This window comes from Mytilus californianus, unplaced genomic scaffold (genome assembly GCF_021869535.1).
Source record: "Mytilus californianus isolate M0D057914Y unplaced genomic scaffold, xbMytCali1.0.p SCAF_3, whole genome shotgun sequence".
NCBI classification, from domain to species: domain Eukaryota; kingdom Metazoa; phylum Mollusca; class Bivalvia; order Mytilida; family Mytilidae; genus Mytilus; species Mytilus californianus.
The window spans coordinates 40,185,083-40,329,261 of NW_026262679.1; the positions used below are offsets into that span (position 1 = coordinate 40,185,083).

Consider the following 144,179-nt stretch of genomic DNA (forward strand, 5'->3'; position numbering starts at 1 on the left):
AGAAAATATATGCTATCACTTAATGAAGTTGACAGAGCATCATTGTAAATATAAGCAAATGCATGCCATCAGTCACTGAAACTGACCAGGCAACATTGTAAATGTAAAAAAAACCTTATGCTATCATTCACTGAAGCTGCTCGATAAGCATTGTAAATGTAACCAAAATGCATGGTATCGTTCACTGTAGCTGACCGGTCACCATTGTAAATGATAGCAAAAGTATGATATCACTCACTTTAGCTGACTGGTCACCATTGTAAATATATAAAAAAAGGTATCACTCACTGTAGCTGACCGGTCACCATTATAAATGTAAACAAATGTATGCTTTCACTAACTGAAGCTGACCGATCATCATTGTAATTGTGTTCAAACGTATGCTATCACTCACTTTAGCTGACTAGTCACCATTGTAAATATAAGAAAATATATGCTATCACTCACTGTAGCTGGCCGGTCACCATTTTAAATGTCACCACGAAAATTGATTCTTGAATAACCTCCATCATGTATGCTAGGGGTCAAAGGTTTTGGAAGGTCAATTCATGAAAAATAACAAATATGAAAACCGAAAAGGGCCAAAACGGAACAGCACAATCTCGTATGAAGATATTTTTGCCTAACGGAGTTATAATCTTTGACCAAGTATAATTGTATGACATGATTATAAACAGAATATGAACTATCGAATTGTATCATTTAAATCATGTCGATGATATCGTCAGTAAATGACAACCAAATAGCAGCGGCTCCGATCTAGACTGGCAGTGGTGGTAATGTTGACGTAGCGGCAACCGATCAGTGTTTATGACACTTTCCAAACTAGCGGCGTATTTTCTGGTGCCTAAAAAAGGTTGTGTCGTAAATACCGTAAATCGCTACGGTCATGCTTTTATTTAACAATATTATTTCGAAATGAATTTTATGTAATTTCGACACTGAGGGATAATGAGACACTGTAACAACTGAGGCGCAATTATACATTGACCTAAACAAGGAATTTTTTCAGTTAACGAAGCTCTATTTTGGGAATTTGTTTGTACCTTTATATAATATATGTGTTCTGGTGTGCATAGTCCTACAAGAAGAATGTTGCATAAGGTCACACAGTTGAACGATTAAAATCCTTGGCGAGCCATGGCTTGTGCTGTTCTACGCACTGTATATAATTCATTATGTATTGTTATTTAGCTATTTAAGATAAAACTTATTAGATTAGATTTGATTTGAGCCTATAACTCTCTAGTCAATTCGTCGCAGTTATAATTCTTCAATGGATTACTGCTGTTCTTACAAATCTCTGTCGTCGTTTTTTGCCCTTGCAGTAGACCTAAGCGGACCCAGATATTTCTATAAGATGGGTCAAAAATGGCTCTACAATCTGTCTATAACTGTATCTTGGCATTGATTCTCTGACTGTTAATGACGTCTTTACTAAATCCATTGGATGTTGGATGTGTACTGATTGATATTAGCTAATGGCAACAAATAAATTCAAAGCACTGTAAGCGCTGTAGGCAGTTAACCAAAAACCAAGGCAAACGTAATATGAAAACTGAGGCAGTGTTGCTTCAATTTTTTTTTTTAAATTTGAAAGAACAAACATTAAACATTTGTATATTGTACATTTATGTTTATCTAATGAATTGATTATTAAGGCAAATTAATTAATATTTCATCAAGGTTTTCAAAAGCAACGCATAATGCCATATATATTAATGTAAATGACCCCCATCTTCACCCCAAGCTAGTCCATGATGTCACTCCATACCAAGTTTGGAATAAAATGACAGGTGATTATAAAACAGTTGGTCAAACATTCTTGGGCTTTACACTGCATGAAAAATTTATATGTTTTCTTTAAAATGAGCCATAAATGAAAATTATTATAGGCCCAGAAATAATTCAAAAAATAATTAGTGTAAATTCAATTAACCTAGACTCATTTTTTGCATCAATAAAATTTTATAATAAACAAGAAATAATTGTAACAGGATGCCGTCTCCCAAACAAAGCTCCCATAATTCGTCATTCCACTGGTCGCCTGACATTTGGCAAAGTCCAGTACATATTGGTTTGGTCTAGTAAAGTGATATGCATATGTGACGCCTAGGGGATTGACCCTGTATGTCAGTCAAATCTTTTTGAAATGACGAACAGGAATAAAAATGGTTTAGGGGTGGGGATCTCGACCATTTCCAAGTTCTCAAACAGTAGGTGGTGAGGTGACCCCAGGGACTCCCCGTATATTTCATTTGATTTGTTATATTGTCCCATACATGAATATATGTGGTTTAGGGGTGGGGATCTCAACCGTTTACAAGTTATCAAACAGGAGGGGTGGGGAGACCCCAGGGACTCCCCCTATATTTCATTTGATTTGTTTTATTGTCCCATACATGAATACATATGGGTTAGGGGTGGGGATCTCAACCACTTCCAAGTTCTCAAACAGGAGGATGTGGGGTGACCCCAGGGACTCCCCATATATTTCATTTGATTTGTTAAATTGTCCCATACATGAATATATATGGTTTAGGGGTGGGGATCTCGACCGTTTACAAGTTCTCAAACAAAAGGGATGGGGTGAGCCCAGGGACTCCCCCTATATTTCATTTGATTTATTTAATTGTCCCATACATGAATACATATGATTAAGGGGTGGGGATCTCGACCATTTCCAAGTTCTCAAACAGTAGGGGGTGGGGTGACCCCAGGGACTCCCCATATATTTCATTTGATTTGTTAAATTGTCCTATACATGAATAGATATGGTTTAGGGGTGGGGATCTCTACCGTTTACAAGTTCTCAAACAGGAGGGGTGGGGTGACCCCAAGGACTCCCCCTATATTTCATTTGATTTGTTTTATTGTCCCATACATGAATATATATGGTTTAGGGATGGGGATCTCGACCATTTACAAGTTCTCCAACAGGAGGGGTGGGGTGACCCCAGGGACTCCCCCTATATTTCATTTGATTTGTTTTATTGTCCCATACATAAATATAGATGATGTAGGGGTGGGGGTCTCGACCATTTCCAAGTTCTCAAACAGGAGGGGTGGGGTGACCCCAGGGACTCCCCATATATTTCATTTGATTTGTTATATTGTCCCATACATGAATATATATGGTTTAGGGGTGGGGATCTCGACCGTTTACAAGTTCTCAAACAGAAGGGGGTGGGTGACACCGGGTACTCCCCCAAATTATTTTCATTTGATTTGTTTTATTGTCCCATACAAGTATATATATGGTTTAGGGGTGTGGATTGCGACCGTTTACAAGATAAAAGCACATTTTTTTTCAAATTGAAGGGGTTGGGATGACCCCCAGGGACTCACCTTATACTTAATTTGATTTGTTTTATTGTCCTTTTCTGCGCATTTTGCCATTTTGGAAATATAAACGACTTGTAATTACAGATTTTCGGCGATGCAATATTTCATACAATTGTTCTTTGACATCTTAGCCAAAAGCACAGGGGATAATAAACTACGCACGGATTTCTATTGAGCACTATTTCCTATGTGCAACTTCAAATATTATGGGTCGTTCGACGATCATTTAAGGTTATTCTGGTTATATTTTTTTGTATTCCAGAATTAAAAGTATGAAAAAAATGTCCAACTAGTTATAAATAACATATCAGCCTGCTAGATAATAACAATGGTCACTTTTTTCAGCATTCGTTGTGAAGAACACAAATCTAGGGTGCTAGCATAAGACAGCTTAACTGCCTAAAAATCATGCATCTTAAGACTAAAAAATCAATAAATACTAATAAATTATTCCTTCCTATATAACTGCCATGGTCAAATATACTCAGTAATATAAAGTATGCCTAAATATCAATTAGATTATACCAAACCGACAGGAGGCCATTAGTTTTCTTGTTCGTGTTGAGTTTAGTAAACAAACAAAAAGAGAGAAAGGTTACAACATTTGAAATCCATACCTGAAAAGTTCAAAGTCTATAATACAAAAAAAAAATATGCGGAAAAAAACTCTGTTCTTATCCTAAAAATATCGGGACATAACAACCGACCTCCATACTTTCAAGTTCTTTGTTAACTCTCTTAGTTACTTTAAAATCATAATAGTGTCTTTTCCTGCTATACGAATTTTGTTTCAATTTTTAGGATGACAAGCAAAGAAAGACAATTAGCTTTCTGCTTTATGAATTACATCGGCCGAACAGGTTGCTGTTGAACATACGTACATTACCCACTTAAACAATTCTTGATTTTGTCACCTAAATCGCTTAATGAAGAGTTACTTTCCGTAGTTCTCGACTCACCAGTTTTCCCACTTTCAAAATCATGAGAAGCTGGATGAATACGACAATATGTATACTAAACGGATATAGTAAACAAATTCGGTTTTGTGTAGCAATATTGTGGATTACTGGTTAAATATAATTGTTCTTCGTAGAATATTATATTGTACGAGTGAGCTTGTAAGTGCAATACATATTCTACGAGAGATTAGCTTTTTTCAAATAACAAAAAGACACAGATTATACCGTTGATTGTGATGAATATCCACAAGATTCTATCGATGATTATGATGAATATCCACAATATGAAATATTTTATTTTCTTAATTTAGAATGCGAGGCTTGAGGAGGTCGCGAATGGTTTAAGTCGTGAATCTATTTCTCTGGTGCGCCGAGTATAATATTTCGAATAGATTTGTAGGGAAATCACATTCGACAAACTTATTGTCGTTTAGGTTATAAAAAAAAGACAACTGGTAAGAACCGTTTTTAATGCACAACGAATTAAAGAATTAAAGAATTACTGTTGCCGTCCCCTTTTAAAGCGATATTCCAAATTATTACAAGTGTGTAAATTTTTACTAAGGTGTAATTTGGAGTATTATACTAGCTGTCAGTATAAAAGTCCCTGGGTGTGAAAATACAAAACGTTATTACAAATGTATAAAATGTGAGAATGAGTTTTAGAATCAACGCTCGGAGGTAAAGAATCAAATTGTCATATTAGAAAACGAATTCGGTGACTCCTTGTATAGTAATCTCAGAACTTAGACACTAACATGTGAACAGATACATATATTTTGTTTTCAATATTCCGTATTGCAGTTCATCATGACTGTTATAGCCGGATGCAAAACTTCATAAAAACCGAGATAACTCCCATTTACGTACCTATTCGCATGGGGCAGGGCCTCTCAAGAAGTAAGAATTATTCATTAACATCACTTTCTGTTATATAGATGATGTCTTGTCCTTAAATATTTCAAACTTTGGGACTTCGTTGTTCGCATCTATCACGCTACACTTGAAATAAAAGATTATACATATACATAACACCCAAAAATCGTCATTAAAAAAAACTTGACAAGTACATCCGAATGCGACTTATCACCACATCTTTACTCATCAACAAGACAGGTGCCACCACTGGGACAAAAACTGCTTATTCCTCGGGAGTACATTAGTTCAGCGCTAGTTCTTGTTTGTTGTTTTTTTTTTTCTCTTCTGATATGTCTGCGTTGTTTATTGTTATCGTTATGATTTGTCTTGAAACACTGTTATAGCATATCAATTTACCTTATGACACTTGCAATATGTATTGTCATACATTTGTACAAATAAACTCTACCTCATCACGCAAATCGAATTTTCACATTCGGTCGTGTGTTAGGATTATGTGATTAACATGAACTGATAGTTTATAATTTTGTCATTTCTAGGGTATTTAGGGATAAACAATAAAATTGTATCAATCTGTTGATTTTTTATACTCATATTCAGGTTTTATATATATCGTTGGATTTTATAAACACGAGTAACACTACGGGAGTCACAAGTAGAGAAGGTCATTTTACACTTTCGATGCGCATGTGTTGATGGCCGGGTTTTTGTTGATCTATCATTAGTATTTAGTGTAGTGTTTTAGTTATTGACTATTTGTTTTCTCGTTTTTTTGTATGCAAACGGTTTTTGTTTGTCCTTCTTCAAAAAAGCGTCCAAAGTGCTTTTCTGGGCTTACCTTCATCAGGAGCGCTCAAAGCCGAATATTTGTAAGCCAAGGATGTATAAGATTACAATCGAAACAGTTGAAGAGCTATATTACGAAAATGGGCCTAAAAAATAGTCAAATCTGTCTAAGGTCAGCTTTGCCTGAGGGAGTTGAACCCTTTGTTTCTTTATGATTTCTAAATTTATAACTACAACATGTAGACAATTTTAGAAATGTTTTTCGTAAATATAAATCAACATGCAGACATCTTATACGTTCAGGTATTTCACATCCAATATTTTATGGTAATATTCTTTACAAAGCACAAAAATGTCGGCATTCAACTCAAAAGCTAACCAAACCTTTAAACAGACTTATTCGAAAGGGATATAGTTACGATACTGTTGTCAGGTCATTAAGAATTGCATATTTTGGTATTAATATTGATTCACTCATACCTGGTCTTTGCATCGGAAATAAACACATTTATTCTAAAACCAGTTGTTGGCATGATACGGGTTATGTTCTTCTCATATATTTTATGATACTAAACCCCTAACGGCAGGGATTGTACCTGATTTTCATATGATGAAGACATAATCTTTCAATCATTTTAATTGAGGTTTGGAGCTGGCATGTCAGTAACTGCTAGTAGTCCTTTGTTAATTTATGTATCATTGTCATTTTGCTTAGTTTCTTTTGTTACCTATTCTGACATAGGACTCTGACTTCTTTTGAACTGAGTTTTACTGTGCGTATTGCTATGTGTTTCTTTATTCTACATTGGCTAGAGGTATAGGGGGAGGGTTGAGATCTCACAAAACATGTTTAGCCCCGCCGCATTTTTGCGCCTGTCCCAAGCCAGGAGCCTCTGGCCTTTGTTAGTCTTGTATGCTTTTTTTTAATTTTAGTTCCTTTATATGTTTTGGAGTTTAGTGTGACAGGCATTTTCACTGAACCAGTACACAATTTTATTTAGGGTCAGCTGAGGACCACCTCCGGGTGCGGGATTTTCTCGCTGCGTTGAAGACCCATTGGTGGCCTTCGACTGTTATCTGCTCTTTAGTCGGGTTGTTGTCTCTTTGACATATTCCCCATTTCCATTCTCAATTTTATTGTTATACATCATGTCATGATATGACTTTGATTGCTCTCTTTCTCCTTTGTACCTTCTTCCTCTTTTTGATTGTGTCCGTATTTAGATAGCTTAAAAGAAGAATTACGAAAACCATAAGCAGAATGTAGCTGCTTATCGCACAATCTAATCATAACTATTCGAATATTAATGATTTGTTCTAACTTGATTTTTAAGGGCCGAAACTACACGAATGACTAAGTGAGGAAAAGATGAAAATTGACAGATAATCATTTACTATCGGCTATATCTATACAAATAAGGAACGAAAACAAAAAAGTAAAATTTTCGACCCTAAAATATTTTCTTAACTTTTTTTACTGTAAGTTGGAAGCGTCCTAACTCTTTAGCCTGAGATCGTTTAAAAAACCCGAACAGTATGATTATTACGTTTCCTTCGGTGATGTCCAAGCCCTTGTCCTTTTATGTATCGAGTCTGTTCGCTCCATTAACACCCAATTTTATGGTATATGGAGAATTGTCTCATAAGATATTTTTCTAATCCAAAGTCCTTTTTAAATATTCCATAAAATTGTCCCCGAGATGAATTTGCTGTATCGCCAAACCAAAGGGTAATAAACTGATCACCCAATTAATTTGAACTAGTGAAGGTGAGCTCCAGCAAAATAGATCCTTAAAATAATCGTGTACGAAAAGCGTATTACAATGGGGAACCTTGTCAAAATGAACAAACAGAAATGTTATTTATATATCAAGACAAATTTAGATTTTCATCTGCTTCCTGTGGAACCATACACATGGGCTCGATTACCGGGTATTCATATGTTTAATTTAGGGATGTCAACGAGAACTAGAGTACTCGAGTATTGCTCGGTAGTACCGAGTATCGATTATCAAAATGATACTCGACTAATCGGTTTCCTGTTAGAATGTTGTTGCTTTCTTGAGTTTAAACAAAAAATATTTTTTATTGAGAGCACCTCCCGGGAAATTAAATATTATTCAAAATCAATAAAAATCAAAATAGGATTCGAATGTTTGCGTTTAACTCCAATAAACAGAGGTATATGTAGGATATATGAACAAGAGTATCACGTTGTTCCAGGGATAACACTTAAGCTTTTAACTCATCTTAGTTACTCGCGCACCTCTGTACCGTCAGAGCATATATTTTCATCAGCAGGACTGTTAGTTACCTAACAAATTTGAGATATTGTTGACAAGATAATATTTTTAAATAAGAACAAATCCGTTGCACCTTGTATTGACCCTCATAAAATGATTAATGGCATCAGAAAGTTCTAATCATCACCCCTTTGTTGATCATTAAAGGTGTTTTTTTACGGTTCCCTAATACTGTTGTTTGAGTAATAATTTTTCTATAGATATTTTAAAATTAATAACTTAATTAGATTATAACCAGTTTACATAATTAGTACATGTAGTAAATGAGCTATTAATTATTGTATACAAAATCTTAGACTATTATCTAGTCCTAGGTACAAATGTAATACTGTTGAGGGTTTTACGATCATAAGACAACGACCTACAATACATAAATTGAGTATAATTTTGTGTTTCAATTTTGAAAATATTTTACCCAGCGAGTACTCGAGTATCGCTCGGTAAATCCAACGAGTAATCGATTAGTAAATCTTCACCGAGTTGACATCCCTAGTCTAATTAATGTTTTATCGTCGTCTTTTGGCCTCGGGGTGTTTGTTTTTCTTCGACATATTGATTTTGATTGTTGCGTGTTATCATCTTCCCCTTGTTTGGTATTTTAAAAGACTACCTGTCATTTGCTGTCAATTTTAAGATTTTAATGTCGTTATCAATAAATATTTTATTGTTTACGAGTAATATGCAATTTACTATCATTGTCATGAACTCAAAATACGGCAAATAGTAAAAAAGAAATTGATTAAACATATTTATATCCGCTAACCGAGACAACCTCAACAAAAAGCTATGAATACAAATACGCATATTCTTAGAATTGACGGTCATCCTTTAAAAGTTACGGTCATCCTTTATAAATTACGGTCATCCTTTACAAATTACGGTCATCTTTTTACCAATCACGGTCATCCTTGTTATATGTTACGGTCATCTTGAAAATGTTTTAATGATGATTTACGGTCATCTTAGCGATTTTTTCAAATCAAATTTCCTGTTTCATACACATTTCTCGGTAGTAATTTGTGATTTCTTTGTGAATCTTTTATAAATTTACATCATACCAATGTATGCTTTGTCATGAAAGAAAACAATATAGAAACACTTTAACAGACAATACAGATATTGAACTAATTTTTCATCCGCCATCTTGGGATGACCGTGAATCCAATTACGGTCATCAGCTTTACCCCAGTGGAAATTAAGGACATCAAACTTACGTATTCCAATCGAGATGGGGCGTTGGTAAAATATACATAGACCAGAGAGAATCTGTACTATATGTCATGAATTGATATGTGTCAATGATGTTCAAACTAGCATTGACTCAGATTGTAAAGTTTTGATATATGGAGATGATACTGCAATTTGATTTTCCAATGTAGACCCTTGGGCCATCTCGCATAAATCATACAGAATGATGGAGTCATGCCATGCAGTGGCGTAGCATGCCATCTGTTATTACTGAGGCAGGGGGTCTGGGGGCGGAGGCCCCCTTTAAGCTGTAGAGGTTTTGAAATTTGAACAAGAAGATTCTATTAAAAAATAGCAGTTGTTTTATTTTACTTCATCATAATAATGTTAATAAGCCTTACACTAAGTTATACTACAGATGTTTTAGATGATTACTGGTACCTACATCATTTTGAATGTTCAGATGAATACAAAAATGTTCTCAAAAACATTTACCACTTTTTTCAAATTGAATCCTTTCAGTGAACTTCCCCGCAGATTTTAAATTCTTTACGAATAAAAGGAGATGGGTATGGGGTATATTTTAATGACACAGCAAGTCAACAATACAGCTGTGATCCACCAAGAAACCATGTCAGCTGACTTACAGAATCAAACAAATTCCGGATCTCAGCTAGCGCTTTACAAGTAGACACAACAAGAAGATTCAAAACTTTCACTCTGCAATGCTGATAATATGCTCTTGGTTGGCTTTTCTGTATGCGGGTTTTAGTACCAGAAACATTACCAGACATCACGCTAGCACCATTTCTTGATTAACTAGGAAATAAAGACATGCTACATTTAAAGTGCACCACGGCACTTTTATTGGTTGTGTTTTGTCCTGATATTTCTTGGAAGGTCTTCAGATTCATTTTGAAAGGGACAACCGGTGACGTACTAACGGAAACATTTACGTTTTTTTGAAGTCTTCATAATAAATAAAAACAGTATTTGATTGAAATTTTTATATAGAAACTGACATATGTATGAACTAACAGACATATATTCTATTCATATCGCTGGATTTAATGACTCCTTTAGTTATTTAAAATTCCCTGCTAGTGAAAAACTATAAATTTAAAAAAGTGAGAATAAAACAATACACAAGTTATTTTCAATGCATGTCAATGATTGATATTGGTATATTTTATTTTAATTGGTATCAAAGTCAATGAAGCTCTGTGTATACTAATTGAAGTACTACACGTAGGGGGAAACGTCAACACACAGCGATATTTCAATTCTAAACGTAATCGGTTATATATGAGGGTTTGAATGGAGGTCTTCAAATATTTATGTTTTAATTCTTTTTGTCCATAATTTGATTTTCCTTTCTTTTATCTTTAGCACCATTTATAATCTCTGTTCTGTTAAGTTTAGATTAATTTCAGGGCATTTTTCTGTATTTTGCAAACCTCACCAGACCCTCATAAAACAGAAATAATTCTCACACAAAATTAATAATTTATCTGAATGTTCAAGTGATTCGATCGGGGAAGGCTCGTGAGTTGGATCATCATCTATTCTACTGATTTTGATTGGGGTAGCATTATATAAATTTGATCGATTTCTTTGACTCCGACATTTTATGATTAGTGAAAACTACCGCAAAGGGATCGGGATTTCCAATCAGAGGAGGGAAATGTTTCCATAAGTCTTGAACTCGCAAAGGGTATGAATCAATAACGGCAACAAGACAATACAATCGGTATGTTAGCGTTTAGTAGCGGGTCAGCTGCATTTTGTGAAAATTGTTTAAAAGATTATAAAGAAAAGTTTTTTATTATTTATTTTTTTTTTGGTTGCCTCAACGTAAGCTACGCCAATGCCATGAGTGGTTAACTGACAATAAATTGTCCCTACATTTGGGAAAGATGGACAGTTTAATTTTTGGTCCTGGTCGAAAACTTCCTGCTCTAATATCGGGTGATTTTGCTATCTCCTTTAATATTGAAACCAAAAATTTTGTAAAATATTTGGGAATAATAATTGATCAGTTTCTGACTGGTGATTTTATTGTAAATTTTGTAGCGAAAAGGGTCAATCAAAGGCTTAAGTTTTTATACAGAAACAAAGAGTGTCTAAATTTTCAATCTAGGAAAACATTGTGCTCTTCTCTGATTCAATGTCATTTTGATTATGCCTGTGCATGCTGGTATGAAGGTATATCAAAACAAATGAAGAATAAACTTCAAGTGACACAAAATAAGATTGTGAGATTTATTCTGCAATTACATACTAGAAAAAGTGTGACATATATGAAATTTGAGAAATTGTTTTTTTTTTAAATATTAGTAATAGAGTCAAACAACTGAAACTCAATCATGTTATCAACATTTTTCACAATATATGCCCAAATTACTTGCATACTAATTTTGTTAGAAATGAAACAAGAATTTTTATGTATCAGGGATTAAAAGGTGTGAATCTACTACTTTTTTTTATAATGGAATAAAAGATTGGAACTCGCTACCAGAAATAGTTAAAAGCTGCTCAAAGAAATATTATTTTAAAGTACAAGTATAACATATTTGATGGATAAATTTGAATTCATCTTGAACAGTGAAATTGTTTTTTTTATTAATTTTATTTATTTTACTGAGGCTTTGAGCCTTTATCTACATAATTTTACATGATTTTTGTTTTTTATATGTGTCAACCTTGGTGTGAACTGGTGGTGACTAGTCTCTTCTTAAAAGGACCCCACCCGGACATAAGTTTCATTAACTTTTGCGTGTCATCATAAGTTATTAGGCTGCAGTGAAAATCTAGTCTATTTAATTTAATTATTAAAATCTAGTCAAATATCAAAATAACATGACAATTTCCATAATTTTATTTTTATCAAATTATAATTTTTAGTGCTTATACTTGTAAATCTTTTAGTGTCTATAACTGTGATATTCTATTCATGTCTAGTGCTATATCTGTATGTCATTTTAATTTCTTGTGTCTGTCAAATTCATGCCTTTCAAGTTAATAGAATGGTCTTGAATATATAGTTATATATTAATAGTGTTCATTTTGTGTAAAACACCCTAAGGAAACCGGTTTACGTTTTAAGAATATAACTTTATTTTAAAAAAAACTGGTTATCTGTATTATATAACAATACCCTAGCTAAAACCAGAGACATGTATACACATGTGTATATATGTCTCTGCTAAAACACGATTAAAAAATACTTTAAAAGGGGCGCAAACGGACCCGGTTGCGAATCGTGTAGGGTGCGAACTTGAAAAGGGGCGATTGGAACAGGATTCGTCTTTTATAGTACTGTCCATTTGCTTTGGTGTGGAATATTTGATATTCCAGGGGATGATAAAACCTCGTAGATAACATTTCATAAACTGAGCGTAGTCCCTGTGATATTGTCTGGAAAAAATAACCTTTTTTTTTTATATATTTGTTCTGTTCTGTTCTGTTCTGTTCTGGTATATTCCTCCGTTTTATCGGAGCACTCCACTTATCGAATGAGTATTAAAATTTTAAATACTTAACCGAAAAAGCGGATATTTTTATAATTATTTGTATGACTCCTTTGTTGAGCCCCACACTTTGTAAACAGTAGTTCCGAGTATCGATAACTTCCGTTTCGCAGAATTTCTCTAGGGTTATCTTATTATCTATTACAGAAAATGGCCTGTGAAGGAAATTTGCGAGTTGACAATCAAGAAACAATTGAATGTCTGCAAAGAGAAGCTGAATCTCTGAAAAAGAAATTAGAGGACGAAAAAGCAAAGCTTAGCGATGTCTTAAGTATGTAAAAACTGGGTTTACAAATAAGTTGAAACTAAATAATTCACACGACTTCCTCATTCAATAATATTTCTGTCATAATCTTTCAGCTACAGTACAAGTGCCTGCTTCTGTACTTGTCAAGGTCTAGTTACTGTTACCTTGTTTTAAATACAATAACGTAAGCGTTGCTTAAGGTCAAGCTTCACAGTAAATGGGCTATTCACAGATTTTGGTAATATTTTGCATGCGACTTTGGCTCTTTGAACCATAGACATATAATGCCATTGTAAAAGTACTGACCCCTCATCAAATCAGATGATATTCGCTTGATTTTTATCACCCATTTACTTGGCATGTCACCCTTGGTGTTAATATTTATTATTTTTTTGATGGAGGGGGGGTGTTCTCTTTAAAATTTGCGAACTGTTCTATTTTTTTGTTGTTATTATTGTGTCCAGGTGATTGTTGCACCAACATAAGATAAACGCCAGTTCCGGGATACGGTAGTTAGTTGAATCTGTAATGTGATTTCCATCACCACATGACCAAAATGTAGGCATCATCACTTCCAACACATGTGAACGGGTGAAAAAGTTTGATCTTATACTGCACAAATTATTTGGGAAATTAAAATCTAATAAGTTGGTCACCCTCCCTTCAATCTTACTGGAATTAAGATTACGTACTTACGGAACATAAATTATTTCTAGACTACCATTGCAGAATAATGATTCTTAAAGTGCTTGAAACTTGAATAGAGTAGGGATACAGGTGCGCCTTCTATCTGGTAAATGATGTCATAAAGGCGTGCGAAATTGACAATTTTTTCTGATGAAAGACATGATTCCAGAAAGAGCCTATAGTCTCTGGTTATATTTTTTAATTTCAACGAACAATTGTTACATTGCCTTCTTTGTCTGTTATGAAAGAAATGAAATTTATGTGAGAAGAAATTGATAATGTAAAATTAGGTTAATTTTTTCATTTAATGCTCAATGAATGTATGTACATGTAGCTTTGTCTATTAGGAAGAAGTGTTCTTGTTCATATAAATGCAGGGATAAACTTTTCTGTTCAGATTGACACCATTTACAAGTGAAGAAATTTAATCGTGATCTGTGTCATTATAAAGAATAAAAATCTGAATAAAATTTTCAATTGTCAGTACTACATGTTTATCATGTAGCAGCATATACACACTTTATTACCGGCTATCAATGCAGCAAATACAACAAAAGCCATGTCACTGATTGCCTTAAAAAACAATCGTTTTTGCTTTACTGCACAGCAGATGTTTGTTCACGGTTCTGATTTGCCCGGATTGCAGTACAATGGAAGTTGCAATCATGTACAGAAGATTTTGATCTGTGTAATCTATTGCATCTGCAAAACAGATAGCTGGTAATAGGATGTGATATAAATGTAGATAAACATGATAAATGTTGGATTGACATTTAAAATATTTCATTTTAATTTACAAATGCACATTTATAACCAAGGCATTTGATAATGTAAAATTCTATTGTTGAAGGGTTGCCGCCATTAATTGGAATTTGATGGTCGCAAATATCCATTTTACTGGTTCCCCTTTGCATTGGCAGTTAAAATTGCATTTACGACCGTCAAATCTCCAATTGATGGCAGTGATTCTTCAATTACAGTACTGATATTCCTTAAGTGGTATACAGTGTTCAACTTTTGAATTTACTGGCCCTAAAATTGTGTTGGGCTTTCTGATCTGTCATTTACTGTGTATAATGACATGAATATTTTCATTAAAGTGGGAGCAGCAACAGATAAAATACCAAAGATAGACAACTTTACCATGAAAATGAGGAAAATGTTAAAAGGTCATCATGGAAAAGTTTTATGTATGGACTGGTCAAGAGACAAAAGACACATTGTTAGCTCATCTCAGGTATGTAGTAATACTGGTCAAAGATAACAACATTGTAAGCTCATCTCAGATAAGTACAAAATGTAGTAATATTGGTCGTAAGAGTAACCTCTTATTGCTAGCTCATTTCAAAAAATGAAAACAACACTTTATAAATTTAATGGGTCCAAAGTACTAAGTACTTATCTTGGTCATAAGAGTAGCAACTCATTGCTAGCTTATCTCAAGTATGTAATTATATTGGTCATAAGAGTAGCAACTAGTTGCTAGCTCATTTCAAGTTTATATTTCTATTGGTCATAAGAGTAGCAACTCTGACATTGCTAGCTCATTTCAGGTAACTAGTAATATTGGTCATCTCATCTCAGGTATGTAGCCATATTGGACAAAAGACACACTGTTTGCTCACTTTAGTCAGTTTTAACTTCAGTATAGGAGGGTAGGAATGCCCTTTACCGTCAGGTGTCAAACGGTCATTTTCGGCTTCCATTAGCATCAAATTGGTTAAAATTTTACTGTGATTCGTCAAAATATCCTTATCGTGATTTGTCAGAGGTCTCAAATAATTGTTGTAACTGTCATTTTTGGAATAAATTTAGCATGATTTGACAAAATCAGCCGGTTTTTTTTATAGGACGGCAAAAATTTTTTGCGGTCGTATATTGGTATGCCGTTGGCGTCGTCATCGTCCAAAGACACATTGGTTTTCGCACTATAACTTTAGTTTAAGTGAATGGATCTCTATGAAATTTTACCATAAGGTTAAATACCACAAAAGGAAGGTTGGGATTGATTTTGGGGGTTATGGTACCAACAGTTAAGGAATTAGGGGCCAAAAATAAGCATTTTCTAGTTTCCAGACAATAACTTGTGGAACGGTGTATGGATCTCTCTGAAATTATACCACAAGTTTCCATACCAAAAAGGGATGGTTAGGATTTGCTTTGGGGGTTATGGCTCAAACTGTTTAGAATTAGGGGCAAAAAAGAGGGAAAAAACAAGGTTGTCCTGGTTAATGGACAAATACTTTAGTACAAAACATAATTTAAAGCAGTGTAAGGGAGATAAATCAAATACATCATTTGAATTACCTCCCTTACACTGCTTTTAAATTATGTTTAAAGTAATGGTTAATGAACAATTAAGACAATTTAAAACAGTGTAAGGGAGGTAATCCAAATACAACATTTTGATTACTTCCCTTACACTGATTTTAAATAATGTTTAAAGAAATGCATATTTATAAAGGAAGACCAGTAAAAATATCTGCAAATGTTGGTTTTTTTTTTTTTACAAAAAAATCCATATGATAGATATGACACCATATTTTAAATTCTATTATAAAATAAATTAAGTTAGCACTATGGTAAATTTAAATGGGTAATTATGGTTGCAAATTCCATTGGAAATTTGAATTGAGATTATGACCATATCTTGAGGGAAAGATTTTTTTGGGGGAAAAGGGGGGGGGGGGGGTAAAAAGAAATTGTGGGGGGTCAAATTTTTCTCATTTCAGATATCAGAAATTAAAAAGAATTATTCTTCAAATATTATTTTTTTTTCAAATTTCAAATATTGAAAAATTTCAAGAAGTAATCGTTAATTGCACAGTATGGCGCATTAGATTTGTAAAATCTTTGACCACATTTATTTATTTGTTATGCCGAATCTGACTGTGTATTTAGATTTTTATTTTTGGGTCCAGTTTTCAAATTGGTCTACATTAAGGTCCAAAGGGTCCAAAATTAAACTTAGTTTGATTTTAACAAAAATTGAATATATGGGGTTCTTTGATATGCTGAATCTAAACATGTATTTAGATTTTTGATTTTGGGCCCAGTTTTCAAGTTGGTCCAAATTGGGGTCCAAAATTAAACTTTGTTTGATTTCAACAAAAATTGAATATATATATGGGTTTTTTTGATATGTTGAATCTAACCATGTATTTAGATTTTTTATTTGTGGGCCCCGCTATCAAATTGGTTCATATTGAGGTCAAAAGGGTCCAAAATTAAACTTTGTTTGATTTCATCAAAAATTGAATTATTGGAGTTCTTTGATATGCCAAATCTAACAGTGTATATAGATTTTTAATTTGGGTTCCCGTTTTTTAAATTGGTCTACATTAAGGTCCAAAGGGTCCAAAATTAAACTTAGTTTGATTTTAACAAAAATTGAATTCTTGGGGTTCTTTGATATGCTGAATCTAAACATGTGTTTAGATTTTTGATTATGGGCTCAGTTTTCAAGTTGGTCCAAGTTGGGGTCCAAAATTAAACTTTGTTTGATTTCAACAAAAATTGAATATATGGGGTTCTTTGATATGCTGAATCTTACCATGTATTTTGATTTTTGGGCCCCGTTATCAAATTGGTCCACATTGAGGTCAAAAGGGTCTAAAATTAAACTTTGTTTGATTTCATCAAAAATTGAATTCTTTGGATTCTTTGATATGCTGAATCTAACCATGTATTTAGATTTTGGATATTGGACCATAATAGGTAAATTTAAAAATGTTAAGTTCTTAGACCACATTCATTCTGTGTCAGAAACCTATGCTGTGTCAAATATTTAATCACAATCCAAATTCAGAGCTGTATCAAGCTTGAATGTTGAGTCCATACTTACCCCAACTGTTCAGGGTTCGACCTCTGTGGTCGTATCAAGCTGCGCCCAGAGGAGCATTTTATTATTGTCTAAAAGGAAGTGTACATTTTATCGTCATGCACCAAATATTACTGTTAACGTCATTTGTAAAGAATTTTTACCGTTATTCGTCATGAAGGTACCCGCATTACAACCCTCGTATAGCAGATTTAAAACAACCAGATATATATCAATGAATACATTCAATGTATGTTCTAATTAGTAATACACAAGTTCAGGATACATGATTTTAACATTAAGAAATTTTAAGAAGTAAACATGTGAATCTTTTTTCTTTTTAAGAAGTTATGTACATATACAACTGTAAGTCATGTATACCTTTTGAAACATTGTCTAATTTAGTACTCTGTTCTAATGACAATAGAATCCTCTGTTTTAAACAGGAAATATTTTTAGTGTTTCATTGTATTTTATTGGTGATATTTGATTGCTAGTGAACATATCAGTTACTCTGGATTCATTATTATTTGTTTAATACTAATTTTTGTGGATAGAGGTGAACTACATGTTTAAATGTACAAAGAATTTCAAATTTTGTATGTGCTTGTAGGCAGACATTAGCAATACCATAAAATCAAATATCTGTGTAAATTCAAGTATTCCTTAATCCAAGCAAATTGGCACCAACAAAATAAATGAATCCACAGTAATGTTAGTCTTTTGAATCTGAAAGTACTTCTAGTATTATTGTAGAATAAATCACAAACAATATTTAAAATTAGAAACATCATTTTCAAATATCAAATTATCTCAAATAAAAATTATTTTATTGATATTTATATCATTACAGGATGGGAAGATGCTGGTGTGGGATGCATTTACAACTAATAAGGTAAATACAGTGTACAGTTATTAAAGAAATGGTAGTTTAAATAAACCGGTATTGTCACTAAGCTAAAGAGTAGTAGTAGTGATTATCTATGGGTTAAGTCCTACATATAAATAAACTGGTATTGTCACTAAGCTAAAGAGTAGTGGTAGTGATTGTCTATGGGTTAGGTCCTGTATAAATAAACCGGTATTGTCACTAAGCTAAAGAGTAGTGGTAGTGATTATCTATGGGTTAGGTCCTGTATAAATAAACCGGTATTGTCACTAAGCTAAAGAGTAGTGGTAGTGATTGTCTATGGGTTAAGTCCTGTATAAATAAACCGGTATTGTCACTAAGCTAAAGAGTAGTGGTAGTGATTGTCTATGGGTTAGGTCCTGTATAAATAAACCAGTATTGTCACTAAGCTAAAGAGTAGTGGTAGTGATTATCTATGGGTTAAGTCCTGTATAAATAAACCAGTATTGTCACTAAGCTAAAGAGTAGTGGTAGTGATTGTCTATGGGTTAGGTCCTGTATAAATAAACCAGTATTGTCACTAAGCTAAAGAGTAGTGGTAGTGATTATCTATGGGTTAAGTCCTGTATAAATAAACCAGTATTGTCACTAAGCTAAAGAGTAGTGGTAGTGATTATCTATGGGTTAAGTCCTGTATAAATAAACCAGTATTGTCACTAAGCTAAAGAGTAGTGGTAGTGATTATCTATGGGTTAAGTCCTGTATAAATAAACAGGTATTGTCACTAAGCTAAAGAGTAGTGGTAGTGATTATCTATGGGTTAAGTCCTGTATAAATAAACCGGTATTGTCACTAAGCTAAAGAGTAGTGGTAGTGATTATCTATGGGTTAAGTCCTGTATAAATAAACCAGTATTGTCACTAAGCTAAAGAGTAGTGGTAGTGATTATCTATGGGTTAAGTCCTGTATAAATAAACCAGTATTGTCACTAAGCTAAAGAGTAGTGGTAGTGATTATCTATGGGTTAAGTCCTGTATAAATAAGGGGAAAAAAGGAGATGTATTCTTGACAATAAGTTAAGTGCCAATCTGCCTAAGAATCAGGCAGTGGTGAAAACATGACAAACAAAAACCCACCCAAGTTGACATTAATTTATGTTTAAAATGTATAGTGGTGCATGAAAATAAGATTCGTTTCCTTTTCCTGTTCTGGTAATTCAAGATATAATTTGGTTGAAATGCACTAAAATTAAAAAATTAAGGGGAGCTAACTCCAAAATTTGCTATCATTCTAACCAAAAGTTATCTAGAGATTTCACGAATTAGCAGACAAGTAGAAACAAAAGACTTATCATTTCTAACTCAGGATGTTGATAACTTCAAAATAGGATGGTTAGGTCGGTGGGTTTTTTCGGCCATGTTTTGAAATTCTTCTTAATTGCCTGATTCTTACAAAGACTGGCACTTTAAAATATCTACAAGTCTATCACCATTCAGAACATTTGAATCAGTTGTTATATTCATAACATGATATGATTATCCTTATCATTTGTCAATTACATTTTGTTGATGTTCATATGAGCATTAATTATTGTTTCAGTTGTTCCGTTATGTAAAAAACAAACACATAAATATGGTAATAAAATGTTGATAGTCACTCTGAAATCAAATAGAAAGGGATCAGATTGCTGCTGCATAAATAATCATAGCCCCCTACCCCCCACCCCACTCACAGAGAAGATGTTATACTGTAATACTCTTGTCTGTTTGTCGGTCCATTTATCCCTCCGTAACTTTAATAACTGTAACCTATTATTATTCAGCTTCTGTAGTAAGGAATGATTTTATATTTGGTTTGGAACTTTGGTATGTTGATTATGTTGAGTTGTATTGTGTAAGTGATTTTCAGATCTTCTTGGCAGTCACTTCCAGTTTGGAGACACTTTTGAAAGTTATAATTTTTACTACATCCTCTGAGCATGGAAATTTTTGTCAATGTCTAAAAACAAGTGGGGCCTCTGGGGTATACTTTAAAATTGAAAACATTTTTTTTCTTATCCTGAGGAATATGAATGTAAGGGTAACACATGTGTATGGATAAAATTGGATATCATGATGTGATATACATTGTAATGCAAAAAACAATATCCCACTCAAAATTTGAAACTTTTTTAGGAGAATTTGAACAATACAATCTTTGTTGAACCTATTCCATGTGATTATTATGATCTGTTACACCGTGGCGTATGTTCTTATATACAATTTATTGTGTTCGTTTTAGGAACATGCAGTTACCATGCCAACAACATGGGTAATGGCATGTTCATATGGACCTACTGGTGAAGTTGTAGCATGTGGGTAAGTATGAATATGTTTCATTAAAAATGATTACAATTGAAAGTCAAAAAAAGGGAGAGGGTTTATACATGAAAAAAAAAGAGAGAGCCCTGGGTTTTACCAATTTTTTCTTTTTTATACAACCACTCATAAAGGCTTACATCCATCTGTCCGATGATCTGTCCGTCCCAAAAACTTCAGTTGTATTTTTCTCAGTAACTACTATCAGAGCTTCCTTAAATTAGATATCAAGCTTCATGTTAACATGGTATACTGTGTGATGCATTTTCAGATTAATTGCTCATCCATTTCCTGTTTACTGTATGCTTATATATTGGTTTGCAGAATGGCCATGTATGAAATTTTGGTAGTATTTTTCTCAGGAACTCCCTAAGAAATTAGCGCTTCCTGAAATTTAGTATCAAGATTCATGTGAGCATGCTTTACTGTGTGATACATTTTCACATTCACTACTCATCAACTTCCTGTTTACTCAATATTTATATATTCTTACAAGAAATGGCCATGCATACAATTTTGATCGCATTATCCTAAGGAACTACAGATCAAGACTTTCTGAAATTTGTAAACAACCTTCATGTGAGCATGCTCTTTGTTGTGATGTATATTTACATCCATCCCTCATCAACACCTGTTTACCAAATACCGAAAGCCGGGGTATCATTAGTGAACAAAATGTTCACATTGTAGCTTTTGGTTTTTTTTCCTTTTTATTAATTTTAAAGATATTTTATTAAGGAGATGCCCACGATATTTCTCGTATTACATGGCATGTGCTTTATTCAGACAATTGTTAAAAAGTAAAACAAAATGTAGTTAATTTTGAAATGGTTTGGCATATGTACAAACTTGAAATTTATTCTATATTATTTATGAAATGATGCTCCAATTAATGTTCCCACCAGTTCAAGTGCCAGTTGTAAATATAGATGTTCGTTACTTAGGATCACATTGGAAAATTATACATGTAGTGACAAAACAAAAACAGTCAGTGTTAATTTTGTTGTTATAACTGTTTCAGAGGGTTAGACAATAAATGTACTATTTATCCTCTGTCAATGGATGAAGATCCTTTAACAAAGAAGAGAGCTGTTGCCACACATACCAGTTACCTATCCTGCTGTACATTTACAAGTTCAGATAAACAGGTAGATAGCACACAAAAAAGTTACCATTATAAGACTTGGTCCAAGAAAAACAAATTCTAGTTACAAACCTTAAAATGGGTTGGTCAGATTTTTATTGCAATTGTTTTAAATTTTGTATTTGAACAGAATCATAGTAATTTCTGGTATTGGTACAGTATAAGTAAATCATTTTGAAGTCATTCTTTCTGAATGTATTTCAAGATAATAAGATTTTTCATCCTGTAAATTTCTGGTAAGAACAATACAAGGAAATAGGTCCAGAAACAATGATTTCAATTGAGTTTGGGTCAAATAGCAATAGATGAAAAAGTATCCTGTTTTGAAAGATTGAAAGCAGGATGCTATTCCTTCTATTTTTACAATCAGTAATATGAAAATGTTATTCTAACAAAAAAAAAGGTCAAACACATCTAAACATAGGGATGCCTTAAAACAGAAAAAAAGTTTGTATTAGCTTGGAATCAGAAATTTTTTTGAGAGTGTTGTTCTGTTTAAATTTGACAATAATGCTATAACAGAAATGTTTTTCACTGATGAAAAACAAATATTTTTATAAAAACTAACCAATGTAATTGGACTTTTGATGTATTCATTTTATAATCGGTAATGAATGATTAAAGCAGAGGTATCCGATCTACTTTATATGTTTACAGTTTCATTCATAGATATTCTAAAAGTAACTTGACTAGTCTGTAGAAATTGATAAATTTCAAAGTACTATGAGTTTTTGCCATTGTCCTTTAATGTAAAAATAAGGAGATGAGGTATTGTTGATAAAGAGACAACTATCCATCATGGAAAAAAACAGGATGTAAAGAACTGATAACTTATCTGAAATATACAGAATTAATACAAACCAAATGATGACCCTATTTCAGATATTGACAGGAAGTGGTGACAGTACATGTGCATTGTGGGATGTAGAAAGTGGTCAGCTGATTCAAAGTTTCCATGGTCACGCAGGAGATGTTATGAGTATTGATCTGTCACCTTCTGAAACTGGAAATTTGTTTGTTTCTGGGGTAAACATTGTTTTGAAAGAATCCCGAATTAATTCTAGAAATTCAGTTCATAAAAAATGAAGAGACAATGTCAATAAAAAATTATACATCCTTTGTAGACAAGTGGGGATGTATACTGTATGAATAAATGGAGATGTGGGGTATACATCAATGAGACAGCAATCTAACAACAAAAATAACCAAAAGACATCTAGAGGGCAAAATACAAAATACATGTACAGGCATCATAAATAGATAGGTGTCTACACAATATGTCATTCTCTTAAGTCTTCCAGATTCATAAAAGCTGTGGTATACTGTTGGTCGGCCATCCTTCTTTCTGACTGTCCACACTTCATTTAAAAGCTAGTGAATGCATAAATAAAATTTCATGAAACGTGTATGGAATATTTCAAGCGATTGAAGAAAGCTCACGTTTGAGTTTGAAAACTTTTGTTTGTTCACGATCAGCATTTGTATTAAAATAAATTTTTCTAATATTGCACACTAACTCCAGTATGCTTGGATCTATTTGCTCAAAATTTTTATTGATTTTGGGATAGGCAATTAACTATTCAATTTTGATAATTTTCTGGTTTTGTTGTTCCAGAGTAATGGGACTTAAAACATCAGATTGAAGTCAATTTTGTCCGTGTCTCATACTAGCTGGACCTTGTTTGGATCAATTTACTGGTGTTAAAGATACATATTGTGTAATTTTAAAGTGTAAGATAATAACTACATATCCAAAGAATGTTATTTCAGTGTGATAAAATTATAGGTGAAATACTCAAGTTTTAGTATTTCAGTGTGATAAAATTATAGGTGAAATACTCAAGTTTTAGTATATGTAATGGGGCATTGTTTGAACATAAAGCATTTAGTACAAATCACACAGCACAGCTCTACGGTTGTTTAACTAGATTTTTGTGGAAGATAAGAAAGGTTGTTACCAGAAGTTTATTCGCAAGTTCAACTTATCTCTTATTTTCATGGAATTATTCTTTTTTATTTCCTTGGAAAACTTTTTGTTTTATTACATGCAAATTATAGTTTATGTAAGATATAATATGATTTTATGATTTTAACTGTATTGATTTATCTATAGGGTTGTGATAAGGTTGCTATGGTTTGGGATATGAGGACTGGTGATTGTGTACAAGTATTTGAAGGTCACCAGTCAGACATCAACAGTGTGAGGTTTTATCCCAGTGGTGATGCTTTTGCGACAGGATCTGATGACAGTACTGTAAGTAAAATACCTTGTCCTTTTGTCCATCCATTCATTAAAATAAAAAATTTCATCACAATTTTCACAAAGTCAAACAAATGACTTCATATTTTGTAAGCAGCTTGACAGTTATGAGTTGTAAAGTATGAACACTTTTCGGGTCTGTCAGATATCAAATTTTTGTTTGCCAATACTTGGAGAATTTCTCAATATGTTGAATGAACTCAAAAAATGTTTTCACACATTTCTCCAATACTACTGAACAGAATGACTTCATACTTGATCAGCAGATCAACAGTGTTGAGTTGTAATGTGTTCAGGCTTTTCAGATATGTCAGACACCAACTTCATGTTTTCCTGATATCCTAAATATAAATGATGGTTATTCATTTAAGCATGACAATATATGCATTCTGGTTGTGTCCTACCGACTTGTGTTGAAAGACCTTTTCATAGATAGACCATGTCAGTCCACAAAATATTAAGTTTCATGTGCAGGGACAGTTTTCAGTAAAACAATTTGAGGTATAGTTTACCCTTAAAATAATTTTAGACAGAAATAGAACTGGTGTTGAAGTTAGTTTATCTAGTAACTGCTATCGTGAAGAAATTTTTCATTTATATGTAAGCCAATAATTTCTTACTTATATTAGAGTATTATTTATCAGTCTGTGAGTGGACTCAGAAATTTATCATCATAAGGAAAGCTTGATGTTATTTGTTTTTGCTTTAATTTATATTTCACTGTTGTTTATTTGAAGTTCTGAGAAGAATACTGGTACAGATAATTCTTTTACTCACATCAGAGCACTTCTGTTGTTACTTTGTTAACTTTTTACATTTCAGTGTCGGTTATTTGATCTTCGAGCAGATAGAGAAGTTAACTGTTACCAGAAAGAAAGCTTAATATTTGGTTGTAACTCAGTAGATTTTTCTGTTAGTGGTAAGTCATTTGGAAATATTGTTTTGTGATAACAGACTCTAAGAAGTATGTAGAGTAACAATAAAATCCACCCACCTTCTTTTCATATATCTGTCTATGAAAGAAAAAAAATATTAATAATTTGTCTTATGTCCAGAACTTTATTTGCATGTTTTCATTTACATCTTTCTGCATTTTGTTCAGAAATCAATTTTTTTCTTGTTTTAATTCTTTCTCAGCTGATCAGACAAAGGGCTATTTAGATCTATACCTATGATATGGACACTTTTGTATAATTGTCTAAACTGTGTATAAACATAATGAAATGTGGAATGATTTCCAATGACCCAATTATCCATGAGAGACCACAGGACATAGATGTAAGCAACCATAGGTCACTAAATGACAAAATATAAAGCCAACAACCTGACTTATATGAAAAACAAATATGATATACAGCAGCCAAAGTCAAACACTGACTCATTGGCTCTCATTTTGGGACAGGCACTTAATAAATGTGTAAGGGTTTAATTCGTATGTGAGCATTCAACCCTCCCTTACCAACCTGTGACAGTGGGGTATATGTTTACAACACTTTAATTCAGATCTTATTCCAGGGACTGAGCTTCGCCAATGTCACAAATTGCGATTTATTATTTCATCTGGCGACAAAATACGGCTACTGGCTATATTTCTTGCGCCAACATTTTTCCATGTCAAATTTTCATTTCTTGACTGTAACGGTAATATTAACAATCGTCATTTAAAATGGAAAAGTAAAAAACTGGTGACAAAATATAGCAGCTGGCGATTTATCTGGCTCCAACTTTTTTGGAGCCAGAGCAGCTCCTGTATTCACCTTCATACATATTAATAGAGTATAATAAGGTTTCAATCAGTGATAAACGATTAAATTCAAAAGTCATGCTAGTAGGAGTAAAATGTTTCAACAAAACTTCAAACGATAAAGACAGAATAAAAGAAAAATATGACTTCAGTATAATCTCAGTATTGACAAGAAGTAACACCCTAGATATAGCCAAGTGTATCAATATTTACAGTTACTAAGGAATGAATGTAATTGTACAAGAGCTAGTAATACATATCTGAGATTATATCACCATTTGTAGACTTTTTATGCCCCCATCTTAGTGGAGGGGGCATTATATAAACAACACATGGCTGAGAGGGTGATAAACCAGAGCAGATTGTTAACCCGAGAAAATATTGTCAACTGAGGCGAAGCCGAGGTTGACAATGTTCTTTCAAGGGGCACAGTCTGCTCTATCACTCCCTCAGCTATGTGCTATTTAATTTATCATACTGAATGTTCTATCTTTATTGTCTTTTACTGTTAAATTTTAAATTGAAAGTACTTTACTATGACTTCACCTTCATAACAACATTACAGTTATTAGAAAAATAACAGAAATGAAGCAAAATACTAGTATGTTTTTTATTTTGATTGTATATGAAAAAGTTCTGAGGCCAAAACGTAGAACTTTAGCATTGTCTTTAATTTATTGATGTAAATTCAATTCATTGTCCTTCAGATTATCGATTTTTGATTGGTCTGCACGAGAGGGTGACATTCAAATAATTGTCTCCTGCTGAGCCATGGGATAGAGTAAATTATCTTCCTCATATTAGCCAATCAAATTCTTGCATTTTAACGTGAAGTATAATAATAAGTTTTACCCTTGTCCGTCTGTAGGTCTGTATGTCTGTATGTCCCAAAATTGGTTTCTGTTCTCAAACTTTAGTTTGCCTCAACCATATGTTATAGAACTTATACACAATGCTTATTACCACAAAACACAGATCAAATTTGAATTTGGGTGGCATTACTTTTACCTATATAGAGTTATGCTCCTTTACAAATTGCTGATTTTTTCATTTCCATTCTGTAACTTAAGTTTGCCTCTACCAAATATTATGAATCTTATACACAATGCTTATCACCACAAAACACAGATCAAGTTTGAATTTTGGTGTCATCAATTTTACCGTTTTAGAGTTATGCCCCTTTACAAATGGAAAAATTGCTGAATTTTTTCGTTTCTGTTCTCTAACTTAAGTTTGTCTCAACCAAATGTAATTATGAAACTCATACACAAAGTGTCACTTTTAGCGTTCTAGAGTTATGTCTCTTTATTGTCGAGCCTTCGACTTTAGTCGAAAAAGCGAGACATAGTGATCCTACATTCCGTCAGCGGCGGCCGCGGCGGCGTCCACAAATATTCACTCTGTGGTTAAAGTTTTTGAAATTTTAATTACTTTCTTAAACTATCCTGGATTTCTATCAAACTTGGACAGAAGCTTGTTTATGATCATAAGATAGTATCCAGAAGTAAATTTTGTAAAAAAAAAAAATTCTGTTTTTCCGTATTTTACTTGTAAATGGACTTAGTTTTTCTGCCGGGAAACATTACATTCACTCTGTGGTTAAAGTTTTTAAAATTTTAATAACTTTCTTAAACTATCCTGGATTTGTACCAAACTTGGACAGAAGCTTGTTTATGATCATAAGATAGTATCCAGAAGTAAATTTGTTAAAAAAAAAATCATTTTTTCCGTATTTTGCTTATAAATGGACTTAGTTTTTCTGCCAGGAAACAATACATTCACTCTGTGGTTAAAGTTTTTAAAATTTTAATAACTTTCTTAAACTGTCCTGGATTTGTACCAAACTTGGACAGAAGCTTGTTTATGATCAAAAGCTAGTATCTAGAAGGAAATTTTGTTAAAATTTTGTACCTGTTTATCCATATTTTACTTTTTAATGGACTTAAGTTTTTCTTCCAGTTAACATTAAATACAGTCTGCAGTTAAAGTTTTTAAAACATTTACTAGATTCATAAAATGTCCTGGATTTATACCAAACTTTGACAGAAGCTTCTTACAATCAAAAGATAGTATCTAAAGGAATATTTTTATTGATTTTTTTCCTCATTTTTGTTGAGCCTGCGATTAACAGCAAAAGATGGCGAGACACTGGGTTCCGCGGAACCCTTACGAATTTTAACGGTATATGCAAAGGGGGGCATCTCCCATGGGCACATTCCACATTTATTGATATAGTGATTTACTATTCATTCTTCCAGTTGTCTGTTCAATCAATTCTATAGAGGCTTCTCTTCATTTATCTGCATACCTGTTGAAACTGATAGCTGAAATAAGTTTAAGCTCATTAAGCCCTTTTGTTGGATGGAAAATTATTTTGTGTTATTCGTGATTTTTTTTAATTATTTTTAGGTCGTCTTTTGTTTGGAGGTTACAATGACTACACAGTAAATATATGGGATGTCTTAAAAGGAAACAGGGTGTCAATTTTATATGCACATGAAAACAGAGTAAGCTGTCTGGGTGTGTCTCCAGATGGCACTGCTCTCTGCACAGGAAGTTGGGACTATACTCTAAAGGTACAAATATATATAGATATATCTTTTAAAAAATGTCATACTCTTCAATGTAATGCTGTCAAGAAAATTTCTTTAGGCTAAATGATTGTTTAAGAAATACACAGAATTCATTGTTTATATTTATACCAGCAAAAAGATGAAAAAGAGTAGACATCAGGAAATGACTGTCACTGGCCCCAGATTTCAAAATGTCTGGATAACCACGTCAAAATGAGTGTATTAAAGGAAGGAAAAGGAAATCTAAAACCACATAAAAACCTGTGTTATTTGTTTCCTTTTGCACAGTTCATAAGTTTTCATTGGAATATCTAACAGCAAAACAGGGGTTTACAGTATGTTTTTAGAAGGGGAGAATGTACTGTAAATTCAGAAATTATTGCCATTTTTGGAGAATAAACACACATGTGAGATTAACTATTGTGATTTTAGGAAAATCCATATTAAGATATATGTATCAAATATCAGAATACCAGTTCTTATTATTGCGATACTCAACCAGTCGCATTATTCGCATTAATAAAAACCTTGCAATAATTTCTGAATTTACAGTATTTAGTCTACCATACAACTGTATTTAGACCACACGACAGAGACCAACCAAACTTTCACCGACTCTGTCAAAGAAAAGGTTGCGAACTCAATATTAGTTTTTTAAGGCATAAACTTCTTGGATCGTTAATGTTGTTTAGAGCTTGTTACATATATCTAATTAGCAACTTACAGAATTCACATCAGAGACTAAAAAAACTTTCACAGATTGCTACAGGAAGAGAAGTTGTTTAACTTATGTGTTATAAGTTTTTATCTAATAGATTTTTTGGATTTTTCATAGGAAAACAGAGATATCAGTGCAGTTAATAGATTTCATAAAACTTGATTCAAAATCTTCATTACACAACATCATAATTTATCATTCAATGGAATATTTGTAAAATGTATTATAGTTTTTATCAAATTCTTCATTACAGATATGGGCCTAGACCATCCATGATAACCACCAGATGTTCAAGATCTCATCTTCAAACAAGGAATCTCTGAAGACAAGACCAAGACTATAATTTAGTTCTTTTTGAAAGTATAAATCCAATATGAACACATTTTTTTTTCTTTTCTGTCTCTTAGTACACTAATCTTTTCTGTCTCTTGAACATTAAATTGTCTTTTAGTTTTATATCATGAATTATGCATGTAACAGTTGATGCAACAATAAGAGTACTGTAAATTCAGAAATTATTGTGTGCATTTATTATTGCAACTTTTTAAGAATAGACAAAAATTTGAGATTTCAGAAAAATCTGCATATAGATACATGTATCAGATATTAGAAAGCGAGTTTGTATTTTGTGATATTCACCCAGTTGCATTATTCGCATAAATAAAAAAAATTGCAAAAATTCTGAATTTGCAGTATGAGTTAACTATGACCTATAATCTTTCACATTTTCTATCAATATTACATTACACCATCATCATATTTTTATCAACAGTCAAGCAGTTTTTTATTGTTCATTTAATATATGTATGCATATTTTATGTAGATGCTGTACATGCACACTTTACCTCAGACTAAGTTTATTGGGCTATTAGATACCCTTCAGTGTCTGAATGTGGATTATCCATGTGCATCGTTATTACAAAAATTTGATGTAATGTCTTATCAAGGAATGTTGCTGATGTCAGGCATTCAGATAAATCAGTGTCAGGAATTTTAGAAGAGAGTCTGGATGGGGTATACAGAATACAGTTATGGCCAAAAATATAAAGGAGAGAAAAGAGAAAAATGGTAAAAAAAATTATTGGGTGCTAATATTTTAGGAATAGGATAAAATGAACAAACAAAAAATAGATAATTATGATAAAAAAAAATAATGAATACCCCTACCAGACCCTTTTACAATTAACTTTAAATTTAAAATTAGTTTTATCTGATATTAAAATGAAATGCTAATTAGATCGAATCTAACTGAAAAGATTGTAAAATACAAGTAGTAGTGAAGTTTGATTGATATATTTTGTATCTGGTACTCTGATGATATGTTGATGATTATTGACTGTTAGACTCATTGCTTTCTCTCTGAGATTTTAGATCTGAATTGTCTGCTTGTTGAGAAATTAGATTTCCAAAATGTCAATTGGTGTTTTGTCATGCAATTTTTTATGAGATCCTATGATTAAAGTTAAAACATAACTCATTAGATTTAAAGAATATGAGGAAAATAAAATAGAAGGTATTATTACAAAAAATGTGTAATTTCATTCAACAATAAATACATATATTTTTTCAATTGAATGCTCAACTTTTAAATAAGTGAATATCTTTATAGTAAGACTTGAAAAAAGAAGAAAAAAATCTGTTTTTATTTCACATGAACTGAAAACCAGTTGAAATAGGACAGACTGGACATTTTGCTATCCAAGTTTCTGTGAAAAAGTATGTCTTAGATTGTCTGGTGCACAAACATAAGCAAAAAATACCAACAACTTAAAAGTTGCTAAAAGAACTAAAAAAGGATGGAATTTAAAAAAAAAAAATATTTGACAACCTAATTGAAGCTATTAAACAAGGTTTGGTCCAGAAATGTACTTTAGACAGACATTATACAATAAATTACCATTGAATAGGAAAAGATGGTAATTGAGATTTTTATCCACATATTTATTATGTATTGATAACTAACACTTTACTACGCTGAATTACAGTTTGAAGCATATATTTCAGCCAGCATCAATCTTATAATGCTGAATTAGTTAAATGTGTTAGTTGTTTCATTGTTATCCATGTTTGTTTGTTTTTTATCTGAATTCCTTTATTTATATTTTAGATATATATTTATATATGTGTTTTTTACTATATATTTTATGTTTCTGCTGACAGTAAAGAGACTTAAAACATGACAATAATTCTGTAAAAACAACATTATCAATTAAGGTTAAAGTTAAAAAAAATTGTTGGTATTTGACAACTTGTAGATTAGCTGAAGTATTATATAAACATGTTCAATATAGCTCAAATTTGAAATAAATATATTTTCATCTGAAAGTTTTCAAGAATCTTCTTCATTTCTGCTTTATAAATTTACCACTGTTTTCACATATTTGCCATTCAAACAAAAAATCCAGTTTTTATTTAAATATTAAAAGTAAGCTGAAAATTTCTCATATTCTCATAATGGCATGATTAGGAAAAGAATATTATATTTGATAGAACTAAGAATGTTAAAAATTTATTCCATATATGGGAAAACAAAAATCATTACATTACCATAGTATCAATTGAAGTACTTGTTTTTTGGCTTTATAGATGGTAACAAAAGAACATATAATTATACATCCATGAAATGGAACCTTCCATTTAAACCACTAAAATTGTACAGATGATGGTTATTAAACTTAATGAATCCACAAAAACATGAAAGTACTCAAAAACCAAAGAGATGGGATTAAGGATGTAGTTGGGTCAGGTTTATGATTTTTTGTCAGATGTTCAGACTCCTTGGCTTTTTCCCTATGATACAGGGTAAAATATTTTGCCCCATATCACCCATTTTTCTTTTCATAGAAGACCTTAATTACTCCTTAATAGGTTGTGACCAAAATTTAAGCAGATTCTATGATGATGGGAGTTTTTAACGACCTTTATTCTAGATTTTTTTTCTTATGATTTGAGACCCAAATAATGCCAATACTAAATATAAGATAAAAGTCAGAGTCAGCCTTTTCCAGCCATTTTTAAAAAATCAAATATCTCAAAAAGCAGTTCCATAACCTATCAATATTTTTAGCTTATTTTGTTCCTTAACTAGTGCTCTTCTGACTTATAGTAACAATTTTAAATTCAAGTTTTTTTTTTTATTTCACCTAACTACATCCTTAAGGTGTTGAGTGTTTAGGGAAGGGGTTAGCACCTGCCCCTTTATATATCTCAGTCACCAGAGAAGTTATACGTTATAGAGTTTTGTTCCCTTTTGAAATTCTGTGACCTACCAATGAAAATAGTGATTTTTGCCTTATTAACAAGCTTGTTCTGTCCTATTTTAATAAATCTTATTTAACCTGTGTAATACCATTTGCAATATATAATTACCAAAATTGTGTGCTCTTTTTTTATACTGATCATTAGTGGCTCAGAAACACATTGAAATCACTGATATTTTTAATTGTTAACAAATCTGTTAAAAAAAAGTAAGACAGGAAAAATCCTGAAAGTGCTTTTACATGTATCTATTACAATTTAAAGGGGTGTCTATGTATTTAATATGTTTAAATGGAACACCTTTTAACTAATTCAGATGCAAATGGTTAAATACAAATTTATATTAATTATATTGTTAAATAGTTGCAAACCAATAATAAGTTCAAAGTTCAACAATGGTACAAAGAAACCATATGTTAGTTACATTTATAATTAATAATATCAGTTAATGACAAATGAAATGAATGCACAGTATTGTTAATGAGTATATAAAGTATTTGTTTATGTATGTTATAGATATTTTTAACTACATGTATTTGTATAGAGTCAGTACCAACTGATGCAATATTTTGTTATTTTATTTCTAGTCGATGTTGTCTGTTATAAAGATAATCCTTTTTTTATTATAAGATATACAATAAATAAATAGATATGTATTGTGTTTGAAATTCAGTCCAAAAACCAAATATCATACACATGAAATTAAAACTAACTCCATTATACAATTACAATAAAATATGATTTATTTGATATATTTGTATCAGAATTGAGACAATTACAGGGCATGACCAATCAGTCTTTTAATGATAACATCCTGTGGATTCATATATTTTTGTGGATTAAGGAAAAGTTGTATTTTTGTAGATAACTATTTGATTTAGTGGTTTAACAAAAGTCTGTTTAAGCCTACAGAAGATGTGTGTTTCATTGAACATATATTTTCGTGGTTCACCTGTACCCTCGAAATTCACGAAATTTGGTATCCTATAATTAATACTGAATCCACAGTAAATGAAGTACTCATAATCATGTGGATTCTAAAATCATTGGTTGTGGCTGTTTGAAGCATCACTCCTTCTGAAATCATTGGTTGTGGCTGTTTGAAGCATCACTCCTTCTAAAATCATTGGTTGTGACTGTTTGAAGCATCACTCCTTCTGAAATCATTAGTTGTGGCTGTTTGAAGCATCACTCCTTCTGAAATCATTGGTTGTGGCTGTTTGAAGCATCACTCCTTCTGAAATCATTGGTTGTGACTGTTTGAAGCATCACTCCTTCTGAAATCATTGGTTGTGGCTGTTTGAAGCATCACTCCTTCTGAAATCATTGGTTGTGGCTGTTTGAAGCATCACTCCTTCTGAAATCATTGGTTGTGGCTGTTTGAAGCATCACTCCTTCTGAAATCATTGGTTGTGACTGTTTGAAGCATCACTCCTTCTGAAATCATTAGTTGTGGCTGTTTGAAGCATCACTCCTTCTGAAATCATTGGTTGTGGCTGTTTGAAGCATCACTCCTTCTGAAATCATTGGTTGTGACTGTTTGAAGCATCACTCCTTCTGAAATCATTGGTTGTGGCTGTTTGAAGCATCACTCCTTCTGAAATCATTGGTTGTGGCTGTTTGAAGCATCACTCCTTCTGAAATCATTGGTTGTGGCTGTTTGAAGCATCACTCCTTCTGAAATCATTGGTTGTGGCTGTTTGAAGCATCACTCCTTCTGAAATCATTGGTTGTGACTGTTTGAAGCATCACTCCTTCTGAAATCATTGGTTGTGGCTGTTTGAAGCATCACTCCTTCTGAAATCATTGGTTGTGGCTGTTTGAAGCATCACTCCTTCTGAAATCATTGGTTGTGACTGTTTGAAGCATCACTCCTTCTGAAATCATTGGTTGTGGCTTTTTGAAGCATCACTCCTTCTGAAATCATTGGTTGTGACTGTTTGAAGCATCACTCCTTTTGAAATCATTGGTTGTGGCTGTTTGAAGCATCACTCCTTCTGAAATCATTGGTTGTGACTGTTTGAAGCATCACTCCTTCTGAAATCATTGGTAGTGGCTGTTTGCAGCATCACTCCTTCATTACCTTTCCCCAGTCTGTGCTAAAGGTTAGAGACTCACTTAGAGTTTGCAAAAAAAATGTAGCATGCATAATTTTCTAACAAGATAGATCACCCTCAAGGCTGTTCTAACTTCTGATATCACATGGACAATGTAATTAAACCTATATGGTACAATGTACTACAAAACCAGTTTCAAAATAATCAGTAACTGATTATTTTGGTTATCCCCTTTCAGATTACATCCAATGCCTATCCCCATTTAATATGTATAGCATTTAGTTCTTATCAACAGAACCACTGAAAGAAACTGAAAATAAATAAGAATATTTATTGAATGTACACTTTCAGAATTTTGGCTTTTAATTAGCAATGTAAAAGGTTTTTGAGGAACACTCCATCACCAAGTGTTAAACTAAAATGATCAGACTTTTTATTTAATGTGGATATTTTAAAATTATCTACAGTATATTCAAATCATAAGACATCAGAGAAGTTTGAAAATTTATAATTAACAATATTCAAATCCCTAGCCTTTAAAACTCACCGGAACATGTGAGCTATTGCCATCACTTGGCATCTGTTGTTGTCTGTGAACACTTTAAAAAAAATCTCTGAAACCACTGCACAGATTTGAATCAAACTATGTGTGAATGTTCTTTTGGGTATCCGGTTTATAATCATAGTTGATTGTAGTATTTAACGAAGATCTTAACACCAAATAAACCAAACAGACGCTCTGGTATCCATAGGGCTGCATGATATGATTTTGAAAGAGGACCATCCAAAGATTGATTGATTGTTAGTGTTTTTTATGCCTTTTTCAGCACACTTAGCTATGTATCATGGCGGCCAGCTTTGATTGTTAGAGGAAGCTGGAGTACCCAGAGAGAACCTTTGGCATCCACCCAGAGACATGATTTCACGGAATTTTAATTATAGATGAGAAACTGTTTAAAAAAGAGAACAAAATGTGAACAGTTTATTGAGGGACTCCTATAAAAAACTCTTTCTGAGTATGCATGAAATATTTGTCACTGGGCATTAAGCAATCAACAATCATCCTATTGAAAGCAATAGCTCATATTTGCCTAAAAAAACAAAGGACCTAAACATGGGACTATAATAGATGACAGCAGTAGGGCCTTTCACCTTTTTACTGATATATTTGTAGGTCTATCACACTCAATTCATACCTCAAGTCAATGACAGGTACTCTGTCTTGATAGTCCTGCGAAGCGTGAGCTATTGACAGCAATACTATATATATATGTATATGCTCGGAAACGGGCCCTCTAATTGGATTCTATAAATATTCTTATTCTTCTTATTGAAGTATTCATCATTGAGGACTTTCAACAGCAGTCAAGATGAGGAACATCAATAATATGTAGTTACTTTTATATACTGGTTGCAATCTTATTTACATATATTCATCAGATGGTATCTTGTGATATCAATAATCAAGGAGGAGTTTTCACTGAAGAAAGTTTTGATTACTGATCCATAATTAAAAATTAAAAATTAAAATTAAGATTGAAATGATCCTCGTCTCATGGGTTTTTGTGCTATTAAGAATGCATTGTGACGTCACAATTTCCATTCAACATATGATCTGACCATAAAATTAAAATTAAAATCAAAATGCTACTATATATTTATCACAGTAAGTCAGCAGTCTCAATGGTGTATAGAAAACAAAAGCTCAACTAGAAATAAAACGAAGGATTTAAAGAAATTTTAAAGAGCCCCTCAAAGTAAAGCAGACAAAATTATTTTTTCCCATTTCCCATATTGGGCCTCACTTTTACTACCGGATTCTATTAGCCTGTCCGCTCTTTACTTTTTTCTCGGAATTAGTCTGTGTCTTATTAGTGTTTAAAACTACAGAAAATCGTGGGTAAGGAAGAAAATTTGTTTTTACATTGAACAACAAAATTGATTGTTTGTTTTTTGAGTGCAGCATGGAAAATACTTTCATAGAACTTGGCCTTAACGAATGGCTGTATACTCAGTGTAAAGCTATGGGGCTTTCCAAGCCGACTCCAATTCAGATAAACTGTGTCCCGCCAATTCTCGAAGGTAATGTAGAAATATATGGTATTTTCACGACACGTGTTTCTGAAATTTTGTTTTTTCAGAGAACAAAACTTTCAAAAGTTATCAAATTGTTTAAATGTTACCTTGGATTTGCTAGAGGGAGAATTAATATCCGAAGAAAAGACTAATCTTGCACATACATGTAGATAAGTCACTATCTATTTTGCGTATTGAACCTATATTGTACCTGTAAGATCGTTGTGGGACTCGTTACGGAAGGATCCTATTCTTTTTAGTCCACCTAATTTTGGTACACTTTCAAAACTGATACAAACATCAATCCTGCATGGTTTGGTGCAATATTTCACACAATTAAAAAAGTTGTAGAAAAACTATTTGTGTCCTCATCAATTACTTATCTGATACATTACTGACTCCCAATGACGGTCTATACTAATTTTAAAAGCTTCCACAGTTTTTGAAGAAATCTAGTCCAAATAATTATGACGTCTTGTAAAGGTATTTTTAATTTGCTGTTACATCTTCATATGCTGTCACAAGGTTAAAGCCATTTTTTTGGCTGGACTTTGAGAGCAAATTTTGTTCAATGTTCAGACCCAATTTTCCAGAAATTTTCAATGACAGCCAGAAAAAGAATCATGTGCAAAACAGTGTAGACGAGACCATTGATTGGCGCGCTAAAATATCCCATTGACTGGGTCAGATTAGGTGAACGTTCGTCTGTAACGCCCACAACTCACCACGTATTTATTATAAACATTTAAACTGTGGGGTTGCCAAAGGGTCTCAGTATATATACGAACTACAGTGCACAGTATATTATATACATATTTTATTTGCGATCATAAAATGTACGAAGTTGTCCATTACTATGTAAATTGGGTCGATTAAAAAAAAAGCTGAATATGTTTCTGTTGCCAAGGGTTTTTCACAAGCTTAGTAGTTAGCAGAAAAGTTCACCAAACTATACATTTTACCTATTCAAAAATGTAAATGCAAATTTCACAAGGCTTGATCCAAATAGCCTTTTTACTGTCTAATAACTTGCAAGTACGAAAAAGACAGGAAAGAAGTATATTTTGTCTATATGTTTTGTGTTTGCACACTTTTTAAAGTTGATCATGCATTCGTTCTAAAATAAAATTTTGACCAGATAAAAGTTTAAAGATGACATAATTGGACAACCGCAATTGTAATAAATCGCTTTGACGTCCGAAAAAAGATATTTAATAATCAACACATCCATTTTAACATTTAAAGCCAGTTAAATCCTTTTTTGTTGAAAGAACGTGCGATATCATAAAAATTGATTATCAAAACATAACAAAAACACAAGTAAAGAACGTTTAAGTATTCAATATAAATCAAAACACAAAGGTTAATCCTGATTAGTTTTTCGAATTATTTTATTTAGGCACTGAGACCCTTTGACAACCCCACAGTTTAAATGTCTATAATAAATACGTCGTGAGTTGTGGGCGTTACAGACAAACATTCACCTAATCTGGCCCAGTCAATGGGATATTTTAGCGCGCCAATCAATGGTCTCGTCTACACTGTTTTGCACATGATTCTATTATATTTACATTTATCATGTTTATCATGTTTATAGAAATTTTTTTTTACACTGGCTTCTTGATGGACTGAATTTTCAGCTCAATCTCCCATTACTTCTTCACATTTTTCTGGAAAAAACAGCATTATCGTCGGCCTTTGATTATACATACCGTCTCTTCCAAATATTCATTTCTAGATGTCTGTACACAGGGGCTCGTATCATAGATGTTTTTGGGGTGGAAATATATGCCAGTCGACTGGTATGCGTTCTAGCTACATTGTGTACGCTATAAACACAATGTAGAATGTATACCAGTCGACTGGCATATATTTCCGCTTTAAACACAATGTAGGATGCATACCAGTCGACTGGCATATATTTCCGCCCCAAAAACATCTATGATACAAGCCCCTGTGGTCTGGTACGGTATTTCCTCTGCAACGGAACTCCAGTTTTGATCTTTTTAGAAAACTTTTGTTTTAAATGTTGGTTACACTATACATGAAACTTTGATGAAAGACCTTTTGTACTTTTAAAATACATGTACTATGGATTTTATAAATGACCTCTTGATAGGAACTGATGACCAAGTCAGAAAGTGTTACTTATGTAAGTTTTGTCTAAAGGTGCAAAGAAACAGAAAACATATTACTAATAAACTATTTTATACTTTTTCTGTTTTGCTTAGGCACTTGGGTACAGGATTTGGATTATCCATCGGAATGGTAGTTGCAAAAAAAAGGTTAAAAGTCTATGTTCACTCATTTTGTTTAAAAATATAGATATGCATGATATAAGACACTTGATCTTCCTCATACATATATCTGAAAAAAAATAATTTATCATATTTTTTGTGTATAGATTGAAAGCATGGTTAGTCTAGCCAAGGAATCCATAATGTATTAATGACATGTTTACCTAATACAATATTTATAATGCAGGTAGAGACTGTATAGGATGTGCCAAGACAGGAAGTGGAAAAACTGCAGCATTTGCATTACCAATCTTACAGAAACTGTCTGAGGATCCTTATGGAATATTTGCTTTGGTATTAACACCAACTAGGTATATAATTTTAATATTTTCTAGTATTGATAATTGTACAAATTGTTAGATTATAATTTAACACTGAAGATTATTTTATCAATTAGATTGCCTTTTCCAAAATTGCCATATTAGGAACAAGACCTGAGGCCAACATATACAGATATGAATAAATTCTGAGAGAAAAAAGAAATTGTAATGGGCAATTTGTTATGAACATCTTCACAAATAATTTTTTTCTTTCTATTCCTTCTTAAAAAAGTGTGTAACGAATATTTAACATTAAATTTGTATATTCCAGAGAGTTGGCCTTCCAGATAGCAGAACAGTTCAATGTATTAGGAAAACCAATAGGTGTTAGAGTCAGTGTTATAACTGGAGGATTAGGTATAACACTAATTTAGACTTCATTATATATTCTACTGCATTCAAAGTTTTATTTGTTGTTTACAAATCTTTGTTGATTTCATTTTCAATCAAAACCCCAAATTTTAATGGCCAAACAAAGAATTCTATTTATCCTATTAAGAATATTTATTTTGATTGCCTATGTGCAGTATTTCAGAATAGTTTTCGTTTGATACAGGCATCTACGTATACCATAACATACCACATGATTCCTCTGATATCATAAAGCAAATACAAGAATAACATTATGACTTCAATATTCCTGGTATCTATTCTAGAAACTTTTCAATTTAAAATAGTATTACAGAAATTGATGAGTTGGATACATTATTGCTATTAATATGGTTCCGAAACCTTAATTTTACTTTTTGCTGCTTTTATATATCTTTGCTTTAAAGACTTATTGATAATCAATTTCTACAAATGCGGTTTTTAAAAGTTTTTTAAAAAATAAACCAATTTTGTCTTTAATTTCAGATATGATGAAGCAAGGAATAGATTTATCAGTAAAACCACACATTGTTATATCAACACCAGGCAGACTGGCAGATCATTTACAAAGCTGTGATACATTTAGTTTAAAGAAGATTAAATTTCTGGTAAATAATTCCATAATATGTTTCATGTACCAAACCATCTTGCAACTATCATTTAGTATGCCAGAGGTATTGATAAAATTTAGTTAAGAAAATATTGAAACTTTACCATATATAGTGCATGATGATGCAAAAGCACATTAGATTGAGATGACACATACAGATTCTTGGCACTACTATGAGGGTGTGGATGCAGGTTTACAGAATAGAAAATAATGGGCAAAATTTATAAAGAATAGAGAAAAATGAACCTAAAAAAATTAAGAATAGAGAATAATGAGGTGCTAAAATATAAAGAATAGAGAATAATGGGCAAAAAGTATAAAGAATAGAGAAAAATTCCCTAAAAAATTAAAGAATACAGAAATGAAGGACCCCACATCTAGACGCTCTACTATTCATAAATAATAGAACAGGAAACAAATAAATGGTTCAACACTAAAATGTACACAAAATTCATCTGGTAATTTATAAATTTAATAAAATCTATTCCTGTGTTTCTTAATTTACAGGTAATGTGAGGTATAGATAGCTAGACCTCCAGACATTCCAATAACAACATATTCCAGCTTTTCCAGTAGAGTGTATGATAGATAAAATTTATATGATAAAAACGTTATTATTGTTTTATAAAGGTATTAGATGAAGCAGACAGATTGATAGAAGATGATTTTGGTGAACAGCTAGAGGTAATATTTGAAGTTTTACCAAAGAGGAGACAAACATTACTTTTTAGTGCTACAATGACAAAGAACTTAGAAGACATGCAAGATTTAGCCATGACAAAACCTTTCTTCTGGCAACAAATATCACAGTAAGTAACACTAGAGAATTGATATATATGTTTTAGTAATGGCAAATCCCATATTAATAAGAAACACATGTATTATAGGCTTTAGACAGATTTTTTTGTATTCTTTTAATGCTATGCACATGTAAATTTAAATCTGAACAAATAAGATTATATATTTTTTGGCATTATTTGCAAAGTATTGATACAAATCTTAAATATAGAGAAATACATCCCTTTTTCAACTAAATGGTTTCTTTTTGGTAAATGAAAATATGGTGGATTCACTTTATTAAAGAATTATTTATAAGTTCCCACATTATTTTCAGAGAATCGACTGTCGAAGAGTTGGAGCAGTATTATATCCTGATGCCTGCAGATGTGAAGGATGCCTATTTGGTTCATACCCTGGACAAATATCTAGAGAAAAACAAGAAAAGTTCTGTTATTATATTCACCAATACTTGCAAGTAAGAAAAACAGAGAAAAACAAGAAAAGTTCAGTTATTATATTCACCAATACACATATACATGCAAGTAATCAATACAAACATATGAGCTTTTTGATCCCACTCACAAGGGTGAGGGCCATTATTCATTTACACACATACAGACTCTTAAGTTATATTGAGGTTTTATAATCAAACCACTACTATATTCTAAGGAAAAATTTGGGGAACAGGAGTCACTCTTACAGGCATTGATAGACATCAATTAGACAACTGTGAATTTTTATTCATTGGTACATGGATACAAATTTTCATAGTTTTCAATGTCAAAACCATAACTTCAAATGTTCAATTAAAAATAACCACATGATCTTATGTTAAAAGGTGTCATGAACTTTTGTTGGTAGTTGAGTATTCGTTTATATTATAACTCAAGTTTGTGTTTATGGTACTTCCAAAGACATGTATGAGTTTTTAATTGATATCATGCCAACTTTGGTAATACATTTACCAAGTTTTATACTGTAATTTATATTCAGAAACATTTCATATTGAAGACTCACTTTATTAATTTGTTTAGTGATAAACTATTTCACCATTACACCAAAGCCAACCTGGTACAATGTTTAATATATATAGATTCTTACATTGATACCAGTGGATTATCGGATTTATCCAATCGAGATAGTTAAACTGTCAATTTTAAAGTCCGAGCCTTGGCGAGGACTTTAAAATTTATAATTTAACTATCGAGATTGGATAAATCCGATAATCCACGAGTAATTATGTAAGAATCTGTTTCTCTAATGATTTAAAAATAAATTTTCCTTTTCAGCTAAACTAAAATCCCCTTCGAGTGCCTTCCACTTTCTATAAAGTTGTCAGTTTCATTAACACCTGTTAGCATATTTTGATGCATCCAGTGAGCTGAGAAAGGTTATGACCCTTAAACTCATCCAATCATCTTCTGAGATCACTGGCAACCACACGTTGATTAAATTTTTTTATACAATGGGTTCGGAAAGGGATAAATTTCCATAAAATTAGAGAAATATATATATATAATTGTGCATTGAATCATTTATCAGTATTTTTTGATCAATCCAACAAAAATAAATGAATCCACAGATGTTTGAACAATATTTGCTGAATGTCTTACAATTCATACATAGAGATACAGTTAACAAATGGTTAACCTGAATCTTTGCTATTTAGGGTCAGTTCAGAGATGTTACAGTGTTTCAGTTCTATTTTCTTATATTTTGCTATTTATCATCTATACTACTAAAGGAAGAGACCGATTTCATTGAGCCGCAACTCCTCTGAAACCATACAAAGTCGGAAATATTTGTGATATGACGTATAAATGTAGTGTTTTGTACTTCCTAAATTTATCTTTGAAACAATCTTATTTCCACAGAAAACGCTAATTTTTGAGAAAATATCCAAATTCGGAGACTTCTCAATCCGTGTCTTATATGCATTCGTGCATGCTCAGTTGACATACTGCCCGTGAAATACGGATTTTACGTAGCTCATATGGTTATTGAGTTAAAAGGGTAAAAACTACTGAAAATCACACTTTGCCACACTTTTCTTAGGGTATTTAATATTTTTATTTTCCAACCGAGATGAATGGGGTCTTTTGCATTATGTTCCTCATTTTCATCTCTTTAAAGAAATAGAATTAAATGCATTAACCGTGTCCAAATCCTTACTGTGTCCACACACTTTGTTTCAACACTTGCCCAATTGTACCGCTTTTTTGCGGGCATCTTCTAGTAATCCGAATCATTAAAGTCATCACGGCTTGATTCACAAATTGTAAGAAATATTATTGTTTTTAAGACAGTGCCTCATTGACACAGTGTTTAGTGCCTTCCATTTTTACTATCATTCAAATGTATATTCTGTTGGTTAAAAAGAGCTACCAAGATCCATAAAAAAAAAGTTTCACAGTATATCTTAGTAAGATTGGTCTGTGACAAAAATAATTTTAAATTGCATTTTTAGATCTAAAGAATAAGCATAATTTCTTTGTTCATAAACCAAAGAAAATAAAATCACATTATTGATTGAATATTCATAGTTTAAGATTTTATATAACAATCATAAGGTAAAGATGTACATTTAAGAAAATATCACACATAAACTTTTAGATTCTGAATAACAAGTTGCCTAGTTATACTTGACAATTTACATGGTTTTTTTTTTGTCAGAAATTTTTTTTTAAACAATTTTGATTGCTTTCAGATACACACAGATTCTTGGGATTATATTATCAGAACTTGGAATGCAGTGTGTGGTGTTACACTCCATGATCAGACAAAAGGAAAGATTAGCCTCTCTTGCTAAGTTTAAATCAAGTCAAGTCAGCATATTGATTGCTACTGATGTAGCCAGTAGGTATGTGACATAAATTTTGATTAAGAAAGCCATGGTAGAGTTTATTTGAAAATGTGGGCACTCATCTTACAACTGACAAACAGAACAAAGAACTTCAGTAAAGTAGATTTCTCTCTTTAAAGATACATTGGATCTTCTAGCAAAAAGGAAACAATTTGAAATTGCTTTTTATAAGCCCGTTTACAGGACGTATTATAGTATACTGTTGACCGTCTGTCCGTCCGTCCGTCGTCAACATGTCGGACATTAATTCAAAAACACTTTAACCAATATGCATGAAACTATATATCTATTGACGTGAGCTCCCTTTCGTTTTTTATAAATTACGGATTTACCATTTCCGAGTTTTGGGTTTTATTCATTAAAAAAAGGGGGGGATTTTCCAGTTTTCGGACAATAACTCAAAAACAATTTCACCAATTTGCATGAAACTTTTGTGAATTGTTTATTACTATCGACATGAGCTCCCTTTTGATTTTTATAAATTTTAGACCATACGTTTCTGATTTATGGGGTTTTATTCATTACAAAAAGGGGGATTTTCCAGTTTTCGGACAATAACTCAAAAATGCTGAATAAGAAACTTTGGTAAATTGTTTATATCTATTTTTGTAAGCTCCCTTTTGATTTTTATAAATTTTCCAATTTAGGTTTCCGAGTTATAAGATTTTATTTGTTTATAGTCTGACAACAGATTTACTAAGCATTGCGCAACAGCACAGTGTATTGCACAACAGGAAGAAATCTTGAATTGAATATAAATTCAATTCATATAACCGATTTCAAGTTCTTTGACTACATTTATTCAGAAACCTATAATATGTCAAATATTTAATTACAATCCAAATTCAGACCTGTATCAAGCTTGAATATTGTGTCCATTTTTACCCCAACTGTTCAGGGTTGGACCTCTGCAGGCGTATCCAGCTGCGCTCAGCGAAGCAGTTTATTCATCTTAGATAATAATTAAAAATCAAATAAGATTTGAAATGATTTTATCCATTAGAACGCATTAGTATCTGTTTCATTATTACTGATTTTCCCCAAAATATAAATAATATTTTGAAGCTCTGCTAAACTGTATATTTTGATAAGATATTTACCATCTGTTCTGTTATTATAGATATGACAAGTGATTTTTTTTTGTGGTAAAATCAGCAGAAAAAGGGTGAAGAAAATTTAAAACTCCCTAAAGAGAAAAAACTGAATATTATGTTGAGAAATTGTTACTCTCTAAAATTGAAAGAAGTTGTGTTTGGAATTACATGTATCATTTTTCCTGTTAAACATTAAAAACACTTAATTTTAGAGGATTGGATATTCCAACCGTAGATTTGATTATTAACCATAATGTACCAAACAGACCTAAGGACTATGTACATAGAGTTGGACGTACTGCTAGAGCAGGTAAGAGCAAAAATACTACATTGATACATAAACTGTGTATCATGTTTAGAAACTTTTTACTTTCTTTTACTGTAGAATAAGTTGATTTTGTAAGGGTGAAATTTCATTGTTTTCTTTGTGAATTTCAATGATATTTGATGGTTAGTTAGCATGAATTGGATGAAACTTCCATTCTTGCCTGTATGGTATATTACAAAAAGGTTTGGTCAAATGTATGGTGTTATTTGTAGTTTCCTTTGATAACTTGAAACTGTTCAACCAATCCTTTTAGATAGAAGTTGAGGTCAAGTTTGATTGTGATAATTTATGATTATTGATTGCTTTAACACTGTCACTAATAAATGGAAGGGAAATTAGGTTTGCTGTCATTGAATGAAGAGGTAGTTCATGATGGGGCTATGTCACTTTCAAGATTTCTTCTCCCTTGCAATAAAAAGCAGATGTCTCCAAGCTTTAATATTCATTGACCATATGCACAAAAACATTTTCTTCTTTTCTGAAACATGGTTGGAATAGTATTGGAAGATTCTTTATATAAATTTCATATTTATTCTGATATGATGGAAAAGGTAACTGATAATGACTGATTTGTAATCAAATTCTTTGAAACAACAAGGTCAAAAGTTTTGAAAGACAGGCGAGACATTTCAGCGTGTGCACTTATGTGGTTTAATTTATTAATTTTCATATGAAAACTTTATTAAATTTTATATCCTTACAAAGATTTAATAGAATATAAATGTTTTACAGGACGATGTGGTAAATCCATTACCCTGGTAACACAATTTGATGTGAAATTGGTACATTCGATAGAAGCTTTTGTCAGTAAGTCATTTCACTATTGATCACTCAGTTATTGTTTTACTCTTGTGGTGTTGATAAGAACAAAACAAATTAAAGAAAACTTCAAAACCATAAGTTGCAGTGGCAAAAGAAAAACAAGAGAAAAAACAGTAGCAAACAACCGAGAGAAAAAACAAGGCTACAGCAAACAGCTGAAAGAAAAAAAAAGCAAAAAAAGAAGAAAGAAAATAAAAGACAGCAGCAATCAACTAAAAAAACCAGTCGCAAATAATTGAAGATAGAGTAAACTAGTTTTTTAAAATGATATTTCAATGACAGATACTGTTCATTTTTGAGGATAACAAATATTCCTAATGCTAAAAACCTTTGTCTATTACAACCTTAGTGTTTAGTTGTGTAGAATAGACTTTGCTGCTATCCTGGAAAGAAAATTTCAAATTTTATTCTTAGAAAAGAAGATGGAAGAATGGCCTATAGAAGAAAAAGAAGTCATGAAAATATTGGTTGAAGTAGCAACATCTAAAAGAGAGGCTCAGATTGTAAAATATCATAAATTGGTGTATATGTATTAAATAATTTACTTAGGTGGTTGATGAATAAAGAATCCTTGTGAAGTTGTAGGGACCATGGGGAGAACCTACCTTAGATACCAAGCCTTTAGAATAATGCCATGCATCATAAAGCAAAACAAACCAAAAACTGACTGTTTAACAAACTTTGTTTTTCGATATTTATCTATTCTATTTATCAATCTAAACTCACTTTTCATTATTTCTCTCACCCAGAGCGACACACATTGTGATGTCAAAATTTAATGTACCTAGCTTTTTACTTCAGTTCTTAATTTCTGTATGTAAATTGTCCTGATGGCACCTGCCTGGTAGACAAAACATGTGAACCAAGTTTAATAAAATTGCAGACTCTTTGAAGTGTTGTTGTCATATATAGGTATTCTTGTTATTTGTATTTGCAGTACTGAATCTTTGCTGTACATTATCAGTTTTATTTTCTTTTTTATTGCAGAGGTTAGATGAGCGAGATTTTGGTGAACAGAAAGAAATAAATAAGAGGAAAAGAATGATAATGGAAGGAAAGGTATGTCATAATAATTATTCAAATTTCACACGAGAAGCTATTTTCAATATTGCATAACTTTTACCTCGACAATAGTACAGAAAAAAACACTATACAATAGCGCATGTGGAAAACCATATACAAAACATTTAAACAAACACCTAGTCACCTAGTGTGGTGATGTTCTCAGACATATACAGATAAGTTTTGTTTGGCACACACTTCTTTTTCACTTCTTTTTCTTTTGTCATCCCACATTTTGTTTTTTTATTTAAAAAATAATCAAACAAGAAAAATCTCCAAATTTTTTGAGAAATAGATATAGCAATACTTTTTATACGACCGCAAAAATTAAAAAAATTTTGGTGGTATATTGGTATCACCTTGTCGTCAGCGTCGTCCGAAGACAGATGGTTTCGGGATAATAACTTTAGTATAAGAAAATAGAAATCAATAAAATTTTAACACAAGGTTTATAACCACTAAAAGAAGGTTGGGATTGATTTTGGGGGTTATGGTCCCAACTGTTTAGGAATTAGGGGCCAAAAAAAGGGGCCCAAATAAGCATTTTTGTAGTTTCCAGACAATAACTTGTGTTATAGTGTATGAATCTCTCTGAAATTATACCACAAACTTCCATACAACAAAGGGATGGTTAGGATTGACTTTGGGGGGTTATGGCACAAACCATTTAGTAATTAGGGGCAAAAAAAGGGGAAAAACAAGGGTTTTTCTGGTTAAAGGACAATTGAGACAATTTAAAAGCAGTGTAAGGGAGGTAATCCAATTCAAATTAAAGAACACTGTTTGATTACCTCCCTTACACTGCTTGTAAATTATGTATTAAGAAATTATGATTTTCTTGAGGTGATTAGCTGTCAATTTATTTTTAGCAGTTACTATTAATTAATATTAATTTTAGCCATGACTATGTATGTCATTTTGTATTTTAAAACTTTTATGATGTATTTAAATGGGTAATTTTGGTTGCAAACTGCATTAGAAATTTGAATTGAGATACTGACCATATTGTGATGGAAAGAATTTTTGTGGGGAATAAGGGAAAGGGGGGAGGTGAAAAAAAATTGGAGGGGGGGACAATTTTTCTCATTTCAGATTTCAGAAATTAAAAGAAAATTTCTTTAAATATTTTTTTTTTTGGGGGGGGGGGGGGGGGGGGGGGGGGTAATATTCAACAGCATAGTGTATTGCACAAAAGCAAAAAACCGGGGTAAAATAAAAAAATTTTGGTAGGTGGGGGGGGGGGGGGTCAATTCGCAACAGTGCACAAAAGCAATAAATTGAATATAAATTCAAATCATATAACCAATTTGAAGTTCTTTGACTACAGTTATTCTGTGTCAGAAACCTATTATGTGTCAAAAATTTAGTTACAATCCAAATTCAGACCTGTATAAAGCGTGAATATTGTGTCCATTTTGGCCCAACTTTTCAGGGTTGGACATCTGCGGTCGTATCCAGCTGCACTCAGCGAAGCAATTTATTAATCTTTGCGATGAAAGATAACCTGTTACAGATATTCCCGAAGTACCCAACATTTCATACCCTTATTTACTACTGTAAATAGTTGACAGATTATTGAAGGAATAATACTCTTGAGACTCTTTAGTTTCCCATCACATATCTCTTTAATGTGAGAAGAGGTTAATTTCAATTTCTCTAATTTTCATGCTTTTTTCACATTTTTTGATCGGTGTGAGAAAAATATTTTTCATCTTTAGAGAAAACTTTGTTCTCAGCAAAGGATTGGTCAAAATTCAATTATGTCGTCAAATTTCTTGGTTTCTTTTGAATTTCATATTGTGATGTCATGAAAAAAGGCGGCCATGTCTGATGACGTCGCATATGTAGAACACAACTTTCTGCAAATCTTTGAAAAGGAAGGATAAAATTTGTTTAGATATCATCTAAAAATCATTAGAGAAACAGATTCCACCACCATAACTTGTGTATTACAATATTTCTTCACTCTCAACAGTTAAATTCGAATTATTTAAAAAGCTCAGCAAGCCTCGCACTTTAAATATTAAATTCTTATGGCCTTGAGTGGAGAAATATATACACTTGATGCAATGGTGGAATCTATATACCTCTTAACAGTTAAAGTAGAATTTGGCTTATTAACTTTTAATTGAAAATTTATTGATTGTCCTAATGGCAGGACTAGATTTTGTGTGGAGTCATATGATAAGTAAGTTTGAGTTTAAAAAATTTATCAGAATTTATGATTTGGAAATCGATTTAACTCTTTTCCTACTACTGACTGATATATTCACAGTTTTTAACATTCTTCTGTTCGCAGTGTCTGATAAATTCGCTTGCATAGTCAAGTGTGTATTTGCATTGACTGATATATCAACTGCAGACAAACACATGTCCAGAATCAGTATTTTTATATCAGAAAAAAGAAAACTTTTTAAATATTTAACCTGAAGTGTATTTAAAGTGCAAGCTTTAAAAAAAAATATCAAGGAGTTAAAAATTTGCCAAAAAATTGAAAACATGAAGGAAACATTTTTACATGTATATCTTAAAAAGTTTTTTACACAATAAACAATAGTATAAAACAATTATAAATTCAAATAATTTTATAGGATCCAGAAAAAGAAGAACAAAAGAAACAGAAATTTATAAAAGAGAAAACAAAGGAAAGAAAGAAAAACAGAGACTTGAAGAAAAAAGAGAAAGTTTGAAATTTTAATCTTACAGTTACAAGCATTCTGTGATATTGATGTTGACCTGTTAAAAGGTTAAAGGAAGTAAAGCTAAAAACTATTGAATCGGTAAAAGATCTTATGTTATATACTGATACTGACAGTGTCACATAGTTATACATCATTGACCAAGAAGCTGAATTTTCCTTTAATAAATTCAGTAAAGAATTTGTCATAAGTTAATCTAGTCAGCAAAATATTCATCAATTTAAGAAATGGTCAATCACTACATTTATTTGGATATGCAAGTACATGAAATTGTATTCTATATGTAAAATTATATAGATAATGTGTTTTCTTGTCTTTTGCTTATCTTGTCTGAAGAGCTGGTGTAAGGGACTGATAGTTTAATGGTCCTCAACAAGATACACAGTCAATGACTACTACCATCATGATATGGGTAATTTTGAACCATACTAGATCTAAATCATTCATAGGATATCTTGTATATGTAATAGTCAGACATTTGTTAAAAAATAAATTTTTACTAAATAAGTTATAGTTTTGTTATTTGTATCTGATCTGTAGAGTAAAGTCTGGCATTACTGGCATTCAGATCAAGTCAAAGTCAAACATAGATCTTATGTGTGAAACATACTTTTGGAGCCACTGAATATCAAATATGAAAATCTGGCTTGAGAAATTATTTATTGATTTGTAACAGATACTGTAAAATTTTCTTTGATGCAATTTTCTTTGTTTGAGAAAGTCATTATCTAGTTGTATTTATTTTGTGGTTGCAGACTTGCTCCTAAAATAAATCTATGGAAAACATGCATTTTGTTAAGTTCTAAATGTCGGGGAAAAATGCATTGATAAGCAACAATTAGTGTTTTTTTCACTTGATATTTTATACTTTCACAGCCATTTTTAATGTCATGCAGAACTTAATTCTTTTCAATTAAGTCAGCTGTATTACATAGTTCTGATTCAATAATGTTCAATTTAAGTACTATAAGACACTACACTAGACCAAACTGAGAAAATGCCATAAAATCTGCTCTTTTCTTTTCTTGTATTTCTTTTTCCTATAAAGAAAACAGGAAAGCAAATTATTGGTGTAAAATATGTTATCGTTTTTCACTTTGAATAGTAATACATTTCATTTTGAGAAATAATCTAAAAAATGCAGTTTTGTAAAACTAAGGTACATTGTATTTAACAAAGGTACAAGTTCTTAATTAAGTTAATTATAATTGAGATATCTGTTTGTGCTCTTTAGCACTGTCATTACTCATTATGGAAAGAATGAAAATATCAAATCACTGCCTGAATATCTGCAGCAAAATAAATCACATAACCGGCATTTAAATATGCAACATCTTCACCATAAATAACTAATAGGTCAAATTTTATGAAGACTCCATTTATGCAGTGTTTTTCACTTTTGATAAAAGATACATGCATTATCATATCTGTTGTGTAATACATTTAACAATAATTTTTTAGCTAAATTTGCTGTTTGGCTATTAAAATCTCTAATTGGAAAAAATATTATTTAACCTTACCAAGTCTTTAAATATTTCATCCAGAAAATCAAGAATTCTTTGACACTTCTTTTGTTTTGCTACATCCTTGAAATATTTTGGACTGTGATCACATTCTAACATTGCACAGAGTTGGTCATTAGGGTTACATTTATCATACTGTAAAATGGTTAAATTTTAAAGAGTAAAAGTCAATATCCTGTATCTATTTCACAAGCACAGGGATTTTCAAAAAGTCTTCTTTTTTTTCATTTGCTGTATTCCAGTCTCATATAAACTTTCCTTTGACAAAATAATGTAATTGTTTTTTATCAAGGATAGATTTGTACATTGTTAGCATTCATTTTGTGATAAAGAGCTAAAGATGAATTGTTTTCAATATTTTAACATTTCAAAACATGATAATCAATATTAATTACCATAAGTGTGTATCACATTTCAGATTTTCAGTTATGATATAATAATGATTTAGGAAAAATATTCAGTTTTACATACCTGTTTGAAAACATTGGTATTCATTCCTTCTTGTATAAGGAATATAGCTATCTCTTCTTGGTTATGTTCCAGGCAATTGAACAAGAAAATGTTAAATCTAGATAAATAATCTGTGTCTTTTGATTGGCTCTTCAAGCCACCAACAAGGGAAGTAACTTCATCTAGTTTTCCATTCTGAAGAATGTATAGATTAGATTTTATCAACTTTGATGTTTATGAATGTGTTGTGCCATTTATTACAGGCATTGTTTATATCAAAACAAGACGTTATAGTTTTTTTTTTTTCATGTTTCCTGTAACACAGAATTAATATCATCAAACCCCAAACTGACAGCAGCAACTTTTACAAAACAGTACTGTTGTTTTTAAGTATTTAAGGAACATGATTTTACTGAAATATGTAAATTTTTTATTTAGAAATTATTTTGACTTTCGGATTGAAAAATTAATACCTTTATTGCTGTAGAAAGACTTTCTTCAAAATTTGTTTGTGCTACATAGACATCCATTGCATAGTTTTTTACTTCTTTCTGTCGCATGTAGAAAGATCTTTGTCCACAGGTACTACACTTATAATCGAGAGGGGTTCTACCAAGCTATCAAAGGAAAAATACATGTTAGCATAAAACATATAAGTGGTATACACTACATTTCTAATTGTATTGTATGGACAAATGTTTGAAAAATGCATTGGAAAGGTTGTTGAAGAGAAAATTGTTTTATATATAAATGTATATGAAAATGGTTTAATTAAAATAAAATGTACCAGTATTTATCAGTATTATTTCTTTTTATACTCTGCTTGAAAAGGGTTTTACAGAAAATGCTTAATCAATAAATAGAATAAATCAGAATACTATTTGTATTTTGTGTGTTTTATAGAAAATCTCCGTATACTATGAAACCAACAATACAGATGATTAAAAGGAGATTTGCGGTATATGTCAATGAGACAGAAACACAACAAGAAAAAGACACTTCAAGATCAAAATACAGTCTTCAACAAAAAAGGTGTTTATGCAATATGTCAAGCTATAAACTGTCCAGAGTCTATAACAGTTGTAACTGAATTAAACTGAACAGAAACTACCAACGATCATCAACACCAAATTCTCTAAATAACAAAAAAACAATAAGATAAGGCATAAGACTACAACTGGAAAGGTTCCTAACATAACACAGGTAGGGGACAGGTACATGAAGATGTGGGGGGGTTAAATTAGTTTTTTGAGATTTAAACATGGTTACCTAGTACATGTTTTAGTGTCGATGGGTTCTTGTCTCATTAAAGTATACTCCACATATATATCTTTCATTTGTTTTCATAAAACTTCTCTTTATGAAATGGTTTGGGTTTTTTTCCAGAACATTTGTGTTTTTGGAACAAACCAATACAATCTGCATCTGTATTACTTTTTCAGTACAAATATGATTGGTATTTAGTGTCACATGTAAAGGTGAAAAATTATAGTCTGAATATATCTGTGTTAAATTAAAAATAATTCATTTGATTTATCTTTTAGAGTATTAAATGGTATTATTGTACTTCCTACATACATTAAGGGTGACAATTTTTTTAAAATTCACATGCATACAAAAAATGTACAAAAACTTACCACATCCTTTATAGTTGTATCAGCACCTTTCTGTAACATGTACTCTGTTAATTCATCCCCTTCTAACAATACTTGTGCATAATGGAATGGTGTTCTACCAAGCTGTAAACAATCACAAATAATAACTAGTAGAATTGACAATTTTTAATTTTAGAAAAAAAAATTGAATGCATAAATCAAATTTCAAATTTCTGGCTTTATTATTGTAAGTAAGAAAGCTCATCTTGTTAAACCTTTAATGAGGCAAACATTGTTTCATGCAAAATGGATTTGAGTTTGCAATAGACCTTATCTCTTTTTGGGAATCTGCAACACTTGACCTTAGTATTTGCAACACTTGAACTATTGACATCATACAACAATCATTTTCCTTTGTGGCATCAGACATTTCTATTGTGAGGTCACAATTTTACGGAAAACTTTGTGATGTCCGATAATGATGGACAAATAGAGATAAGGTGTATACAGACGGAAAATGAAAATGGAATTAAATATTATTATACTTTTTCTATAATAAATAATAGTATACTTATTCTATGATAAATAATATTAAACTTACATTATCTTTCTTGTTGAGTAAAGTTGTATAATTGTCAATGAAACATTTAATGAATTCCCTCCTTTTATAGACTACAGCTATGTGGCAAACATTCCTTCCACAAATGTCAACTGCTGATGAGTACTTCTTGCCTAGTAATGGCCGTAGTTCTGCTAATCTCCCTTTGTGTGCTATTCTAAACATTTTCTCTACATGCTCCTGAAATATGCCATAGGATATACATCTTCTTAAAGTAATAGTTTTCCTTTATATTATCGCTTTGTTAGTATTTTTTTTCTTTATGTATTATGCTAAATAAAGGTATTTTAATTCAATCATCTCTCAAATTTTGCTGTAGAAATATTTAATCAATTCATCAAACTAAAGTGAAACTTGAAATTTTCTTTATCTGTCAATACATTTTCATGAATATGTTCCTTTTAAAAGTTAGCATTTATTCACTATTATGTTTTTGGCAAGGAACAAGCAGTTTAAAACAGATATCTCCATCCATACCTTTGATTTTTCTACTTTAGTCAGTATTTCTACAAGATATTGAGATCCAGTTGTCTTTGCCAAACTTAGTACTCCCAATTCTTCCTTTTCATCAATAACATCCACAAGATGGTCATACCCCTGTAGGATCAGAGCTTCTACTCCTTGGATATTACTGTCCTTCACCATATCAACAACATATTGATCAATTATTTTTACATATTTACTTCCTTTTTTGTTCAAAGAAAGAGCAAAGTCTCTGGCAGTCTGTCCATATTTGTCTCTTGCTCCGATATTAATTCCTCTTTTTAACAAAAATTCAACAAGATGACTAGAAGATCTGTGTTTAATTGCTTCATACAATAATGTCTGTCCATCATAGTTTTTAGCAGAAAGATCAGATTTTTGTAAGGTTCTATATATTATTTCATCGCTGGGTTTCTGTTCACCACACACTAACTGAATAGCAAAGTATGTATTTATAGATAATAAGATCTTAAAAATAGTTTTAGTGGTTCATATAATTGTCTGTTCAAAAAGTATACTGATAATATCTAAGTCATCTCTCATTATTTGCCTTTCTAGAAATCTTTCTATGTGGCTTTTGCTCATTATCATATGGTGGCCACTGATATGGATTGCCGTTTGTATATTGGTGTCTGTTACAGTGTTATACAAATATACCCAATATATCTGATACTCTAGAATATGAAAATTAATATGTTCTATATGTTTTTTGTTTATTTTTAAATGCTTGAATCAAGCAAAAATATTGTTAAAATCTACTGATGTACCTGGTATTTAAAGAATGCAACAATGACATTTAAATATGATAAAGATTTACTTTTGGTCTCAAGGATATCTGATGAAGCTTATTCAAGATCCATATGTACAAAGAAATCAATTCCATGGTTTTTTCAATACCTGTTTTTCAGCTAGCCAATCTGGCTCTTTGTCATCAATCCAAATTGTAGATGGGACAGAATTCTGAATTTTAAGGCATGTAATCAAACCATGAGAGATTTGTAAATGACTTTCAGAAAGTATCAAACACCATTTTAATAATCTATCACAAACTTTTCACAAGTAAAAAAAAAAGTTTTGAAGTGATGCCAATTTATTCAATTTTAGTTGAATATACTTGCATATAATTCCTATGTGAATTAAAGTTAATAAAATATTACTCTTTTTGATTTGAAGTAAAAAGTAAGATATCATTTTCAAACAGTTGATTAGAAATTATTGTAATAATTTCATCATTATCTTATGCTAGTGGAAGTTCATTGAATAAATTCAGCGTAAGTTGATTTCCCACACTTTATTCAAATATGTACAAATAGAGAGAATTCCTTCTCAGTTATCCAAAATTAAACATATGTAAAGAAATTATTAAATGGAATAATGTACATGTATGATCATGCTCCTTTTTGTGATCAAGTCAGATTGACTAGGCTTACAGCATTGACACTGCTTTGATTTCATTTTTCAAGCTGTACAAAAGACTGAATCATTTTTAATATTTACTTGGAAGAATAATGGTTTGACTTGTTCCTTGGATGGATCAGTAGAATATAACAATGCAGAATCAACACCAAACTCTAATAATAGTTCTGTCATGTCTACTCTGTTCATTCTCCATATATAGAACAACAATGGCACTGGAACCTCCAGAGAATCTGGGCTTCTTTGGTAACTCCAATCACACACATTTAAGTTTATAGTCTTCATTATGATTGGATTATTTTCTGCAATAAAATAGACTGTTCCAATAGATTTGAAAAGTGCAGAGGTAACTAAATTATCGGGTGGCTTATTATTCAGTGTTTTTTCCATGAAGTTTAACCTTTTGGCATAACATCCATTTCTTTTCTAATGACTTTTAAAAGTATTTTGCTAGTGTTTTGATTTAAACTATCACAAAAGTCAATAATTTAGGAATGTTGCAAAGCAAGATATAGTTGTTACTTTTCTGATAATGTCATCAACTGTCATTCTTAATCAACGACATTTTTCTCCCGATTAGGTCCTCTCCAGAAAAGTATTTGTGATAGATCATTGATATTTGCCATACATTTCCATCAACATCGCAGTATCTCAGTTGCAAGCAGTATATTTGACCATATTGCCTACATTGATTTTAACTTTTGAACAGTTTTCAAATGTCAGGTTTTCTGATTAGGTGGGTTTTTTAAAAAGGATATAGGAATGGCTATCAACATATGTCATACTGTTAAAGGAGTATCCCGGCATTTCAGTTTCAATAAGAGTGTAAGGCAGATGCTGTATATTAGACCCATTCGGTCTGTAACCATTCAATGTCTTTTTTTTAAATAGATTTTTGAACTCCTTATTGTTTTCTGGTTAAATGGGGATGCAAGGAAAATGCTATGCAAATAAATCTCTGAAATATGGATTGCTATTGTATTTGCATCTGAATATTTCATTTCCAAGATGGTTGAAGTAATTACATTATTCACTGTTAAATTTCTAGTCATGTGAGATGTTTAAGAAGTATGTTTGTATTTATTTTAATTACGCTCTGATCATATGCATGTCTTAATTTGGTAAACCCCCGCATTGTTGTTTTATTATTTTTATTTTGCTGCAACAGGCAAGACAAAAATTACCTATTCGTTTGTTCCAGCTTGACAATATTTGTGTTTTTCCCGACAGTGCTGCTAGAGCAAACTCTATAGTGTTCTCGTACTTCTCTATTAGATAGACGAGATCAATGTCTTTAGCCCTCTGCCTTAGTCTAGTTTTCACGCTATAATCTTTTCCATGTTTCACAATGTTTACTCTGCACCAATACTTCAGCAAGTTTTTCACCAAGGTTCTATCAGGATTATCTTCTAATGTTGCTCTGTATAGGCCTGAAATTAACCAAAACGTCTAAATGTTACACAAAAATTATCAAAGCTTCCTTGTTGAGATTTTCGGTGTATTTGTACTATGTCAGGAATATGCCAGTTGTATTCCATCTGTTTGATGTGTTTGAGCTTTTGATTTTGCCATTTGATGAAGGACTTTCCGTTTTGAACTTTCCTTGGAGTTCGGTATTTTTTTTATTTTACTTTTTGTACAGAAGCTTCTGAGATAATCTGAAAAAAGTAAAACATTTTTTTAATTCTTAGTAAATATTAAAAATTTAATGGTACATTATGTTTATTGCAATTTAACTGGCATGATCAAAAGTATGGAATAAAACAAGACAGATCAAGTTAAAATAAGACTTGCTGGTGAGCAAATCTATGGAACAGGAACATAATTTAATCATGCTTTTTCACCTACTTCAGATAGATAGAGTTTAAAAACTAACAATTGCAATAAACACATGAACACCTGACCTGGTTTAAATTTATTCCACCAGTGTAACGTCTCTTGCCATCCTTCTGGTTGTTCTATACGTAAGATATCTTCTGGTGTTCTGTCACGATTATCAAGCACCATCATGTCGGCACCACATCTGCAATAAAAACAGTTATGGTGCAATATTGTTGACCTGTTACCAAGAGAGGTTACAGTTACACTTTTGTTGTTACGTCGTTGCGTCTTTTATTTTAGGACGTTCAGATCAATTTCCACATTTAAAGACAAAAACCCAAATGATAAAAAGTTATTTTTTCCATTTATTCAACATTTTTACTTTAATTATTGAACAAGATCGTGTCATTATTGACTGATCTTACCGTTGCTGATATTAGAGTTGCAAGATTGATTGGTGTTTGCTTTATGTCAAGTGGCAAATAGTTCATGCAAATTCAGTACGAAAAAGTGTAGGAAGTTATGATGTCATTATCAATCAATTAAGTACCTGCTCTGAGCTAACTTTCAGTAGCTGTGTAGTATAATAAAAGGATAACAAGAATTATACTTAAAATACTGCACAGCAGGAGCGAGTCCAGGTGAGGGCGTAATGGGCGTACGCCCCCTTTTCAGAAAAAAACAAAAAAACTATCGTAATCTGCTAATATTGTATTGAATATCGCCCGAAAAATTCAGGCAAGAGATGAGAATCTGGAAGTCGTTTTGGGAAAACCAAACGGACAAACCAGAGTCAATTACATCAACCTTAACTTTTGTAAGGGCATGCTCGACTTTATTTCCAATCATCATGAAAGTTCTCTTCTTACTTGCTTTGACGAGCGTCACGTCAAGCTCCACCGAAAGAGCTAACTCATCACTTAAGTTGATCAAGAATGATTTGAGAAGCACCCTGGAGGAGGATCGTCTAAATGCTCTGCTTCTTCTTTATGTTCACAGAGACATTAAACTAAATTATGATAAAATAATTGACGATTACGCCATGAGAAATCCGCGTAAAATGGTTCTAATGAATCCACTCTAGTCTAACCATTCATTGAAAATGAGAGTCCGTCAGTATTTCTGTGTTCATTTTAGGTTTTGCGTTAAGATACATTTATACAAGTAACATGTATATTTGGTATAGCATTTTTACTTCCCATCTGGATAGCCTTTGGTAGTATCATATTGTTTCAATATCCATTAGTGAGTAACTAAGTGACATTGACCTACATTTTGCCATGAAGTTCAAGCACCATATTTATTTATGTACCATATACCACCTATCGGAACTAGACAGTGACATGATTGCTTTAATTTAGTACTGTAGTACAATGACGTCATTTTTTCCTATATTAATAATCCACATTAAAGCCTACAATATTTAGAACGAAAGAACTTTATACTTCAGTGTTTGTTTGTCTTGTATCATGTGTGTCGTTCAGCGAAACCAGAACTTAATCTAAAATAGAGACGGCGCGCATAAAGCTGAGTCCACAAACGTAACGTCTTCAAATTACTTGAATATTACTTCAATCATTTACGACGTCGGCATTTTCCCCTAGAAAACAAACGCGTAACAAAAACACTGGACACTTAATTTATCACATAGCTTTAAACGTAAAATTTCAGCTTATTTCTTTTTTTTTAAACAACAAAGTGCAGCATATGAACATTCTGGAAATATAAATAAATATATGCTAAGAGCAGTGTAATGGAAATAATAAGCGACTATGTCGTGGACCTTATTCAGAAAATAGCGTTAAAACGTCATTTCTTTAAATTGTAACATAATAGCTGGACATTAAAACAATTCAGGTGTTCAGCCTGGACTATCGAATCATTCATATTTTGCAGATTTTTTTATACCTCTTGTTATGCACATTTGGATCATCAAGGTATTTTGAAATAAAAAAATAGCAATAAAATATTTTTTCTTACCGATTCTTCCATTTTCGAATATTCCTTCCAAATTACTACTTCTTACACATAACGAACTACATTTCAAACTCATCCACCATGGCCGTTTTTTAATTTTTTTTCGGTGAATTTCGTATGACGTCATAGTCCGAATCCGAAAAAATCTATTATACGAAAATGCGGGAAAATATGTTGAATTTGTATAAATTTTAGGTCAAAAACTCTATTTTATGCTTATTTAATGTTACAAGTTTCACATATTCTTGCCGTTTTCTCTATGTTCGTTTCATACTTTATAGATTTAATTCTGATAACCTTATCAGTAATGTGGATTTTAATGGCTAGCATTCATCATTTTTTCATAAAAAAAACTTCCTATTCAAAAGATATTTTAAACACGGTTGTATAAAACTACTTTTAAAAGCGCCTGTTACAGTTGCCTCCAACTTTGTGCACGCCGTCAGAGAGATATTTATCAGTCTGGCTACTTCATAAATTGATGCTAAATTGTTGAAATCCAAGAGCTTCTGAGCTTCCCCATTGACCCTCTACCAGGGCAACCGTAATTACGCCTCGAGTTCATAAAATCCTGGCCTAGGACTATTGAAATTTTAAGTAACGCCTTATACTCTAGAATTTGGAATTTCTCGTTATTGGTCTATTGCTTTTCAAAATCCATCCAATCATTTTAATATACAATAGACAATTAATGTAGAGAATTCGGCATAAAAAATGTCAAACCCTGGCACTTTAACTATAAAATATACATGCTCCAAGTCAGGAACGATACATTAGTGCATTTCACAATTATTTTATGTTTTTTAGCAAAAAAAAGGTCCAAAATTTTTTTTACACCCCTCTTTCAAATATCCTATAAACACCCCTGCACAGTGCAACAAATCCCGCTAACCACTTACGCCCGACTACGCCCGCCAAAAAAACAGACGTACAAACAAAAACAAACAACGAACAACACATGTCCAGATAGCCTGACTTCGTAAAGGCTTAACATAGGCTAGCGTACACAAACCTCCCGTCTATCTAGGTCATATGTGGTCAAAGTAAAAGACATAAGTAAAAACCTGCACGGTCCGGCTACCAACATATTTAACCACTATCTTGTATAAGGAAATAAATGCCAAATGTTCCCGGGCCTACACGAAACCAGCCAGGTAGCAACGGATGTTGGTTGTATATTGCCGCCAAAGAAAACAATATCAGAAACATCACTTCTAGCAGATTTCAAGTCGGTAGTATTTGAGAGAGGTCAGAAAGCTTTTAAAAAAAGAAACTAGATTTTTTTATTCTTTGATACCGATTATTTTGTGGTGTTTACTTAAGCTGTGTTTATAGATGTTATTTAGTTAAAATTATGGTAAGTCTATGTTCTAAATCGCCCGATGATTAACCAGAAAAATGACTAAATTGAACAGATACCATCAACCAACACTAAATTAACTGAAGGACAAAAACACAAAGAAATGACTAAAACAACCATAGCTGAAGTCACTGGTGTTGTCAGGTTCATGAAAGTAACGGCTCCTTGTATTTTTTATTCCTTATGACGTTAACATTTTGTATTTTTCGTCGTTTTTAGATTATGATTTTGATCGCCCCTACGCATTTTTGTCGAGCCTGCGACTTTTGTCGCAAAAGCGAGACATAGCAATCCTACATTCCGTTGGCGTCGTCGGCGGCGTCCACAAATATTCACTCTGTGGTTAAAGTTTTTCAAATTTTAATAAAATTGAACTTTCTTAAACTATCCTGTATTTCAACCAAACTTGGACAGAAGCTTGTTTATGATCATAAGTTAGTATCCAGAAGACAATTTTGTAAAAAATAAAATCCTGTTTATCCATATTTTACTCATATATGGACTTAGTTTTTCTGCCAGTTAACATAACATTCAATCTGTGGTCAAAGTTTTTCAAATTTTAATAACTTTCTTAAACTGTCCTAGATTTGTACCAAACTTGGACAGAAGCTTGTTTATAATCATAAGATAGTATCCAGAAGAAACTTTTGTAACAAAAAATCCTGTTTATCCATATTTTACTCATATATGGACTTAGTTTTTCTGCCAGTTAACATAACATTCACTCTGTGGTTAAAGTTTGTCAAATTTTAATAACTTTCTTAAACTATCCTGGATTTGTACCATACTGGGACAGAAGCTTGTTTGTGATCATAGGATAGTATTCAGAAGTAAATTTTGTTAAAAAAATCCTGTTTATCCGTATTTTACTTATAAATGGACTTAGTTTTTCTGCCAGTTAACATTACATTCATTCTGTGGTTAAAGCTTTCAAAATTTTATTAACGTTCTTAAACTATCCTGCATGTGTACCAAACTTGAACAGAAGCTTGTTTATGATCAAAAGCTAGCCTGTTTTTCCGTATATTACTTATAAATAGGCTTAGTTTTATTCCACTTAACATTACGTACAGTCTGCAGTTAAAGTTTTTAAAACATTTATTAGATTCATAAACCTTCTTTGATTTTTACCAAACTTGAACAGAACTTCTTACAATCAAAAGATAGTATCTAGAGGAAAATTTTTAATATTTTTCCCCATTTTTGTAGAGCCTGCGACTAACATCAAAAGTAGGCGAGACACTGGGTTCCGCGGAACCCTTACGTATTTTTCAATTAAAGATTTGCTATATTTAAACCAATTTAGATATAGTAATTTAATATTTGACCGATTTTAGCTATGTCGTTTACCGTTCATAAGACTGAAGATAATCCATATAACACTGTGATATGTTCAGCCGTTCAAGGACAATTAATATTATTTGAAGTACCACCTGTATAAATCGTTTTAATTAATTTGGTCTGAAGTACCACCTAGATAAAAAACCGTTACGATTAATTTTGTTTGAATACCACCTGTTAAAACATATATATCAAATACAGTGACAGAAAAGTTAAAATATGTGTGACACTTAAAAAAAGAAAATCATTTGAGAGTTGACTCTAAACGTTTTTAAATAATTTCATATGAAGTAATGTTTTGAACTGTTCATATGTTTTCTTTTTGTAGGTTTTAACTGAAGATTCCCATTATTTATGTTGTAATGACTTGTAATATACATATATAAAACAAAACTAAAAATGGGTAGTTTAGTGGCGCCTCCCTTTCCACCCCATGAAGTAGCAACTACAGTTATTACAGAAGCTGAACGATTATCGTAAAATTCTTATTGAAAATTAAAAAAATATTTGTACGGACATGCTAACAATGCTACACTGCAGCTATACGCCACTAGTACCATATGGTTAGTGTATGCATATTCTATGATTTATAATTTTGTTGTGAAATAATGAACCGATTTGTAAGAGTGGTCTTCTTCTTTTTCATTAAGATCATCGTGCCGCCATTATATTGATATACATGACCCATAGAAAGGCTTCTTTGAAGCGTTGGGTTACTGTATACACCACATACCGGACGGTTATCCTTTTATTCTTATTGGTAGATTTTCAAATGGTTTTAGGCTCGAATATGCATGCGATGATCAACCAGATAGTTTTCCACAGTATTATGCCTCTCTTTTAATTTGAATGCGCTCGATAATTCTCTTTCAAAAATGTCACGGTGTCATATAACCGGGACTATTATATATTTGTTCATTGTATAAACTTAGCAACTTTTGTCAAATTTTACATGCACATGTATAGGAAACATTAAATTCCTGCCATATCTCTCGACCTTAAAATCTCTTCACATGCGTCATTAGTTTTATAATCAGCACAGTTTATGTGACATTTCATCTTAGGAAATTTGATATGGAGAACTTTTTAAAATTAGATATAGACAGAGCTGATATTTCAAACTTTGTAAGAATAAGGATAAGTAATAGTATCCTTATGATTGAAAAAGGCAGACATAAAAAGATTGATTTAGAAAACAGATTATGCCCCTATGTAAATTTGAAGTTGAAGATGAATTACACTTTACCATAAAATGAACCAAACTCAATGATTTGAGGAATGAATTTTTCAGAATATTTCAGATATTTTACCATCTTTCAATAATCTTTCAGACATTGAAAAATTCTATTTCATATTTCGATGTAATGATTATGATGTCAGTAAATGTTGCATAAAAGGTATTAATGAGATGTACAAGTTCAGACGTTCACTAACTTAAGTTATTATATACTTAGTAGTAAATACAGATAAATTGTATGTGTAATACAATCATTGGCAAGCGTGCTGTATCAGCCACCCGTGATGATATCGATATCAGCACGGTTGCAAAGGCTTTATCACACCTTTAATCTGTATGACGTCACGTCATCGATTACAGTCACTGTTGCAAAGGCTTTATCAAACCCATAATCTGTATGACGTCATGTCAAACCTATAATCTGTATGACGTCATTTCAAACCTCCTTACCTGTATGATGTCATGTCACATAAATAAACATCTAAGTGAGGTATATGTATATAATAAAGTGTATATGATATGGCTTTTTCAATATCACACACCGTATCAACCTTCAACCAATATAATCCCTCGAGCAGAGCTCTTGGGATTATATTGGTGTCTCGGGTTGATACGGATGTGATATTGAAAAAGCCATATGATATTCTCTATTTATTTTATGTTATATATTATATAAATTGTAAATACTAGTATCTAAAACTGTACCTCCTCAGTCAAATAGATAGAAGGAGGGAAAAATCGAAAAATTACAAGATATTATATATATCTCTATATATTTTTTTTATGTTATGTATTGATATATAATTGATTGTAATGATTAATGTTTGATCTTTGTTTGTGTGTTAATGACAATCCAGATTTTTAGATTTTATATCAATAAAATCTTTGACTTTGACTCCTAGGCCAATGAAGACATCCAATTTACCTCATCGAAAATTATATAGTGACAAGCTCCAAACAACAATTTTGACTTGCGACAGGCATTTTTCAGAGAATATGGTATGGATTAAAATGCTTTACTGTTCCATTTTCATGAATACAAATAAATATGGGGAATATATTAATAAAACACAAAACTCAACACACAAAAAAGATAGTTATCTTAAAGTCAACATATGGTCTTCAACAAACGACAGACGTTTATTCAATATGTGAAGCTCTAATACATTGAATAGCCCCGACTCTAGAAAAGTAAATAAATAAAAGACTTATTAAACATCGACCACCATCCAAAATTAAAGACAGATAACTTAAATTAACTACTGATATGCGGTTCCTGTCTTGGGTTAGGCACATGAACATGTTAAAAGGTTACTATCAAATTACGAGATTAAAATCCCAAAATCAAGGAATCTGAACAGGAAAATGGAAGAGCACGTGCATTGAAATCTCTTTGTAATAACGATATAATATATACCATCAACCTAGGTACAGCAATACAATATTAAACAATACTTCACCAAAGAATGTCCACATTTACTGAAACTTAACCTGCTGATATGTTGCTTTTCTACTCTCTAATATCGGTGACTGTAATTAGTGTAGATTTCATATAGCGACGACCACACAAAACATGAAGACACGTTCTAGTGCAATTTCCAGAGTAAATTTGTACAAAATTTCAATACAGAAAAAAAAATAATCATCTTGCCAATGGTCTTGTTTAAAATTATAGATTTAATAACTAATGTTTAAGAACACTGTATGTTATCGTGAGTCCATCAAATTAAAGGACACAATGATTGAACCACAACAGACAAAACATTACGTTCGTTTAAATCTAGGACGTTACTGCAAACATGCATAACGAATCGCCGTCTGAGAAGTATACACTCCATATATGGAGCATCGAACGGATCATCGACATCAAGGAACGAAAAAGAAACAATAGGAAAAAAAAAACAAGAAACTCGCCAAGACTGTCATAAATGTTGGTATGAAGAATGTCATGACAAATTCTAATATCAAGGTCTAAAAGGGACAACGGTAACTTTTAATGTTCGATCAAGTTAGGAAAACTTGGGTGGATACATTTACTTGATATATTTTGGAAAAATCTGGATTGCTTTCAGGAAATATGTTGTCTAAACATTTGCAGGTATTACAATTGTTTAAAAATCTGTCAAGTGGTGTTTCTTTGGGTATTTTCTTCCTGGATATTTATCATATGTTCGTCAGTGGGCGTAAAGCAAGCAATATTTGATCAAAAGTTTGTTATTGATGGAGTTTTGCTATAAACTTTCAAAAATTCTGGATCCCCCCTGAGATCTGTGATAAGAAGGACACAGAAAGTCAACATCGGAATACCAATCACTTGACAAGAAGAACCTGACATGATATGATAAAGCAACTTTAATCATTTCTTTGCATATCAATTATCAATTTATTACTAAAATATTGTAACGGTTAAAACCCATTTCATGCATTAGTTATATCCAGACTTTCAAAATTAATCTTAAACACAATACCGCTGTTAGCATAAGCCTTTTGCGAGATATGACAACGATCTTCTTAACGGTTGTTAATGTACTAGTAAGAAGAACTATAGATGTATATGAATTAACTAAACATGATGTTTATGTATCTATGGAAGAAAGAAATATTTTGAAATTGAACATTTGACTGTATCCAGCTAAAAAAACTAAATTTATGAGGTTGTTTGTAGAATTTAGGTAGCAAATTATACATAATACATAATTGGAACTTTTTGGTTTTAGAAGCTTTCAATTTAATAGCTGCTGAAATGTGTTCTTTAGTAGAAGAAGTAGGTGTGAACGTATGCTAATTTGTCATCTCTTTGAGAATCTCGGTTTAGTACTTAAAATGTAAAACGACGACAACGCCAGTGTTACCTACTTTGTCTTATAGTATGAAATGAAACATCGTATTTTCTCGTTATTACCATGACAGAAGACTATGAACCCAACACTTAAGTAACTGAAAAGAGCATTTTTTGTGCAGTATCTTAATTTACCTGACCGCAGCAATAAGTGCACGATATGCACCTGGGATCCTGACAATCTTGTGTAAGAAAGTTTCTCCTACATTGTCTTGTATGTCAAGATCTACTCCTTTACAGGCCAAAATATAGATTATTGATACTCCATTTTCATCCATAAACCGTTCAATTTGATCACACAGACAATGTAGATATGTCTCTCCAGTGTCGCTATCCTTTACGTTTACATCTTTCCCACTGCTGATGTGGTTGTAACATTCTATTCGTAATTCATCTACACTTTTCGTTGCAATATACTGATACAGTTTTGTTTCGCGTAACTTAGGCATACTGGACTTATAAATTCAAGTTCGATTGTTTAAATTCAACTGTGACATACGTTTGCGACTTTAACATATAGAATAAATTCCAGAATACGTTACATCAAAATTGCTACAACGATATTCACATGCAGTCAGCGCTATTGTTCTCGGTGTTTCAAATTGTTTAGAATATTGATATAAGATATTTTGTTATCTACAAATCAATACCAAATAATTACGCTTTCACCTGAGAAATCCAGTACATAGAAAACGGTTCAATACACAAGTGGTAATTAGGTAATTATCGGTAGGAATCTAGACATTTTGAGACAAGTGAAACAAACGGCGTTATACCGAATTATCATTAATGTTCCATGAAAAATTTAATTAAGTTTTTATGTTTACCCGTTTAAATTTAAAGTAACAATAAATCTCAAATGTTTATCCATAGGTTTAAGCCTGAGACATGATAAATTTAACTTTGTGAACTTTAAACGATTTACATTACAAAGCGCGGTGACGAAAGTGTCAAACTTAATTATTGAACGGTATACCTAAAATAATTGTAATCTAAAAGACATGTTGAATAAATATTAGTACAATTTCAAAATGTTATGATAAAGGACAAATAGATTGTTGTTAGTTGGAATAGTTTTAGCCTGTGGTATATATAATCTTAATTTGCCATGGCAATGAGCGAGTATAAAAATGAAAATAACATTAATGAATTTGTTGCGTCCGAAGCACCGTTAAAGGTATATAGGTGTGATATCTTCATTTTTTTATGTTGGATTTCACTATATTATCTTCAGTCCAAAACACGATTGAATCCTAGATGAGCAGTCTCTCTCTTCGGTGGTCTGTAAGAAATGCATTGAATAGGTTTATTGTTTTAGCATAAATCAGACCTATGTGTTTCTTTTTTTGAGTTGTTTCACAATCTGTCGTGCCGGGTCTTTATATTGCATATTGTACGGTATGGTTTTTGCCAAATGTAGATTCCTTGAGGCTAGTTTAATAAAACAAACTTATCGATCTGATGAGTTAAGCATTTTTCAACTGGTTTTTATAGTTTGTTCTTATGTTGTGCTGTTATACCACTGTCCCATGTTAAGGGATGGTTGAGCGCTCACAAACATGTTTAACCCCGCCACATTCTTTATGTGCCTGTCCCAAGTCATGAGCCTGTAGTTCAGTGTTTGCCATTGGTTCATGTCTGTCATATCTGTTTTTCGTTTATTGTTTTGTTATAAGTTAGGCCGTTAGTTTTCTCAGTTGAATTGTTCCATATTTTTCATGTCGGGGTCTTTTATAGCCGACTATATGGTATGGGTTTTTCTCATTGTTGAAGGCCGTACGGTTGCTTATAATTGCTTACATCCACTTTATTTGAACTTTGGTGGATAGTTGTCTCATCGGTAATCATACCTCATCTCCGTATTTTTATATTAAACACATTATAATTGTAGACAACGATTATTGATTTGATTGGTTTGTAAATTGCCCAGTCTAACATACTGATCAGCTAACGTTAAGATATACTATAATACAGTTGTATTAGAATAGATTCAAGAAACACACGTACCGGGCACGTACACAACTATATTTTACGTACTGAATATTAGGTAATTTTCAAAATTCTAATGGAGTTACTGAAATTCATTTTCCCCCAAAGGAGAATCCCGTGGGGTATATGTCAGTGGAATAGTAACCCAACAACTTAAGAAATAAAATTACAACTTTAAGCTGTATATAGGTTTGAACGTTGTTCAACGTTCAAACCTATGATTGCGTTGGATAAAAACCGCAATTTTTATACGTGTGCATGCAAAACAAATTTCTTGGTAGAGGGGTCTAAATACAGCACAAACAACATTTTCCAAAAGACCAAATGAGTGAAAAAGTATATTTTAACAAAACGCATTTGACTAGCAGGTCGAACAACTGATGACTGCTGACTGCCATTGACGATTGCCAAATAAACGGATCACAAGATGTAACAAAATAGATCTTATCGTTAATTTATTACCAAACAGAAAACACTAAACTTGCGGAAAAGATGGTATACCGCAAACATGAGGTGCAAAAATGTGTACACCATATCCGGATTTCGACAATTAATGTCTCTTCAGTGGTGTTAGGAATCGAAACGGTATTTGGAAGGCCATATAATTTACCTCAACTTAGGATAGACTCTTGAATTTTGAAAGAGTCAAAATAGGATGAACGGATGATATAAACCCGAAGGCAAATATAATACAAGCCCAAACGAAAAAATATAAACAAGTCTATATATATATATATATATATATATGAATGTACTGTGTTTTGGATATTATTTTTTGTTTAACTTTTAACCGTGATAACTGAAATGTTGTGTTAACAAAGCTCAAATGTCCTGCAAAAAAGCGCAAAAGACCTGTGGAAAAAGCGCAAATGTCCTTTTAAAAAAGGCGCAAATGTCCTTCGAGTTCAAAAAGGCGCAAATGTCCATTAAAAAAAGCGCAAATGTCCATTTAGAAAAGCGAAAACGTCCCACGCCGATATATTTAGAGTTTGAAAAAGGCATAGACGCTAGACTCGGGTCATTTAGAGCTTGACAAAGGTACAGACACTAGACTCGAGCGATATAGAGCTAGACAAAGGTATAGACGCTAGACACTGGCGATTCAGAGCTTGAAAAAGGTTTAGACGCTATAGACTCGATCCATTTAGAGCTTGATAAAGGTTTAGACCTAGACTCGGTCAATTTAGAGCTTGACAAAGGAATAGACGTTAGGCTCTTGCAATTTAGAGCGTCACACAGCAATTTAGACGTTGGACTTGGGCGATTTAGAGCATGAAAAAGGTATATACGTTCGACTTGGCCAATGTATAGAGCTTGACAAAGGTGTAGACGCTAGTCTCGAGTCATTTAGAGCTTGACAAAGGTATAGACGTTAGACTCGGACAATTTATACATTGACAAAGTTACAGCACTTGTCTATTGTGGAAAACCAAATGTTGACCTCTAGATGTATATTTGTTGTTTTTATGTGCCCCATATTTCCTTTCAAAATTGCCAGAGTCTATCGTCTCTACTTTTGTCAAGCTCTAAATCGCCCAAATCTAGCGTATATCCCTTTGTTAAGCTCTAAATCGCCCAAATCTAGCGTATATCCCTTTGTTAAGCTCTAAATCGCCCAAATCTAGCGTATATCCCTTTGTTAAGCTCTAAATCGCCCAAATCTAGCGTATATCCCTTTGTTAAACTCTAAATCGCCCAAATCTAGCGTATATCCCGTTGTTAAGCTCTGAATCACGGCAGTCTACCGTCTATAACTTTTTCAAGCTATAAATCGCCCAAATCTTATTTAAATACTATCCTATGTCCCAAGTTTTGCTTACAAGGATCTGAAAACACTACGTTTTACTTTCTGTTCTGGTAATAATTACACCAGCCAATGAAATCTCAGCCTTCAAATGTTTGAAGGTATTTATTAATCAGACAATACCAGGGGGTCCCTAAAAGGTTTTTGAAACAAGAAGTAGAACGGAGCGGTTCATATCCTTGTAAGCAAAGCTTGGACACAGGATCTGTATTTTAATAATATTGTAAATCGCTCCGAGTCTATCGGAACTGTATACCTTTGTCAAGTTCTAAATCGACAGATTCTAGACAAGAAAGTGGATATTTTTTTACAGATCATGACTATCAAATATCTGCGATCAAAACCAAATTTCTTGATGGACAAACATATAATGATATAAGTTAAGAAATAACGAAAGGGTACATGACGTGGACATGCACGGTGATAATAGTAGCGTAAACGAGCTCTCGACACCCTTTTAATTTATATTAGTGGAATAACAAACAGAATACAGAAAAATTTGCAACAGAATAAAATCAATTCGGAAAGGGTAGTTAACTCTATAATACCAGTATTATGAAGGGGAAAAACAAGTAGAATATATGTCTCTGGTGCAGTTACCGAAAGCAAGCTAAGGGTACTTAAACTGTATGCTGATGAAGAAATTTTGCAAACATATACTCTAATTAATATTGGTGGAATAACATCCGAGTAGATTTCATACACGGCAACGCAATAGAAGAATACCGAGACGGTCTATCTCAAGTACAAAATTCATCTAAAGATTTGCCAAATATATCAGATACCAGAGACATATAATATTCTTTTTCCGTATACATGTATTCTCTCTATGCCCCTTGTGAGCCCTTAATTGGTAATAAAATATATCTTATCTTATCTTATCTTATAATATTGTATTATATGTCTATGTAGATACCGTGCCAATGATTTATTAAAAACTTATATATAAATCATTGACTGTACTAAGACAGCAAATGTGTAAAATAATATAGGTCCTTATAATTATAAAGAATTATTTACTAACACGTATATGATAACGGCTTTCAGTACAAGTTAAAAATTCCGAGAAAAAAACAAGTTCTGCAACACGAGAAACAATTTTTTTCTTTTTCTGCTAGATACTGTAGAATAGAGAAATTCAATCAAATATATTTCCAAAAAAATTAAGTGAAGTTTTTCAAAACAGGATTTATCTGTGAAATCAAGATATATCCTTATGGGATACATTTACTCTCGGGGTGGCCTTAAGTTATACAGGATGATCATATAGAGATAGTGATACATACATGCGGACCTCAATGTCCTCAGTCCGAATGCTCTTATTTCCGCATCCGACATTGGTTAAGATTTTATTGCATAATTGAGTTACCTCCCTTTTATGCCAACACCAACAACAGAAAATGTCAAAAATCGACCCTAAAAGTAAATAATGACAAATAGCAAAGCACTTCATAATCGAAAATTACATCATTGAAGCCAGTTTTAACATTTTACATTTGTATCATTATGATTTGATGTCCCTCTTGGCTCTTGCACACAGTTGGGACCAATCGCTCAAAATCACAGCACTTGGTCGACTATCCATATATAATAGTATGGTCAGATCATATGTTTTCGTACGTCATATGATTTCGTACTATGCATGCTTTTTCAATTGAAATTGTGACGTCACAATGCATTCTTAATAGCACGCAAACCCATGAGACGAGGATACTTATTTTTACTTTATAGCAATACAACTAAAACACGATTAAACAATTATTCAACACACAACCTTTTAAAAGGGAGAAAATGGACTACTTGTGAAAACGTTAAATAGTGAAAGGATGGAACATGATTTTGGGCCAATGAACCCAGAATATAGGTCTGTTTGCCCAAAATCATGTTCACTCCCATAATAAAGTCCCATTCACCCTCTTTCACGTTTGCACCCTACACATTCGCATCTTTTTTAAAGTGTTTTTTTTTGTTTTTGTTAGGGTAATGCATTAAAATAAAGATAATAAGATTTTATTGTTTTAAAATAAAGCAACATTCTAAAAACGTAAACAGCTTTCTTATAAATGTTTTGAGAATTTATTTTGATGAAATGAATAATGAATATTGTCATGGTGTTCAAAGGCCAAGTCATTCATTTAAAACTTTTAAAAGATAGACGAAAGATATTCAAGTCAAACAGTCATCAAACTCGTCTCAATAACATTGAATAAAATAGAGAATGGAAATTGGGAATGTGTCAAAGAGACAACAACCCGACCAAAGAGTAAAAAACAGGTGAAGGCCACCAATAGGTCTTCTACACAGCGAGAAAATCCTGCACCCGGAGGCGGACTTCAGCTGGCTTGAATCAATCATAAACATCGATCAACAGCTCACACAATCATTCAAATCATGCACTATTCCAAAACAAAACAAGCACTAAATATTTAGTAACTACACCAAAGCTAGTATTAACAGCATTGATTCAATTTATTGATTTAAGTTGCTTAAATTTCTAAAATATATATATCTTTTACATAATTCAAGTCAATTCAAATCTATTGTCATTTACTACATTTCATTGCATGTGGCACAACATTTCATATTGCATGACACAACATAACAAAATGAAAAACAATAACAACAAGATAATTTATATACATTAGGAAAGTAAATATTTCAGGAGTCCCCTGTCCTCAGTTTTATAGACTGCTTTAAAAAGGAAACATAGGTATCCCAAAATTTGTATTGAGAATCATATTAATTTCCATAAATTTTGTGGGCTATTAACGTGTATTAAGATTAACTGTGAGCCCCAAAATCTATTTTACTAGGGGTCCACATGGCTGCTTGAAAAATAATTAAAGTTCAAACCCTGGTCCTAGGATGTGACTTAAAGGCACTTGCTTTGTGATGTCAAATTTTTACTGGAAAAGCACCAATTTGAAGATCATGTATCAGAGACATATAAACTATTGAAACTTTTAGTGGACTCCTTATAAAAATTGGAACCCTAAAATGATGATTTAAATGTTTTTCGCTAATATCTTGAACTTGTTGAGATAGGCTGAAACTTTTAACACAAAAATAATCAACAAGAAAATGTTTGGCCTACACAGTTTTTATTCAACAGAAATATTCTTGTTGCATTGTGCCAATGTTATGTGAAAATGCCAGGTGAGCTATACATGTACAAGCTCCTAGGAGCCTCTACTTTATATTAATTATTACTATAGTAAAGTAAATAAATAATTATCCTGTTTATTTTATAAAGGTGTTCCCATTGAAGAAATGGATACTAACATTTTATTTGAAAAGTTTACTATTGAAGAAATAAGATCTATAGAGAAGAAAACAAGGTAGTGTACTTAAAGACAATGTAAAAATATGTGTAAAAATACCGTTAATAAAAGATCATCCATGCATCAGTTCAAACTATTATATACACAAAATAATTAAAGATATTAAGTTTATGCTTAAGGAAATAGGTCTGATGATTAAAATAACACAGATGTACATAAAAAAATAAAAAAAAAATATACATTCTCTTATGTAAGCCTTATGTTTAGTTGTTGGTTTTTATACGACCGCAAAAAAATTTTTGTGGTTGTATATTGGTATGACGTTGGCGTCGTCGTCGTCGTCCGAAGACACATTGGTTTTCGCACTCTAACTTTGGTTTAAGTGAATGGATCTCTATGAAATTTTACCACAAGGTTCAATACCACAAAAGAAAGGTTGGGATTGATTTTAGGGGTTATGGTACCAACAGTTAAGGAATTAGGGGCCAAAAAAGGGCCAAAAATTAGCATTTTTGTAACTTCCAGGCATAACTTATGTGTTAGTGTATGGATCTCTCTGACATTGTACCACAAGGTTCCATATCACAAAGGGAATGCTGGGATTGATTTTGGGGGTGATTGCATCAAAATTTTAGGAATTAGGGGCCAAAAAAGGGGCAAAAAACAAGCATTTTTCTAGTTTCATGACAATAACTTGTGTGTAAATGTATGGATCTTTTTCTGAAATTGTACTTCAAGGTTCCATATCACAAAGGGAAAGCTGGAATTGAGTTTGGGGGTAATTGCCCAAAACGTTTAGGAATAAGGGGCCAAAAGGGGGCCAAAAATAAGCATTTTTCTAGTTTCAAGATAATAACTTGTGTTCAAGTGTATGGATCTCTCTGAAATTGTACTGCAAGGTATCATACCACAAAGGGAAGGCTGGGATTGATATTGGGGGTAATTGCCTCAAAATTTTAAGAATTAGGGGCCAAAAAGGGGCAAAAAAACAAGCATTTTTCTAGTTTCAGGACAATAACTTGTGTGTAAGTGTATGGATCTTTATGAAATTGTACAACAATGTTCCATATCACAAAGGGAAAGCTGGGTTTGAGTTTGGGGGTAATTGCCCTAAATGTTTGGGAATTTGGGGCTAAAAGGGAAAAAAAACAAGCATTTTTCTAGTTTCCAGACAATAACTTGTGTTCAAGTGTACGGATCTCTCTGAAATTGTACTGCAAGGCACCATACATTGTAACACAAAGGGAAGGATGGGATTGAGTTTGGGGGTGATGAATCATAAGGGGGTTCAAAAAATTTGAGGGGGATTTTTTTCCCATTTTTTTTCTTTAAAATTTTCCTTTTTAAATTGGTTATTTCTGATATATATATAAAAGCAAATAATAATGATATGGTTTGAATAGGTAAATTAAAAATTTTAAGTTCTTAGACCACATTCATTCTGTGTCAGAAACCTAAGCTGTGTCAAATATTTAATCACAATCCAAATTCAGTGCTGTATCAAGCTTGAATGTTGTGTCCATACTTGCCCCAACTGTTCAGGGTTCGACCTCTGCGGTCGTATCAAGCTGCGCCCAGTGGAGCATTTTATTTTATGGATTTTAGAGAAAAGGATAATTTAATAATGTAGGAAACTATTGTTGTATTTCAATTAAAACTATGTTAAAATGTTTGTTTTTACTATTAATAAAGAGTAACAGAAAAAAGCATTTTCATAAAGGACACAACTCTTAGTCTGTGTTGTAATTGTTCATACTGAATATCAATTCCAAACAAAACTTTGGATTCATTGCTATTAGTGATCACTTGTTCTCATTCCAATTCCAATTTTGTTTTTAATAGGACAGACATTGAAAGAAAAAAAGAAGACCTTAGGACTATGGTTGGGTAAGACAGTTATCCACAATGATAAAGATTGTATTTAGAATGAATGGTAGCACTTAACTAATGACTGTGTTTGAAATTTTATTTATTTTATTTTGAAGAAATAGCATTGATAAATAACATTTCTACATCTGGAGTATAACTTTGTTTTTTTAGCTGATATATGACGTACCGGTACATATTATGCACACATGACAGCTATTATATTAGAGTTAAAGAAAGAACAACAAGGTGTACTTGATAAAAAATACTAGCATCACCTTTAATTGCAAAACAGAGTGAAGCATGCATCACCGTTATGATTTTTATAACTCATCAGTTGTTGTTTTATTAGTTGAGAAAAAAATATTGATATTGAAACATGAAGAATAGTCTGACTGTACTTTTGAAGATAGGAATGATCTTTTATAAAACTTTATTTTCCACTTTTTCATAGTATTGTTTTGTTTCATCTACATTATATATACATGATATATATATATATATATGAATTAAAGTAAATATGCATCAAGGAGATAGCAATCCAACAACAAAAAACTTCTGACATCTGGAGTGCAACATTCAATCTTCAACAAAAGACAGGTACAATATGTAAAGCTCTTAATAATCCTGAGTCTATAAAAGTTGTGAATAAATATGTAACAGAAACAATCAAATATTTTCCATCAACACCCAATCCTCAAAATAACAAAAAAACATTAATATATGACAAACGACAACTGCTGCTAACATTTCTGCTTTTTTTATCATTTTGGTTCATAAAAAGTTAAACAGTTATTTTAGGGAAAAGGTTAAAAGAAGGTATATGCTGGTCCATTCAGTATGAAAATTATACTTAAGATATTGGTATAGGTACACAGACAATAAAACTATATATTTACAGAGAAAGATACAGAGATCTGATAGAGGCTGCAGATACCATCACTGACATGAAGAATAGTGCACAAAATGTATGTGTTAAAGTCTTATGTAGAGTTACTGGTTAAACGACAGATCAATTCTGTCATTTCATCTATGTATATTTGCATAAATGATGTGTATGAGACTCAGTTAAACATTACTTTTGAAAATATGATGTTTTTGATGACAAAATGGAGATTTTAGTGTGATATTGAGGATTTCTCTTTTTCCTTTGAGGAGTTATGGTCCCTGATTGATTGGAAAATGGCACTTTATGTCAATTCTGTGCCAAAACTTGAGAACACTTATCCAATCCATTTCAAATTTTGATATGTTGTTTTTTCATGACAAAATGCAGGTCAGGATTGGTTTTTAACGATTTTCACTTTTGCTTTTTAGGAGTTATGGTGCTTGATTGCTTTAAGAATGGCATTAATAAATTGATAAATGTAGGAAACACCTGGATTAGTGTCATTTTGACAAACTTTTAATAAATTTAAATTAGGGCTGTTCCAAAATTTATCAGTTGAGGTGAATGATCAGCAATTAAATATGGGTGGTTGGATTTCCCCATGAATTTTATGAAAAATTATTAGTAAAAGGAAAAGATTTATTTTATGGGTGGTCAGGGTCTTAAAATAGTGCCTCAAATGCCCCTAATGCTTTTAATTTCTTAAAAACCCTTAGTGAAACATATTACAATTTTGAATAACAGGATAATTGACTTAAATGTTAATTTACTTCAGCAAATAATGCATTTTCATCTATGGAAGTAAAGGAACAAACTTATTATATTATAGGTTATGAGCTCTATTGCTAAGATGGAAGATATGTGTAAACAGTTGAAGGAACACCACATGGTTAAAGGATCATCTTACCATACACGGTCACAGCCAGACCAACTTCAGAAGTAAGAATTTGTCAGGATTCTCAAAGATCAACATATTTTGCCACTGTATCTGTATTAAATTGCTATAGCTGAATTCTTTTTGAATATGCAATGTTCTGTTAATGGAGTATAACTATATGAATTTTGTTAGTTACTAGAAATAGACAGGAAGTAGTTTCCTAATGCTTTATCAAAGACTACATATGGGCTTGCAACTTTGTGGGCATGTTTTATTTTAATATATGGTTAGTAGCAGTGTTACATCCCTTTATAAAAACATGATGTGGAAGAAAATCTGAAACTTTTTGCCTAAACAACAGATGAAAAAATTGATGATGAAATACCAAAAATAAATTCAGAAAACACATTAAAGCTAACAAATTTTTAATTTTTGCATTTGTTTTTATACGACCGCAAAAAAATTTTGAAGACACATTGGTTTTCGCACTCTAACTTTAGTTAAGTGAATGGATCTCTATGAAATTTTACCATAAGGTTCAATACCACAAAAGGAAGGTTGGGATTGATTTTGGGGGTTATGGTACCAACAGTTAAGGAATTAGGGGCCAAAAATAAGCATTTTTGTAACTTCCAGACATAACTTGTGTGTTAGTGTATGGATCTCTCTGACATTATACCACAAGTTTCCATATCACAAAGGGATTGCTGGGATTGACTTTGGGGGTAATTGCCTCAAAATTTTAGGAATAAGGGGCCAAAAAAGGGGCAAAAAACAAGCATTTTTCTAGTTTCATGATAATAACTTGTGTGTAAGTGTATGGATCTTTCTGAAATTGTACTACAAGGTTCCATATCACAAAGGGAAAGCTGGAATTGAGTTTAGGTGTAATTGCCCAAAATGTTTAGGAATAAGGGTGTTTGGGTTTATTTGGTTAGTACTTCGCTTGTGTAAATAGAATACGTGTGAACAGTTCTAATTGCTTTTAATGACTCTACTTGCTTGTATGACTACAATAACGTAATAAACGTGTTGACGTTACAAAGGTAACGTTAGTTACAGTCCGTGAAAGAATAGCGGCAAAATACTTGACACTGGGGGCGCCGAGAAGTGAAAATGATAAAAATTCTTAATAAATACATAGATATCGCAAATATTCACAGTTTAACTTAAAGTCAATGTATGTAGAAAATAAAAATCATTTGAAAAATTAAAGTCTGTATAAGTATAAAATTAAGACATCAACTGGCGAATCTTTTCCCTGGCGTCCTTCTTCGATTTACGTTCTTTGGTGTCAAGTGTTGATTGAAACAAATCGCAAGAAACCTCTATCGGGTATAACTTTGAAATTGGACGATTTGTATGTCCATTGTTTGTACGCAAATTCACTGCTCTAACGAGTCCATCCTTGCCAACCAATAGTTCATCTACAATGGCTAGCTTCCAATTAATTCTAGGCGAATCTTCATGTATTTTAACCACATCACCAACTTTGATAGTCTGATTATTGTGTCCTAAAGTCTTGTGGTATTCCCTTAATGATGTAAGATATTCATTTTTCCATCTTCGTCGAAAATGTTGAATAATGTTGTGCTGATCGGTAAATACATGTAGTTTCCTTACCTTGGTGTTGATATTTGCAGATGATTCATTGGTAAAATAAAATCTTGGTATTTCAAGTGTGACTGCTTGTTGTAAGTCCTCCAATAAAGCGTACCATATACTCTTTATATCATCTGGTAAGAGCTCATCCCAGTCAAATTTCCTCTCCCATATAGTCTGCATCAAAATCTTAGCTCGGACGGTGATTGGGCTTAATACTCCTAACGGGTCAAATATCCTTGACGACTGTTGAAGAATTTCTCTCTTGGTAACAGATTTCTCCTTATCAATTTTAATGCTGTTTTGAAACGATATCGTATCAGTTTCAGTGTTCCATCGAAGTCCCAAAATTTTAATAGTTTTGTTCTTGTCACTGCAGTCCTCCGACTTTGCCATATTGCGCAGTTTCCTATTGTTTGATGTCCAAGACCTAAGATTAAATCCTCCTTTGGATAAAAGTTGACGTGATTCTTTATAAAATGATAGTAAATTCTCCTCGCTATGAAAGCTCGACAAAACGTTGTCCACATACAGGTCTCTCTTCAATGCTCTAGCAGTATCTGACAAATTATTTTTCAGATGTTTTTTGATTGTGGCATTCAACATGAATGAAGAACAAGTTGTTCCAAAAAGAACTACTCGGAAACGATAGGTGATTAGTGGACTAGTAGGGTCGCTCGAATCGATCAACCAAAGAAATCTTGTTACATCTCGGTCTTCTTCGTCTAATTGAATCTGTAAAAACGCCTTCTCGATATCCGTTGTTTCTGCGAACTTGTGTAGTCTGAATCTTGTGATAATTCCTGTCAAATCATTTATAAGTGGTGGAACTGACATGAGACAATCATTCAAGCTGGCTTTGTCTGGTGATTCTCTACAGCTACAATCGTAAACTATGCGTATTGGTGTTGTTGTTGAGTCTTTTTTAACAGCATGATGTGGAATGTAATGAATTCTTGTACTTCTGTCGGTTTCCTCATTAACCTTCTCAACAAATCCACGCTTTTCTTGATCGTTAATTATACTTCCGTATATTTTTAGCATGTCGTGGTCCTTACTGAGCTTGTTTATTAAATTTTCAGTACGACGTTTTGTTATATTGTAGTTAGTTGGTAAGTCCTGAAAATCGTCTTTCCACGGTAATTTGGCAATATATCGATTATCTTTGTACATAATACTAGATTTCTGATATGTTTCATAAAAATCTATGTCTGTCTGTGTTGACTCATCGTCTGCTGTAACTCCCATGGATTCCAGTTTCCAAAAACGCTCTAAATCAATCTCCTCCTTCTTATGTTGTACCAAAATATTCATCATTGAAGCTGCAACTGTAATACCTGTTGTGTTGATCATCGGTCCCGATAATAAATACCCAATTTTTGATTTCACAGCTGTTGGACCATTTCCGCGGATTATATTGTTTTCAACAATGTCCCAATAATAGTCTGCGCCTATTAACAAAGAAATCTCAAATTTATCGTCTTCACATACGGGGTGTGCTAATCTTAAACCTTTTAAATACTGAAGTTTAGATGCTTCGTAATTCATTCGGGTCTGTAGAGGGGCAGCTATTGTGGGTACAATAAGCACTTCCATTGGTATTCTTTCTCCTTGTTGGGTTTCCATCTCAATAACCGCTTTATCAAGGTTACGTACGTTCCTGTTTGCGTCTCCAAATGCAGCTAGACTGACTGTGGTGGTTCCCTTTGTTGTAATTTGTAATTTTGTAGCTAAATTTTCTGAAATGAAAGATTTCTGTGAGCCTTCGTCTAGCAGTATATTTGCGGATACGGTCTGGTTTCCTGTCCAAACTGGTGAAATTGCTGTTTTCAGTAGTACATCAGTTCTAGATTGCATGGGCAATGTTGACGAAGTGTAAAATATAGATGTGTTACTATTTCCCTCTTCAATATCAACTGTATTTACAGATGCGGTTGTCTGCTCATCGTGTAATTTTGTCTTGTCTTTATTACATAGGCAGTGTTCCAGCTAGGATGAAATGGAGGGGCGCCGCGCCCCGCCCCCGAAATTTTGCGCCCCTCTGCCTTTTTTAAGCGCCCCTGCGCCCCTCTGTGCCCTTTTGAAAAAAGTTTAAACAACGATCTTTTTTCCTCATATTGTCGCCATTTTGTTGAGTTCTTTATACACACACTTCATTAAGACAACAGATTAAAATTGTTAACACTTGTTACCTGTATTATAATCACCTATTTGATAAGAGTCAATTACTTAATCAGGTGAAATTTACGACCTTGTCTAATCCCTTTGCCCTGAAGCACCAAACATCCAAGTTAAATGAATTGATTCATTAACACCTGACGATGCAAAATAGAATTTATAAAATAAAAGTGAACGATGTTCATTTCTATTGTAATTGTTATTTATAAAATAACGTTCATTAAAAAAGAATCATTCCAATAGTATATTGTAAATCATCAACACGCAAAATGCCGACGAAAAAAAGAAAAATTGACCAACTCGAGAAAATGACAAGAAGAAAATATCAAAGACATGCCAGTCTATTACATCTTTTTTATTCAAGAATAATGACCATCAAAGGTTAAAAAATAATTTAATTCTTTACCTTTATGAAAAATCGAGAAGAAGAAAGGTTTCTATCAGATATCGCAATTGTTCTTCTATTGTAAATTCCGCCGATTACGGAGCACTCGAAAGTCCGATTTTTATATCATTTTTCTTAAATTGAAATCCGTTTTGACTAACTTTAATATTGATATTATGAGATACGCTCAACATGAAATATACGGATATGCATGTTGAATTGATAAAAAACTTTCAAAGTCGAATTTATTTATTATTGTGCCGATTACGGAGCTCTCGAAAATCCGATTTTTGTATCAATTTTCTTATTGAAATCCGTTTTGACAAAATTATTGATATTATTAGATACGCTCAACATGAAATTTACGGAGATGCTTGTTGAATTGATAATAAACTTTCAAAGTTGAATTAACAAACTTATTTGTTGAATCAATCTATTTCTCAAGATCGAAATAAAGACAATTGTCTCATTGGCACTCTTATTTAAATTCACAACCAAACCTACACAATTTTCAATGTATGTAATAGTATAGAGAATTTAACTTAGCTACATGCTTGCTAAAAATATGTCATTATGTGGTAATATTATGTATTTGATTTTTTTCAGGAGAACGCGCTAAAGTGCCCTTTTTTAAAAACGCGCCCCTCTATTTTCAAATCCTAGCTGGAACACTGATAGGCTTGTGTGATGTTTGTTATTACATTTACGGCATTTAAATTTAGAACGGCATTCTGAAACTTTATGATTTCCGAGACAATTGAAACAAAGGTTTTTCTGTTTAACTATGGTAAAGCGTTTTTCGTGGTCTACAATGTTTGTACAATCTACTGACGAATGCGACTGTTTGCAATATACACATGGTTTAGTTGTCAAGCGTGTATTCATGGTCTTGATCTGATTTCCCCTAAATTGTTGTTTATTTGTGCTTGTCTTAGGAACGGCTCCCGTGTGAAAAGACGCAGTTGATGTCATATTATCGGACATACATGTATTAACATTACCAGCCTCTTGTACATACATCTCCTTTGCTAAAGCTTCACGCAGCGATATTATATCCCAGCTATTTTTTCAGTGTTCCCGTGTTAAGTTTTTCCTCATTTCTGCGGGTAGTTTCCCGAAAATTATGGGTACAAGAAGGGATCCATATGTATCTTGCGTCTGACCTAGGGATTCAAGTCCCCTGATATTCGCTTCCAATCTGTCATAAAATGACTTAATACTACTGAGGGTAAATGAAGGACTTGGTAAATCAAGAAGATTTTGCATGTGTGCGTTGATAATTTTCTGTTGTTGACCGTAACGCTCCTTCAGTAAATTAATTGCTTGATCATAGTTTGCGTTGGTTAGGGCTAACCCTGTAATACACTGTGCTGCTTCGTAATTGAGTTGTGAATTTAGATAACTAAACTTTTGTATGTTTGTAAGAGCAGGGTTCTGGTGTACGGTTGATTCAAACGAATCCCAAAATGTCTGCCAGTGTAAAATATCTCCCGAAAATGAAGGCAAGTCTAACTTTGGTAGTCTATGATAGAAATTCGGAGAAGGGTTATAAGTTGCGTTTGCTCCGTGATTTACAAAAGTGCTTTGAAAAGCATCCTGTGTCTGATTTGTGTTGTGACTAATATTGCTTGTTGTTGGAAGTGTTGAAATATGTGCTGCTGGACCTTGATTTAAAAAATCACTCACCGTAGGTTTTAGAACGCTAGCTCTTGAGTTTGATGTAATGTCCTTTAATTTGTGAATTGACACTTCCAAATGTAAATTGAATTCATCACTATCCAAAATTTCCTGTTCCATATCTCCAACTTCTGTTCCATCTAAAATCTGTGTGTCCAAAGTTTCGAGTAAGTTCCTCTTCTTCATCAGAGTGTCTGTGGCTGCCGAAAGTTCTTGGTTCTCGATTTCATTTTCTGAAATTTTCTGGTTAGTTCTATTGATTAGTCTTGTGACGGCGCTTCTGTGTCCACCACGAATTGCTTTCAGCTTCTCCATGAGTCACGGCACCAATGTTTGGGTTTAGTTGGTTAGTACTTCGCTTGTGTAAATAGAATACGTGTGAACAGTTCTAATTGCTTTTAATGACTCTACTTGCTTGTATGACTACAATAACGTAATAAGCGTGTTGACGTTACAAAGGTAACGTTAGTTACAGTCCGTGAAAGAATAGCGGCAAAATACTTGACAAAGGGGCCAAAAATAAGCATTCTTCTAGTTTCCAGACTATAACTTGTGTTCAAGTGTATGGATCTCTCTGAAATTGTACTGCAACCTACCATACCACAAAGGGAAGGCTGGGATTGATATTGGGGGTAATTGCCTCAAAATTTTAGGAATTAGGGGCCAAAAAGGGGCAAAAAACAAGCATTTTTCTAGTTTCAGGACAATAACTTGTGTGAAAGTGTATGGATCTTTATGAAATTGTACTACAAGGTTCCATATCACAAAGGGAAAGCTGGAATTGAGTTGGGGGTAATTGCCTTAAACGTTTATGAATTTGGGGCCAAAAAGGGGCCAAAAAACAAGCATTTTTCTAGTTTCCAGACAATAACTTGTGTTCAAGTGTATGGATCTCTCTGAAATTGTACTGCAAGGTACCATACCACAAAGGGAAGGTTGGGATTGAGTTTGGGGGTGATGAATCATAAGGGGGTTCAAAAAGTTTGGGGGAGGGATTTTTTTTTCCTTTTTTTCCTTTTTTTTCTTTAAAATTTTCCATTTAAAATTGGTTATTTCTGATTTATATATAAAAGCAAATAATAATGATATGGTTTGAATAGGTAAATTAATTTTTTTTAATTTCTTAGACCACATTCATTCTGTGTCAGAAACCTATGCTGTGTCAAATATTTAATCACAATCCAAATTCAGTGCTGTATCAAGCTTGAATGTTGTGTCCATACTTGCCCCAACTGTTCAGGGTTTGACCTCTGAGCGTTCAAGCTTTACTCTCACCCCATATGGAATTTACTGACCCCATATATATGGTATTAGGTCACTAGCACACTGTGTAACTAATATGACTACTAGAAGAACATAACACTGGACTATAACAGAACACACACAATTGCCATTAGTTATGAAGGTAACTTGGTCAGAGTTGGACAATATTTATATGACGTATACCGGTAAAGTAAAAAAAAACAAAATCATTAAAAATAGCAAAAACCCTTACTACTTCAGTAAATTTAATCTAAATTTGATTCATTTATTAATTTATGATTTATATATATTTAAGGAGGAAGAAAGAAGTGAAGTTTTATGGAGTAGCCTCACAAATTAAATTATTGTTAGATATGCCAGAAAAGGTTTGTGATAACCAAAGCTATAGATACTAAAGTTAAAAATATTTGTGTTCTATATATAAATTGATGTCCATATTTGTGAACAAGCCCTATGTGATTGTTAAAATAGTTATTCCAAAAGAGGTTATTCTTTTAAATATCAAACATTTTTGTGATAATAAACAGTAGACATTCCGCTTGATGGACCAACTCCAATTATAAAATATTGTAACTTTAGAAATTAATGGTTAATTTTATTTTTAGATATACATGTATAAATAAATATTTAAAATTGATATTTTTTTATTTTTTAATTTAAAATTAAGATTTTGGTGAAAAATAAATAAATGTGATATTCATATTCTGAATTAGCTGTAGAAGTACATTTCTATTTTTCAATTATCCTCTTTCAATAAATTGCAGATATAAAAGTATTGAAATGATATGAATTCATGTATGTTGTTTCTCAGTTTTATATAAGTATTGCTTATATTTTATAGATCTGGAGTTCTCTAGATGACAAGGATTATCTGACAGCGACCCGACATTACCTATTATCTCGCCACATTCATACCAGTTTACAGTTGGAATCCCAACACTCTTCAGACCTTCTGAGCTGGTTTCCTGTTCTCACAAGACAGTGGGCAGCTATCAGTCATTTTAGATCAACCATTCTGTCTGTAAGCTATATATAAGTTGATATCTGTATCTTTAACAAGCCCCATATGTAGATTTAGTGTAGACACAATTTTATGTTGAATTTTATATACAGGATTCAATTTTCAAATTTATTAACCAGTTTCCATCTGTATTTCATACTTTTGTGTTTATACTACAGTATAGTGTGTTATAATAATTCTTGCAAGCTGGAAAATTTTGTTTAGAAATTAGGAAATAAAAATGTTTACCATTTAATTGTAATACATTTAGAACAAATAAAATTTGTTAAGAATATGCAATAGGCAGTTAAAATGTTTACCATTACATTGAAATACATATAGAACAAACAGGATGTCAAGATGGTTAGCTTACATGGGAAAATGCTTACAATGGAGGCCGCCTTTTCCCAACAGTATGATTTTTATAATAAAATAATCCTATTTCATTCATACCTTTATTCAGAACATATTATTTTTATAATATGATAATCACATTTTATTCATACCTTTCAGGGATGTAGAGGAACACTCAAAGAAACATTTGCTGATGACAAAGTAGGTACTGGCAGCCATATAGTCAGGACAAAGATTATGAAATGTCTAAAATTATTTTTTGGTAATGAATTCAAAAAGCATAAGGATATCAACTTTCTCTGTTTTTAAAGAACTTTTAAGACAAGTATTTTTTTTTATATATAAACGACGGTCTTTACTGGGGACTGAAAGAGTGTTGTTACTGGCATTGCAATTTTTTTTTATTAAAAAGAATCAGCTTACACACTTAACAGAACACCTAATTGTGAAATAAGCTTTTATTCAATAAACCTTTGAATATTCGTATTAAAGATATAGACCAAATGAAATGTTTTTGCTATGTTTTATTAACAATTTGCAATATAACTTATCGTCTTTTATCCTCAATTGAGAAGAGGAATAGAAATATTCATATGAAGAAGGGGAATGTAATGATTATTGATTATTTTCTGTTACTAAACATTTATACAAGTGATATTATCTTACAGTCTATTGCTGAGTGTTTATGTGCCATTGTCCTGTTAGAGGATAGTACACCTAGACAAGTCTTCAATGAGTTTCTCCTTGCAAGAACTGTAAGTTTGTATCTTAAAGTTATATGTGTATTAAAGTAGGCCCTTTATTCATTATAGTAAACTTGGTGCTCAAAATCTGAATATAAAATGTTGCAGCAATGGTATCACATGAAATATATTTAAAGTGAACTCTGTAACTATTGGAAATTTATATCTACATGGCATACCTGTGTAACTATTGCCACTTTATAAATATGACATTTTACTCATGCTGAGAAATGAACATTCGGTGGAAGAATTATGAAATAACTTATTCTTCATGCTTTGCCTGCTGTTTGTGTTCTGATCATTTGCTTAAGTCTTTGTGCTTGCTATAATTTGATATATGGAAACATCTATGTATAGGAACACAACAGCCTCTTGTGACAAGTCTATTTGACCTTCAGTTTGTGCTTTTTTGACTCAGATTAAGTTTTACCTCAGAGGTAAATTTTCATATGCTTTTAAATTTAAAAAGTATATACCTTTATGTGATATGCACGACAGAATCCCATCAATAATAGTTTACGGTACTTTGATTTACAGTTATGATTCATACCCTTTTTACGTTGATGAAATTATAAATTATGTATATTGACATTTTAATTTTTTCTTCTTTTTTTCTACTGGATAATTAAGACTGATTCTTCAAAAAAAGTGAACATACTAAATTAAACTTAATGAGAAGTATTTCTGTTACAGACCGCAGTACAACAACTGTTCCACTCCAGTCAACAAACAGCCAGTATAAAGGACCAGATTTGTACAGTGGTACAACTTATTATCAAAACTGTACATCAAATACACAGTGTGTTCTATGTAGGAGACAGCACTTCTGATAAATGTAAGTCATAACAGCTATCAGATATATTGTGTTTTATGTACGGGTGGCTCTCCGATAAAAGGAAGTCAACTGATAGCCATTATGTACATTATGTGCTCTTTGTCGGAGGCAGCACTGCTGATAAATGTAAGTCAACTAGCAGCTATCAGATACATGGTGTTTTATGTACAGGCAGTTTTCTAATATAAGGAAGTTATCTTATAGTCATTATGTACATAGTGTTTTCTATGTTGGGGGCAGCACTACAGACGAAAGTAGTCTGACTGCCATACTTATGTCAAATGTATAGTTTTTAGGCTAATGTAATTATTGTTACTACCCTATCATTGTAATATTAAACTATTTTTCAGTACAAAATAACTTGCTGCTGTCTATACTGAATGAGGTAACAACAAAAAAACAGAATGGTAAGTATATATATCTTGTGAGACCGGACACCATAACCAAGTAAATTGATATTTTCTATGTTCTTACCATTTATATACACTTCTGAAAAAGAAACAACTGATGATTTTATTTATGTATATTGATAGCATATAATTGATGATTGAACATTTTTGCCATTTCTCATAAACATTTTATGTGCAGAAGTCACTTTTATCTTGTAGTGAGTTAAATATTTCTTTGATTTAAAAAAAAACAACTTTTAATTAAAAGCATTAAGTTATGCTCCTTATCAAAGTAGAATCAAATTCTTGCTATGATAGATAAAATAACTACATTTTATGTATACCAATAGAAAGTCTACTCTAATATGAATGGTAATCTCAAAAGCATGAATTGGTCACATGTTTTTCAGAGACTGGACTGCTTGATTTACAGACATCAATATCATCTAAATGTCTACCTAAGTCTGTCACAGGTAAATATAATGTTTTTAGCCAAATGTCACTAATATTTGATATGTAGACTTTTGTTTACAGACAACTATATTTTACCAAAATATCAAATGTAGTTCATTTATTAGATCAGACATATCCTATTTTTTGTAATTCATTCACTTTCTCTTATACAGTAATGAAGTTTAGGTGCATTTTGTTTGACCATAATAGAATAAGCTGATTTAAATTCTGGTGAGGGTTGAAGATATATGAAAGATGAAAGCAATTTTTTAGTTTGTCTTTTTATGTTATATCTGACATGGAATCAGCTACATCTAATTGTAGTGATTTCATTGCATTTAAGTGCCAAAAAATACACTCTAGTCTAATTATATCTAAATTGAATTATCAAAATTGCAATTTGTCAACCCATACTGTATTGATTTTATTGTATATATATCATAGGTTTGAACGTTGTTTTCAATTTAGACTTGTTTATATTTTTTCGTTTGGGCTGGTATTATATTTGCCTAAGGGTTTATATGATCCAATCCTATTTCGACTCTTCAAAATTCAAGAGTCTATCCTAAATTGAGGTAAATTATATGGCCTTCCAAATACATTTTTGATTCCTAACATCACTGAAGAGACATTAATTGTCGAAATCCGGATATGGTTTACTAATTTTTGCACCTTTTGTTTGCGGTATACCATCTTTTCCGCAAGTTTATTGTTTTCTGTTTGATATAAAATTAATATTTAAGATCCATTTTGTTACATCTGTTAGTCAAATGCGTTTTGTTAAAATATACTTTGTCACTTTTTTTGAACGTTGTTTTCAATTTAGACTTGTTTATATATATATATATATATACAAGTCTAAATTGAAAACAACGTTCAAACCTATGATTGCGTTGGATAAAAATTGCAATTTTTATACGTGTGCATGCAAAACAAATTTCTTGTTAGAGGGGTCTAAATACAGCACAAACAACAGTTTCCAAAAGACCAAAAAAGTGAAAAAGTATATTTTAACATAACGCATTTGACTAACAGGTCGAACAACAAATGTTCTTAAACCCTACTGACTGCCATTGGCGATTGCCAAATAAACGGATCACCGATGTAATAAATGGATCTTAATTAAAATATATATATATATATATAAGTCTAAAAATTTGCACAACGATACTAATATAAGATGGTATTATACGAAGATGTTGTTATTAAATCATGTTGACAAATATTTCGGCTTAACAAATAGCCTTCGTCGGTGTCAATAATTTTAACAATAATATCTGCGATGAATATTTACTCTCAATATAACCCTAATTGTTTGTATTCATTAGATATGACATGAAAATTCATTTAAACTATTACCAGCAATGTTTCATTATAGTAATCTACTAAATACGGAAAAGCAGAAATTTCAATATTTGAATAATGAAAACTTCAAATTTTTACAGAATTTTGTCCAAGTCTGAGATCACATGCCAATCCAGTTTCAGAGCAACATTTACAGGATAATTGTCAACAATGGATTAACACGTAAGTATGGGGTTACATGCCTATCCCATGTCCATATAGCTTAGGGTAAAGTACATGTTATTTTCATTTATTAGTATAAGTTAAAGCAAATTGCTACCTTCATTTTACATTAATGTCATTCAAAATATTTCTCTTGTCTGTTAGATTTGTTGTGTTGTAACTCTTTACTATAGACAAGAGATAAAATATTGAGGAGAAACCAAAAACCAACCAATCTAAAACTTACAGGATGTGATTGTTAAAATGCTGCCTAACATGGGTTAATTCTTTTCACCTAATCTTGGACATTTACTGCATATTCTGGTAAACATTCTATAACACTGTTGTCTGTAAAAAAATATTTAGTTAAATTGCCAAGTGTTTGTTTAATAACAGGTGTATATCAGATGTGACAACTGGTGTGGGAAAACTCTTGAATTTTATCAACACAGTAAAACGTCTGGCAGACATAAGAGATGCTGTGTGGGAACTTTTATCCCAGGTTAGATATCTTGTTTTAATGAAAAACCTTGGAATACTAGACTTTCAGTACAAACTAACAGTAGTTAAATGATGCTACTATTTTTTTGTATCTTGCTCTTGATATTCCACAAAATTAAAGATGACTGTTATTTAATGTAAACAAATAGCCCACTAAAGAGTTTTTTTTCAATTTTTTTTTATTATATCATAATTTATACAAGAAGGTGAGAATGCAGTGTAGGGGAATCCCTTATACACAGATGAGACCCAATATACTGTTGTTAAAGGACTTCAGTTCAATTCTAAACTTTTAGAGAGATTTTGTTGAATATGAGTTTATGGAGGTGTAGGGTATACATCAATGAGATAGCAACCCAGCAACACAAATAACCATAAGACATCCATACTGCCGCATACAGTCTTTAACAATAGACATCTGTCTTTACTAAATGTCAAGCTCTAAATCTTTCAACAATATTTCAAACTTTAATTGATTTTTTGGGGTTTATTAAAAAAATAGCTTATTATTTGAAAAAAAATATAAGATTAAGTTTTTGTATAAGGTACACAGATTTATCAGAATAGTGCTTATAACCTTTTATGAATATGTCTTCAAAATAAGCTTTGAATACAGCTATGAACTTTGATGGATACAATGTACTGATACCAAAGACTTTATATTAAAAGGATGAGAGTATGATTGGCTGGGATACAGTTTGTAACAGAATCATGAACAGACAACTCTCCATCTGGGATGGTATACTGAGGAATTTGTTTGTGGACAGAGTCAAGGTTAGAGATATTGTAACAACTAAGGATTTGTTACATTATATTATACACTCGTATTCAGCAAAAATGAATTAAATGTAAACATGAATCTTTCTCCACATCTGCACATTTTTTTGCAGAGAAATACATAAAGTTCTTCTTATTGTTGTTTTTTCTCCCATATAATTCTATTGAAGTCTAGGTTTTAGAAGTAAATTTTGGGTGGTTTTCTATTTCCAGAACGTGGCAAATATCCATATATTCTAAAGTGTAGGCATCTTGTATCCCTAATTCATACTAGACCAATGCTCTGCATCTTCTATTTCTTTTCTTTTTTTTCATTTAAATATTTTTGGTTTTTTTTTTAGAAGCTTTATGGCACTCTACGATAGATTTTTCCTGAAAATTAAAGAACTTCTTACTATAAATACAATGTTAAAATAACATTTATATTTAAAAGAAAATTTGATGTTTTGTAGAACATATAGTTTATTTCTTTTTTTTTATATTCAATGCTATATAATTGTGATAATATTTTGTCAAGCATAAAGTTTAATTTGGAAATTCCTGTGTTCTACTGTAATGCATGTGTTCAGGCATGTTTATTATTCTTTTTGACAGGACATGTATGGAATATAAATTCAGAAATATACTAAATATCTTCATTACAGGCGGTTGAAATTGCTATTTTAATCAGTATTGGAAATCATAACACATAAAAAATGGAATTAGATAAGCTGTCTTTAAATACATAATTAAAAGGATGGAGATAAACCCAGTTATGACTCTCAAACAAAATACAATGAAACAGTGACACAAAATCACAAAAATTGCTGAAATCGTTCAATGAGTAGTGAATAAATCACACGAGTACAAAAACTTTCTAAAAGTAAGACAGCCTGACTCGTTACTGGCAAAGAAATATGGTAGGGTTAAAGTTATAATGCAAAAATATTTGTATTGCAGTCTCTCATCCAATATCAGCTAGAGTCATCCACCGAAGTGACAAAACGTCAAGTATCAAAGGTTGTCATGGAAATGGCTAATACAGAAGATAGGTAAGATTATTCCTCAGTATTCTATATAGCTTTTAGGTATAAAAATATTTGATAATTGTAAATGATCTTTTTTCATAACTCAGTTATTGACATTGCACTTTTAACTTTTATTATAGTTTCCAACTTGTTTACTGTTTTTTTTTTTAAATCTGATGAAGATGCTAATCTAAACTATATATTATATTTTTTTTATTGCCCCTCAATCCTGTCATTTGTTTATACCATTATGATCAAGTTCCTGAACCCTAAAAGCATTATTTTATTATTTGCATTTGATCTTTGATGAGTCTAATTTAATTTACCAGTATTCAAAATTTGGATTCACTGGAGAATATTAGAAGCTTCCTTGAGGAATGATAAGGATCACTGTGTATATCCTAAAGGCTTTGTCCTTTTACAATACCAATTGGCCAAATTGTTTTCCTAATTGCAGCTTGAAAACATCTGATCAAACTGATCAATTTATGGAAAGTTTTAGCCAACTGCTAGTGAAAAGTTGTTAGTATGAAACAAGTGGAGTGTAATAAGAAGTCCTCCAGTGATTGATTGTCTGTTTTCTTTACAATGGAGACTTAACATTTTAAGTTATCAATGATAGTGTATAACACACTGATATTTCATCTGACAAATCTTTAACATATGTGTTATAGTGACCTATTTCTTGACCTTAAATATCATTGTTTAGTTTTAGCTTCATTACATCTGACACAGCTTGGTTAGGGTGTTCATTTATTTAAAAAATATTATTACTTGTGTTTGTCCCAGGGCTTCCAAAACGGTCATATATTCCGGACTTGACCGAAACTTTCATAAAAAGACCAGTTGCTCTCAGCCTCAAACGGTCAAATAGAATTGGTGTGCCACATTTTGTTATTCAAGGCATTTTCATGAAACGGTCATTTCAATTTTTAACAACTATCGATCGATAAAAATGTCCGTTTGGGGCTTTGGGCATGTCCGTTTGGGCATTTTAGTTTATAATTGTGGCAATCTATTTCACAAAGATATTTCGGTCATAATTGGGTTTAATAAAACAGAAGCAGCATATTTCAGATACTTTGAAGTGTCTCAGTTAGTCTAATCCTCTGGGTACATAAATGTACGGCTTGGTCTTTAGCTTGTGTACATCAATAAAAAGTAGAAAAAACACGTTTTCTTTTATTTAAATAACAACAAGCTGTCAAACAATTATCCCTTCAATAAGTTATATTGAAGCCATAAATCATTCACTGATTACAGGTTTGTTACCTTTGATGAGGTGTCCTTAGCTTGTCTTTATCAATAGAATTAATGATGCATAACAATGTACATAAAGGTAATCAGGTAAACGAGGTCAAACATGTAAGCGTGTATGGAACAACATCCTATTTAATTACGCTTTGTAGATATTATTTTAAATGAGCATTCAGTTTAAAAAAGTATCCTGATATTTAAAAGTTATTCTTCAAATAAGGATATTTATAAATGAATAAGTATGATATATATTATTTTATTTAACACTGTACATCTTGTTAAATACTTCAAAAACGTGACTTGTCTTATGCCACCGTGAAACAATTAGTTGACTCTTTTCTTATGGCAATAGAGGCCGAGTACTTAACCGAGATTCCTTCATTTGGACCATTATGTGCCGAATTTCTAAAATCAACAGACCAATCTGACAGCTTCAACACTATCACCTTTAAACGTAACAACCGTGACATTCATCTAAAGACAAGAGCCGTGCAATGTGCCCAATTGATACATGATAACATTCGTGACCGATTTCCAGACAACAAAATTTTCGAAGCATTCTCTGTATTTGAACCGTCGAACTTTCCTTGTAGTGTTGACGACCTTCCTCGCTACGGTGAACAACAGTTAGAGTGTCTCGGAGACCATTATAGTATAGTCATCCAAGAAGAACTACAAATAGAATGGGGCATACTTAAGTATTTGATCTTCAACAACTACAAGGGACTTTCGTTTGCCGATCTGTTGACTGCAATTATTTCAAGAAAAGACCAGTTCCCAAATACAATTTCGCTAATGGAAATTTCACGTGTTTTGCCGGTTTCTAGTGTTAAATGTGAAAGGGGTTTTTCAAGGCAGAACATTATCAAGACAAAACTAAGGTGTAGTCTAGGTATTGACGCTTTAGATCAACTTATGAGGATAAGCTTAGTAGGTGTAGATGTTAAAGACTTTGACCCTGTTCCTGCTATCCGCAAATGGCAATCCGTTCGTAACCGCTGTGTTTATCAGAACAATGCATTTAGCAAGCTCATGAATGTAAAATCTTAAATTAGCCTAAATGAACTCTAATCTTGTGCTGTGATCTGTGCTTCTTTTCAATGTGCTCATTGTAATATTTATTGCTTGTGTTTGTCAACATTGTGCTCTTCTGATATTTTATTGTTGTTATATGCTTACATAAAATATCATGTTGTTATTCATTAAATTATTTATCAACTGAGTATGTTTTTATTTATTCCTTATTTTCTAAATCTGGTGGGGAAATTGTACAAAGAAAAATGTTATCACTGTTCAGTAGATTTTACACGGTTTAAAACAATATCCTTCATTGGGCCTCCTCAATGTTATCTATAAATACCGCATCAGTTGTAAAAGTCACGTGGTCAGGTAATCAATACACAAAAATAAAAGTATCACGTGTATTGATGATCAAGTTGTACTGCAATTAAAGCCAACATCAACAGTTTCAAATAAGATGGCCTTAATTTACAAAGTGTTAAGTACTCACAGAGAGAAGATAGATTATATAAACAGAAACAAAAACATGAGAACAGTCAGGTACTGAAGCTGATTGATGCAATGATGGTTACTGTATTACGATACACAGAAAAATGACAAAATACCGAGGATAATATTTTATTTATTTTTAGAATGAAGAAAACAAAACAGTTATAAACAATTTTATTACATATAACACTACTAATTATTTAGACACATATATCAATTTATGCATCCTCTCAGTTACATTTAAGTATCCAGCTGATCATTGACCGTCAAAAATATTTCTTTGAAAAATGTCCGGCTGTCGTCAGGAAATTTTGGAAGCCCTGGTTTGTCCTCCTGGTTAGTGTCTTTTGTAACCTCTCTCCCTTGTTTTGTATATATTGTAAAAATAGTTATTGTTGTTGTATCTTTGTACATATGTTATGCATTGGCTTTATGAGAATAAAGATATTAAAGGCATGACATCAGAACATTGCTCAAGCTATTACACCTTAATATTTATTTAGTGTTATCTTTAACAGTATTGCAACTGCTGACACAGACCTGGCTTGGTATGTTTGGAATGAGACCTCTGGAGATATAGCACCTAATATGGCATGGATCCCCTCAACAGCAAGGTCAACCTCAGATAACCCTGGAGGATTGATAATGAAAGCTAAAGCCTTTACTCCTGTTGTTCAGAGGTAAAGATAAGACAAATTTTATTGTTGAAGAATCCACATTACTCATTATTTAAGTCATTTAACATCAGTTTTGATTTTATTTTTTACGTTTGTTTAATTGCTTTCTTTTCATATTTTCAGCAGTCAGCTACCATAATGAAGTTAAAGACTAAACCAAAGCTATACTAATATTTAACATTTTAGAAAAATTTTAAATGAGCATTAGATTTTAACTGCCTCAAAACTGTTCTAATATAATAATCATATTCTTAAACTGATATAATCATTCATTCATTAAAAGATATCAGGTGTTGATATTCATAATAATAACATCTCCTTGAATTAAATGTTTTCCAGATACGTTATGCAACAAAACAAATTCATAGCAAAAAGACATCTAAAAAAATTGATTTTTGATCGAAGATAATGTCTTGATTTTTAATGTGTAATTTTTTTAGAGAATTCAAGGTAAAAATATGAGAAAAGTTAAGAAAGAATAATGAGAACTACAAAACATTGTATTGAAGATGCATATTTTAAATTGTTACAGAGAAAAATAGGGTTTCACATATTTTTCTTCTAATGCAATACTAAGGAGAGAGTTGCAAAATATAAGTGCAAAGTAGAAAACTTGAACATTCAACATACTTGATTTCCAAATGAATGTAAGTTATTACTGTAAGTTACCAGGAAGTAAATAGTATAGAAAATAAATTATGTGAAACACTCAAATAGGAATCTTTTTCACATTCAGGTTTGCTTTTTTGGATTGCTTTTTATGTAATGTAAAGTGTAATTTTGATGTCTTTATAGTTTATGTAAGAATTTTGATGAGAAGTTAAAAAGCATGCTTGATGATGCTACAACATACACACAGACCAGTGATGAAAAACAGACAGATGACATGGCTTTTGATAAATATTCTGACACTGACAATATATACCTTCATATAAAGTCATCATGTCATGATTGTGTTAAAGGGTAAGTTTAATTTAGCAAAACATGCAAAACTAACAGTGAAGTTATCTCCCCTATACTAAATACCTTTAGGATTACGAGTTTTAAAAGAAAACTTTCTAATTATTAATTTCCCATTTCTCAGCATTTACATACCCCTCTGCTCCATCGTATGTTTGTTGTTTACAAATCTGAATTATTATTACGATCCTTTGTGTTTTCATTATACAGACTTTATTACCAGGGGTGTTCTCCTTACACAAAAACTGCTCCAACAGAGTTACGAGGAAGACAACTGAAAGTGACACTACATAAGTTTTACCGTTACCATGATAAATTGGTTAACGGATTGGATATCTTACCGATATGTCTGTGTCTCAAATTCACTAGCCACATGTTTTTGCAGTTAAGATTATTAGATTCCAGAATTGTCGTCTGTAACTTTACCAATTTTGTCCTTGATATCATTACATTTTTAATACATTTTGACAGAATGTGGATTAGCTTGGCAGGTGATTCATGCATAGAAGGAAATACTTACCCTGATGATGCACCTGGTCTACCTCCTTTTGAAGTGCATGTGATTCCCACCTGGTCTACCTCCTTTTGAAGTGCATGTGCTTCCCACCTAGTCTTCCTCCTTTTGAAGTGCATGTGATTCCCACCTGGTCTACCTCCTTTTGAAGTGCATGTGCTTCCCACCTAGTCTACCTCCTTTTGAAGTGCATGTGATTCCCACCTAGTCTTCCTCCTTTTGAAGTGCATGTGCTTCTCTTAGTTTTTGGTGGTACCTTGATTTGCATATCAATTTAAGAGATTTGAACATCAATAAACTACTGTTTCCTTAATTATATTTCCTTCAGTTACCCGTTAAAGTTTTTTTTAAAAGAGAGAAAATACAGAAAATTTGATCATTTTTCAGGTTGATAGAACATTTAAATGAACAGTTGAAGTTGTGGGAGAAATCATTGAAAGAAATAACCGATGCCTTTACAAATACAATAACCAAAAACAGGTATGGTACCATTTATTAAGAGAATAAGAAATAATTCATGTCATAGAAATTGCTTGAAGTTAGAAAACCTTCTGAAGACGGGATCACATAAGGAATATTTATATCTTTGAAAATGTGTTATTGTGACAACTAAAAAGGATCCACATATTAAAATATTGGATTGTTTATAGATATAGAATATATAAATAATTTTATATCTGTATATTGAATTGATAATTTTAGTAATGCAAGGCATTGCATAAAGTAGTAGCAATTCTTAATGTGTAATGCCAGGAGAAATTCAGTGGAGAATGATGGCTTAAATATGGCTAAAATAATATCTAACATATTTTAAATACCACCTGTGTAACAGTTCTCAGATGCATTTGCTTTTTGACAGATTTTGGCTTTTCTTTATAAGAAAATTTATGTTTAATATATTTGACTAATTGTAGTTTGATCTATTCTATTTATAGGGTATTACTTGTAGGCAGACTATGTACAGCTCTGTGTGATATGGTACCATCTCTCCAAAACTGTATCTTACGACAAAGTGATCAGGCAAAGTATGTTTCCTCTTCTTCTTCCAAATAAGGAAACGAATTCAATCATGAATGTGTATGCCCCACAAAAATCCCCAGTGCGAGGCATTACAGCTAGTCTTCTCAAAGCTTTAAACATTTAAACATTATCCAATGTACAATTTTAACTATATACAGGCTGTGCTGACTACTACCTTTCAGAGCCTGCTTTCAGAGCAGCTCTGAATCCCTCTATTGTATTGGCTGAGGTGACTTTAGATGGAAGTTGATTCCAATCCCTGACGCTATGTATATCCTGACCAGTCATTTAACACTTTGATAGAAGATGTAATATACAAAGTTAAAATTTCTATTTTAATTTATTAGCATTTTATACACCTAATTTGAGTAATAGATAAAAAGAAGAAAAGTAGCGAACAGAATTAAATAAAGATCTAGAGAATTTTGCCATTTTAGTTTGAAACTAATGCTGAACATAATTTTTTTTTTTTCAATTTGTTTTTTTCTTCAATTTTACAGTGAATTGTTCTAAATAAAACAGCAAATTAAATAGATATTAATTTACCATTTTCAAATTAGTCACCCAAGTTGGCAGCTTTATGGATACTTTCACACTTCATATTACTGCAGGTAATACCCAAGATGTTCTAGTGTCAAGTAATGCCAGAACAGTTTGTACAATATAATGGTTAAAATATATAGGAAATATTTTCAAAAACTTCTAGTATTTAAATAGATATTGCCTAAAACTGTTCAATATAATGGCAGATATGTCATGCATATTCATGAAGAGAAGAATTTAACAATAAATCCAATTGCAATGTCCTGCAAAGTGGGTGGACTCGGATGAAGGGCAGGCGATTTTATTTCATGAACATACCAACAGTCCATCACACAGCATGCCTTATTGGAATTGGTTGTATAATTTTTTTTGAATCACTTTTAAATTGTGACACCAGATATTCCCTCATGAGATTTGTTTTATTTTCTATAATGCCTTAACATGTATTAGAATATCCTTCAGCTTTCTGAAATTTAGCAACTAAGCAAGTAGACTCCCCTGATATTGAAATATGTCAAACATGTTTTTTGATTGTTTTTACTTTAAAGAATTAAGAAGGTGACGCCAAAGGGAAGCAAACCAGTTGAGGAACCAGTATGGACAAAGGTCAAAGAGATGTTAGCTAACTGTCAACTAGAGGCTTTCAGGTAATGCTTACAATAAGTTTGACCTATCACATAAACAACCCAATTTTATCAGACCTCAGGATACTTTATATGCATGCTTTCCAACAATGATTCTGTGACATGATTAAAGAATTATCAGACAAATAACAAAACTTTTCAGTGATGTTTTGAAAAAACAATAGTGTATGAAATTGTTTTTAATTCTTTTAGATTTTATGTTCTCAAAATTTTTTTTAAACTAAGGTACCCTGATAAAAAAATAATCCTAATATGTTAGAATTCTTTGGATTTCTCAATTTCTTTTATTATATCTACAAATAACAGATTTAGGAATTTGGAAATTGTTTTACACACAAGATTAATGTGTTTATGTGCATTACGTTATGAACAAATGTATGAACATCTACACATATTATAGTTTTTGTGCTTTCTTATAAATTCCCAAGATAAGGGTTAAAGAAAACAAAGACTAAAAAGTGAGGAAAGTAATATTCATAAGATGCCAAAATATAACAAGAAATTATTTTAATTATATAAATTTAGATTTAATAAGATTTGAACCATTATTGAAATAACAAAAAATGAATGAATGGAGACAACTAGAAGGAGTGAACATAACCAGTTTGGTTTACTAGGGATATTACTAACAGTTATTGTATTATGTATATAATTGGTATATCTATGTTGAGATTTTATCTCTCCGTTTTAACTTAATAGAATTTGGGTTGATCATCTATCAGATGTTGTATTGAAGGAGTTCAAAGGAGGACTTGTAACAGATCAGAACTGTCATATAGTTACTAATTGTACTGTAAGTCAAACTTTCTTATTCTATTAGTGACAAGCCCAAATGCTGTAATTGAATAATCCTATTCTGCAATGGGATACTAATTTGGGCTTGTCACATGGCTATTTGTTGGTTCAATGATGACAACCAAGGTCACAATAAACTTCTTTTCCTCCCTGACAACGTAGATATGTAATTTTGTCAATAATAAACAAAATAGGCATATTTTTCACATAGAAATATTCTTTTTGTCAATTTTTCTTTTACTCTGAAGGGTACACAAAGCCTAAATATGTCTGATATTAACTTTTGACTCCAGAAGAACAACTATGATGTCTAACTGTTAAGGTGTCAAAGACTAACATTTAGGGGAAGTGATTATTTATTATATTTTTACACCAACATAATGACTAAAATGGAATGATATCTTTATTTTGCATTAGAATTGAAAACAACTGTATTTTACATAGGCCAAACTTAACAAGCAATACAGCTGTTTCCTAAAAAGAGCCAAAGATTATTATTATATTGATGTTTAATAAATCAAGTTGATAACATGTGATATACAAATCTCACTCATTATGAAACTTATAATTTGCATTTCATAAAACACCTATTCTCTGCGTTATCTGTATTACTCAGTATAACATATAATATGAACTAATGAATATAAATTGCCAGATTTTTTCTTTAGCTATTTTATTTACATTTCATATAGTATTAAATTCTGTTCTGCCCAACAGTTGTTTAATTTATTGACAGAAAAGATGAAGTACAGTTGTATTTGACAAAAGAAATACATTTTTTCTATATTATTTAAGGAATGACTGTAATATTTTTTCTGTCTATGAAGAAATAACATCAAAAATGTGGTGCACACTGAATAACCCGCATAGCGGGTTATTTTTAAGTGTGCACCACATTTTTTATGTTATTTCGAATAGACAGAAAAAATATTACAGTCATTTCTTATAATTTAATTCTAAATTCCATTTTAAACCGGAGTAAACCATGAAAAAACGTTGATGACGTCACGGTCACATGACAAAATTATGTCTATGAGCTGATAAACAAAACAACGTCAGCCAATCAAAAGACGCGTTACATCCAAAATTAAATTATTGAATAATGCAAATTCAATTCTATATATCACAGAAATGATATGTTTGCACAGGGAAAAAAATCATAAATAAAGCCAACAAAAAATTGATACAATTTTATATATATCATTTGTAGAGATGGGATGAGGTTGATATACAAGAGGAAACAGAAGATGGAAAAAAGATAAAGTCTAAAATAAGTGTTCCAATGCAGGTAGGATTTTCATATATATATCCAAGAACTTTTTCAAGTAATAAAAAAAAAAAATTTATATGAAACTTTTTACAAATGACCAAATAAATTTTCATCTTTACCTTAATATCAGTTTTATCAGAGCACCTTTTAATTGTGGAAAACATAGAAATAGTTATTGTCTGTCTGCAACACACTATTTCTTTGTCTGTGACGTTGATGTTAGACACTGGAAACTACTTAAATAAGAGGAAAACCTTCAGAAAGATAGAAAGATGTCTGGTGAACAGTTTACCTGTACTTTGTCAGGTAGATGTCTGAACAGTTTACCTGTACTTTGTCAGGTAGATGTCTGTGAACAGTTTACCTGTACTTTGTCAGGTAGATGTCTGTGAACAGTTTACCTGTACTTTGTCAGGTAGATGTCTGGTGAAAAGGTTACCTGTACTTTGTCAGGTAGATGTCTGGTGAACAGTTTACCTGTACTTTGTCAGGTAGATGTCTGGTGAACAGTTTACCTGTACTTAGTCAGGTAGATGTCTGGTGAACAGTTTACCTGTACTTTGTCTGGTGAATAGTTTACCTGTACTTTGTCTGGTGAATAGTTTACCTGTACTTTGTCTGGTGAATAGTTTACCTGTACTTTGTCTGGTGAATAGTTTACCTGTACTTTGTCAGGTAAGCAGGTGATTTGTAACAGTCTGCCACATGTTTAGCCGTTGTTTGCTACTGCTTTAACAACAGGGTATCTAGTTAAGGCACTATTTTACAATAACTGCTCCTCATGGCTCTTTTGTTACGGAAAAATGCGTCTCTGTTTGGATAAATAGTCTAGCTAAAGATCTATGCCTCCATTGTTTTTCCATTATAACCTAAAAATATCGCTAAGTCTGGACAAGTGAAATTCTGGACAGATATGTACAAAACTCTTGGTCGTATAAAACTTGATGAGATAAAGACACTTGTATCTTTTTTGAAGACTGTACGTTGGCCTCCAGATAGCTCTTGGTGTTATGTGTTGGAGGGTTGCTGACTTGTTTAGATATTCCAGGCATCTCTTTTCATTCTCTCATATATATGAAAAATTAAGGACAAATCTAGAAAAAATAACTTGTGGAAAACCTGCTACTATACCATATGATATAATTCTCCTTAAGTCTAGACAAGAGGTGAAGGTAAAACCCTAGCTATATGATATAAATCTCCTCAAGTCTAGACAAGAGGTGAAGACAAAACCCTAGCTATATGATATAAATCTCCTCAAGTCTAGACAAGAGGTGAAGACAAAACACTAGCTATATGATATAAATCTCCTAAGGTCTAGACAAGAGGTGAAGACAAAACACTAGCTATATGATATAAATCTAAAGTCTAGACAAGAGGTGAAGACAAAACACTAGCTATATGATATAAATCTCCTAAAGTCTAAGACAAGAGGAGTAGGCAAAACCCTAGCTATATGATATCAATCTCCTCAAGTCTAGACAAGAGGTGAAGGCAAAACCCTAGCTATATGATATCAATCTCCTCAAGTCTAGACAAGAGGGGAAGGCAAAACCCTAGTTATATGATATAAATCTCCTCAAGTCTAGAAAAGAGGCGAAGGCAAAACCCTAGCTATATGATATCAATCTCCTAAAGTCTAGACAAGAGGTGAAGACAAAACCCTAGCTATATGATATCAATCTCCTAAAGTCTAGACAAGAGGTGAAGACAAAACCCTAGCTATATGATATAAATCTCCTCAAGTCCAGACAAGAGGTGAAGGCAAAACCCTAGCTATATGATATAAATCTCCTCAAGTCTAGACAAGAGGTGAAGACAAAACCCTAGCTATATGATATAAATCTCCTCAAGTCTAGACAAGAGGAGTAGGCAAAACCCTAGTTATATGATATAAATCTCCTCAAGTCTAGACAAGAGGGGAAGGCAAAACCCTAGTTATATGATATAAATCTCCTCAAGTCTAGACAAGAGGTGAAGGCAAACCCCTAGCTATATGATATAAATCTCCTCAAGTCGAGACAAGAGGTGAAGGCAAAACCCTAGCTATATGATATAAATCTCCTCAAGTCTAGACAAGAGGTGAAGACAAAACCCTAGCTATATGATATAAATCTCCTCAAGTCTAGACAAGAGGTGAAGACAAAACACTAGCTATATGATATAAATCTCCTAAGGTCTAGACAAGAGGTGAAGACAAAACACTAGCTATATGATATAAATCTCCTAAGGTCTAGACAAGAGGTGAAGACAAAACACTAGCTATATGATATAAATATCCTAAAGTCTAGACAAGAGGTTAAGACAAAATACTAGCTATATGATATAAATCTAAAGTCTAGACAAGAGGTGAAGGCAAAATCCTAGCTATATGATATAAATCTCCTCAAGTCTAGACAAGAGGTGAAGGCAAAACACTAGTTATATGATATAAATCTCCTCAAGTCTAGACAAGAGGTGAAGACAAAACCCTAGCTATATGATATAAATCTCCTCAAGTCTAGACAAGAGGTGAAGGCAAAACACTAGTTATATGATATAAATCTCCTCAAGTCTAGACAAGAGGTGAAGGTAAAACCCTAGCTATATGATATAAATCTCCTCAAGTCTAGACAAGAGGTGAAGACAAAACCCTAGCTATATGATATAAATCTCCTCAAGTCTAGACAAGAGGTGAAGACAAAACACTAGCTATATGATATAAATCTCCTAAGGTCTAGACAAGAGGTGAAGACAAAACACTAGCTATATGATATAAATCTAAAGTCTAGACAAGAGGTGAAGACAAAACACTAGCTATATGATATAAATCTCCTAAAGTCTAAGACAAGAGGAGTAGGCAAAACCCTAGCTATATGATATCAATCTCCTCAAGTCTAGACAAGAGGTGAAGGCAAAACCCTAGCTATATGATATCAATCTCCTCAAGTCTAGACAAGAGGGGAAGGCAAAACCCTAGTTATATGATATAAATCTCCTCAAGTCTAGAAAAGAGGCGAAGGCAAAACCCTAGCTATATGATATCAATCTCCTAAAGTCTAGACAAGAGGTGAAGACAAAACCCTAGCTATATGATATCAATCTCCTAAAGTCTAGACAAGAGGTGAAGACAAAACCCTAGCTATATGATATAAATCTCCTCAAGTCCAGACAAGAGGTGAAGGCAAAACCCTAGCTATATGATATAAATCTCCTCAAGTCTAGACAAGAGGTGAAGACAAAACCCTAGCTATATGATATAAATCTCCTCAAGTCTAGACAAGAGGAGTAGGCAAAACCCTAGTTATATGATATAAATCTCCTCAAGTCTAGACAAGAGGGGAAGGCAAAACCCTAGTTATATGATATAAATCTCCTCAAGTCTAGACAAGAGGTGAAGGCAAACCCCTAGCTATATGATATAAATCTCCTCAAGTCGAGACAAGAGGTGAAGGCAAAACCCTAGCTATATGATATAAATCTCCTCAAGTCTAGACAAGAGGTGAAGACAAAACCCTAGCTATATGATATAAATCTCCTCAAGTCTAGACAAGAGGTGAAGACAAAACACTAGCTATATGATATAAATCTCCTAAGGTCTAGACAAGAGGTGAAGACAAAACACTAGCTATATGATATAAATCTCCTAAGGTCTAGACAAGAGGTGAAGACAAAACACTAGCTATATGATATAAATATCCTAAAGTCTAGACAAGAGGTTAAGACAAAATACTAGCTATATGATATAAATCTAAAGTCTAGACAAGAGGTGAAGGCAAAATCCTAGCTATATGATATAAATCTCCTCAAGTCTAGACAAGAGGTGAAGGCAAAACACTAGTTATATGATATAAATCTCCTCAAGTCTAGACAAGAGGTGAAGACAAAACCCTAGCTATATGATATAAATCTCCTCAAGTCTAGACAAGAGGTGAAGGCAAAACACTAGTTATATGATATAAATCTCCTCAAGTCTAGACAAGAGGTGAAGACAAAACCCTAGCTATATGATATAAATCTCCTCAAGTCTAGACAAGAGGTGAAGACAAAACCCTAGCTATATGATATAAATCTCCTCGTCTAGACAAGAGGTGAAGGCAAAACCCTAGATATATGATATAAATCTCCTCAAGTCTAGACAAGAGGTGAAGGCAAACCCCTAGCTATATGATATAAATCTCCTCAAGTCGAGACAAGAGGTGAAGGCAAAACCCTAGCTATATGATATAAATCTCCTCAAGTCTAGACAAGAGGTGAAGGCAAAACCCTAGCTATATGATATAAATCTCCTAAAGTCTAGACAAGAGGTGAAGACAAAACCCTAGCTATATGATATAAATCTCCTCAAGTCTAGACAAGAGGTGAAGGCAAATCCCTAGCTAAATGATATAAATCTCCTCAAGTCTAGACAAGAGGTGAAGACAAAACACTAGCTATATGATATAAATCTCCTCAAGTCTAGACAAGACCCCACATGTTACATGTATGACCTGATCTCAATCTTAAGAAGTCTAAACAAGATATGCAGACAAAACCTCAAACCATACATGTATGAAAATATGTCAATCTCTGGTAGAAGTCTAGACAAGATGTGAATTCAACAGATATCAAAACCAAATTCTAAGTTGTCAAAAAAAGAGTATGAAAATATGTCAATCTCTGGTAGAAGTCTAGACAAGATGTGAATTCAACAGATATCAAAACCAAATTCTAAGTTGTAAAAAAAAAAGAGACAATGACACCCCTATCAAGATTTTTCAAGTAAGTTAGGCATGTTATCATGTAAATCAACTTATTTATGGTGGATACTTTATTGTAGCGTTTAACCCTTTCTATCCAACTTCGTGGTGATTTTATTTTGTGATTTTCAAAATGCATTATTTTTCTGCTCACGAAAGTCATGAAAATTAGTTGGTTTACAGTATTAAAAATGTGGCTGAGAGTACTGTACATTAATTATTTATATTTTTATTTCAGCCATCATGGTATGTTCAGGGATTGGTGTTCACATTATGTCAAGAAATAAACAGAGTTGGAGGCCATGCTGTTACAAGGTAATCACAGGGTTATATATTTTTTTTTAAAGATTTATTCTTATTTGTTGCTAAAGCCAGTGTATTATTATATTAGAATTATAAGGATATGAAATGAGTACTCCAATCCACAGAGATAATTCATAATTATTATTTAATTGCTGAAATATCTTACATTAAGTACTATCAATAGAGAAAAACTGATTTTATACTCCCTTGTAATGTAATGGATAACACATTCTTGCAATCTATATTGTTCACATTTCTCAGGTCTGTTTTTGTCTTGCCTCAGTGAAGTTGCAAAGGCAAGACGAAGGTGTGCTGTTTCAGTCTGTGGCAACAGCATCAACAATGCATTAGTTTGTGATTAGGTCAGTTTAAGGTGAACCACTAGTGGTATGTGCATGATATTTGGTATTCAGTTGTATTAGCATTTGCTCATTTCATTTCCATGAAGATTATTTGGCACCACCTTCTCAGTCATGGTTTATTGACTTTTGCTTAGTTTACATGTTAAAGTTTGTGATTAGGTCAGTTCAAGGGGAACCACTAATGGTAAGTCAATTATATTTTGTATGCAGTTGTATTAGCATTTCCCCATCTCATTTCCATGGAGATTATTTGTCCCTGTCCCTCAGTCATGGTCTATTTATTGTCTTTGACACTTTTGCAGTTATTTAAAGTTTGTGATTAGGTCAGGTTAAGATGAACTACTTATGAAAAGTCAATGCTATTTGGTATCCAGTTGTATTAGCATTTGCATGTCTCATTTTCATTGACATTGATATTGCCATGCCCTTTAGTCATAGTTCATTGAGCTTGAAACTTTTGCATAGTTTACATGTTCAAGATATTGTTTAGTTCAGTTAAAAGTTAACCACTTATGATGCAATCGGTATGCAGCTGTATAAGCATTGGGATTTCTTATTCCCACAGATAATATTTTCCTCTGCACCTTCAATCGTAGTTCATTGACTTTGAATGTTCTGCGTTGTTTACATGTTAAAGTATTGCAATTTTTGTTTTCAACATTTGCATTATACTATCAAAATTATATATAGATTAGACATATCTCTGTGTCAACAGTTTATTTAACCTTGATTTCAGAGATTTCCTTTGCCAAAACATGGGTCATTAGTCTTAAGTGGAGTTTCATCTATTTCCACTAGTAATGTTTGTTTGAATTATACTTTTTTATTTCAGGTCTATTTTACAAAAGCTTGTTAACAAAGTTTCAGACGAAATGAAGGACAATTATTTAGGGATTATACATAATAGTAAAAATCCTAAAACAAAAGGTTATGTCCCTTTACCCCAACAGAGGGCGTTACAGTTATTGTTTGATGTTAGATTTGTTCTGTCTATATTCCCAAGGAAGGAAGATTCAAAGGTATGGGCCATACATTGGTAATTAGACTTGTTACAAGGAATGGTTAATGAAGTTTATTCATTTTCTCATATTTCAATAAAAACAAAGTGGAAGATACAAAAGGAGAATCAAAATTCATACTAAAATCAAAGAGAGACTGACACAATCATGGCAAGAAAAGGAAAAACAGCAAAAAAGACAACAGTTTACAAACCACAACATGAAAAAAAAGATTGAGCAATATGAATCCCACAAAAAAACCAGTGGTCATCACTGGTACAATGGGTGCAATGTTACTCAACCACTTATGATTTTGAAATAGTTTACTAATATTCTGATGTTTAAATGTTTTATAATACAATGTGCACAAATTTTTAGTTAAATTTATGAATTTGTGTTTGTTAATCTTACAATCCAGTTAATATAGATAAAAGATTGTCATAGCAGCAGACAATAAATCCTCAAAACTATACAAAATTCAGCTCTGTATTTTTTAGATTTTTGGGTAAAGATTGCATGAAATGCAATCAACACCCTATGGTACTGCCTTGATATCTAAATCTTCATAGGTTTATTACTACCTTTGATAGTTAGAAAAAAAGTGCAATGAAGTGAAGATTCAGTCAATGTCATGCAATTTATTAATGATATGTTATACTTAGATATTCAAGTTACAATATGATGTGTATTGTAATTACCATACTTGTCAAGAAAACATTTTTTTTATTGAAAATTACATAAGTAATTCATGATGTATGAATCTGTTTTAAAAATAAATTCAACTAAAAATGTACTTGTTTTAAAAATAGATTCAACTAAAAATGTACTATCATGAACAAAGGAAGATAACACCAACTCAAATTTATAATATATTTATCTAATTACAATTCAATGTTTTATTTTAAATTCACAAAATTGCAAAATGAAAGCAAGCTTTACCCTTCAGTGCTCTCAAGCACTTTGATTAGATATATAAGTTTAGCCATTGCTTGTATATCCATTTTGATGTCTAATTTTTAACACAAGTTGTTTAATTTCAGGAAAATAAACTTTATCAACAAAGAATGCATCAGATTATTGAAGGATTAGAAGAAAAGATTGATCCTTTTGATTTAGATGTGTTTACTCCATATATACAATCTCACTTATTGAAACAGGCACAAAGATCTGCAGTATGTTACATTTTATAATTATTTTTTATTAAGAAATGAGAAAAAAATGGTTTGATTCAGTGATACAGCAATCAAGCAAGAACAGTATCCATAAAACATCTATATATCACAAATCATGAACAGACACCCACAGCATTTGAAAAGCTATAAATTGTATCAGGAAATGATAAGTTGAAGTGGATAACTGACCAATCTAAAAAAAATGCCATCTAGGCAAAGTATACATAATTGGGGGATATTTTAGATTTTGAAGAGATTTTGTAAGCATTTAAAACTGAATATAGAAAAAAATGATACATGTAGCATGTTTAACATGCAGAGGTCAGCTTTTGATACTTACTAAAAGACCCGTTTTGATTGATGCATGTTGACAAATACAATTTTTGGAGTTCTTTGTAATACATGTAGCATGTTAAACATGCAGAGGTCAGCTTTTGATACTTACTAAAAGACCCGTTTTGATTGATGCTTGTTGACGAATACAATTTTTGGAGTAATTTGTATATATTGTTGAAATGATTTTTTACAGGTACTGTATGGTCTAGTAACCAATATAGATAGATTAAGTATGTATGGAGGAGGTAGAACATCATCAAGTCAGCAAGAACAACATAATGTATTGCCATTGACTGTTTGTCAGAACAGATTTACACTACTTCCACTCAGTACACAACCCTCAAGGTCATCATTGCCACAACCTGTGTTAAAACAACCATTACAAAAGGTCAGTATGGAAGTGTTATCATTGCCACAATCAGTGTTAAAACAACCATTACAAAAGGTCAGTATGGAAGTGTTATCATTGCCACAATCAGTGTTAAAACAACCATTACAAAAGGTCAGTATGGAAGTGTTATCATTGCCACAATCAGTGTTAAAACAACCATTACAAAAGGTCAGTATGGAAGTGTTATCATTGCCACAATCAGGGTTAAAACAACCATTACAAAAGGTCAGTATGGAAGTGTTATCATTGCCACAATCAGTGTTAAAACAACCATTACAAAAGGTCAGTATGGAAGTGTTATCATTGCCACAATCAGTGTTAAAACAACCATTACAAAAGGTCAGTATGGAAGTGTTATCATTGCCACAATCAGTGTTAAAACAACCATTACAAAAGGTCAGTATGGAAGTGTTATCATTGCCACAATCAGTGTTAAAACAACCATTACAAAAGGTCAGTATGGAAGTGTTATCATTGCCACAATCAGGGTTAAAACAACCATTACAAAAGGTCATTATGGAAGTGTTATCATTGCCACAATCAGGGTTAAAACAACCATTACAAAAGGTCAGTATGGAAGTGTTATAACTGCCACAATCAGGGTTAAATTGATAAAAATTATTCTTGCCATAGCTCTACCAAAATAAGTAAAAGAATTAACAATGTATTGTAAGAAAAGCCGTCAAGAAAAGCTTATCACACTGTAAATTCAGAAATATTTTGTTGCAAAAATTAAGATAGCATAGGTTTTAAAAAAAAAGTCAATTTAAAATTTCAATAGCATTATCTGTAAGGGCTGTTCCATAAAAATATACATGGGACCCAGGGAAGGCACTTCCAAATCTCAGTGATGGGTGGGTGTCATATATGTTTTTGCATAGTGGAAATGTAAGTGAAATTTTAATTTGCCTCTATAGGTGGTTACCCCATTTTTGAAGTGCCTTCCCTGGGTACCATGTATGTTTTAATGGAACAGCCCTATGCAGCTTTTCCTGAAATCGTTATAATTAATCTCAAATTTTTTCCATTGTTCAACAATTTTAATGATAAATGCAGGCAGAAATGTTTGACTGTACAATTACCAATTATTTACAGAACACTATGATTGCTTCAAACAAACATGACAAAGGTCTCCTCTGTATGTTTTAAAATCAAACATGAAGAGAAAAAATAATCTTCACGACTACAATAAGGTTGAGAATTTATAAGGAAGATGAATTGAAAATCAATACATTTTGAATTACAGTATGGTTATTTAAGAAAAGTGTTACCCTTAATATTTTTGTCTTTAATACTAACAAATTTTGATTGTTTATTACAGCCAATTGATTCTGGAAGAAGTTTAACAGAGACAGCTGCAGCTGTCCTACCACAATCATCATTACAAAGTGACATGACAAGTTCATTGTTCAGTAAAGTCGGCAGTATGAGTAGTATGTCTGATATATCAAATTGGTTCAAAGGATCCAAATAAATTATATCAAGTGAAAATGTTGGAACTTATTTTATAGAAGAAATCAATTAATGGCTATGAATAATTTGAAGTAATGATTTACTTTCATTTGTTGACAAGATATTGCACTCATTACACTCTTTTATGACATCAAGAATACATTGTTTTTTGTTATAATCAGTTTTAAACTGTGATTTTAAAAAAACTACTTTTTCATGAATGAAGTAAAAAAAAAATGATGTTTTTATTTCGGTTACTAATCTGAATAAGGAAAAGTGAAATTGAAAAAAAAGTCTATATCGAGCAGTTTTGAAGATACATGCCAATGCATATAGTATTGATTTAATCATTTACCAAAGGAAATGCATTAATTGCTTGTTACCCCGATTAAAAAAATAAAGTTTTTGATGAACAGGAATAAAGTATTGTGGAATTAATTCTATGCAGGTTTAAAAGAAATTCTCTGTTCACTGAAAATTTCCACCTTGAGATGCCACAAATCTTTGTGCACTGGTACATTTAAGTTCAGATGCATGATGATGCATACAGGAAAATATCATAAGAAAGTATATAACATAAACAATATCTGTCCAAAATGACTTATATAAATCAAAGTGTCTGTTAATCTTATTACTGGATTATACAGCTGAGATCAGGAAGGGGGTATAGTGCTGATAACCTCTAACTCCCCTATTTCGAGTGAAAGAGAATTGGCTAAATTTGATAAAACAATCATGAAACAAGCTAGACTAGAAGCTTATAATGAAGTGGTGGTAAATGACAAATATATTTTTCTTTAAATTGCATTTGATTCGTTAATTTTTTTCAGTAGAATGATAGGCAATGTACAATATATTCAAGAATTGAATTTTGATAAAATATGTAGATCTTTATTGCATTTTTTTATTGGAGTTACCAAAATTCAACTAGTGCTTGATCCTTAAAGAAGCTCCTCAATATTTAAACACAACAGAAATCACACTTATCTAAGTTGTTTTAGAATTTTTGTTGTTAACAAAATTATATACTAGTTGATATTTGTTTTATATTTAATATAAGAAAGCATTGTGTTTGGAGTTGTAGCATTACAATTTATTCAAATAATATTATTTTGATTATTGAAGCCTGTAGCCTGGAGAGTTTCTATATACAATTTATGTCAATGAGATTTATTTATAACATTTTATAACTATTTTATTTATAATGAAGATATTTATTGTTTGTTATTGGGGAAATAAAATGATTGAAATTGTTATTGTTGTTTTCCTTTATATCATTAAGCAGAATATTTCTGTAAAGTAATCATAACAGATTTTGGAAAAATTTCTTAAAGCACCAACCTCATAAACAGAATAAAGCCAGATTAGCTACTAAATATATACACAGTGAAATATAGTTCCAAACAATTCTCATGTCTGTGTATATATGCACAAAAGAACTGTGAAAAATTTGGGTTATATCTGTAAAGTAGCTCATTCAAGTATGTATGTCTTCAGTTTTGTCAATTTGCTGACTATTTCGGTTATTTTACTAGGTAAGATATAAATTATACAATAATGATTGACAGCTGTCATGATCAACAAACAATCAGAGAAAAGGTGGAGCCTTAATTGGAATTTCCCATTCTCTTTAATGCCAATTATATTGACCAAATTGCCTTATTTAAGTCTTATGCAACTTAGGAGACACTTTATTACATATTGTCAATACACAAATCTTGACCTCTATATAATGTATATAGAAATGATAGATTTATTAATTTATAGATTTGGTACCACACGAGTAGCTTTCTGTGTTGAGGCACCAGCTCTTGCTCTTTTTGGGAGTTCATGCAATTTCTTCAGTTTTTATATGACCGCAAAAAATTTTTGTGGTCGTACATTGGTATCACGTCGTCGTCTGAAGACACTTGGTTTCCGGACAATAACTTTAGTATTAGTAAATAGAAATCTATGAAATTTAAACACAAGGTTTATAACCACAAAAGGAAGGTTGGGATTGATTTTGGGGGTTATGGTTCTAACAGTTTAGGAATTCAGGGCCCAAAAAGGGGCCCAAATAAGCATCTTTCTAGTTTTCAGACAATAACTTGTGGAACGGTGTATGGATCTCTGAAATTGTACAAGTTTCCATACCACAAAGGGATGATTAGGATTGGCTTTGGGGGTAATGGCTCAAACCGTTTAGGAATTAGGGGGGAAAACAATGGTTACCTTGTTAATGGACAATCACTTATAAGTTCAATGTTAAATTTGGATTACCTCCCTTACACTGCTTTAAAATTATGTATAAAGTTTGTATTGTCTTGAGGTGATTAGCTGTCAAGGGGGGGGGGGGGGGGGGGGGGGGGAACAATTTTTTTTCTCATTACAGATTTCAGAAATTAAAAAGTAAATTACTTCAAATATTAAGTTTTTTTTTGCAAACGAAAAGGGGTGGGGTGAAAAAAAAAATTTTTGCCAAAAAAAAGGGGGTGAAATTTTTTTTTTGGGGGGGTCAATTTGCAACAGCATAGTGTTTAGCACAATAGCAAAAAAAAGGGGGGGTAAATTTATTTGGGGGGGGGGGGGGGGGGCAATTCGCAACAGCATAGTGAATTGCACAAAAGCTTGAATATAAATTCAAATCATATAACCAATTCTAAGTTCTTTGAAATTCAGACCTGTATCAAGCACAAATATTGTGTCCATTTTTGCCCCAACTGTTCAGGGTTGGACCTCTGGGGTCGTATCCAGCTGCGCTCGGCGAAGCAATTTATTGTTTGTTACCTTAATTTTTCTCTTCTTTACCTTTTATTTGATCATCGGTAAGCTACTGTCTCCTTAATTTACTCATTACTTCTGATTTACACTACACAAAAGGTTTCTGTAAATGTCTGAATGATGAATGATTAAGGATTAAAAACATCTACTTATTTCAAAAGACAAAATATACATGATCTGTACAAAGTAAAGATATTCAAGTGGGGTCTATATTTTACTTGTAAAATCAGTGCAATAATTATCTGTGATTAATCCATAATTTAGGTTACAATTATCAGTGATTTGCTTGAAACAATATGTTTCAAAACCTGAGCAAAGCAATATTTGTTTGTGTTTCTTCCCTATTATATTTCTTTAGCTATGTATGGGTTTTTTTTATTTTTTAATACAGAAAGTGTCTTTTTTTGGAATGAAGAATGTAACCCTATTTTCATAAAATTAGTTATCTAATTTTTATATTTTTGCGGTCGTATATTTGTATGACGTTGGCGTCGTTGTCGTTGTCCGAAAACACATTGGTTTTCGCACAATAACTTTAGTTTAAGTGAATGGATCTCTATGAAATTTTACCATAATGTTCAATACCATAAAAGGAAGGTTGGGATTGATTTTGGGGGTTAATAAGCATTTTTGTAACTTCCAGACAATAACGTGTGTGTTAGTGTATGGATCTCTCTGACATTGTACCACAAGGTTCCATATCACAAAGGGAATGCTGGGATTGATTTTGGGGGTAATTGCCCAAAACGTTTAGGAATAAGGGGCCAAAAATAAGCATTTTTCTAGTTTCCAGACAATAACTTGTGTTCAAGTGTATGGATCTCTCTGAAATTGTACTGCAAGGTACCATACCACAAAGGGAAGGCTGGGATTGATTTTGGGGGTAATTGCCTCAAAATTTTAGGAATTAGGGGCAAAAAGGGGGCAAAAAAACAAGCATTTTTCTAGTTTCAGGACAATAACTTGTGTGTAAGTGTATGGATCTTTATGAAATTGTACTACAAGGTTCCATATCACAAAGGGAAAGCTGGGTATGAGTTTGGGGGTAATTGCCTTAAACGTTTAGGAATTTGGGGCCAAAAAAACAAGCATTTTTATAGTTTCCAGACAATTAACTTGTGTTCAAGTGTATGGATCTCTATGAAATTGTACTGCAAGGTACCATACCACAAAGGGAAGGCTGGGATTGAGTTTGGGGGTGATGAATCATAAGGGGGTTCAAAAAATTGGCGGGAGGGATTTTTTTTTCCTTTTTTTTCTTTCTTTTTTTTCCTTTTTTTCTTTAAAATTTTCCATTTTAAGTTGGTTATTTTTTATTTATATATAAAAGCAAATAATAATGATATGGTTTAATTTCATCAAAAATTGAAATATTGGGGTTCTTTGATATGCTGAATCTTACCGTGTATTTAGATTCTTAATTTTTGGTCCCGTTTTCAAATTGGTCTACATTAAGCTTTAAAGGGTCCAAAATTAAACTTAGTTTGATTTTAACAAAACTTGAATTCTTGGGGTTCTTTGATATGCTGAATCTAACCGTGTATGTATTTAGATTTCGGATATTGGACCATAATAGGTAAATTAAAAAATTTTAAGTTCTTAGACCACATTCATTCTGTGTCAGAAACCTACCTATGCTGTGTCAAATATTTAATCACAATCCAAATTCAGAGCTGTATCAAGCTTGAACGTTGTGTCCATACTTACCCCAACTGTTCAGGGTTCGTATCAAGCTGCGCCCAGCGGAGCATTTTATTTTATGTTGAAAAAGCATATTTTCAATGCAAAATATGAAATTATAAATTCAACAAAAATACACTATAATATCCTTTGAAAATCGTCTTAGCATCCATATCAAATAATTATTGACAAATGTGAAGAGAGCATGCAACAAATCAGTTCACCTGGTAAAATTGAAAAATTAAAAGAATATGCCTCGAAAAAAAAAGATTTTCCATTGTGGACAATAGAATAACTTACTTTACATTTATAAGGGTATGGAAATGAAAGTTACTCTTTGCTATGGTCCAACTATTCATATTCAGTGCAATACAATTGTTTTCAAAATCAACAAGCAATCTTTGAGGAGAAAAAGTAGCATTTCTTTGGTTGAACTTACAAATGCCCTAAAAAAGCATTTACAGGTTAATTTTAGGGGACAAAATCTTAGTTTCGTGTCTAACTATTGATCCAATTTCCTACAAGGGTAATTGATTAACTTTAATGGAAGCAACTTTATTTGTTATTTCTTCTGTTTCAAAAGATTTATACCTGCAACATGAAACTTGGTACATTAATTGATTAACATATGAAATTGCAATGTAAACGAAGTTGTTATGTAAATTAATGGACCCACTGTCATTGACTCTCATTTATCTCATTTTATCCACTAATAAAATACTTATATTTCTAAAAAAATTCAGGCTAAATGCAACCGTCTTAAATGGTGTTATATTAAGGGGATTTTTTTGTCCACAACATTTGGCGGCTGGGTCCCAATTCTTGTTAAGTGAACAAATTTTGTCTGTGTGCGTTCCTCACACAATTTTTCAATATGATGGACGTACATACAACTATCATCAATAAAGACCAGATGTATCCCACCATTTTCTTCAGAAAATGCCTGTACTAAGTCAGAGATATGACAGTTGTTTTCCAGTCGTTAATTGATATAGTCGAGTGTTTGGTTTTGTCAGTTTTTATGGACTTTCCCTTTTTGAATTTACCTTGTAATTCTGTAATTTTGTTATAACATTTTTTTTCTAAATATGATTTGAAATTATTCAAACTAATCCCAATATTTTCACCAGAGATTCCTATAACTACTAGAAGGTAAACAACAGTCATTGTTGTAGTTGAATCCTTGTCTTGTCTGTCAGTATAAACATAATATTGATTTCGTTGGGAATTACAAATATAGAAATAATATCATTTGACAGACATTCTTAAAACCAAAAGATGGGAAAGCGAATTTAAACCAAATGCATAACAGAACTGACACAATCCTCTAATTCTAGTTTGTCCCTTGAACACAGGAACCCTGTACATTTTTCATGATTTATGAGGGGAAAAAATCAAAATTAAAACGTACAACTTAAATCATATCAGTACTAATGTGTTGTCTATTTGGGTTATAATATAATCATTATATTAAAATTGTTAGAATTAAAAATCAACCTTTTGGACAAGTCACCAGAAAATAGACACAGACATTTTAACAGTCAAATAATAATGCAAACATTTCACGGATAAATAAACTCCCGAAACGCATTTTATTGTTTTGTGTAAATGTTAACAATTTGTCAAATATGATACTAGTGCATCATCTATTGATATCATAGATCTGTTCAAATGGTAAATAGAATAATTATGAATAATAAAACGTCAACATTCATCTAAAAATCTTTAATGTCTTTGACTGTACTCTGCTAAGAGACTTTGTTCTTTTGCAATACCAATAGGCCATATTAAAACTTTAATGTTGCAGCTGAATTATTTCTTCAGACAAACAAAACAAAAATAAATCAAAGATACCATGACAGGTTAATAATTGTGTACGCCAGAGGCGCATCTGTCAACAAAAGATTCACAGTGACGCTCGAATCAAAAAAGTTAAAAAGCCAAATATAGTACGAAGTTGAAGAGCATTGAGGGTTTTGCCAAATATAGCAGAGGTAATATATTCATGGGGTAGAAACTGGAGGAAAAAAATCAGTTTATTGCTAGAGAAAGGAAATTGTGAGTATAAAGCAGGTGAAGTGTTTTTAAATATTCTTACGATTAAATTCTAGTGATTGATATCCTGTTTATATGCAAAGAAATTGTTTTCAAAGACAATGGAAGGCAGTTTTTACAGTGTAAACTCGGTTTTATTCATTTGAGTTCAAACTCCTCAAATTAAAACAAATACTTTCAGTAATTTTTACAAAGGAATTTTTTTTACATAAGCATAACTGATATCATTAAGATTTTTATTGACAAAATATTTGCCAAGATTGATGGTCATGTTCTATAACCTACTTTTTCAATTTTTCCTGTGTGCACTTTTCATTTCTCTGTCAAAACATAGCAGCGTACGTCACCTGCACATCGAGTACTTATCTCCCATTTCATACGATATGACAGAGGGTCGCTGCTTACAGAGAAGGTATTAATACAGTGAGTGTTAACGGTGTCATTATTTCAAAAGTTGTATGGTCGGCAGCATGATGTGGTTGACCATTATGGAATCGACAAGTTCCACTTGTATCTAGTCACAACCCGTTCTCTTTTACCCATTATGAACAACACCGCTTACCTTTCCAAAACTTATGGTTTTTGGAAAGATTGAAACTAAAGTTAACAAAATTTCATCAGACACCGGCCTCCCAGACTGGAAGTAGCCGAATTAGCTAATAAATCTATAAATACTGAAATATATGATTTCCAATAAGTCTAATGTATATGTACATATGCACATATGAACTGAGAAACATTTGGTTAATATCATTAGAGCAGTTCATTCAATATAAAAATAAGAAGATGTGGTATGATTGTCAACGAGACCGTGAACTCTCCACAAGAGACCAAATGACACAGATAAAAACAACTATAGGTCACCGTACGGTAGGTATGTCTTAACTTTTGTCAATTTTCTGGCTAGTTTTGTCATTTTTAGTAGGTAAAAGTACTAATACTATTCGAGTATGATTGACACTTACAATAATCAACCATCAGAGTCAAGCTGGAGTCTTAATTGTCATCATCATAATGACAAATTACTTATTAGATTCAGTCTTATATAATTAAGAACACGACTTTAGTACTCGACTCAATACAGAATCCATGACCTCATTAATGATTCACAAATGTATAATGTATAACAAAAATTAAAATCACACTTTAAAATCTATGCTTTCGAAGCGCCTTCTTGATTCACCTTCATCAAAAACGCTCAAAGCCAAATATTTGAAAGCCAAGGATGCACAAGTACCTAAATAATATATAAACAAAAATACCGAACTCCGAAGTAAATTAAAATAACAAGTCCATAAAACTTGACAAAACGAAACGCTCGACTATATCCTCGTTTAACTAGCGTTAGGTGTTCGTCAATCCATGTATTGCTGGTCCTTATTTTTGGAATTCTTTTCATAAAAGGAGATCAAATCCACTAGCACTGGAATAAAAAATACAAGACTGATAACTACCACTGCCGCTGTGTATCCAAAGATGCTGGACGAAACTCTGTCATCAGTAGCACATGTTAGTTTCCTGCGATGAGAACTTATATCGTCTTTCTGAACTTTGTAGAGATACGTGTCTGGGTCACTTTGAGTTGGAACGTTACTAGTAATAATACACTTCATTACAGGACAACTGAGTGCTGTTCCATTTTGATGAACATATGTCGAGGTTGTCTCTTGAATAGCGATGTTTTGATTTGTATATAGAGTGGCGGAATATAAGCATTGAATGGAGGAACCTGTAGTTAAAAAAATAAATAAAGTAAAATCATTTAAAATTTAAATTATGAGTTTTATGATCTATTACATCAAAAATTCATCAAAAATACCAGGATATATATCAATTCATTTATTTACAGTTTTGTTTAAATTTTTTCTGTGTTGGACCTTCTTACACTTTACTTTGGACATTGCAGAAGATTGTGTTTTTCTGCACTGTTCAACTAGGACGTAAAGCAGCCGATATTGTAATGTAAGAAGGCATGATTTCTGTATCATCATATAAAGTTTACCTGTACCTGTACTTGTCGTCTATTAAAACAAAATCATATGGGTAAGTGCTTTTCCTGAACTGATATATATACATATACATTGCTTGTTCAGTAAAGAACCATTTGTTATTAAAGGACGACTTTAATCTAGAATATATGACAAACGTGATGATTTCAACTTTCCAATGCCAACTGGCCATTTCTTAGCAGTAAAATAATTTCGGCTCCATCATCTAGCGTTTACATATCTCAGATAATACGTTATTGATGCATGTTCATACTATATGGATTTCATTAGCAGCGGTTTGCTCCTTATACAAATGAAAACTGCTCCAAAAGACTTATAAGGGAGAACAACGACTGAAATCGATGCTACATAATGTAACGGACTTATGAGATTTGAAGATCGATAAACTACTGCTGTTTATATTTATTCAACTGATAGCCATCGGGTGGATACTACAAACAACGGATTTAACCCTACCGAATGTTAATTTTGCTTTCTCGATACAAGAATCGCTTAACCGGCCTTTTTAGTTAAATTAAGTGGTTTCTTCTTTACTTTATAAAATGTTTTCTAAGTTTTCTTCAGGACCGCTAAAAATAAAAAAAACTTGAAAGCCAAGGATATATAAATACTACTTGAGGACCTTTATATCCAAAAGGGTATCAGGTCCGTTGGCCCAAATTACATGTTTGCCCTGGGTTCGTTCGCCCATAGAGTCCGTTTGGCCAGGGCTCGTTCGCCCTTTTTTAAATATGTTAATGTAAATGGTATTTCGTTTTTTTTAAACCTACGCAGGGATTTATTTGGTATTCATTATATTCTCAAAAAATATGTATTTAAAATTAAAAAAAAACCAAGGAATTATTTTATAATTAATTATAAATAAGAAGATATGGTATGAGTGCCAATGAGACATTTTCAAGCAATGATTAGCTTCATTGTTACATTTGTTTATATTTATAATTAATTGTAATGGCTGTTGATTGTACTTTAGAATGACTATTAGGTATAATCATGATGTTCTTGATTTCACTGATTGTTGTCTTTTGTTGTTTCATAATTAAAAAAACCACATCTTTTTTCAGTAAACTATTTGCTTGGAATGAGTAAAAACAACACATTTACGAATTGGTCTTCAGTTACTTTAAATCAAATACCTTGTATTCCTGTAGACTGCTGACCAAATAAAAGAAGATTTTCCAGTAGCAGCAATACAACATAAATATACAGAATAGCCAAATCTAGCTGTCAACTTTTCCAGGAGGAGATTGAGCCTTAAGTATCCTAGTAATTTCTAAATTTATCAACGAAAATTTTAAGATAGGTATGTTATAAATCTTGTCAGTACCGAAATACGTACTACTACATGATAATGATGATACCCTCGGGGACCAGCAATCATTCAGCAGTAGTATCGATCCAATGCTAGAAAATGAAACTACACTTTGAATTCGGCGTGTTCAAAGCGCGTTTTGTGTATTTAGCTTCATCAGGAACGCTCAAACTAAAACATGAAATCCAATGAAGTATAAATCTTAAAAATCAAGAGTCAATTTCGCCTTAAGAAGTTTGAACCTTAAAAATGTATTAGTGTTTAAAGGATTGTACGATTACCTGGTCTTTGTGGTGGAGTTGTAGTGTCAGCATTTGCAGGTACAGTTAAATGAGTTGTGATGGTTTCAGCTTCTGTAGATTCCTTTATTGTTGCTGCAGTAATTGTGGTTTTGCTTTCTGTGTAAACCGACACTAAAATTAAAGATTGAGATGGATTTTGCATTGTTATTTTGTTTACGTAAATGCAATCCGATATACACGCAGACAAATCAGATATACACTTACCAGTATCATTCAATCGCAATTAAATTTTATATTATTTACACACAGTTTATTAATTCGTTAAATATAGACGAAAGATACCAAAAGAGATATATTATATTCACACTCATAAGTCGAAAACAAACTGACAGTGTCATGGCAAAAAAACGACCAAAAGACAAACAACAGTACACAAAATATAACATACAAAACCAAAGACTGATCAACAAGAGCCCCACCAAAAAAACCTTGGGTGATATCAGGTGCTCCAGATTGGTGAGTAGATCCTGCTCTCATGCGACACAAGTCGTCTTACTCCTATTACAAACGTTGGTAAGTTATATCAAGTGATTATGCATCACACAATAGCGGATTGGTAACTGACTTTTATCTAACCCTAAGAAATCACCAAATTGATAAACCATTGGTCATGTTAATTTTCTAACCCTGAAACTTGACCGAATGTGAAAATCAGAAATAGAAACACGTTGTTCATGACAAAGTAAAGACAAGACAATTATCGATATAAACAACGCATACATTGAAAAATTAAAAAGCCAACAGACATGAAAGCCGTGGTACTCTTGCTGAAATATGTTGATGAGTTATATCCATACATTAGGCAACAAACAGCAGCGGACTGGTAAATTCTCTTTCCAAACTGTCATGGTCCTACTCCAAATAAAGAACATTGTTACTGGTTACTCTAAGTTATTTCTTAGTCATTTGTTCTTAAAAGAAGTTCATGTTGATGGCAGATTTTTTTGTCGTCTCTGGTCAATTTTATTCAAATTTTCTCACCTTGAAAGGTTGTCTCATTTTTTTTAGACTTAAAGCAATTTTGAACTGGTTAAATAGTTTTTATGACCGTCTGTTGTTGAAGGCATGTTTCACCTCTAGATGTCTTTTCTGGTTCGATATGTGTTTACTTGCTGTTTGTGACAATTTATGTTCGTTATTCAATATCACAATTTAAAACTAAAATTCATATTAGATTCATTGTAAAAATTATCCACTATATATATGTCCCCTTTACCTTTTAGAATATGTTCTTTTCATTGTAAACACAAGTTTAGAGTACAAGGTTACCTGATGTTGTTTGTGGTTGAGTTGTTGAGGTTTCAGGTACATGAGTTGTGATGACTTCAGCTTCTGTAGATTCCTGTATTGTTGCTGTAGTAATGGTCGTTTCGATTTCTGCAGAACCCGACGCTAAAATAAAAAATAATATATATATATGTATGTTTTGAATTGCAGTTCTTTTGCATAGAGGGTTATAAATTGCCTTCCCAATTTGCAAATTTCAAACTTTATTGTCTCATTTTAAGAAAGCGGCTTAGAAATCTTGTTGATTTTCCACTAAAGAAAATCGGCAGTTGACCAAAACGGTTGTTATTTCAATCATGTTAATAATGAAACGTCTAAATCTCACCGTAGTGATAGTCAAATGGTTGATTCGCATGTTGCGGGTGATACATGCATAGCTGGTCTCGCTCCTTTTGGAGTTCATGCGATTCCCTCACTTTTTGTTTATTACCTTGATTTGTATCTTTCTGATCGATTTATGAGTTTTGAACATGATTAAACTACTTTTTACTGAGACTCTTTAACATTATGAACGCAGCATGCGACACACAAAAACATATAAGATACAATTACGAATATAATATCGTTCAATCACTGGTAAATTTTAAATTATATGAAATCGGTAATTTATCGATTATGCCCTATTACATGTCATTAAATTTTTGACTGGGTCTGGATTTGCTATGAAGCCAGGTGACTCATAAGCACCAGTAGACGTTTACCCTGTTGACAAACCCGTACCTCGCCCCTTTAGAGGTTAAACAATTACCATAGGTTTTTACCTTGGTTGCTACACTCGAATTGATTTAAGCAAGTCGTGTTTATGTAATAAAAAAGGATGGCTATCACAGAATAAATACAAATACAAAACAGAAATAAACTGAATCAGACACATACATATCTATATAAAAAAATGTCGTACACAAATCGATAACATACTGACAAGTAAAAAATGCAATGTAAGAAAACTTGGTACAAAAAGATAGAAAGAGACATTAATTTTTCTTAAAATTTTATTAAAACTTAATATTTTCTTAAAATTTCTACAAGTTTTAATAAAATGGGTAGATAAAAAAGAGAAGTTTGAGAATATCTATACCAAAAAGCAATACATTCTTCAGTATTCACACAGAACTGTAGAAAAATCTTAAATGGATATGAATAACAAAGAAGACATGAGACATACGTGAGACAGTGACAAAGCAGATAAAAAAAATACCATAAAACTGGAAAAGATATATAGAGCTTCACAAGAGGTCTTCAACAACAGACAACTGTCTAAATATAAATAAGAAGACGTGGTATGAGTGCCAATGAGATAACTCTCCATCCAAGTCACAATGTATAAAAAGTTAACAATTATAGGTCAAAGTACAGCCTTCAACACAGAGCCTTGGCTCACACCGAACAGCAAGCTATAAAGGGCCCCAAAATGACTAGTGTAAAACAATTCAAACAGGAAACCCAACGGTCTAAACTATATAAAAAACGAGAAACACCTATGAACCACACCAACAAACGACAACCACTGAACAACAGGCTCCTGACTTAGGACAGGTGCATAAAAATGCAGCGGGTTTAAAAATTTTAACAGGCGCTATCCTTCACCCTAACCTGAGACAGTAGTGTAACATTACAACATAAAAAGACATACTATAAAATATCAATTGCAATGGCTTGACAACTCTTACCTGGGACAAAATGGCGTTAAATAAAACAACGTATACAGGTAAATTTAAATATAATAATTTTGTTGTTAGGAGTACGGAAGTAAACATTATTTTACAAAATAAATAAATTTGTTGTTCAGAATACGAGTACAGAAGTGAAAACTTATCGTCATACTAAATACTTATCAAAGGTGGTAAATATTAAAAATAGTGAGACAAGATATAACAGAAAATAAGTAAACATTGAATTACAGAAATGCATTACAAATTGTGTCAACAGATCAAATTAACATGAAAGTACGATTTGAGAGTACTCGCAGTTACTGAAAGCTAGTAAAAGGCCAAAAGCAATTTACAATTAAAAATCATGCATCAGAGACTAAAATCAATTAAAACACATCCCAGGGATTTAGTGTTTTAACGCCATGGACAGTCAAAGAAGAAATGACATCTGCAATGCCAAAATAAAAGTATCGACAGGCAGTAGGATACTAGTAGTTAGGATTTAACCTTAAAATAAATACGTATCATGTTATATATAGATAAAGCAATCTCTAAATAGAAAATTAACGTGGATGTAACCTTATTTTAAGCAATTACTTGCACCAAGTCCAGACAATATTGTTTATTATTTTACTATTTGTTAGCTTTTGTTAACACTGTTATATTGCAATATACTTTATAAAACGAAGTTATATATTTAAAAAGTTTTTTAAACTACTTACATCCACGACACATTGATTTGTAGTCAATACTACAAGGACGTGTTGCAAAACACCAGGTAGATTGTTGGCTATGCGTAAGTCGGACACAGTCTTGTTGTGATTCAAATCCCCATTGGCAATAATTAGAGGAAGATGTCATACAGTCTGGTTCATTGGAATTTGATGGACCTTCAGAACACCAAAGGCTCCAGGTCAAAATGGTATTATCGATCCAATAGAAGTTCTGTTGGACTGGATCCCATTTCAGACCAATCCAGAACTGAAAACTAAATAACACAATGACTATAAACAGTAGGCTTTTGAATTAAGAAAAAAACAAGGATCGTTCATATTTTTTTTTCCAAATGATATTTTGAAACTAATCTGCACTTATCGATGCGTTCTTACTGCTAGAAAGAAAGCTGGTGGAATACTGAACTAACAAACGTTTTAATGAACATAGATATATACCACATCTTCTTATTTTTATATAGATATAGACCTTTTTCTGCGTTCATGACACCTAATCATAATTATGATCGCCAACTTTTTTATTTGAAATGAGCAACACTGCAATTGCTGTAGGTAGAGGATATCGCTTACTCTGACGGAGCACCTGACTGAGATTTCTGATTGCCCAATCCGTCGTTGAAGTGACATAAGCAACAGCAGAAACGAATCGTCTATTTGCAAACAATTTAGGTTTCATTCATTTTCATGATTTATAATCAAAATTGAAAAAATCATTTAAAAAAAGAAAATCGGAAGTTAAATCCATGTACGAAAAGTCCATTTTCAAAATCTGCAGTCTTTTCCATCGAAAAAAGAAAAAAGTCGAAAATTGAAAAGAACATTATCTCTTTTTTTATTTTTTCTAGTAATGATTTTTTGTTTAATTTCCATACTCTATATCTTTTTTCATCATTTATTATTATTTCTTTGGATAATTGAAAAAATCTTCAACAATATAGAAAAATATTTGCTTCATATCAAGTTTGATTTGCTAAAATAATAATGTGTTTTCTTTTAATAAGTGTATTAAGCTATTACAATTTTTTGTAAATTTTTTTATGCTGTAAATATTATGCAAGTTTGACTTTTTGTAAGTGGAGTTCATTAATGGAGTTATGATACATAACAACCTATTTTTACTTCGACAATTATTAAACACAAACTATAGCCACCAATGAAAAACAACACATACCACTGTAGAGTCAATATTTAACCTTGAATTTTGAAAACGTTCTTTGAGCTTATACTCGGTTGGTTGATGGCTAGATAATGTCCATGGGGAATAACATGATAATGTACAAATACACTAGCATATATATACCCTGCTTTGTTTTAGACCACTGAGTCGGATGTTTAAGTTCTTGCTCACATAATAACAGTCCGCATGAAGGCGAAGTCTTTGCTCTTACTCTTGATTGTCACCAGTTCGGCATATCAATAGTAAATACCAATACCAAAGCCTTTGTTTATATCAATTTTTCGGAATTTTTCGAAATGAATATAGCGAACGATGGCAAAAGTATTGCAAACGTACTGAAATAAAACATCATTCAACTATAATGTGACCGAAAAGTAGAGAATTTCTTCTTGTTTTAGCTCTGTAAATAAAACAGTGGAAAATTAACGGTCTCAAAGACGCCTTCATGTGGGATTTTCAAATTGGTCATCTCACTTCGTCAGATTGGCTCCGGCGATTTGAAAAATCTGGATGATTTTACAATTAGATCATAGACATAGAACCATTGGTTTGCTCAGTAGGCGAGTTTGCTTTAGAAGTCCGTTTTACTCATTTGATATTTACACACATCCCCTAAAGAAGAAGAACCATGGCCAAAATTAAATTCCAGAATTTGTTTCACTCAGGGGATAACAATCCAAAAGGTGATGTAACCTGGTTGAATTTAAAACATAAAGGTGTCTAAATAATATTATATATACATGTATATATACATCATTAAAAAAAATCTACAATGTTATATGGATCCATAATTTCAAAATGTTATTTGGTGCTATTGATTTCTGTTAAAGACAATTTTGATACAACATATAGTCCCACAATTACATGTTTTTTTTTTTTATTTTTTTGCACTAACGAACATCTATAATTGAAATGGACTTTTTTTTAAACGATACAAGTTTTATTCCAGGTATATTTTTGTTTTTTGTTATGAAATGTTTTTTATGACATTAAACTGGTATTCTGTCTCCTCATGATAAAAGGATGCAGACTAGCTCTTTCAACATGATGTTCATCATTACAATTAATATATAATGTAAAAAAAAATCACATTTTCCTCATTTTAAATACGTAAACGCTAAGGAAGGGAAAAGTGAATTCTTGTACATTGTTTGAAAAAAAAACGTATTTTATCTATTTTTGTATTCAAATTACTAGAATATCTACATGGAATGTACCACATTTTTGTTAAGGTTTGTATGTCTTCCCAGAAACTTACTTAGTATCAACTGATTCTGATGTTAATTTGGTGGTTACTTCGTTATAATCAGCGAGTGTCTTTATCATTATTATTTCCATATCATCTGTGTCCTGGCACCACTGTCTTGTATCATCATTGTTTCTATCATCATAATCCAACACTATGTCTGTTTGTCCTAAAAATACAATGTATAAGGAGATGTAGTCAGATTGCCGATGAGACAATTATCCACCAGAGACCAAATGACGTAGAAGTTTAAAACAACTATAGGTCACCGTACGGCCTACAACTATGAGCAAAACCCATACAGTAAAGTTAGCTATAAAATGACCCAGTATGAAAAATGTGAAACAATTTAAAATCGAAAACCAATGGTCTGATTTATACTATACACCTATGAACATTGACATACACTTTACGAATGTGTCAGGTTTCACATGTTTGTGAGCGCTGAGCCCTATCCTAATATGGGATAGTGGTGTAACAGCATACTATAGTAACATAAAAACAATTTGTTAAATCAGATGAAAAGAGCTCGACTCATTAAGTCGGACCTTAACACACATAAAATACCAAAAGAGACAGAAGACACAAAGTATCGATATGAGAGTACTAGCCTTGTTCACATAACTAAAAAATATATCTGCCTTCGTACCTGTACGACCAATGAAGTTTCTTGTATATCAAATTGGTATTGTATTGCATTGAAGTAATTTTGATAGGTCTTATAGAAAATGTATAAAAGATCAAATAAAGAAAACTTTATCAGGTAAACCATTAAAAGTATATCTTGGTAAAAGAAAACTAAATTTGTGATGATTTGGTCCGATCACTCATTGCCCATCGCGATCAATATAATGCGTTGCTTTACCTTTCACGAGCAATCATCGTTACAAATTAACAAAATCCTACTTTTTCTTAAATAATTGGATTGATTGATTACTTGTTGCTTGCTTAACGTCCAGTGGCAAATAGTCCATGCATGTTCAGGACGAGAACAAATTAACAATTAGTACAACAGGTAGGTCCTGTAATAGAGGCCGTTCGGGATGAAGGTCGCGGAAATTAGATCTGCCACGGGAAAATGAGGGTATAATGGATAGGGGCAGACATTTAGCATTGCAACAGCCACCTACGGACCCCGGCCTCAAAAAGTTGTAACAAGGGTTCTTCAAATGCAAAGAGCGTGGCACTCTCTTTACACGGGGCATCGGATTTAACGTTCCCATTCTGACCGAACGTGGCTACGAACTTGTACATCCCGCACAGTCAAACGGACGCCGAACTTTGGCGAGGGTTTTACTGCCGGTCGGAGGAAGACAAATGGTGACCATATTTCTATTCCCCAGTCATCATTGGGGGTTAAGATAATTGGAATAATTTCCAGGAAACCCTAAGAACACTATACTGTATATGATAAACTAACAATTAAGTTTCAAACGCGGCATGAACTATTGGGATGTTACCATAATAGATTTCTAAAACGTATTTTTTTCTTTAATAATTCGCATTGGGTTATGTGTCACCTTTATGTTTTTTCTTTATAAAAAGTGAATATTCGTATATTTGTGCGTTGCGTTTTAAGAGTAATTATAATCATCTTGACAATACAACGGATTTGTATTAAAAAAAATTGATATTAAATAGTTTTTTAATATTTTCACGATCCGATTCCAGATTTCAAGATCCGATCAAAATACTAGACCACCATAACTTATTTTATCATAATATACCAAATGATGGCCGTGGTGATTGAACATGTATATTTTTTTTTTACAAATTCTCACCTTAAACATTGTGCCAAAGAACTTAAGTATAATATTGCTTATACTATTGATCTATACTTATTCTTTAAATTTTAAATGCATACTTTACAAATAGAACGAAAGTCTTGAACTTAGTCTTGATATATGGACTACTTTTCCTTTACTTCGTCAAACAAATTATATTTGATCAGAAAATTAAACATCATTGGTTTCCTTTGACGTTTGTTAACTAGCACCAAATAACGAAAGTTTTCTTTTGAATACGACGTATAAATAGGAAAATATATGCCAAGGCTTCTAAACAGTGGTAGTCGACCGATATACACTACTGAGCACCAGCTGCTAGTTTCTTGATCTCATACGGTATAGCTCTGGAACTGGGAGTTTGAACATCATCATAAGTAGTACTAGTATTCATTGAACTCGTTTCTCCCAGTTTTGACTTCAATTACAGGAGTTTTGACATGCTAAATCCAACATTGAAGGCACTACAAGTACTACATCTACACATTTTTGGAAGGCCAGACCCTTTATCACTTGTTAATCTATTCTTGTTTTTGCCGTATGTTCTTTTCTTACAGGAATAACCAGTATATAAACAAAATTCATTCGAACTGGCTTACTTGCACTTCTAGTTTAAGCACTGGAAACATTAAACAGTAAACTGTTTTTTTCGGAACAACAACATCGAGTTCATTGTATCTTTCGAAATATATTGTCAAAATTATCCTCTGATCATTCATTTGCAGCTAACCCGAGTTGTGTAACAGAACAACATAAGAAAAAAACTATGCAAATCAGTTGATTTTAACCGAAGACGAACATTTGAAAACAGTTTCAACAATAGAATAGATTGTATCGATAACAAAACAGACATTAAACCAATAAAAAAAAACACAAATACTATGCTGTACACACAAAACTTAGCAAAACCAACAAGGATCTACAATAAATTATATATGTAACACAGTTTAACATTACATAGTATGACATGTACCATTAAATGTGTGAAATGTTGAAATTTTGGAAATATGAAAAAGGGATGACACCAAGGGGGCAATAAAAAAAAACAGAAGAAAGATTGGCAATTATCATGGCCAAATGAACAAAAGACCGTAAACACGACAAACAACAAAAAAACAACCAAAGTTGTTCTTGGCTTAAACTAGCGTTCAGTTACTGCAATTACTCTCAGATCGGTACTTTGTGTCGTAACTGTGTTTTTGTTAGTTGTTCGTTTTTCTTTGTATTGATCTAATGGCTCGATTCCTTTCAACTGATTTGCATAGTTTTTTCTTATGTTGTTCTGTTACACAACTGTCCCAATTGATAGGGAGATTTTGGCGCTCGCAAGCATGTTTAACGCCACCACATTCTGCATGTGCTTGCCCCAAGGCAGTAGCCTGTAATACAGTGGTTGTTGTTTGTTACTGTATATCCTACTTGGTTTGCGTTTGTTGTTCTGTACATATACCAAGCCGTTGGTTTTCTCATTTGAATTGTTTTACATTTTGTTATGTCGCAGCCTTTTATAGCTAACTATGCCGTATGTTTTTTTATATAATACATCATTGTTGAAGGGAGTACGGCTACCTATCGTTGCTAACATCTATGTCATTTTGGTCTCTGCTGGTTCGTTGTCTCATTGGCAATCATACCACATCTCATTATTTTATAAGTAATGAGAAGACGAACGTAGCCGGAACTCAGGGTTGAACTTAGTTAGACTGGAAAACTAGTCCTGCTGTTCTAGTTGCATCCTCTATGCTTCTTAATGCAATGAAAGATACTTGTATGGTGTCGCGTTAGCAAAATACGACTGCAGTTTGGTCGTTTCTTTGATTTTGTCATATTCTTACTGACATTTAATTGTGCCAATTCTATTGTTTACGATACTTTTTACTTGATAAACATTAAGTGTAAAATAAGGTCCTGTCGATTTTTTAAATTAAATTTTCAAAATAATTTGGAAATGTTAATATTGCCTAGACACTGCCGCGGTAACATTTCAAACGTGTATTGAGTTTTCACCGAATTAAATCGAATACATGTATTTTGTAACTTTTTAAACTTTAACACCGTTTAAATGTATTATTGATACTTTTAAAAGTAAGAACCAAGTTGCAAATGTTTCATCCACTTTGACCATGTCAAAATTATAACAAAGTTTTTAAAGTTAATACTTACCTTCAGATGCACAAATTATTAAGACATATAATCCGATGAAATTGTTGTAAATCATCGTAATATTTGATAAACTTCTGCCTGATTTGTAATTTACAAAAACACGAAAAAATAAAAATTCAATTATTTCAAGTGCTGTACGCACCAAATTAAGCATAAAACATTTTTCGAATTGGTTTGACCTTTTATGCAAAGTGGATCTACATCGATTTTTGTTACGAAGTTCTCATAATGTTAGACTCGTCATTCTTGTTCATTTTGCGTATATAAGTCCGGTAATTACGTTAGTATTGGTGCTATCAGATGAGAATTACATGCAAAACTATGATTTTGAAAGCAGATAAGTTTACAATTTTTAACATTTTCAGAGTAATTTCCATAAATATGTGATTCCACAAAGGTTAGTCAATTCAGTATTATGGAACCAATGCAAGATAACAAAATACAAGCGTATCTAAAATAATTAAAGACTTTTAAATGACTTTAAAACAGTCAATAAAGTATTATTTGTAGGGGAATAATGTAATTGGACTATATTATTTGTTTGTATGATAAAAGGAGATGTGGGTTAATATGTCAATGAGACAGCAACTAAATTATAAGGTTAACCAAATGACATCAAGTGTGTTTACTGTGGAAGCGGAATTAATCTATAAAGAAACATGAGAAAGTACCTTGTTTTATATTTAAACAATGGTGTATTTATACTATCAGTACCTTGTTATAAATGAAATTAGCTGTCAAAATTTAAGACTAGAAGTAATTAAATTGCACTTGTGTGCTTTTGAAAACATTTAATAACAAAGAAAGAAAAAGAACAAAAGAGTCTGTCAATACAAAACCAGAACTGTCATTTGGTAGAGTTATTAGTTTGTCAGTAGATTAAGTAGTTTATGCCAGGTTAAAGCAACTGTAAGGTTTTGAACGATAAGATATTCTAAAAAGGTTTGATTTTATTTACATGTTATTTTCTCTTTTTTTTCACTTTTTATCTTATGGGTTTAGTAAGTCTGCTTAATCGTTAAATGGGTTTAGAATATAATACGTGACTTGCAAATGTAAAAGTAAAAAGAAGTTTTAAAGCTCATCAAGAAGCAAATTTAAGAATCAAAATTTACCTAAATATACATTGGGAAACATATTTTTTTTGTCATATGCGCCTTTCCGCTTGTTTCTTACTATAGTTATTAGTAATATGTTTTTATCTGATTGATTTATTTTGGTTTCGTATTACAGTCGTTGGATTTGTTCACTCTCTAATTGTTATTTTGAAGCTGAACAAACTGGACAGAACCAGTTAAGATCATGTGACATTTATTTTGATTTGTCCTGTCAGATGTGTTCTTAGCATTATATGATCAAATCATTTGAATGTCTATGTGTAAGATAGTTTTGATAATTTCATAAAAATGAAATAGATTTAGAAAAAAACATAGTTGAAACAGAGAGAATTTGATTACTAAGTCAGTATGAGGCATATAATATGTCGGAACGTCCGGGTAAAGTAAGATTTATTTAGTGCAAATAACTAAAGCCACCTAAATAAAATTTGGGTTCCTATTGTTACCCAATTAACATATCACATGTCAATTTTCTGGATTGAAATAAAACTGACCTGATTGCAGTGGGCATAGTGAGGACATTTGAGCGAAAATAAAAAATGCACATAGGTTCATTTGAGCGCCGACATCATAGGAGGACATTGTAGCGCCGGAATATTAACCTTACCTGGATTTTCAATAGGACGTTTGAGCGAATGTTCCTGTGGTACCTATATATGAATTAAGAAAATATTTTTTTAACGTAAGAAAAATGAGTAAGGTTTTAAAATAAAGATATTTTATTTGATTTTACACCCGAGTAATTCGACCGATTCTGGCTAGTTAATGGCAGTGTAGTCCTGAGTTGATTTTTACTTACCGATCCATGCTACTATAATTCATTTGATATGCAAAACAGAAAGTTGGATTAAGTTAACAAAACAAAAAGGTAGATTCAGATATCAGTAAATCATGGCTGAAAGGAGTGTTTGGGATAGAGGAAGTAGCAGACAGTTTTGTCGAGGATTTCATCACCGTTTAACCTAACGACAAGCATTGTATAGACCTTGCCGATTACTTGACTGAAACTTACATCACAGACGAATTGTTGTTTCCCCCTTATGCACTTCAGAGCCGAACAGACAAGAAGAAGGAACAGAATCTCCTTGAACTGCATTCGCCGTATTGCCAGAAAGAAATAACGAGTTCGTTTTTTTTTGTATGTCAGAAGCCTAGGATATATAAATTTCAAGCCCGAACTGACTTGTAAATAATGCTATTGCCGAGTTTTACCCATGGGAGCAGGGGTAACAGATTATATCTGGCGAACGGAAGAGGTACTCCTTCATCATTCTTAATTCTTTTTCGCTCAAATGTCCTATGCTTATTTTTTTATTTTCGCTCAAATGTCCAATTTTGGCACCCAAATGTCCTATACTTTGGCGCTCAAACGTCACTATTTTATCGCTCAAATGTTCTGCCATTTGCAGTAGTAGGATTTAGTCAAAAACTCTACGATATCAGCAAAAACAACTACCTATGGAAGAAATGCATGTTTTTTTACACTTACTTTTTCTATCTGCACCAGTACCATACCAAATTATACACCTACTAAGGTTTCTGCAATCGAAGTCTTCTTAAGTTTTCATCTTAAATCTAACAAGAGTGCATACCCTGAAATGTCTCGCCTTCTTTACTGACCATTGATTTTATGTTGATAGTCCTAAATATAAAGTATAAAGTTTTACTACCAGTATCACATTAACTTAAAATGATCCAAGAAAATGAGGTCAAGGTTAGATAAACCAAACTGGAAATACATGTACACCTTACAATCATTCCATACTCCAAATAAAGTTGACCTATTGCTTATAGTTTCTAAGAACCAAACTTAACCAGGAAAACTTAACATTGACCAATGAACCAAGAAGACGAGGTCACGGTCAGATGAACCATGCCAGACAGACATGTACACCTTACAATCAATCTATGCATTAAATATATTTGGCATATTGCTTATAGTATCTAAGAAACAAACTTAACTATGAAAACTTAACATTGACCAAGAAACCATGAAAATGAGGTCAAGGTCACATGATACCTGCCAGACAGACCTATACACCTTACAATCATTCCATACACCAAATATAGTTGACCCATTGCTTATAGTTTTAGAAAAACAGACCAAAACACAAAAACTTAACGCCGAGCAATGAACCGTGAAAATGAGGTCAAGGTCAAATAAAACCTGCCAGACTGACATGTGCATCGTAAAATATTTCCACACACCAAATATAGTTGACTTATTGCATATAGTATAAGAAAAACAGACCAATACACAAAAACTTAACTTTAACCACTGAACCATGAAAATGAGGTCAAGGTCAGATGACACCTGCCAGTTGGATATGTACACCTTACAATCATTCCATACACCAAATAGTAGAGCTATTGTTTATAGTATCTGATATATGGACTTGACCAAGAAAACTTAACCTTGTTCACTGATCCATGAAATGAGGTAGAGGTCAGATAAAAACTTTCTGACAGGCACGAGGACCTTGCAAGGTACGCACATACTACATATAGTTATCACATTACTCATGATAAGAGAGAAATTAACATTACAAAAAATCTTAACTTTTCTTCAAGTAGTCACTGAACCATGAAAATGAGGTCAAGGACAATGGACATATGAGAGACGGAAACTTCATAACATAAGGCATCTATATACAAAGTATGAAGCATCCAGGTCTTCCACCTTCTAAATAAGAAGTTTTTTAAGTAGTTAGTCAATGCCGCCGCCGCCGGATCACTATTCCTATGTCGAGTTTTCTGCGACAGAGGTCGCAGGCTCGACAAAAATCTTCATCTTGCGCACATTTTGAAATTAGTAATTTATATGTCTGATATTATGTAAGCGTGTGTGTGTGTGCTTTAGTTAGATATAAACAACAACCATTGGCAAGGAGCTGAAAGGAGGGGGGCATTCGATAATGGTAAATGTACAATTACACAGCTATGTAAAATCGAAATAAACAAGCTATGTTAGTCTTAATAATATACAAGATTCCCCTTAGTTCCTTAAAACATAACATGATATTTGCCTTCACAATGAAGTTGCATGTCAACCTGACATCATGGAAATTTTAATGGATTTGTCATCTGTTCTAACTTCACGACGGCGGTGCATGCGTTAACTTATTTTAAAAACCTTTGAACGTCAGAAGGAAAAGGGTACATAAACCATACTTTGCATAAAGATGGTCGCTATATATAGTCTTTCTTATTCTGAAATGGATTTCACAATTTTGATTGTTTTCATCTTCAAAAACATGAAAGCGATTCATTTTTAAGATGGAAAAAATTCAAAAACTGTCTGGAAGCATGTCATATGTAAGTTAATTGATATTTGCAAGATGCAGTTCGAGTTTCCTATACTTATACTTACTATACATTTGATTTACACTTACACGATCCTGATGAAGGTAAAGTTGACCTAAGACATTTTACTCGGTAGGGTTGGTACTGATTTAGATACCTTTTGGTCATAATTATAGCTTCCCACGTATTTAAGTACTTGTACCGTTACATATATATATATATGTGATTTTGGGGTTTGACCCGTTTCTGATTAAGGTAATTCCAGAAAACTCGCCTCGGACGTACCAAAGTGTTATTTTCATTATCTTAGTATATATTTTTGTATTTACGTTTTATGGAATTTCTAATTGTATACCCTCTTCTGTCATCGAATTGACAATTTACAGCTTATTGTATTATGATTAGAGTTGATCTTCTATCAGGTTTTTTGTGATGTAATTGCGAAATACTGGTACACTTTGATGATTACACTACTATGTAAATTCAAATATTTTCGTTAGGGACAGCTAAGTTGGTATATAAGACACTGATATATAACATAGTTTGTACATTGATTAAAAAAAGTAAAGGTAGAGATTATATATTTTATTTTTGACATAAGCACTTTTTATCTACATTTCGTAAGCACTATTATATAGTTCGTAAAAATTGTATTTAAACAATAGTCTCTTTTCTTCTTAGGGGACTCACTTCCTTCAAAAGCATGCTTTTGATCTTCTTTGCAGCCATGTGACCAGAATATCTGTCGGTCTCGTTTTGAAGTATTGGGATGTTGGTTGTTGTATCAGAGCAACGTCTCAAATATCCCCAGCATGCATCACTTAACTCTGGAACATCAAACTCATCAGCAGCACATGTTATTCCAACAACTGTGGTTACGTCAATAACTACACTTCCGGTGTGTACAAAGTTGATGAATTGTCTAAACACATCAGTGTCGTAGTTTTGTATGGATATGTTTTGGTTGTCGCTTTTCTTCGTTTTTCTTTGAACCTGTTGACTATTCTGTTGTAGAATCATATCTTGGAGAACTTGACTTCTTGACCCAATGACTGCCTTTAAACCATGGACAAGGAAGCGTTGTGGTCCAATTTCAAATGTAACATCACAAAGTTGTGGCATTGACAAGATGTACTTGATATTGTTGACTACTGTTTCTGTACTGGTCACTTGCATAGTATCGCCAAGATCTTCAAGGTCGTCTAAATCATCACCATCATCGTCACTTTCACTTGAAATGTAATTTTCTGAAGATGAACCACTGTTGCTGTTATCTGCTTCGCCTCCTGATGATGACAAACTGGGTTCCGAGTCGGATACAAATACTGGAGAGTCATAACCAGAAGACGACTCTTCTTCAAAGTCATCCAAGTTCAACAAAGGTACTCTGTCTTCCAAAAAGTTCATTTTTATAACGTATTTTGTTCTTTTCCAAATGCTTTATGATATATTGAGCTAAACTGAATTCATTATATATGCACGGAATTTATGACAAGTGAGTTTTCAAGCTCCAACTCATTAGATCAGCTTGGAGTAATAATTGACAGTAACAAAAGCTCGATTTGAGGCATTGACAATAGTTAATTTTAATCATCATTAATTATAGTAATTAGTATTCGACATTTTAACTAGCAAATGCAAAAACTATTATACCTATTCATTTGCCTCACAACTTTAATTCAGTAATTAAAATAGAACCCTGGGCTTAATTAGTGAAATTGTCTTGTTGACATTTATTTTAATGAAAAATGATATATTAACTTGACAGGGGAAAATAAAAATAAAGCCATAATCAAATGAACCTAATTCAAATAAAGAACTCTGAAAGCAAAGTTGCACGTGTTATCAAACTTACTAGACATTCTGTTTGAAAAGATATTGTAGCGAAACATGTTTTACTTTAAGTCTACTAAAGCAATCGAATTTATGTAGTTGTCACTTTCAATTATTTGTGGGTGCTAATCAACAAAAACTTAATTAATTTACGAGTTTGCGTAAAAGGAATTAGTAACAATGATATATAACATTTGAAACTTGATATAAGTCAATGAGACCGCAACTGAACAATATTACAAAACTTTTAAATGAGATGTTTAAGTTCGTTGCATTTCAAAATGAGCTTACATACCAACAGGTAGAACAAGAAATGTCTGATTTAGTTTGAAATGTCATTTTGTAATATTATAGTCCTTTACTGGTAATGCACTTTCTGTAATAGTTAAAGCACGGTTAGAGAAAATTGTTTGAATTCAGATAATTACACGATTTAAAGAATCTTTAAAATATCTTGAATAAATAAATGTTCCAAATAGGTCCTTAAATTAATTGTAACCGGTCTTTCATCCCTTGATGGTTAAATTATTCCGCAGATACAATTGCCAAATGCTTGGTGATAACTCGTATTATTCAAAGTAGTTTCAGCAAATATTGACACAGTAAAACATAAGTAATTTTAGTGCTGAAACATGGTTATGGTTTTGTCTGTCCTCTTTTATAACCATTTGTTATATATCTTGTTTCAAATAATCAATTCATGAATCAATATTATCTTCGAAATAAGACACATTTTTACCATTATTATTCATAAACCACCATTCGATAATTTTCATAATCCCTGTCAATTTTATTTGATGTGTTTAAAGTTTCCGTCTTGCATATAATCGTAGTAGTCCTTTATTTGTCGTGTTTTGTGGACTCTTTTTCCTTTGACTTTGGTTATCAATGTTTTTCCTTTGACTTTGATCTTAGTAGTCCTTTATTTGTCGTGTTTTGTTGACTGTTTTTCCTTTGACTTTGGTTTTCAATGTTTTTCCTTTGACTTTGGTTTCCAATGTTTTTCCTTTGACTTTGGGTTTCAACGTTTTTCCTTTGACTTTGGTTTCCAATGTTTTTCCTTTGACTTTGGTTTTCAATGCTTTTCCTTTGACTTTGGGTTTCAATGTTTTTCCTTTGACTTTGGTTTTCAATGTTTTTCCTTTGACTTTGGTTTTCAATGTTTTTCCTTTGACTTTGGTTTCCAATGTTTTTCCTTTGACTTTGGTTTTCAATGTTTTTCCTTTGACTTTGGTTTTCAATGTTTTTCCTTTGACTTTGGTTATCAATGTTTTTCCTTTGACTTTGGTTATCAATGTTTTTCCTTTGACTTTGGTTTGCAATGTTTTTCCTTTGACTTTGGTTTCAATGTTTTTCCTTTGACTTTGGTTTTCAATGTTTTTCCTTTGACTTTGGTTATCAATGTTTTTCCTTTGACTTTGGTTTTCAATGTTTTTCCTTTGACTTTGGTGTTCAACGTTTTTCCTTTGACTTTGGTTTCCAATGTTTTTCCTTTGACTTTGGGTTTCAATGTTTTTCCTTTGACTTTGGTTTTCAATGTTTTTCCTTTGACTTTGGTTTTCAATGTTTTTCCTTTGACTTTGGTTTTCAATGTTTTATTTTTGACTTTGGTTTTCAATGTTTTTCATTTGACTTTGGGTTTCAATGCTTTTCCTTTGACTTTGGTTTTCAATGCTTTTCCTTTGACTTTGGTTTTCAACGTTTTTCCTTTGACTTTGGTTTCCAATGTTTTTCCTTTGACTTTGGGTTTCAATGTTTTTCCTTTGACTTTGGTTTTCAATGTTTTTCCTTTGACTTTGGTTTTCAATGTTTTTCCTTTGACTTTGGTTATCAATGTTTTTCCTTTGATTTTGGTTTTCAATGTTTTCAATGTTTTTCCTTTGACTTTGGTTATCAATGTTTTTCCTTTGACTTTGGTTTGCAATGTTTTTCCTTTGACTTTGGTTTTCAATGTTTTTCTTTGACTTTGGTTTTCAATGTTTTTCCTTTGACTTTGGTTTTCAATGTTTTTCTTTGACTTTGGTTATCAATGATTTTCCTTTGACTTTGGTTTTCAACGTTTTATCTTTGACTTTGGTTATCAATGTTTTTCCTTTGACTTTGGTTTTCAATGTTTTTCCTTTGACTTTGGTTTGCAATGTTTTTCCTTTGACTTTGGTTTTCAATGTTTTTCTTTGACTTTGGTTTTCAATGTTTTCAATGTTTTTCCTTTGACTTTGGTTTTCAATGTTTTTCTTTGACTTTGGTTATCAATGTTTTTCCTTTGACTTTGGTTTTCAACGTTTTATCTTTGACTTTGGTTATCAATGTTTTTCCTTTGACTTTGGTTTTCAATGTTTTATCTTTGACTTTGGTTTTCAATGTTTTTCCTTTGACTTTGGTTATCAATGTTTTTCTTTGAATTTGGTTATCAATGTTTTTCGTTTGACTTTGGTTTTCAATGTTTTTCCTTTGACTTTGGTTTTCAATGTTTTTCCTTTGACTTTGGTTTTCAATGTTTTTCCTTTGACTTTGGTTTTCAATGTTTTATTTTTGACTTTGGTTTTCAATGTTTTTCATTTGACTTTGGGTTTCAATGCTTTTCCTTTGACTTTGGTTTTCAATGCTTTTCCTTTGACTTTGGTTTTCAATGTTTTTCCTTTGACTTTGGTTTTCAATGTTTTTCTTCGACATATTGTTTTGATTGTCCCCATGGTATCTTCTCCGCTTTTTAAGGTTCAACCCCCCTTCTAAAAAAGCAATAAACAAATCAGCGGGAAGTTTCTTGCTAAGACAAGTGTTCCAGATAATTTAAGCAATATATCGCCAATATTTGGTTTATAGAATATAATTGTAAGGTATTTTTTCTATCTAACAGAAGATACTTTGGAAACTTTGTTATAAACAATGTTAAAGTATCTGTTCTCTTTTATACAAATATTCTATATCCTTTATTCCGTCGGGAACAAATACATGTAATATATTTCTTCCGGTGAAAAATAATATTCCAGACTCTTTCTTCCATTTAGAATTGATATTATGAAATCACTACTTTTCCATGACACATTAAGTGTTTAATCAAATCAAAAGTTTTATTCAAAGTCGGCATGTCACATAACGATAACTTAAGCTCTTTTTTTGGGGTTTTATAACCAACACATACACATATACTCAAGAATTCCACACAAGGCTAACACGATATTTAAAAACATAGGCACAAGGCAAAGCTGAACTAAGTTAGATACGATAAACACAACAATACACATTATATACATGCATAAATGATAACTAGGCTAACATATACAAGCATATATGCTAGTATTTTACTCAGTATACAAATAAGGAGATGTGGTATGATTGCCAATGAGACAACTATCCACAGGAGCTAAAATGAAATTGGTAGTAAGCATTGTAGACCACCGTACGGCCTACAGCAATGTGCAAACCCTTTACTGCTATACCACATTAAAGCAGTAACATAAAACATTAAATCAAAAGAGAGGCGGAAGATACCAAATGGAATTCAAACTCAAAGTCGATGGCAAACTGACAGCGCCGTGGCAAAAAACGAAAAACAACGAAAAGATTCGTCTAAAGTCTACAAAACACATGATAGAAAACTAAAGACAGAGCAACAGAAACTATAACAATAACCTGGTTCGTCTCGGGTGCTTCGGAAGGGTAAGCAGATCCTATTCTACATGTGTCACCCGTCGAGTTACTCATGTTAGTACTGATTCGGTGATAGTCTCATTCGATGCAAGCAAAAACAAACTTATCTATAAATTTGATTTAGAATGTGTAAGGTTCTAAAAGGGATCACACGTTTACCATGATCTTAAGGTGGTACCTAACACTACAGGGAGATAACTCTGTAAAAATCAACTTAACGTTTTAATCACGTTGTATTGTTAAGGATGTTGCTACTCTTGTTTTTGACATTTTGTCAGATATTCGGAATCCTCTAGTTTTATCCATGTTAGTGCCACTAAAAATTTTGCCCGCTAACCCCTATTTTTCTTTTCATAATCTTATTACATATAGTTTAAATAGCCATATTTGAAAATGCTATAAAATCCTTGTTATATTTTCATAAGTTTTTAAAGAAAAAGGGTGCCAATGTTAAGTGTATGAAAAGTCTAGAGAGAATTATTTCCCGCCAAATTTTCAATGGCATATATCTCGAAAACAAGCACACTGACCCTACATTTTTTTCTGCTTTTTTAGTTCCTTTATTTATATACTATCAATTTATAACAGTCTTTTAAAAAGCTTGTTACTTTGAAACACAGTAGCGAACATCCTTAAGGAAATATTAAGCTTCTCAATGATCAAAATTAGTGTTTGTCAAACTGCTATATAACCAGTGAAATTTTTCTGATAAAGTGGTTGGTTCAAATTATTTGAAATTTTTATATTTTTGCCAAAGGGTCAAAGTAAACATTTTGTCAAAATTTTAGGAATATTAAACGAGCCAAATTAATATAAGTCAAGGTGTTGGGTACCACCTTAAAGGGAAATCACACTATTGTTTATACGCATCGATCACGGCGCCGCTATAGTGTCGTGACCGTATTATGACGTCGCCGTTTCGAGTCTGTCGTAAAGGTTGCTAATTTCTAAAATGGCGGCCCGCTCAAAGGACGTTCACTAAAGCAAGAGAAAGCAAATGACGTTTTGATTTAAGTGCAAAAAATTAAAATGCTACTCGAAACGGACAAAATGTATGGCAAAAAAATAGCCGAAAGTGGTCTTGATATGGTCTTGAATTACCTTATGATTGGGTTTAATTCAAATGAGTTACTCTCTTTAAATAAAGATATTATAATAATTATTATTATTATTGAGTTAGTATTTACATACAATACCATTTATACAATTATTTTTCTTAGAGGTTTATTAATTTCACCGAAAAATATTGTTAGATATGAGAAATATCAACATTTTTTGTTGATCTGGATTGGGTTGCTCAAATCGTTGGATAATGTTTAAATCCGGTGCCGGTGGTTATATATATAATATTTGCACTAGTGCTTATCCACTGGTTAACTTTAAACCAATGGATTATTTCTATTGCTCAAACATTATTTAGTGCATAAAACGTTCCATCTGCTGGATAAATTTAGCCAGTACTTTTTGGTTGGATTTAAGTATTAGTCATTGGTTAATGACATCTTTAATTATTGCAATGGGGTCTTTTTTAAAATCAAATTTTTAAATTTCAGATAATTTCATTGTTTATAATAATAACAGACTATACAAAATCAAGATTGAAAAAAAATTAAATATAAAACTGGTTGAGTACAGGCCAACCGTTGGTCGAATATAGTTCAGACATTAAAAACTGGTTAAGTACAGACAGAGAATGGGGTTAAGACTATAACAGACTGGCAGATTATTAGTTCAGACTTAGTTAGTATGGTCCAGATAATTAAGGGTCCAGTATAAATAAGTTAAGTTGAGTCCTGCTAGTATAAGGGGACCAAGAACAAATTATGATTACACAAAAACCATTGGTCTACAATTACTGCATCATTTATTTGAACAAAATTGTCAATTAAATATCTGTCATATAAGGTATTTTGAATCCCATGAACATTTGATCCCCCCTGAAACAAGAAAATTCTGCCTTTTACTTCGATCGTATACAGTAAACACTCACTTATGGCGTTTTACATGGTGATTATGACGTCAATAAGTATATATGCCAAGCTATAAAGCCGCATCATCCCCATTGAAAGCATGGCCCGGCTATATATATACTTTATACTTTATACAAATTGTGATTACCAGTCCAGAAATTTTTATTCTACTGGTACATCCAGTGGTATAGTTGAACATATGAATCCATAGATTCAATGTTATTACACGTTGCTATGCATTCTATCAGGTTCCAGTTTTACTCGGAGGTATAAAATAAATGCTTCAACCCTGTACTCAATATATACCTGCTTTATTGATCCTTTTTAATTAAAAACATTTCTATAAATCTTTGATTCTCAAAAATTCAAAACTATGATCATGATGATATTTCACTTTGCCATTATTGATTTTGTTGATACTTATAAAACTTATTTTCAATTTAGTATGTGTAACTTGGATACAAAAAATATAACTAACATAAAATTTCAAATCCTATTTAATATTTGTTTGATTCAATTTCCAAATTTCCTTTAGGTGACTTTAAATTTGCATTTTCTTTACTTATATCATAGATATTTGACAGTTTAAAAAAAATTAAATCTTTCCCAGATGATTTATCAAGGCAGCCACCTAATCCACTCTCTTTGTTATAGTAGTAGTAGTAGCAGCTAGAACTAATATTTCGCTATTGCCCATGTTTATTTTCCCCTTATTTAAAGAGGGTAGGGATGCCCTTTACCGTCAGGCGTCAAACGGTCATATTCGACTACCGTTAACATCAAATTGGTTAAAATTTTATCGTGATTCATCAGAGGTCTCAAATAATTTATCGTTACCATTTTTTTTGGAAAGAATTTAACATGATTAGTCAATATCAGTATATTGCTTTATCGTCATAAAGAAAGTGTACAGTACATTTTATCATCATGCACTTAAAACTATCGTTAACGTCATTTGGCTAGATTTTTTTTATCGTTATTCGTCATGAAGGTACCCCCATTACGACCCTCTTTAAACTGATTCACTGAAAATATTTTTAAGTTATTGTCATGGTTATTTTACTTTTATTTAAATGAAAGGGATCCCATGTATATTTCCCGTAATATACTTGTATTGTTTGAGCTTGTGATTTTTGCCATTTGATATATATTAAGGG

At 32.2% G+C, this 144,179-nt stretch overlaps 4 protein-coding genes across 4 annotated transcripts; 3 read left to right on the plus strand and 1 right to left on the minus strand.

Moving 5' to 3' along the window:
- Positions 1-13,120: 13,120 nt before the first annotated feature.
- On the plus strand, positions 13,121-33,304 carry LOC127734569 (guanine nucleotide-binding protein subunit beta-5-like). Its single transcript, XM_052244509.1, has 10 exons — positions 13,121-13,261; positions 15,025-15,161; positions 18,598-18,639; positions 20,875-20,951; positions 21,973-22,099; positions 22,978-23,121; positions 24,209-24,349; positions 25,178-25,274; positions 28,509-28,675; positions 29,644-33,304. Exons 1-10 carry the CDS (start codon positions 13,141-13,143, stop codon positions 29,653-29,655), a joined length of 1,065 nt encoding a protein of 354 aa, XP_052100469.1. The 5' UTR covers positions 13,121-13,140; the 3' UTR covers positions 29,656-33,304.
- Positions 33,305-36,602: 3,298 nt separating this feature from the next.
- Positions 36,603-50,705, plus strand: LOC127734566 (probable ATP-dependent RNA helicase DDX49). Its single transcript, XM_052244503.1, has 12 exons — positions 36,603-36,787; positions 39,266-39,389; positions 39,670-39,755; positions 40,254-40,375; positions 41,008-41,186; positions 41,492-41,632; positions 43,865-44,017; positions 45,327-45,424; positions 46,175-46,249; positions 46,679-46,767; positions 47,252-47,323; positions 49,918-50,705. The coding sequence occupies exons 1-12, from the start codon at positions 36,670-36,672 to the stop codon at positions 50,014-50,016; spliced, it is 1,356 nt and encodes a 451-aa protein (XP_052100463.1). The 5' UTR covers positions 36,603-36,669; the 3' UTR covers positions 50,017-50,705.
- A 226-nt stretch (positions 50,706-50,931) lies between these two features.
- Positions 50,932-67,326, minus strand: LOC127734562 (putative ankyrin repeat protein RF_0381). The gene is made up of 11 exons (XM_052244497.1): positions 66,822-67,326; positions 58,016-58,134; positions 57,296-57,541; positions 56,193-56,413; positions 54,690-55,127; positions 54,195-54,392; positions 53,636-53,737; positions 52,472-52,615; positions 52,020-52,193; positions 51,546-51,683; positions 50,932-51,065 (listed from the first exon to the last, which is right to left on the minus strand). The coding sequence occupies exons 1-11, from the start codon at positions 67,133-67,135 to the stop codon at positions 51,000-51,002; spliced, it is 2,160 nt and encodes a 719-aa protein (XP_052100457.1). The 5' UTR covers positions 67,136-67,326; the 3' UTR covers positions 50,932-50,999.
- Positions 67,327-71,847: 4,521 nt separating this feature from the next.
- LOC127734561 (conserved oligomeric Golgi complex subunit 1-like) lies at positions 71,848-112,237 on the plus strand. Its single transcript, XM_052244496.1, has 28 exons — positions 71,848-71,901; positions 73,733-73,817; positions 75,603-75,647; positions 76,528-76,594; positions 77,345-77,454; positions 84,793-84,862; positions 85,339-85,518; positions 86,011-86,052; positions 86,520-86,606; positions 87,288-87,429; positions 87,780-87,836; positions 88,229-88,291; positions 89,717-89,798; positions 90,174-90,279; positions 90,948-91,052; positions 91,995-92,086; positions 95,347-95,508; positions 96,301-96,468; positions 97,367-97,459; positions 97,915-98,004; positions 99,091-99,189; positions 99,886-99,979; positions 101,192-101,269; positions 106,208-106,284; positions 107,467-107,653; positions 108,673-108,804; positions 109,334-109,528; positions 110,853-112,237. The coding sequence occupies exons 1-28, from the start codon at positions 71,880-71,882 to the stop codon at positions 111,003-111,005; spliced, it is 2,883 nt and encodes a 960-aa protein (XP_052100456.1). The 5' UTR covers positions 71,848-71,879; the 3' UTR covers positions 111,006-112,237.
- Positions 112,238-144,179: the final 31,942 nt, after the last annotated feature.

Excerpts from the sequence above, each read along its gene's own strand:
- LOC127734569 (XM_052244509.1), top strand. The coding sequence starts at position 13,141 with ATGGCCTGTGAAGGAAATTTGCGAGTTGACAATCAAGAAACAATTGAA. Across the intron at positions 20,952-21,972 it reads GGTGAAGTTGTAGCATGTGG|AGGGTTAGACAATAAATGTA; the intron begins GTAAGTATGAAT and ends TAACTGTTTCAG. Across the intron at positions 25,275-28,508 it reads AGTAGATTTTTCTGTTAGTG|GTCGTCTTTTGTTTGGAGGT; the intron begins GTAAGTCATTTG and ends AATTATTTTTAG.
- LOC127734561 (XM_052244496.1), top strand. The coding sequence starts at position 71,880 with ATGTCAAAAATCGACCCTAAAA. Across the intron at positions 75,648-76,527 it reads GACCTTAGGACTATGGTTGG|AGAAAGATACAGAGATCTGA; the intron begins GTAAGACAGTTA and ends ATATATTTACAG. Across the intron at positions 92,087-95,346 it reads ATGGCTAATACAGAAGATAG|TATTGCAACTGCTGACACAG; the intron begins GTAAGATTATTC and ends TATCTTTAACAG.
- LOC127734566 (XM_052244503.1), top strand. The coding sequence starts at position 36,670 with ATGGAAAATACTTTCATAGAACTTGGCCTTAACGAATGGCTGTATACT. Across the intron at positions 41,187-41,491 it reads TTCTGGCAACAAATATCACA|AGAATCGACTGTCGAAGAGT; the intron begins GTAAGTAACACT and ends CATTATTTTCAG. Across the intron at positions 44,018-45,326 it reads GCTACTGATGTAGCCAGTAG|AGGATTGGATATTCCAACCG; the intron begins GTATGTGACATA and ends ACTTAATTTTAG.
- LOC127734562 (XM_052244497.1), bottom strand. The coding sequence starts at position 67,135 with ATGCCTAAGTTACGCGAAACAAAACTGTATCAGTATATTGCAACGAAA. Across the intron at positions 57,542-58,015 it reads GTGGAATAAATTTAAACCAG|GCCTATACAGAGCAACATTA; the intron begins GTCAGGTGTTCA and ends GGTTAATTTCAG. Across the intron at positions 53,738-54,194 it reads TACTCAACAAGAAAGATAAT|CTTGGTAGAACACCATTCCA; the intron begins GTAAGTTTAATA and ends GATTGTTTACAG.